At 40.5% G+C, this 144179-nt stretch overlaps 5 protein-coding genes and 1 long non-coding RNA gene across 14 annotated transcripts in view; 4 read left to right on the top strand and 2 right to left on the bottom strand.

Annotated features, from left to right (window-relative positions):
• The window catches only part of LOC103716160 (uncharacterized protein At3g27210), a 6533-nt gene extending 5498 nt beyond the window's left edge, over positions 1–1035 (bottom strand). Inside the window, exons 1-2 of one of the 4 annotated variants that reach the window (XM_039118398.1) lie at positions 883–1035; positions 519–762 (exon numbers count right to left, since the gene is read on the bottom strand). In XM_039118398.1, the coding sequence (XP_038974326.1) occupies positions 519–762; positions 883–894 (256 nt within the window). In that variant the 5' untranslated portion in view covers positions 895–1035. Of the gene's footprint in view, positions 1–518; positions 763–862 lie in introns of all 4 variants that reach the window. The other 3 variants (XM_039118400.1, XM_039118397.1, XM_039118399.1) reach the window with 3 other exon arrangements.
• Positions 1036–71668: 70633 nt separating this feature from the next.
• LOC103716147 (CBS domain-containing protein CBSX6-like) lies at positions 71669–78024 on the top strand. The gene is made up of 2 exons (XM_008804033.3): positions 71669–72321; positions 76929–78024. The coding sequence occupies exons 1-2, from the start codon at positions 71972–71974 to the stop codon at positions 77809–77811; spliced, it is 1233 nt and encodes a 410-aa protein (XP_008802255.1). The 5' UTR covers positions 71669–71971; the 3' UTR covers positions 77812–78024.
• Positions 78025–82514: 4490 nt separating this feature from the next.
• LOC120105704 (stearoyl-[acyl-carrier-protein] 9-desaturase, chloroplastic-like) lies at positions 82515–89689 on the top strand. The gene is made up of 3 exons (XM_039118396.1): positions 82515–82633; positions 87726–88227; positions 88739–89689. The coding sequence occupies exons 1-3, from the start codon at positions 82515–82517 to the stop codon at positions 89297–89299; spliced, it is 1182 nt and encodes a 393-aa protein (XP_038974324.1). The 3' UTR covers positions 89300–89689.
• A 3033-nt stretch (positions 89690–92722) lies between these two features.
• LOC120105703 (probable inactive ATP-dependent zinc metalloprotease FTSHI 5, chloroplastic) lies at positions 92723–127384 on the top strand. Of its 2 annotated transcripts, none has more exons than XM_039118395.1 (20): positions 92723–93779; positions 97794–98265; positions 98777–98977; positions 99155–99448; positions 99597–99866; positions 100369–100458; positions 100564–100695; positions 101634–101807; positions 102355–102476; positions 104743–104944; positions 106129–106257; positions 111552–111734; positions 115651–115770; positions 117225–117410; positions 117534–117608; positions 123340–123399; positions 123567–123674; positions 124372–124452; positions 126212–126284; positions 126905–127384. In XM_039118395.1, the coding sequence occupies exons 1-19, from the start codon at positions 92860–92862 to the stop codon at positions 126281–126283; spliced, it is 3891 nt and encodes a 1296-aa protein (XP_038974323.1). In that variant the 5' UTR covers positions 92723–92859; the 3' UTR covers position 126284; positions 126905–127384. The 2 variants fall into 2 exon arrangements, with proteins under 2 accessions (XP_038974323.1, XP_038974322.1); XM_039118394.1 differs by having other exon boundaries at positions 92724–93779; positions 126900–127384.
• A 4305-nt stretch (positions 127385–131689) lies between these two features.
• Positions 131690–135913, top strand: LOC103716143 (auxin efflux carrier component 5-like). Its single transcript, XM_008804025.4, has 5 exons — positions 131690–132420; positions 133412–133497; positions 133585–133742; positions 135447–135523; positions 135627–135913. Exons 1-5 carry the CDS (start codon positions 131732–131734, stop codon positions 135697–135699), a joined length of 1083 nt encoding a protein of 360 aa, XP_008802247.1. The 5' UTR covers positions 131690–131731; the 3' UTR covers positions 135700–135913.
• An 818-nt stretch (positions 135914–136731) lies between these two features.
• On the bottom strand, positions 136732–144172 carry LOC120105702. Of its 5 annotated transcripts, XR_005508029.1 has the most exons (4): positions 140509–140849; positions 138173–138417; positions 137075–137294; positions 136732–136979 (listed from the first exon to the last, which is right to left on the bottom strand). It is a non-coding gene; the product is annotated as an uncharacterized LOC120105702 (long non-coding RNA). The 5 variants fall into 5 exon arrangements; XR_005508028.1 differs by lacking the exon at positions 136732–136979 and having other exon boundaries at positions 136986–137294; positions 140509–140842; XR_005508026.1 differs by lacking the exons at positions 136732–136979; positions 137075–137294 and adding an exon at positions 139762–139903 and having other exon boundaries at positions 138112–138417; positions 140509–140875.
• Between the last annotated feature and the right edge of the window lie 7 nt (positions 144173–144179).

The following is a 144179-nucleotide window of genomic DNA, read 5'->3' as shown; positions in this document are numbered from 1 at the left end:
AAAATAGATATCCTGACCCAACAATTTGAGCACTTCCCATGCTGCTGGCTTTTGACTATCCAAATTTCATGATTAGATAATCCAATTTGATGATTCCATATTTCAATTAAAAGATCAACTGGTATATTAGAACCAGAGCTTCAACAACAAAGACCAACAACCCAATACTTATTATAATGAATAATAATATGAACGAAAATATAAAGACACTATTAACTATCTAGTTCCAGCTTACGTTCCTGAACCCAATATTCAGTATTCATAAAATAAGTCTCAATATTAAGCGAATAAGAGCATACTCATGGACTTAAATAGAGAAATATAAGAAGAAATTAGCATCAACCGAACAAAAAAGCTATGTTTTTAAATCCACCAACCCCCAAAAAGCCGAAAAAGAAAAAAGAGACCTACTGGTAGGCAGAAAAAGGCAAAAAAATTCTTTTTTCTTAAAAAGAAAAGCCAAGTTTCCACCCAAAAAATTTTAAAAAAAAGGAATAAACGGCCTCAAAAGATCATACCAAATACTGGGTTCCTAAGATCCAATCCGGAGTCCACAACCTTGCCCTTGAAATCAAACCCTCCAACTGGGTTCTCCCCATTCAAAGGCTTCTCTTTGGCAGGACAAGGAATGAAGACCTTCTTGGCCTTGGAGCCTAAACCCAGCCGAAATCCCATAGCGGTGTCCGGATTCTTCTGAACCGAAGCGCAAGAACCCATCTGTATCGAAGAAGTCTTCTCACCCAATAGCCTCAAAGCTCTGATCTTTCCAGCGTTAGCAAGAAAAAAAAAGAGAGAGAATGTTAGAAAAAGTACAGAAAAATAGACAAAAAGAGAGTTTTTATAGAACGGTAGCAGATTCTACTTGGCTTAAAGAAGGGATACCAAACATCCCATTTTGCTAGAGATAGAGAGCCTCAGAGAAGTCCCCTGCCCTTCTGAGGAGTAGAAGAAAAAGAAGGGGGGGTTGTCCTTTTGATTAATTCCTCTGTTAATGAAGGAGGGTGTTAGGAAACTAAACTTCAAGTCACTTGAAAGGAAAATTAGAGAGAGAGAGAGAGAGGGACTTGAAAGGGAAGGGAAGTCTAGGGAGTGGGCAATTAATGCCATTAAATGGGTCCCACCAACATGAATCAGTGGGCATTTTATCTTTCTCCTAACTATTCATTGGGTGGTGCCATTTCCATGTGCACTGAGTTGAAAGCTGGAATTTTTTTTTCCTTTTTGCTCCTATAGTCCTATTGTCACATGTACCAATAGTTCCAAGCTTTTTAACTTAAAAGATTGATTCCTAGATATAAAGCCAGCATTTTTTTTATTTCAATACATGCAAGGCTCTGTTTCTCTACATTGGTGTGGACTTTGGTGTGTATAGTAATTGGGAAGAGGAGTACTTTATTTATTCGCACCTGTAAAGGATATATTAGAGTTGTGTAACTGCCATTGTTAAGAATATAATCTAGTTTTGTTAAGAATATATAATATCAGTTTTATTTTGTCTCATGTGAAATGTGGGATGGGGATCAGCTTAGGTGGGGGAGGCAAGCATGACAGTATTTTTTTTTGTCTCATCAGCAGGGAGAATGATCTGGGGCGCCAATAGGTTCATGCCACATATTCTCTAGCCCATATGATAGGCTTGGCAACTCACACATTCAACTGCCCCCCATGGGTTGCACCATGCATGAAAGGGGCACCTTTTGAAATGTCCATCAATGTGCTTAATAAATTTCTTAAAACCATCTAACATTGAAGTAGCAACTTATGATCAACAAAATTTATGTACCCCCCAAGGAAAGCGCACACAAACTTTCTTGTATCATATCAATTTTTACAACTCATATTATTCACCTTATGTAGCCTAGCCAATCCCAAATAATTAGAAAAAAGCTGAATGGTTATGATTATGAAGATAAAGTTGTATTTTTCGTGTAAAGAAAGGTGAATTTTTTCATGCAAAATGACCATTCAGATTGCCCACCGGGTACTTTGAAATTTATACAGATGGATGAATGTTAAAGTTTTAGAATGTGCGAAAGTAGATAAATTCTTCTTCGGTGTGAAAGATACAATGGTACGATAGTATTCACCTTGTAACACATAGTAACATCACACTAAATAAACAACATCTATAGAGAGCAAATGACATATATTAAAAATAAAAGGAAAGGATATTTATCAACTTCTTTATTTGTTATTTTACTTGAAGATGCATTAGACTACTAGTAACTGCCATTCTTGAGAACAGGTCATGGAATATAGATTAGAAAGGTGGGGTATGACAGGATGATTATTTTGGTATTGCTTTTGTCTCTATCTCTTGTTGGGGCTGCTGCAGAACAAACGTGTGGGAGATAGCGTTGGAATCTTCATTTAACTAGACAATTTGAGTTGCAACTTTTTTATTTGGTACAAAAGTTCCAATCTTTGTACACCGAGTTGATAGCCTACGTTTTTTTGAGTGGACAAGAAGAGGAATTTTCATGCCACCAAGGTGGTAGCCCAGTTGAAATGGGGCGTTTGCTTCCAACCAAGTGGTTCCAGGTTCGAAACGCACGGGCATCGATTAAATTCGGGGACCGGATGCCCCACGCCTGGACACGGAGTTTGGAAGCGCTACTGGTCGGCTGGTAGCCTGGGTGGTGCCAGGTGTGACGTACTCACACGGAGGGTCGGATCGGATAACTGAGTCGGCCTACGGATGGGGAGGGTATGAGTAAAATAGGTCGGGGTGCCCAACACACGACTCAGTCTACCCGCGGGGTGGGGGCCCAGTGGTCGGGGCTGCTACGCGGGGGTGGGCTTGTCCCTTCCTCCCCCCTTCCCTTTTTGTTTAGCAACAAAAAAAAAAAAAAAAGAGGAATTTCCATCACGCCTATGGGTGTTTCATGGGGTGTAAAAATTGTAGTGCTACTCAAGGCGTTAATTAGAATGTTTATTAACTACCATAAAAATAGAATGTTTATTTTGTGAAGTTTGTTGCATAAAATTAGTTCTTTGCTATTATTGCTGCAATACACTTGTACAATGATATTGTATATTCTCTGGTTAATTCATACTATAGCTTTTTACACGCTTGTCTAATAAAACAAACGGCACGCTACTTGATGTAGATCAAACATATCAACCTAGAATTTAAAATAAATGCCAATTAAATCAAACAAAAGTAACAGGAGAAAAAAATTAATTTATTCAAAACAAAATAAAAGCCAAAACAATGAGTTCACCATCTTACACTTCTACTGGAAGACAAACTCTTGTATATTGGATCTAAGACTCAATCTAATTTAATATTGATCTAAATTATAAAGTTATTAAAATTAATAATAAAATAAATATAAGTAGTACTAGACAGGGTCAAAGAGTAGGATCCGCCATATCAAGAAGCCGAATCGCAAGTTAAACTTCTGAAGGCCATAACTTGGTCATACAATGCCTGATTAAAATGATTTTTTTTTTTTAAAAAAAATGGATAGATCTACAACTAAAAAGTTGAATTGGGACAAAAAAAATCAAAAGTTTTCTTTTCGGTAAGATTTTGGCCAATGTAACTCTTCATCTAAGAAGAAACAGGTGAAGCGACAGAAGGTAGAGTTGATGTAGAAATCGAGATCTACCACCTAAGAAATTTTAATTTTTTTAGAATATTTCTAAATTTTAACTTTTTTCTAAAATATATCTATTAGTTATATGTCTTTTTAAGAACTTAGTCCTATTCGAACTAAGAGAAAAGTCTAACCCAAATTATGAAAGGAGGGATTTCGCTAGTGATGAGGCCGAGGGTATCCTCCAAACCGCAGAGCTCAGTCCCCACCGGGCTCAAACAGCAGAAGTGATTGCTTCTCCTCCGAGGTATTGTCCGCTTTAGGGGGGGTTCATAGTCTCTTTCCCATGCATGATTTTGCCCCACAAAAGGCGCCTTTAAAGAGAAAGGGGTAGCCCCCCTCTATTTAAGGAACAAACCTCTTCGTTATTTAGTCGATGTGGGACTAAGTTCGGACCCTTTATTCCCACAACGTAGCCCCCCCAGCGGAGGGGTCTGTGCCGAGGTCAAGGGCTCTCAACGAAAGCACCATTGATAAGGTCGGAGGGTATCCTCCCAAACCCCAGAGATCAGTCCCCACCGGGCTCAAACAGCGGAAGCGACTGCTTCTCCTCAGAGGTATTGTCCACTTTGAAATGGTTTCATAGTCTTTTTTCCAACGCACGGTTTTGCCCTGCAAAAGGAGCCTATGAAGAGAAAGGAGTAGCCCTCCTCCATTTAAGAAACATACCTCTCCGCTATCTAGTCGATGTGGGACTAAGTTTGGATTCTTTATTCCCACAACATAGCCCCCCAGAGGAGGGGTCTGTGCCGGGGTCAAGGGCTCTTAACGAAAACACCACTGATGAGGCCAAGGGTATCCCCCAAATTCTAGAGCTCAGTCCTTACCGAGCTCAGACAGCGGAAGCGACTACTTCTCCTCAGAGGTATTATCTGCTTTGGGGGGTTTCATAATCTCTTCTTCATGCACGGTTTTGCCCCACAAAAGGCGTCTCTGAAGAGAAAGGGGTAGCCTCCCTCCATTTAAGGAACATACCTCTCCGCTATCTATTCGATGTAGGATTAAATTCGGACCCTTTATTTCCACAACAGCTAGTATTATAAATATATAGGCTATATACCTTATTTTAAGAGGTGTGTGGATGATCAATAAGAAAAGAAGATTTAAGTAAACCTTACTTTCGTAATTCTTCCATCTTTTTTTCATTTTTTTTAGAGATTCGAGTTGAGCACGTTGAAAAATATCTTCTCGTATCATTATAATTTAGCAATGAATCTTAATATAATCTAATTTCAATCTCCTTCCTCTTTTATTATCTCAACAAAATGAAAGTTGATATGGGTTTTCCTTTATTCAGTGAAGAGAAAATGGTCCACATGCTACGCTATTGCTGTTTTGCCCTGTCATTTTGTTGAGTCACTTTTGGAAAGTAATCCTGAAAACAGTGGCATATGAACTTTGACCATGCGAACTTTGACCATGTGATTCGCCTTTTTGAAAATGCCCATGAACTAACATGGCATGTTCGTACCCCAAAAAAAAAAGGGAAAACGAGTGTGATAGCAAAGAAAGAGGTGATAGCTCTCTTACAACTCTTATGCGTATAGATTTAAAACGAGGTCAGGAATGCTTTAAAAACGAGAAAGAAAGAAACAAAAACGAGCTAAGAGCCTAAAAATATATTAGTGAAGTAGGTTCTAAGAAGATAGAAGTATTTTGTCCGCAAGCTAATCTCTATAATTGTTTTTTGATTGCCATTGACAAAATTCTGCTAGGGTAAAAGGAGTATGATATCACAATTATTATAATTTCATTGATTATGCACTTAGATGGTACAAGCATTGAGTAGACAAACAAATGAAAATGACTTATCAACTATAAGATCCCGGCTTATCAACTCTATGGTCCAAGCAGCGGATGTAGAATTGTAGATAAGCTAAGCAACTTACAAGCTGTTCGAGCTCAACCTGAATCCAAGCTCGAGTCAAGCTCAAACAGTTTTTGAGTTCAGCTCGAGTAGCAAATTATTCAGCTCAAAAGCTCATGAGCCAAATCGAATTTGTGTATGTGTGTGTGTATTATTTTATTTAGTTTAATATTTTAAACTTTTATATTTTTTAATTATATTTTTAATTATGCTTAAGGCTTAAATTTGAGCTCGAGTATGGCTCGATCGATATTCGAGTAGAGTCGAGAAATATTGCACTTTTTTTATCAGTAGAGTTCGAACTTAGATATTAAGATTCGATTGATCTCGAATCTAGTTTCAGGTCTGTTTAGAATTGAGTCGGGCTTGAAACACTAGCCATTTGACTTGGCTCAATTTCATCCCTAGTCCACTCAAGGAGAGTGGAATAGCTCAAGTGGATCACTTCTTTGACTTTTGTACAAGATTTTGTCCTAAGATGCGTATGTGAGTACTCAGCAGATACCGCCGAAATAGGGGAGCACCCATCTTCCTGCATTGCGAAGAAGGCTTAACAGTTGCGAAACCATCACCGGGAGGAGAACCATTGCAGAACGCCTGAATTAGCTAAATCATTCTATAATCTCCCGAAAGTGTTGCCTGATTGTGCGTGCCATTGGAAGCGGAATGGTACAACCATCACCTTATCTCTTTCTTTTCCCTCCTCTAGTTCAAAGATCACCTACCACCATCACCAGCTTCCGCTCCTCTAGTTCTCTATCTCTCTCTCTCTCCATCCACCCTCCTCTCTTAGTGTCCTTCGTCGCTGCAAAGTACCAGTGAGCCCTATTGTCACGCCCCGAGCCCGAGGCGCGGCAGACGCCGCACGCCCGCACGGCGGGCCGCACAGGCGTGCAAGGCATCGGATCATATCAAAGCAGATACAGATATTCAAAACTGACATAATTATTTAAATTTATTCAAAAGCAGTTTTACAAAATTTTAAAATAACATTTGCTAACATAATTCAAATGTCCAAACTAATCTAACTGAAATGCCAACAACTAATGGAATCATCAGAAATCTAACGCACTCCCCAATCCCGTGCGATCAAGCCTCTGAATCTGAAAAACAGAGAAAATAAAATAATGAGCTACACTAGCCCAGTAAGCAACAAAATACCCCAAAGTGGGGTCAGAGCATATCAGATCAAAATACAGGATAATGTCTGGAATAAATCATAAATAACATCGTTTTACTGTTTTCAAAACTTATTATCATTTTTCCAAAAATCTGATACCAGAATCTCAACATGATAGGCTACGGCCACGTAACCCAGTGGCATGGGTTGCACAAGGTGCCAAACACCACTATTATTAAGCACCGGTGGTACGGTGTTCAAATACCACTATTCTAATCACCGGTGGTACGGTGTCCAAATACCACTATTCTAATCACCGATGGTACGGTGTCGAAACCGGTTTCTCACAGATTACAAGTCGACAGGTCCAACGTATAATCCCCATTGGCGGGGCCAGAACAGAACAGAACAGATCATAGCCATGCTGAGAATACATATATATAAAAACAGTTTTCATAAATTTTTCCAGTCATAGTTTACGGATTTCAGAGCATAATTTTCAAATGAAATTTAACATGCCAGACCCATTTTACTAAATACAAAACATATTTCAGAATTTAATCTACTAATAATTATTTTAGAAAAATGCACTTTGAAGCATTAAGTTACTTACCTCTTCTCGCTTGATCCCTACTTCAGATAGGCGAATCAGGTTCACCTGTTTAAATTTAATTAATTCCTTGTTAATTTCAGAGCTAAGCAAAAATCCAAAAATAATACTACTGGGCACGGCCCAACAGGACCCGGAGTTGGTTCATAATGAACATGGCCCGATAGGGCCCACATCAGACACGGCCCAATGGGCCCACATAGACTCGGCCCAATAGGGCCCTCCCAAGGTTGGCCTCTAATTTGTTCATTTATGCAATAAGATTTATTGCAGGGACTAATACTTAATTACAGGGTACTATTCTATAATAAAACTTGAGTGAGGGGACTAAATAAATATAGTTGGGGGCCTTTATGTAATAAATCTTTCCTATAGGGATCAAATACAAATTACAGGAGTCCCTATTTCTGAAATAGCATACTGCCAAGGGCTTAACTGCAAAAAAATCTGTTTATTGGTTTCAGGTTCGAGTTCGGGTTCGGATTCTCGGGTTTGATCTGGATCCAAGTTGGGCCCATGGGGGTATTGCCCAACTGGGCCCAACCGGACTGGACTGGGCCCAAGTTGGGCCTGCAATGGACTGGGCCCAACGGCCCAGTTTGGCCCGTGATGGGCCTCCTCCTTCCCCAAACTCCCCCCCACGAACAGGGGGAGAAGAAGAGACGGAGGAGAGAGGGAGGTGGCCGGAGGGGGTGGCCGGCTTGGGTGGCCGGGGGCCACCCCTCGATCGACTGCCAGCCAGCCGCCATGGCGGCCGGCGGCGTTGCAGGGACCGACGGGGAGGAGAAGCAACCGAGATGATGATCTCGGCTGCTTGGGCTGAAACAGAGGAGAGGAGGATCTCGACGGAGGAGGGCTTACCGGCGGTCGACGGAGGTGGCAAATCCCGGCCGAGGGAGGCTCGGTCCGGCGTCAAGCGACGGCGGCGATGTTTGAAGCCGAGGGGTTGGATCTCGGAGCAGGGGAAGCTCGCAGAGGGGATCCGGGCGGCGCTCGGTCGGGAAGACACACCGATCGGAGAGGAGGAGAAGGGAAGGAGGAAAGAGAAGGAGGAAGAGGGCTCGGTTTGCCCTAGGGAGGAGGATTTGGGGGGTTTTTATCACCCCCCTCGTGATGGCTCTCCGCCGCGAAGATCGCGGCGGCCGAGCGAGATCCGCGGCCGCAGTTCGGCCGCGGATGAGCTGGAGGGGGGGTGCCGCGGGACTAGCGACATCCCCGCCCCGATCATCCCCGGAAGAGCCGGAGAGGATCGCAAATCGCGATCCTCTGTTCCAGCCTTCCAAAAAGAGAACGGGACTGAAGTCGGCAGGGGCTGCCGACTTCAGCCCGTGTCTCACACCTATCCCCTGCTTCCACCCCTATCTTGGTCATTTGTCGATGAGCCTCACCACCTCCATCCTTCTTTCTCTCTCTGTGTCAACCCTCACCGAGGATGCTGCGCCACCGGTCAACGGCCGAGCCAACCACCTCCACCTTCCTCTCCTATTTTACCACCCTACCTCTCTTTCAGCCTCATCTCTCTTTGTTTCCGCCTGTGGCTGAGAGGCAACCCAGCATCGAAAGACAGTAAGCGCGGGATCCTGGGAGGCGCTGGCGGCATGGGTGGCTGTCGCCCCCTTGATTCGGGACATCTGGATATGGTTAGTGACGGCATAGTATTTCAAGCCAAGCACGTTTTTAGAGAAGCTAAGGCCGCAGACTGGATAGCCTCGTATGTGGCGAATTACTTTGGGGTGTCATGTGAGTTAGAGAGGGAGTTATCTAGGACGCTCTATGATTTACTATTTTTTTTTTTTTTTTTTTTTTGATGTGTATGCTAGAACCGCATGTATCATCCATTTTAGTAAAAAAAAATAAAATAAAGAGTAAGTGCAGCTACCGTAAGCCATCCATCCAATTCCCCTTTCTCTCCTTCGCCCTCTTTCTTTCCTTCTTCTCTCCTCTCCTCTCGGCTCCTCTCCCCTGCAGCTATTCCCCTTCCCGTGGGCAATGGGTCGAGGTTGCCCCTTTTTTTCATGTCTATCCTCTCTGACCCAACCTTTAATCTTTATGAAAAAAGGTTTCCCCATCCAAAAACCACAACCCACATTACTGACATTCTTTCTTTCTTCAAATATTTCTCCAGCTAGGCTTCATTAATGAAATGTGTAGGTGAACGGCAGTCAAGACCCAGAGAGAACTTGCACAGGGTCACTCACTGATCAAGGTAAAACTCTAGTCCTCTAATTTCTATAATTTAATCTAATTATTAGGTTAAACCATACAAAATCTAAGGCTAAAGTTAGAGTTGAAGCGTTGGATTTGGAAATTAGGAAACTAGAAAATTAGTGATTAATTATTTAAATTTAGCAAGGAGGTCAGTTCCAAATTTTGTCTTACTAATGATTGATTTATTGAGCGCATGGATCCCATGCGCGAGCACCTATACAGATACGAATATTTTTATGTGTGTAGACATGTGTTATGTACCAATGTTTTTGATGTTGTATGGTTTATTATATGAATTATTTCCGTATAAGGCGTGATACTGAATTATGTGTAAACATGCTTAACATATCGTGCATAATGAACTTACAATAAATCTGGAATACCATGTAATTGCATAATTGGAAAAAGAGGAATGTGGACTGATAGATCGCAATAGAAATGTGACGTGCATGATTTATCAGCTTCGAGCTAGGATACAATACTATGATCGCAAAGGTGGTTCAATCCTTAGGCGACTGAGGCAGTCGTCTAAGACCCCGGCGTAAAAACTCTTAGCTATAAATGCATTGAAGCCTCCAAAAAACTTTTGGCTATAAATGCTTTGAGGCTCCAAGCCTAAAGACTTTTAATTATAAATGCATTGGGCCCCCAAAAGACTCTTAACTATAAATGCATTGAGGCCCTCAAATAATTTTCAAATGTATTTGTTAAAGCAGGAAGAGGGGTGGCGTTCCGACGAGAAGTATTTTCCGCTTTAGGGGCAGGTCACCCTCGGGCGGTATTTGCACTTTGGGGCGCATATACCCCTCACGACTTTGTCCTTTAAAAAGGCGCCTCTGAAGGAAAGGGGTTGTGCCCCTTCTTATAAGGCACAATCCTTTCTACTACTCAATCGATGTGGGACTAAGTTCCTGGCCCCCTCCACCCTCAACACTAGCCTCCCGAGCGGGAAGAATTCGTGTGGGGTCTATGGGGGGCCCATGCTTGCGTCCCGACGAGACCGTTTTGGGGGCAGGTCATTCTCGGGCGGTGTCCGCTCTTTAGGGCGCCATATACCTCCCATGGTTTTGTCCTTTAAAAAGACGCCTCTGATAGCCAAAAAAAAAAAACCATCTCAACACTCAACACTAGCCTCCCGAGCGGGAAGGGAAGGGATTGTGCCCCTTCTTATAAGACAATTTTTTCCGCTACTCAATCGATGTGGGACTAAGTCCCCAGCCCCCTCCATCCCCAATAGTATTTATTATTATTAGTGAGTTCACCTTAAACCTCCAAATTTATTAAGCCACTCCTACATGATTATGATTAACCATGGATGGAAATATTGTATGTTGCAGGCAGAGTCGTAGCCATAGATAGTTCAACAGGAGCCAAAAGCTTAGTATGTAGTGGCTGGTCACAAATAGAGTCGTGACTGTGATTAGTCCAACTGATGGGATGTTAAACCATCATTGAATCCGAATATAGTAATCAAGTAAGATAATTATTTATTAAATTATTAAAATTGCTGATTTGGTGATATATGATATGTGTTGCTGGAAATTGGACCCGGGGGCGATCGTTGGTCGAAGAAAGGGAGCAGCGGGTGTTCACAGGGGAGCGGCGGTCCGTCGGCGGGCGGCGTCCTCCGTCCGAGTGCCTGCAGAAAAGCCGGTGGCCGGGTCTTCCAGCGCCGGCCCTCCGACGCTCAAGTCAGAAGGGGGGCAAATTATATGGGAAGAAGAGGAACAGTGTTTGTAGAGTGCGGAGTCTCCAACCCCCATCTGAGAAGCAAGGGCTCCCTTTTATAGGGGGGTCGGTTTACCTGTGATGTGATGGGGCGAGACCACAGTACGGCTCGGCATGTTGTTCGGATCGGCGCACGATCGGGTGAATCATTGCATTGATGTCGGAGGTAAGGCCGTCGTACGACCCAAGCTGGCGCACAATCGGGCGAATTATTGCATTGATGTCGGAGGTAAGGCCGAGATCAGAGACTTATCATAGTTGATTGGACTCGGCTGGGCTGACTTGCCGTGGAGAGCTGCGGGTCCGTAGATAACAGGAGTCATGCGCATTAATTGTGGAGTAAGCCGGAGATCCGCATTAATTGTTGAGTGAACTGGAGATCTACATTAATTGTTGAGTGAACCGAGGGTTTGCAGGGGTCGTGCGCAATAAATGCCAGGGCAGTGGCAGGATATGGCCCTCGGTCGGACCTCGGAAGGGTACGGCCGTAGTGGGTAATCGACAAGGATAGACCTCGGATATCGGAGGTTCTGAGGTCGGATGTTCCGAGGTCGGAGGTCGGACGCCGACCTCAGCTGTACCAGGTCGGCAGCTGTGTGGCCTCTTAGGAATAATTATACTGCTGGGGGAAAAACATATTTCTCCAACACTACCCCCGACTTCCGAGTTCGAGCAGCTTGCAGGCTCGGACGCGGGAAGTAGAGATTATTATTATTAAAGTCGGAGGGAATCACGTCCGCACCCTTACGCTTCTCGGAGCTTTTATAACGGAACCTGCGCCCTTTGACGCTTCGAGGTCGCTTTAGCCGGCGAGCTTATGACGGGGCATGTATCCTTACGTTTTCCGAAGCAGTTGCAACGGGGATGGCGCCTTTTGGGTCTCCGAGATCGCTTCGTGCGGCGAACTCATGATGAGGGTCCCCGGGCCTGATGAGGCGGCGCCTCGATCTCGTGGTCGAGGCCCCCCTCATCAATGAGTATGCCGTTTCGTGCTTCAAAATGAACACGCGGCATGATCTGAGGTCGGACGTTTCCGATCTCGTATTAGCGGATCATTGATCTGGGGAGGTGGAGGCTACATCGGTGCTCCACGTGTCCCGGAGCCTTATTAAATGAGGGGAGCGGGGGTGACGTCCGCTCGTCTTTCAAGGTGATCCAATTTTGCGGACCCATGATGAGGCCGCGAGATCCGATGGGACAGTGTTTCGATTTTGTACCCGATTTATTGATCCGGAATGAATGTGGTGCCTCGGCTTCTGAGGCCGACACGCGGCGCGATCCGGACGGGGCATGGAAACCGATCCTGTCGATCTGGGCCGTCGGGGGGGTCTATATAAACCCCACGAGTCTGCCCTAAGAGTTCTATTTGGTTGCCTTGTATTTTTGCCGTCTCCTTCCTCGCTCCACCCTTCGACCAAATTTTGCCGACGGTGCCCGGAGCGATTTCCGGCGATGTCCCGTAGGTTCTCACCCTGTACTAGCTAGGGTTTCTTTTCCTCCTCCCTCCTCTATCTTCAGTTTTATTTTATTTCATTTTCCTGCAAAATGGGTCTCGGTCCCGAGGAAATAGGGTCGAGCTTGTCGGGGGAGGAGTTGGAGTTGATCCGCTCCCGGTTCTTCTTTCAGCCCGGGTTTCGTCTCGAAACTGCGGGACCGGAGGATAGGGCGACGCGGCCGCCCCCAGGTCGGATCGCAGTTCACCGCGAGACGCTCTGGGCCGGCCTGCGGTTCCCTGTTCACGAGTTCGTGAACAACTTGCTGGTCGAGTACCAACTCGTCCCAGCACAGCTTGTCCCGAACTCGTGGAGGACCATAATCGGGTTCCTGTCCTTGTGTCTCGGGCATGGGATCCCGATCTCCGTGAGCGTCTTCCGTCGGTGTTTTCTATTAAAGAAAAACTCGGCGGACGCAGAGTGGCTGTACTTCGCCTTTCGGGGCGGTATGTCACTCTTTCATGGTGCCCCTTCCTCTATTCATGAGTGGAACGGGAAATTTTTCTTTCTTGCGTCCGAAGTGCCGTGGGGGTTCAACCCGAGGTGGGGGCACCCTCGGTTGAAGGCTCTCAACAGGCTCTCCGAGCCCTCGGAGAGGGAGCTGAGGGTCCTGGACTCCTTACGGGCCCTCGGAAAGGGGTACGACCTGATCGAGCTCCTACAGGAGGACGCCCTGGCGAGCGTGGGCCTGAGTTCGGCACGCCCCGAGGGTAAGAGTAGTTACACTACCTTCTCTTTTTTATCTGTTCTTTCTTTTTACTAACATTGGTCTGACACTTAGGAGAATTTTTAATTTCAGATATTCCCCACATGCCGACTAGCAACACGTCTCTTTTCTCGCGAATTAAGAGGCGAGAGGCCGAGGCTGGGGGGGCTATTCCCCAGCCTCGAAAAAAGTCGAGATCGGCCGGTGCTTCCTCATCGGCCGGGGCGAGAAGCCCAGAGGCGGGGGCCTCCGCAGCTGACCAGGGGCGGACGTCGGCCGTCGGTGATGCGGGCTCGGCGGCCTCGCCTTGTCCTGCCCCCGTCGCCCAACGGGGGTCGACCATGATCCACCAGCAACGATCGGGGCCTGAGCCGAGAAGAGGCCCCGAGGTCCCCAGTTCGGGAGAGCCGAGCTCTTCAAGGGGGCCAAGGGAGGAATTGGCCGAGCCGGGGTCCCCTCTCCTCGAGGGGAGTTCGGCTCTACACGACGCCGATGTCGCACGAGCCGTATTTCGACGTGCGATGCTTCCAGCGGACCGGGCCAAGTTCCGGAACTTGCCGCTGGAAGAGATCGTCGACGGTACCTACCGCAATACCGTTCGGGTAAGCTACTTTTCCAACTTTCCTTAAGCTACTGGCGAACACGCTGTATGTTTTTCGACTCATAATCGCTTCATCCGTTTTCTCTTGCAGCACATTCACGAGGTCGACACCCTGGTATTCATTGCCCAAGGGTGTCAAGAAGAGACTCGGCGACTCAGCCGGCAATTGGAGCCGGCTAAGAAAAGAATTGCCGAGTTGGAGGCGGCATTGGCCGAGGCCGAGGCGCGGAGGGAGGCCACTGAGGCTGGGCGCTTAGCTATGGTCGAGGTGCTCGAGGAGGAAAGGGCCGCCCATTCGCTGACCAAGTCGGCCCTGCGCGCCTCGGAGGCGCGACTGGGGGAGGCCCAGTCCGAGATCGCGGGCCTCAAGTACGAGGGCGGGGTCTTCCGCCTCAAGATCGAGCAGCTTGAGGCGCGGGAGAAGAGGGCGCTCGAGCGAGCCGAGAATGCCGTGGAGCTCTTCAAGGAGTCGGAGGAGTTCCGCGACATGTTAGAGGAGGAGACTGTGGACGGGTTTCTCCGGGGTTTTGATAACTTCCGAAAGCAGATGGCTCGGATCTGCTCCCAGTTCGACCTTTCAACAATTCGTCCGAGGATGAATCTGGGTTACGGGTCTGACGCAGACGACATTCCCGCTATCTTGGTGATCGGTTATTTCAATTTTGAAAATAAACCACGCAATAGCACGTATCCCGTAGGATAGTGATTACGGGTGTCGGTCCACAGGGATTGGAGACAAGTTATTTTTCTTTTAAAAATAAATCAAAAAGAAGGATTTGCTAACTTGATTTAACTAAATTAATCTATGAGTACGAATTGAAATTTTATCAAAGTAAATAGATCTAGGGTTTGGAATCCACCACATAGCATTGCATCAAGGATTGTGTTCTTAGTTTTTATCTTTTGGAGAGGCATGCAATATTGGCTACAAGCCTTTTAAAATAAAAGCATAAAGAGTGTTAGGAAAATCCATCTTCGGTATAGAATGAAGTGTCTACCTAAGTATGCTAATCTAGGGTGCAGCACACCTCATCTTCCTAGGCATGGATTATCTTAGACTACTTTAGCAAACACGAATAGTAAATGGCATGCTCAAGGTTTAAACATCATAAGAGAAATATTTCATTGAAGATAAGAATTTAAACAGGCTCCAAAATAATTAAAAAAAATAAGAACCACAATTGCCCTGATACATTGCTAGGGCTTCATCCAGCCCTAGACTAGACGTTTAGCCGAGCATGGCTTCCGGACGACCTCCCATCTTCAAATGAAATTGATCACCTCCCATTATTCCCAAAATATCACAACTATTCTCTTTCCCCCCTCTCTCTTCTCTCTTTTTTTTTATTTCTTTCTCTCGGCTGGTGGCTTCTTTTCTTCTTCACCGAAACAGAGTATCCTCTGTTTCTTCAAACCGAGCTCTCCTCTCTTGGACTCCACCCCCAACCGAGCTGCTCTCTCTCTTGCTGATGGCTCCCTTATATAGATCCCCCGCAAGCACGTGGATGGCTGGAATCACGGACTCGCCGGGAGGAGCGTGCGTTGCTGCATCACGGAAGAGGGACGCTGATCACGGAAGGATGCCATTCACGGACGCGGTGCTGGGAGCTGAAGCGGAAGGTGGGCTGCTGGCACGCGATGGGAGAAACGCGGACGGCTGGAGCGGAAATGGTGCTGGGATTTCGGGATCACCGGATTGGAAGCGATGCTGGTACGGGATCTTCAAATGGAGAAGGAAGATGGCAGACGGGCGCAGGATCCGTGGAGGGCGCCGTGGGACCGCTGCTGGAAATGGATGATCCGTGGGATGCTAGAGCGGCCGTGAGGCGCGATGCAGGGGCTCTCGAATCCGGAAGATGGGGACGCGGTGCGGTATCGCCGGGAGGAATCCGGGACGATCTGCTTCGGTGTGCTGGGAAGGAAAGAAGTCACCGGCTGGCTGATTTGGGAAGAAGGTCTCCCGTTTCAGCGCTGGGAAGGAGAAAGGATTTCTTCTTGGAATGAATCTGGGCGAAGATGAGGCTCGGTGAAGCGGAGAGGATCTTGAAACAGGGGTTTTGATTCTTTATTTAACGTGATCCGGGGGCGATCAAGGGTATGGCTGGGCTGGGAGTTATTCATGGAAGGAGGGAATACGCTAGGAGGATGCGGAGAAGATCCGTGAAGCTCGGGATGGCTGGAGGTTGAGCTTTGAATCGCGAAGGCGGGGGAGGGGAGGACGTGGAACAGGGGAAAGAAATGATTCGTGAGCTGGGATAAAATCTTTGGGCGCTGGATTGGATGCGGAAAGGATGATCATGCGGCTTGTTCCAAAACAGGGGAGGAGAAGATAAAAGAAATTGACATGGAAGATGAATACGGGAATGAGTAGGATATATGAATTTTTTTATTATTTATATTTCTTCTTCCTTTTTAAGAAAAGTGGTTGGGGTCCACTCGGGTAGGTTGGAAGGGCTTTGTTCTGAATCTAAAATAAAGGAAGTTTGGACACGTGGAGAAAATGGGAGAGGCCTTTGTTTTGCCAAGTTGGAAAGCTTGGTGCACACGGGAAATATGACGTGGACAAAGGAATGAGTAGCTTCATGCACATGTGGGAGAAAGTAGTCCACACATGGAACAGATTGAGACTAGTTCGTGAATCGGATGACTCGACCTGCACACACATTAGACTAAATTAATATAGAAAATTAAACCAAACTTGAATTACCTCTAATAATTTATTCAAATGAAATGAGAGGGGAAACACATTTTCTTCTGTTAATATTTAAAATATGTGCATAACAATAATAATAAGTGCTATGTAAAATAGATAAATTTGTACATTATTTAGCACTTATCACACCCCCAAACCTACATTTTGCTAGTCCTCGAGCAAAATAAAATTAGAAAAGAAGGAACTCTAACTCACTTTCGCAGGCATCGCGATTGCATTTATCATATGCAACAAGGCTTTAAACCCCTAGGTTACCCTAGTGGACGAGTTATAGTCTCGTGAGGGTTTCCAGTGAAGATACCCACAAACTTCAATATTAAAATAAATCATTTATTGTTATGATTATATTTTTTTATTATTATTTTTATTCTTTTTTTTATTATTTTTTTTTGATCTATTAAGTGAAAATCAAATTCCAAATGCATACTAGTAAAGAATTTCAAAAACTCTTTCTTTTTTATATTAAAATCTAATTCAAGATACATAAATGATAAGAATTTCAAAACACACACGGTTTTATTTACTAAGTCAGCCCAAATTCTAGGTCAAGATGCAATTCAAGTTGAAGTCATTAAGTTTCCGTTCGGGAGTTGTAAGACTTATTTATACTGGAGTGCTCGGTGAAATCTGGACCGTACACAAGCTAAGGGTTCGGATCTCCAAAATATTGTTAATACTAGTAATTTCCAAGGATTGGTCGAAAAGACCTACTCACTGATTCAAAATCATCTTATCTGCAGGATTTCGAGAGTTGTGGATGTTTACTTTAGTACCTCACGGGCTTTATCTGTAATATTCCAGTTTACTCGAATTTTTACAACGACGGCTTTCACACTATTGTCTTTTCGGTCAATACAACATTTTTTTTCACCTTTTTTTTTTCTTTTTTTTTTTAAAGAAAGATATATAAATTGTGCACTTTTACTCTTGTGGTGATTTTTCCGTGTAACGAGCAATCAGTCGACAACTCTCACACCAGTTGGCATAAGGTGTCGGGCATCAAGACTCCCCTACGGACTTATGCTCGAAGTTCTCATCACAAGCCCACTTGACCTTTGACAATAGGTAGCCCTTTTCGATGTTCCTGACTAAATCCATTTTTATTGATGTTTTTTTTTTTTTTTTTTTGGATTAGATAAGTATGATTCATCAGGGTCCAAGGTTGCTACCATACTCTCAACATAATATCGAGCCTAGACCTTAGAAGGGTCGGCCAGTGTGTAGTGAAATTCCAAAGTATTAATTAGCTTACAACTCCCTAAGAGAGACTTAATAAAAAGAACTTAAATTTGTATTACTTCCCACTAGTCATTGGACTTTTTAGATTTTATATACCTTGTGTGTTTATCATTCTCGCATAAATGTATATAAATTAGGTTTTTTTTTTTTAACAAAACTTTTTTTAATAATTATTTTATAAACATATTTTTTTTAAAAAAAATATTTTTAATTTTTAATTTTTTTTTTAAAGATGATTTTTTTTATTTTTTAACTTTTTTGATGAAAATCAAGATGAATACCCCCAAACCTAAACCTAACATTGTCCTCAATGTTAAGAAATAATCTAAGAGAATTGGGTTGCCTCCCAACAAGCGCTAAGTTTATTGTCTTCAGCCAGACACAGTGGGTCCTTAATTATTTTGATAAACAGGGTTCGTTAAATTAAGGGATTCGATCAATTGCCCGTCGGCAACACAGTCTACATAAGGTTTTAACCTTTGACCATTGACCTTTAAAACATGTCCACCATTGAGGTGTTGGATCTCTACTGCACCATAAGGAGAAACCTTTTTCACTACGAATGGTCCATCCCACCTAGAGCGAAGTTTACCCGGGAAGAGTCGCAACTTGGAATTGAATAGCCAAACCTTTTGACCAGGTTCGAAGGACTTACGGTTAATATTTTTATCATGAAAAGCCTTAGTCCTTGCTTTATAAATTTTAGCATTTTCATAAGCCTCATTACGCAATTCTTCAAGTTCACTTAGTTGGAGTTTTCGGTGAGGACCAGCTACTGCCATGTCTAAGTTAAATTTTTTTATAGCCCAGAAAGCTCTATGTTCAAGTTCTACCGGTAAGTGACAAGCTTTACCAAAAACTAATCGGTAGGGGGACATGCCAATAGGAGTTTTGTAGGCGGTACGGTAAGCCCAGAGTGCATCATTTATCCTTTGAGACCAATCTTTCCTATCGGGACGTACCGTTTTCTCTAAGATGTGTTTTAACTCTCTATTGGACACCTCGACTTGTCCACTCGTTTGGGGATGGTATGGGGTAGCAACTTTGTGGGTGATGTTATATTTGCGAACCAAAGCCTCGAAAGATCGGTTGCAAAAATGAGATCCCCCATCACTGATAATGGCTCGGGGTGTACCAAAACGACAAAAGATGTTTTCATGTAAAAATTTAATCACAACCTTGTGGTCATTAGTTTTAGTGGCGATAGCTTCTACCCATTTTGAAACATAATCAACCCCTACCAGAATATATTCGAAATCAAAAGATGGTGGAAAGGGCCCATGAAGTCAATACCCCAGACATCAAAGATTTCTACAATTAAAATAGGATTGAGAGGCATCATATCTCTACGAGAGATGGTACCCATCCGTTGGCACCGTTCACAAGTTTGGCAAAAGTTATGGGCATCTTTGAAAAGTGTGGGCCAATAAAATCCACTTTGTAAAACTTTTGCTGCAGTTTTTCTACCCCCAAAATGTCCCCCACAAGCTTGTGAATGGCAGAATGAAAGAATACTTTGAAATTCACATTCAGGGACACATCGACGGATGACTTGATCGGGACAATACTTGAATAAATCAGGATCATCCCAATAATAGAACTTTACTTGTGAAAAGAATCGGTTCTTATCTTGAGTTGACCAATCATCAGGAAATTCGTCCTATGGCAAGGTAATTCACTATGTTTGCAAACCATGGCGTTTTTATTCTTTGTACCTCAAATAATTGTTCATCTGGAAAAGAATCGTGCAAGGGTGAGGTATTTTCACAAGAGGGCTCAAGAAGAATCCTAGATAAGTGGTCCGCTACGACATTTGCAGTTCCTTTCTTGTCACGAATTTCTAGGTCAAATTCTTGTAGTAAAAGAATCCATCGAATCAGACAGGGTTTGGTATCCTTCTTTGCAAGAAGGTGTCGAAGGGCAGCATGATCAGTGAATACGGTAACCTTGGATCCTAATAAGTAAGATCGAAACTTGTCTAGTGCGAATACTACCGCTAGCAATTCTTTCTCAGTGGTGGTGTAGTTTAATTGTGCATCTGAGAGTGCTTTACTAGCATAGTAAATGACATGAGGTACTTTATCTAGCCGTTGCCCTAAGACTGCCCCAATAGCATAGTCGGATGCATCACACATTAGTTCAAATGGAAGGGTCCAATTAGGGGGCCGTATGATAGGTGCAGTGGTCAATTTCGAGCGAAGATTTTCAAATGCCTCCTCGCATGCTTTATCAAAGACAAAGGGAGTGTCCTTGGCCAGAAGATTGCACAAGGGTTTGGAAATCTTACTGAAATCCTGAATGAAGCGACGGTAGAAACCAGCATGGCCAAGGAATGATCGGATTTGTTTCACAGTTTTGGGTGGAGGGAGATTAGAAATAAGATCGACTTTGGCTTTATCTACTTCAATGCCCCTCTTGGATACGATATGTCCTAAAACTATGCCTTCTTGAACCATGAAATGGCTCTTTTCCCAACTTAATACTAGGTTGGTCTCCTTACATCTTTTCAAAACTAAGGTCAAATTGTCTAGACAATCATCAAAAGATAGGCCAAAAACTGAGAAATCATCAATGAACACTTCTAGAAAGTTTTCCACCATATCTGAAAAGATGGCCATCATGCATCGTTGAAAAGTTGCGGGTGCATTACATAGTCCAAAAGGCATCCTCCTATATGCAAATGTCCCAAATGGGCAAGTAAAGGTGGTCTTCTCTTGATCGTCCGGGTAGACAGGTACTTGGTTATATCCAGAATAACCATCTAAGAAACAGTAGAAACCTTGACCAGCCAACCGTTCCAAAATTTGATCTATGAAAGGTAGAGGGAAATGGTCCTTCCTAGTCATTGAATTAAGTTTTCTATAGTCAATGCACACGCGCCAACCCGTGGTTGTGCGTGTTTGTATCAATTCTCCTTCCGTATTTTCAACCACAGTGATACCTGATTTCTTGGGTACCACTTGTGTCGGACTCACCCACTTGCTATCAGAAATTGGATAAATGATTCCGGCATCTAATAACTTCACCACTTCTTTCTTGACTACCTCCTTCATGTTAGGATTGAGTCTTCTTTGCATTTCTCGGGTAGGCTTTGCATCATCTTCGAGATGAATTCGATGCATGCAAACAGAGGGGTCAACCCCTTTCAAATCGGCTATAGACCATCCTATGGCATGTTTATTTTCTTCTAGCACCCTCAAAAGTTTACCCTCCTGTTCAGTAGATAAGTTAGCTGCGATAATTACAGGGAGGCTATCTTCTGGTCCTAGAAAGGCATACTTAAGATTTGTTGGAAGTGGCTTTAACTCAAGTTTAGGTGGTGAATCAATGGAAGGACAAAGTGGTGCGCTAGCAATGGGAGGAAGAGGTTCAGGTCGGCTCTTCCAAGGAAGAGAACCCACAGGAGATTGATTGTCAAGTAAGATGTTAACTTCTTCTATGGCCTTGTCTATATCAAAGTTGTCAATGTCAAAATGGGCCAGACATGCCTGTAAGGGGTCATCGGCTAAGATATAGGGAAGGGCTTCCTCTACAAGATCATCCATTTCGTCAATTAGGCAACACTCGTCTTCCCTCACATGTTGGTCAGCGGCATGAAACACATTCAATTTAATTTTCATGTTCCCAAATGATATATCCATTGCCCCAGTTCTACAGTTGATGCATGCATTGGCTGTCGCTAAAAAGGGACGACCAAGAATCACAGGGATTTGTTTTTTTAGGTTGGGCACATGTTCCATGTCAAGGACGATAAAATCTACTGGAAAATAGAATTTGTCTATCTTGACAAGAACATCTTCAATCATCCCCCGTGGTATCTTCACAGATCGATCAGCCAATTGTAAGGACACCGAGGTAGGTTTTAATTCACCTAACCCAAATTTTTCATAGACTGAATAGGGTAGAAGATTCACACTTGCCCCTAGATCTAAGAGTGCTCGGTCAATGGAGTTATCTCCTATGACACAGGAAATAGTGGGAGCGCCAGGATCTTTGAATTTTGGAGGGGTGTTGTATTGGAGAATGGAACTTACCTGTTCAGTAAGTAAGACCTTTTTAGGCACATGTGTCCTAGATTTTCGCTTTTGGGTGCAAAGGTCTTTGAGAAATTTGGCATAGGAGGGAACTTGTTTGATGGCATCAAGGAGTAGGAGGTTGATTTTAACTTGTTTGAAGACCTCTATCATCTCTTCTAATGAAGTTCCCTTTTTGCCAAATGGAGAGGGTGAAGTAAGAGCTTCAGGAAATGGGGCCTTTGGAATGTGGGTTGTGACAGATGGTGGACTAGCTGAAGAAGGTTTTGGATTTTCATGTGAAACATTCCTCTCCTCTTCTTCATCTTCCTTATTGTTACCCTCCCCAACCTTATTATCTATTATACGTCCACTCCTTAGGGTAGTCAAAGCATTAGCTTGCTCATGATTTAGTCGAGTTTCTTGAGTCACATATTGTCCCCTAGGATTACTCATTGGTTGACTTGGAAGCTTACCTTCCTCTCGTTTATTTAATGCATTGGCTAGTTGACCCATTTGGGATTCTAGCTTAGCAATTGATTGTGTGTGAGAGTGCAATAGTTGTGTATTTGCCTCCAAACCTTGAAGGGCAGTCAACACCTTCTCCTCAAAGGCTGTATTTCTTTGGGTTGGAGGAGGAGGATGCTGAAATTGAGTTGAGGGACGGTAGAGATGAAAATTCTGAGGGTTTTGAAAATTTTGGGAGAAGGGTTGGGAGGTATTAGAAGCTTGCTGCCTCCAAGAAAAATTTGGATGATTCCGCCATCCCGGATTATATGTATTGGAAAATGGATCATTACCCGGTCTGGGCTGTGTTTGGGCAGCATTGATGTGTTCTTGCACGAGTTCGGGATATTGGGGTACTGAGGGGCACTCATGAATAGAATATGATGGGCTAGAACAGATAGCACATACTTGTGCTTGGGAAGAGCTAATGACATGTCCCCCTACCATCAGTTGGTCAATCTTATGGGACAATGCATCTACCTTGCTAGACAGGTCCATAGAATTACTTATTTCACAAATGGTTCCTTTTCTTTGAGAATTCGGGGGTGCTTGACGAGAACATGAAGCATGGTGGAGGGAGTTTTCATTAAGATTTTCAAATAATTGCCATGCTTCATGCTCATTTCGAAGCATGAAAGTCCCCCCGCATGCAGCATCAATCATATGACGGTTTCGTTCAGTCAATCCATCATAGAAACATTGCACTAGCTGCCACTTAGGTATTTGATGATGTGGGCATTTACGGATTAGGTCACGAAATCTCTCCCAAGTTTCATGAAATTCTTCTCCCTCGGTTTGGGAGAAGCTTGTAATGGCACGTCTAAACTGGTTCGTTCTTCCTATGGGAAAGTATTTTTTAAGAAATTCTTGTTGCATTTGACCCCAGGAATGAATCGAATTGGCCTCTAAAGAATTCAGCCATTGCTTAGCTCTATCTTTAAGGGAGAAGGGGAATAATCTAAGTTTTAAAGCATCATCAGTGAAATTTTGAATCTTGACAGTGGTGCAAATCTCAAGGAATTCATCTAGGTGTTTGTATGGGTCTTCGTTGGTGAGCCCATAAAAAGATGGGAGCATTTGGATCACACTAGACTTTATTTCATATTGTACAGCTGCTACCTCAGGTAATCGAATGCAAGATGGGGAAGTGTAAATAGTGGGAGTAAAGTACTCCCTCAGGAGTTTGGGTTGTTCTTCAGCCATCTTAAGAGGTGGGGATGATCCTAATGTTTTGATCTTAGCTCGAATGTTCCTAAGGGTTCGTTCTATTTCAGGGTCGAAAGGTAATAGGTTTTGTACTCTAGAACGACTACCGTGCATACACTAGTACTCGATCAATCAAGCATGCAATAAAAGAAAAATACATCAGTCCTTGATTTGTCCTAAAATCACTAGACAGCTCCTAACTGGTTTGAAGAGGGCACCTAAGCCTCCAATCCGGTCTAATGAACCGAGTTGACCAGGTAAGCTCCCAGGTAAGTGGAGGGGTCACGATGCGTTCGCAAAGGTCCCACTTAAAACCCACTTGCCTCGAACAGATGAACTGTCTCCCTTATAGGGACAAAGCTTGCCTAGACATCAACTAAGCCACAGAGCGAAATTGGTGCAACCTTCGGTGATCTTCGTCCTATTGAGCTCGAATGTCCCTAGGGGCCAACGTCTAATTGATTTTAATTAAAGATGACACTATGTGAGATTGAGTTCACCTAAGTTGGGCAAGAGTCCGGTGATGAAATCCGGCTCTTATCTTGTTGGGGTGATTGCCCTTACTATGTGCAAATTGATTTGTGTATGTGTATCAAGCATGCATTCACAATTTTGCTATAATTAAAATCAAACAATCACCACAAAATTTCAAACCAATAATTAATTTAAATAAGAAAAGTTTAGAGGTTACCAAAGGGAATTTCCCCAGTAATTTATTTATTTATTTTTTTTTTTTGCAAACCTCTACAGCATTTCTTTTCCGGCAGTTCTCCTTTTGATCATCCCAGATTTTTTTTTCCTCGATTCCTGATTAAAAAAAACTAAATAAATAAATAAAAATTAGTAAGGGAGAAAAAGAAGATAAGAAAAGTAACAATAATAGAAATTTTTTTAAATTTTTTTTTAAATAATTTTTTTTTAATAAGAAAAATAACTATGCTAGCAATCCCCGGCAACGGCGCCAAAAATTGATCGGTTATTTTAATTTTGAAAATAAACCACGCAATAGCACGTATCCCGTAGGATAGTGATTACGGGTGTCGGTCCACAGGGATTGGAGACAAGTTATTTTTCTTTTAAAAATAAATCAAAAAGAAGGATTTGCTAACTTGATTTAACTAAATTAATCTATGAGTACGAATTGAAATTTTATCAAAGTAAATAGATCTAGGGTTTGGAATCCACCACATAGCATTGCATCAAGGATTGTGTTCTTAGTTTTTATCTTTTGGAGAGGCATGCAATATTGGCTACAAGCCTTTTAAAATAAAAGCATAAAGAGTGTTAGGAAAATCCATCTTCGGTATAGAATGAAGTGTCTACCTAAGTATGCTAATCTAGGGTGCAGCACACCTCATCTTCCTAGGCATGGATTATCTTAGACTACTTTAGCAAACACGAATAGTAAATGGCATGCTCAAGGTTTAAACATCATAAGAGAAATATTTCATGGAAGATAAGAATTTAAACAGGCTCCAAAATAATTAAAAAAAATAAGAACCACAATTGCCCTGATACATTGCTAGGGCTTCATCCAGCCCTAGACTAGACGTTTAGCCGAGCATGGCTTCCGGACGACCTCCCATCTTCAAATGAAATTGATCACCTCCCATTATTCCCAAAATATCACAACTATTCTCTTTCCCCCCTCTCTCTTCTCTCTTTTTTTTTATTTCTTTCTCTCGGCTGGTGGCTTCTTTTCTTCTTCACCGAAACAGAGTATCCTCTGTTTCTTCAAACCGAGCTCTCCTCTCTTGGACTCCACCCCCAACCGAGCTGCTCTCTCTCTTGCTGATGGCTCCCTTATATAGATCCCCCGCAAGCACGTGGATGGCTGGAATCACGGACTCGCCGGGAGGAGCGTGCGTTGCTGCATCACGGAAGAGGGACGCTGATCACGGAAGGATGCCATTCACGGACGCGGTGCTGGGAGCTGAAGCGGAAGGTGGGCTGCTGGCACGCGATGGGAGAAACGCGGACGGCTGGAGCGGAAATGGTGCTGGGATTTCGGGATCACCGGATTGGAAGCGATGCTGGTACGGGATCTTCAAATGGAGAAGGAAGATGGCAGACGGGCGCAGGATCCGTGGAGGGCGCCGTGGGACCGCTGCTGGAAATGGATGATCCGTGGGATGCTAGAGCGGCCGTGAGGCGCGATGCAGGGGCTCTCGAATCCGGAAGATGGGGACGCGGTGCGGTATCGCCGGGAGGAATCCGGGACGATCTGTTTCGGTGTGCTGGGAAGGAAAGAAGTCACCGGCTGGCTGATTTGGGAAGAAGGTCTCCCGTTTCAGCGCTGGGAAGGAGAAAGGATTTCTTCTTGGAATGAATCTGGGCGAAGATGAGGCTCGGTGAAGCGGAGAGGATCTTGAAACAGGGGTTTTGATTCTTTATTTAACGTGATCCGGGGGCGATCAAGGGTATGGCTGGGCTGGGAGTTATTCATGGAAGGAGGGAATACGCTGGGAGGATGCGGAGAAGATCCGTGAAGCTCGGGATGGCTGGAGGTTGAGCTTTGAATTGCGAAGGCGGGGGAGGGGAGGACGTGGAACAGGGGAAAGAAATGATTCGTGAGCTGGGATAAAATCTTTGGGCGCTGGATTGGATGCGGAAAGGATGATCATGCGGCTTGTTCCAAAACAGGGGAGGAGAAGATAAAAGAAATTGACATGGAAGATGAATACGGGAATGAGTAGGATATATGAATTTTTTTATTATTTATATTTCTTCTTCCTTTTTAAGAAAAGTGGTTGGGGTCCACTCGGGTAGGTTGGAAGGGCTTTGTTCTGAATCTAAAATAAAGGAAGTTTGGACACGTGGAGAAAATGGGAGAGGCCTTTGTTTTGCCAAGTTGGGAAGCTTGGTGCACACGGAAAATATGACGTGGACAAAGGAATGGGTAGCTTCATGCACATGTGGGAGAAAGTAGTCCACACATGGAACAGATTGAGACTAGTTCGTGAATGGGATGACTCGACCTGCACACACATTAGACTAAATTAATATAGAAAATTAAACCAAACTTGAATTACCTCTAATAATTTATTCAAATGAAATGAGAGGGGAAACACATTTTCTTCTGTTAATATTTAAAATATGTGCATAACAATAATAATAAGTGCTATGTAAAATAGATAAATTTGTACATTATTTAGCACTTATCACTTGGCATCCGAGGCGGGGTTGGATGAGTTCTGCGCCGCCGAGCCCGCGACGGCGGAGGCCGAGTTGGAAGGTACTTCGGAGGCACCTGCCGAGGCCCCTGCCGCAGACCCCGAGCCCGTGCCCGCTGAAGACCCTCCGGTCATCGCCATAGATGACCCCGAGGGGGATGCTGACGCGACCGCCACCCCTTAGGACTTAGATTTACTTTTTTTCATTTCCATTGTAATCAAGGTCGGCTCCCCAACTTTTGAATGGCCGACCTCCAATTTTGTACTTGGCCTTCTGGCCCTTTGTTAATGGAGAATCCCTTTTATCACCTTATGTCTATCTTTGTTTCTCCTTTTATAAACGAGGATGGGACCTTAACCCATCGTTCCGCCGGCTGTCATCTTTGCTTATCAGAGGCGTGTCCCTTCCTCGGATGTATCTTCGCTTTCGCTAGTTCTGATCGCGCTAACCAGAGGGAGCTCCGAGCTTAGGTCTTTAGGAAATTTTTCCAAAGTCCTGCAGCTCGGACCCTAAGATCGCAGAGGTTGCCATGTTTGGCTTTTGGGTTTTTAAGGCACCAAAATCGAGCCTTAGTTCTTCAAGCAGGATCGTGCTAGATTTGTATACGCCGCTATCCGAGGGGTCTAGTCGGGCTTCCGGACTTGACTCCCGGATCATAGGATTATAGAAAAAGTTGGTGCTGTCCCCCATGGGGGAGCATGAGCTAATAATCGAGCTGTTGCCAGGGTTTCATAATTTTCATCCTCGGACTTTGCCGAGGTCTTGGTAAGCGGGGTCGGGACCCTTAAAAGATACCTCGGCCCTTCCGAACCCAATCGGTACGTCCGCGGTCGAAGTTGTCTTCGTAGCTCGACATTGGAGTCCACATACGGGGGCCGAGTGGGGCCCTAGTTTACGAAGACTTACATAAGTCGTCGTGGAGGTTCAACAGGCGGAGTATGGTGGGGAGTTGGTCTTAGACCGACTCGTAGGAGTAGTCCATTTTCGGCCAAAATAAGGTCTCGACCTTGACCGAGATTTCGCTAGCAGCACGTAGATAAAATATGACAAGGCGAGTGTCGAGTAGGATGTACCTTTTGCATTCCCAGAGTTATGCCCCACATAGCGGAGTGGGTTGTTCCATTTCCTCGTCAACTTTCGGAGTCATTCTTTGACTTGTTGGGGGGGGCTCGGGCTTCTCACGGACCCGATGACGCCCGCCGAAGTTGAGAGGATCTGGGAAGACTTCATTGATCCGTGGCTCTTCCTGAGGTCGAGGGAGTTTGAGACTCTACGGTCGAACCTCGGGGCAGCCCGACCTTGGTCGAGGAGTCTTGCGTCAGGTCGGTGGGTCTGGGGACGCTCTGCCGACCTGCGATACATCCCGAGGTCGAGGGAGTTTGGGACTCTACGGTCGACCCTCGGGGCATCCTGACCTTAGTCGAGGAATCGTTCGTCAGGTCGATGGGTCTGGGCTCGCTCTATCGACCTGCGACGCTTCCCGAGGTCGAGGGAGTTTGGGACTCTACGGTCGACCCTCGGGGCATCCCGACCTTAGTCGAGGAATCGTTCGTTAGGTCGATGGGTCTGGGCACGCTCTATCGACTTGCGACGCTTCCCGAGGTCGAGAGAGTTTGGGACTCTATGGTCGACCCTCGGGGCATCCCGACCTTAGTCGAGGAATCGTTCGTCAGGTCGATGGGTCTGGGCACGCTCTATCAACCTGCGACGCTTTCCGAGGTCGAGGGAGTTTGGGACTCTACGGTCGACCCTCGGGGCATCCCGACCTTAGTCGAGGAATCGTTCGTCAGGTCGATGGGTCTGGGCACGCTCTATCGACCTGCGACGCTTCCCGAGGTCGAGAGAGTTTGGGACTCTATGGTCGACCCTCGGGGCATCCCGACCTTAGTCGAGGAATCGTTCGTCAGGTCGATGGGTCTGGGCACGCTCTATCAACCTGCGACGCTTCCCGAGGTCGAGAGAGTTTGGAACTCTACGGTCGACCCTCGGGGCATCCCGACCTTAGTCGAGGAATCGTTCGTCAGGTCGATGGGTCTGGGCTCGCTCTATCGACCTGCGACGCTTCCCGAGGTCGAGGGAGTTTGGGACTCTACGGTCGACCCTCGGGGCATCCCGACCTTAGTCGAGGAATCGTTCGTCAGGTCGATGGGTCTGGGCACGCTCTATCGACCTGCGAAAATCTAGGACACATGTGCCTAAAAAGGTCTTCCTAACTGAACAAGTGAGCTCCATCCTCCAACACAACATCCCTCCAAAATTCAAAGATCCTGGTGCTCCCACCATCTCCTGTGTCTTAGGAAATAATTTCATTGATCGAGCACTCTTAGATCTAGGGGCAAGTGTCAACATTTTACCTTACTCAGTTTATGAGAAACTTGGGTTAGGTGAGTTAAAACCAACCTCGGTATCCCTTCAATTGGCTGATCGATCTGTAAAAATACCACGAGGAACAATTGAAGACGTCCTAGTCAAGGTAGACAAATTCTATTTTCCAGTCGATTTTATTGTCCTTGATATGGAACCTGTGCCTAATCTTAAGAAACAGATCCCTATGATTCTAGGTCGTCCCTTTTTAACTTCAGCCAATGCGAGTATAAATTGTAGAACTGGGGTGATGAATATATCCTTTGGGAATATGAAGGTCAAGTTAAATATATTTCGTGCCTCTGATCAACCTGCAAAGGAAGTTGAGTGCTTCCTAATAGACAAAATGGACGATCTTGTAGAAGAAATCCTTCCTTATATTTTAGCAGATGACCCTCTGAAAACATACTTGGCCCATTCTGACTTTGATATAGACAAGGCCATAGAAGCAGTTAACTTTGTGCACGATAATCAGTTTTCCACAAATTTTCTTCCTTGGAGAACTCGCATGAACCCGGTATGATTTGATAAGGATGCACTGTGTCTGGCTGAAGACGTTAAACTTAGCGCTTGTTGGGAGGCAACCCAATTCTCGTAGGTTATTTTTTTTTGCATACTTTCTTGTCGCATTTTTTTTTTATTTTCTTAACAGGATCCCTCATATTACTGACGCAACTACGGTAAAATGCTTCTATCCTCCATATGCATCATATTTTCGTCCAAAATAAAAAAAATATATAAAACAATAAAAATAATAATATAATATTCAAAAAAAATCATCAAAAAAAAAAAAAAACATTGAGGACTATGTCTGATCTAGGTTGGGGGGTATAGGATTCGAATTTTTGAAGAAATTTTTCGCATTTTCACATTTTTAAGTGAATTTCAAAAAAAAAAACCCTAATTTCTATGCTTTAGTGCTGAAATGATAAACACACAAAGTATATAAAATCTAAAAAGCCCAATAACTAGTCAGGAATAAGTCAATTTGAGTTCTTTTCATTAAAAATTCTTTTAGTGAGTTGTAAGATAATTTTTACTTTGAAATTTCACAACACGTATGGCCTGTACTTCTAAGGGTTAGGTTTAACATGATGTTGTTAAGTCTAGTAGCAACCTTGAGTCCTGATGAATCATACCTATCTAATTCGCTATTAAAAAAAAAAAAGCGAATTTAGTCAGGTACATCGAAAAGGGCTACCTATTGTCAAAGGTCAGCGGGCTTGCAATGATGAATCCGAGCATAGATCCGTAGGGGAGTCTTGATGCCTAACACCTTATGCCATCTGGTGTGGGAGTGTTGACTGAATGCTCGTTACATGGAAGAATCATTACAAGAGTAAAAGTGCGCAATAAATATAAAATAAAAAAAAAATAAAAAAAATAAAAAAAAAGAAAAAGAGAAAATAATATTGACCTTGAAAAAGACGATAGTGTGAAAGCCGTCGTTGTAAAAATTCGAGTAAACTGAAATATTACAGATAAAGCCCATGAGGTATTAAAGTAAACATCCACAACTCTCAAAATCCTGCAAGGTAGAATGATTTTGAATCAGTGATTAGGTCTTATCTGACCAATTCTTGGAAACTACTAGTTTTAGCAGTATTTTGGAGAATCTAAAGCCTTAGCTTGTGTATGGTCCAGATATCACCAAGCACCTAAGTATAAATAAGTCTTACAACTCTCTAACGGAAACTTAATGACTTCAATTTAAGTTGCATACTGACCTAGGATTTGGGCTGACTTGGTAATTAAAACTTTGTGTGCTTTTGAAATTCTTGGCATTTATGCATTTGAAATTAGATTTTATAAAACAATAAAATAAATTCTTTGGGTAGAGACAACAGTTTGTGGGTATCTGAGCCGGAAACCCTCACGAGACAAAACTCGTCCACTAGGGCCACCTAGGGGTTTAAAGCCTTATTGCATACGGTAAATGCAATCGCGATTCCTGCGAAAGTGAGTTAGTTTTATTTTGCTCGAGGACTAGCAAAATGTAGGTTTGGGGGTGTGATAAGTGCTAAATAATGTATAAATTAATCTATTTTTCATGGCACTTATGATTATTTTTATACATATATTTTTAGATTTAAACATAAGAAAATATTTTCCCCTTCATTACGGCATTATTAAAAATAATTCGAGTTTGCTTAATTTTACTGATTGAGTCTAATGTATGCAGGTTGAGTCAAGTTCATTAAGGATTATTTCTGGACCTAAACCACATGCACCCCGCAAATCAAGACCCTCTAATTCAGTCACCTAACTTTTTTTTCCATATGATCCAACTCTCCTATTTTAATCTCAAAACAATAAAATCCCTTCAATTATTTATCCCTCCAATCTCAAAGCATACCAACATATTTGCACAAATTCTAAAGCTCCATTCACTCCTCACGCTCCAACCATCTCCCCAGCTCCCGTGACTCTCGATCTCCCAACTTTCGTTACCAAACTTCATCCCGTGAGCATCTAAAAAAATCAACCGAGATCCTCCTTATCCCATGGATAAGCCTAAGCCAACTTCTTCAACCTCCCTCCGGAACCATCCCTTCCCAGCTCCCATGCATTGAAGACATTCATCTAAAACCTTGCCTCAAAACAGAGTTCGTTCCCAGCATTCCGTAAATCCCAACTCCCCTGTTCTACGACATTCAACCAGAACCGAGTCCATTCCGTGTTCATCTTCCACGACACCTCCTCCCAGATTTCATCTGCATCACCCAAAGATCTCTTCCCATTCCGTGAGCATCCAAAGATCTTGTTCTCAACCGAATCAAGTTCATCCTCCCGTGATCCACTCATCTCCCAGCTTCATCTCTTCTGAATCAAACCAAGTTTCTTCCATTCCCCTGTTTCGGGGATAATCTCTTCCGAATCAATCCCAACCGTCTTCCTTTCCTCCCGTATCCCATGAACGAAACCAACCTCTCTCGCATCCGGATATCTCGTGTCCAGCCGGGATGAGCATCACGAACGGATCTCAGCCTTTCAGCCGAAGCATTTCAGAATCCCAGCAACAAAACAACATCATCTCCTCCATGTTTGTGATCTATCTTCATCTCAATCCAACCAAACTCCCAGCGTCCGGATAGACTTCATCTTCCGGATTCTTCACGTCCGCAGATCACAGCCACCAGCCGTCCGCGATTCAAGGTTTCTTCCGCATCATCTCTCAGCATGATTCACCGAATCAAGCTCCTCCCAACCTCCTTCCGTTCGTATGCATCCCATATTCTCGCCAGCAGGAAGATAAGCTTCAAGCAGTCACGGATAGATTCAAATCATCATCCACCGCGTCCAAGATCTTCTCCCATGCGTTGAAGAAGCTCGGTTCCTTCCTCTCATTCCCTGGATTCATGATATACTCCAACGCCGAGAATCACCCCAGCTTCAACCGCATTCTGTTTCATTTCATCCTTATCCCCTGCGTGATAACAAGGGTGTGAAAGCTATAAAAGGGGAAGCTCCACCGAGAGGGAAGGCAAGCTTTGGGGGTCCGGTTCCAGGATCTCTTCGGAACAGGGGAGAAGCCAAGTTCTCACGGGAGACAGAGAAGAGAGGAGAGAGCCGACGGGAGGAAGGAGCCAATCATTATGAAGTCCCCCTGCAGTGCAGCTGTTCAATTCTCCATGCAGGGCTGATCTCTTCTCTAGGGCTGGATGCAGCCCTAACACAGGGACATTGGTTTTATATTTTATTTATATTCTTGGGATTGTATGAACTTAATGTTTTTAATGGGAATCTTCTTTTGAATCATATTTAATTTCTGTGATTTTAAGTATGATGTTCGTACAACTGTTCTTTATGATCACTAAGTAAATATAAGATAGTCCATGCTTAGGAAAGATGCGATGTGCTGCCACCTTAGATTAGGGTAGACATTTCATGCCTACTGAAGATGGATTATGCCCAAATTACTTTTGCGAATTTTTATTTAAATGCTTATTAGGCTTGTAGCCAATTTGCATGTTAATCCAAGAATAAATTAAAATATAAATAACCCTTGTTTCGATGTTAGTGGTGAATTCCTTGCCCTAGGTTCTCCTAAACTGATATCCCTTTAATTGCATTTTCTTTTATTAAATTGCTTAGTTTAATAGTCTTCACAAATTCATCATTTTAAATATTTTTATTTTAAGAAAAACAACTATACCCCAATCCCTGTGGATCGATACCCGTAATCACTATCCTACCAGATACGTGCTATTGCGTGGTCTTTAAAGTTGACTATCAATTTTTGGCGCCATTGCCGGGGATTGCTAGCATAGTTGTTTTTCTTTTTATAAAATTTTTTTTTTAAAAAAAATAAAAATAAAATAATAATAATAATATATATATCTAAAATAAAATAAAAATATTTTCTATTTCTACTTTCCTTATCTTCTTCTTCTCTCTTACTAATTCTTGAATTTTCTTTTATTCAGGAATCAAAGAAGAAATTTGGGACGATCAAAAGGGAACTACTGGAAAAAGGAATGCAGTAGAGGTTTGCCTAAAAATAAAGAAAAATTGTTTGGAAAATTCTCTTTGGTAACCTCTAAACCTTTTTATTTAAATTTCCTTTTGTGGTGATTGTTTGATTTTAAATTCAGCAAAAGTGTGAATGCATGCTTGATACACATACACCAATTAATCCGCACATAGTAAGGGCAATCACCCCAACAAGATAAGAACTGGATTTCATCACCAGATTCTTGCCCAAATTAGGTGAATCAATTCTCACATAGTTATCACATTAATTAAAATCAATTAGACATTGGCCCCTAGGGACATTCGAGCTCAATAGGACGAAGATCACCGAAAGTTGCACCAATTTCGCTCTGTGGCTCAGTTGATGTCTAGGCAAGCTTTGTCCCTTTAAGGGAGACAGTTCATCTGTTCGAGGCAAGTGGTTTTTAAGTGGGACCTTTGCAACGCATCGTGACCCCCCCCACTTACCTGGGAGCTTACCTGGTCAGCTCAGTCATTAGACCGGATTGGAGGCTTAGGTGCCCTCTTCAAACCAGTTAGGAGCTGTCTAGTGATTTTAGGGTGAACATAAGGAATTGTGTTTTTCTTTTTAATGCATGCTTGAGTGTATTTGACTAATCAGAGGAGTCTTAGTGTATGCTAGGGTGTCGTTCCAAATCTCCCGAATTAGTACCTTTTGACCCTGAAATAGAGCGTTCTATTAGGACCCTTCGAGCCGAAATCCGGACCTATAGAACCATAGGATCTACACCACTTATAGAGATGGCTGAAGAACAACCCAAACTCTTAAAGGAGTACTTCACTCCTTCCATTTATACCTCTCCATCTTGTATTCGACTACCTGATACCACCGCTGCTGCACATTTTGAAATTAAGTCTAGTGTCATCCAAATGCTTCCCTCTTTTTATGGACTCAACAATGAAGACCCATACAAACATTTAGATGAGTTCCTTGAGATCTGCACTACTGTCAAAATTCAGAACTTCACTGATGATGCTCTAAAACTTAGGCTGTTTCCTTTTTCCCTTAAGGATAGAGTTGAACAATGGCTCCACTCATTAGAAGCCAATTCAATTCTTTCATGGGCTCAAATGCAACATGAGTTCTTAAAAAAATATTTTCCCATAGGAAGAACAAACCAATTTAGGCGTGCTATCACGAGCTTCTCCCAATCTCATGGGAAAGAATTTCATGAAACTTGAAAAAAATTTAGAGATTTACTCCGAAAATGCCCGCATCATCAAATACCCAAATGGCAATTAGTGCAATGCTTTTATGACGGACTATCCGAACAAAATCGTCAAATGGTTGATGCTTCTTGTGGGGGTACTTTCATGCTTAAAAGTGAACATGAGGCATGGCAATTGTTTGAGAACCTTAATGAAAATTCCCTCCACCATGCCTCCTCTGCTCGTCAAGCACCCCTGAGTTCTCACTGCAACTGGAGAGATGACCATATATAAGTAAAGGACTTCATCCCTCTGCGGTTTGGTGAGCAGCGGGGGAGAGGCCAAAAGGCTTCTGAGCTCTTCGAAGGCCCGCTGGCATTCTTCTGACCACTGGAAGTCCTTTGGCCGCTTGAGGATCTTGAAGAATGGGAGGCAGCGTTCGGCCGATCGGGAGACAAACCTCCCCAAGGCGGCAACCCGCCCAGTAAGCTGCTGCACCTCCTTGACTGTCCTTGGGGGCGCCATTTCTTGCAGCGCTCGGATTTTCTCGGGGTTGGCTTCAATTCCGCGCTGGGTCACTATGAAACCCAGGAACTTGCCCGATGTGACTCCGAACGCGCACTTCGCGGGGTTGAGCTTCATTCGGTATCTCCTGAGCTTGGAGAACGTTTCGTTGAGGTCAGCTACATGGTGCTCCACCGCTCGGCTCTTCACCAGCATGTCGTCCACGTAAACTTCCACATTTCGGCCGACCTGGTCTTTAAAAATTTGGCTGACCAGCCTCTGATAGGTGGCTCCAGCGTTCTTCAGGCCGAAGGGCATCACCTTGTAGCAATAGGTGCCCTTGTCGGTGATGAAGGCCGTCTTCTCCTCATCTTCTGGCGCCATTCGGATTTGATTGTACCCTGAAAAGGCGTCCATAAAAGTCAGCAGTTGGTGCCCTGAGGTGGAATCGACAAGATGGTCTATGCTTGGGAGGGAGAAACTGTCTTTTGGGCAAGCCTTGTTCAGGTCGGTGTAGTCCACGCACATGCGCCATTTTCCGTTGGCCTTCTTTACGAGGACTACATTGGCGAGCCAGTCTGGGTAAGAGACCTCCCGGATGAAGCCGGCTTCAAGGAGTTTATCCACTTCCTCGGCCGCAGCTCGTTGCCGTTCCGGGGCGGAGCCTCTTTCCTTCTGCTTTACAGGTTTGCTGGTTGGCTTCACCCGAAGTCGATGGACCATGACCTCAGGGTCAATTCCCGGTACGTCCGCGGGCGACCAGGCGAAGATATCGGCATTGTCCCGCAGGAAGCTGATGAGGTGATTCCTCTCGCGGGCGCCAAGGCCGGAGCCGACCTGCACAGTTAGCTCGGAAAGATTTTCTCGTAGTGGAACTTGAACAAGAAGCTCACCAGGCTCTACTTGTTTCTTCCAAAGGGTGTCCCTCACATCCAGGGTTTCTATGGGCAGTGAGGGGCTCGCTGGCTGAATTGGCGCCTCGGTCGGTTGTCTTACTCTGTGGGCCGCCATGTAGCACTGCTTGGCAACCAACTGGTCTCCGCGGACCTCGCCTACTCCTTGGCCGGTGGGGAACCGCATGAGCAGATGGCGGGTTGAAACCATGGCTCGAAGGGCATTTAGCCCTGGCCGCCCAAGGATGGCGTTGTAGACTGAGGGCAGACGGACCACAAGGAAGTCCGTCCTCACAGTGCTCTCCCGGGGAGCGAGGCCAACTGTGACAAGGAAGCTGGCCTCACCTTCAGCTGGGACCGAGTCTCCGGTGAACCCAAGCAGTGGGGCATTAATTTTCCGAAGATGTCCTTCTGGCAACCCCATTTTTTGGTAGGCATGATAGTACAAAACGTTAGCTGAGCTTCCATTATCAACTAGGACACGTTTTACATCAAACTTATTTACAATCATAGAGATGACCACAGCGTCATCATGGGGGGTCTCAACCCCTTCCAAGTCCTCGTTCGAGAACGAGATGACTTCATCAGCGCGCAGGCGCTTCAGGGGGGCTCCCTGGGCGGCTGCTCCTGCCGGGACTCCTCCGATCATATTGATGGTGCCGGCGATGGGCCTGTTGTCGTCCGGGTTTTCGGGCAGTGTGGCGTTTTCCGTCGGCCTCCTTTCCTCGCGTCGGTCCCTCACGAACCGGTTGAGTACTCCCCGGCGGATGAGCGCCTCTATCTCGTCCCGGAGCTGGAAGCAATCCTCCGTGTTTTGCCCACGGTCTCGGTGGAAGCGGCAGTACTTCCTGGGATTGCGGGGAACTCCCGTATCCCGCATAGGATGCGGGGGTCGGAAGAAATCCCGACCCTCGATTTCCATCAAGATCTCGGCCCGGGGGGCATTAACAGGTGTGTAGTTTTCGTACCTCCCTGAGTACGTTCGAGGCCGTGGTGGAGATCTTGGTCGAGGTGGGGTCCTCCGCTGAGCTCGTCCCTGCTGTCGAGGGGGGCTCCTCAACCGAGGGAGGTTCTTCTCTCGACGAGGGGATCGGCTTCTCTGTCGGCCGCGCTCTTCGCGGCGTTTCTTCTGTTTTCTCGAGGCGGGCTCAATCGCACCCCGCCTGGAGGCAACTGCTTCCTCGGCCTTGGCATACTTCCGGGCTCGGGCCAGCATTTCGGTGAAATCGGCCGGGAAGCTCTTCTCAATGGAGAAGAGGAATCGGTAGGAGCGAACCCCAGTCTTCAGAGCCGACATGGCTATCGACTGGTCTAGCTCGCGAACTTCCCACGTGGCGGCAGTAAAACGGTCCAGATATTCCTTGAGGGACTCCCCCTCCTTCTGCTTGACATCCAGAAGGGAGTCTGATGTCCGCCGTTGGCGTCGGCTGGCAGCAAAATTGGTAGCGAACTGCCTGCCGAGTTGCTCAAAGGAGGATACCGTGTTCGGCTTTAGTCCAGAAAACCAAAGCCGAGCTGTCCCTCGGAGAGTCGCTGGAAAGGCTTTACAAAATACGGCCTCCGAGGATCCTTGTAGAGCCATGAGGGCTCGGTAGCTCTCCAAGTGGTCGAGGGGGTCGGTAACTCCGCTGTAGGGCTCCACCTGAGGCATTTTGAACCTCGCGGGGACCGGCTCATCCTCGATCTGGCAGGAAAAGGGGGATTTGGTGGTGAACTCGAAGTCTCCCTCCTGTCTTGCCTTCTTACTGTGGAGCGCTGCAATTTGGCGCTCCAAATGCTCAACTTTCCTGTCGAGCTCCCCCACCCGTGGGATTGTCACCGTGGTCTGTGCCGGCTCACGGTGGGCTGGGGCCGACTCAGCCTCAGAGGGTTGGGGTCTTCTGTTGAGATCTTCCCCCGGTAGCTTTCTCTGGGGGGAAGTCCGCTCTTCGTTGTTGGCTCTGGAGGAGCCATGCAAATTTTGGCCTGGGAAGGCCGGGCCATTGGGAGGAAACTCCGGCAGGATCTGGGCCTGCGGGGGGAGCGTTGGTAAGGCCTCCTCGCGTCGCAGGCTTTGAACGGCGGCGGCCAGGGCCTGGACTTGCTGTACCAGAGCATTGAATTGCTCCGGCTGGACCTGAGGAGCTGGGTCAGCCGGAGTAGGTGAATTCTGGACGGAATGTCCAGGACTCTGCGGGGGACGCCGGGAGATGTTGGAGGCTCCCTTGCTTCTCAACTTCATGATCGCTACTTGGTCCCTTCCTCTAGCGCCAACTGTTGCTGGAAATTGGACCCGGGGGCGATCGTCGGTCGAAGAAAGGGAGCAGCGGGTGTTCACAGGGGAGCGGCGGTCCGTCGGCGGGCGGCGTCCTCCGTCCGGGTGCCTGCAGAAAAGCCGATGGCCGGGTCTTCCGGCGCCGACCCTCCGACGCTCAAGTCAGAAGGGGGGCAAATTATATGGGAAGAAGAGGAACAGTGTTTGTAGAGTGCGGAGTCTCCAACCCCCATCTGAGAAGCAAGGGCTCCCTTTTATAGGGGGGTCGGTTTACCTGTGATGTGATGGGGCGAGACCACAGTACGGCTCGGCATGTTGTTCGGATCGGCGCACGATTGGGTGAATCATTGCATTGATGTCGGAGGTAAGGCCGTCGTACGACCCAAGCTGGCGCACGATCGGGTGAATTATTGCATTGATATCGGAGGTAAGACCGAGATCAGAGACTTATCATAGTTGATTGGACTCGGCTGGGCTGACTTGCCGTGGAGAGCTGCGGGTCCGTAGATAACAGGAGTCATGCGCATTAATTGTGGAGTAAGCCGGAGATCCGCATTAATTGTGGAGTAAGCCGGAGATCCGCATTAATTGTTGAGTGAACTGGAGATCCACATAAATTGTTGAGTGAACCGAGGGTTTACAGGGGTCGTGCGCAATAAATGCCAGGGCAGTGGCAGGATATGGCCCTCGGTCGGACCTCGGAAGGGTACGGCCGTAGTGGGTAATCGACAAGGATAGACCTCGGATATCGGATGTTTCGAGGTCGGATGTTCCGAGGTCGGAGGTCGGACGCCGACCTCAGCTGTACCAGGTCGGCAGCTGTGTGGCCTCTTAGGAATAATTATACTGCTGGGGGAAAAACATATTTCCCCAACAATATGCATGTTGGAGGTATCATTTGCTAATATGATGTTTGCACTGGAACTGCTAAGATATGTTGGCATTGTTATAAGCTGGATCCATTAGGCAAATATTTGATTACTGGCTTGATAGCATAAATTTTTTTAATATTGATGTTTATCTTGTAAAAGTTATAGGTGTTATTTTACTTTAGTGTGTTGGGGGAGGGATTCTTACGGGGCTAAAAGGTGTTTATCTTGCCAAGATTCGCGGGTCGATTAGAGATTTTAGAGAGTATCAGATAGATTTTGTATTTGATACTGGATGTATCAGAGTCCTTTTTTTATAGACACTTATTTATTTATAAAATATTTTGTTATTTTAATTTTTTTATTTTTTGTTATAAATATTTTGGCTTAGATTATCTGGCCTTACATATTCTTTAGGACTCGTTTGGTTCGCGGAAAGCATTTTCCATCCTAAAAATATAATTTCTGAAAAGCAGATTACTAAAAAAAGGATGCCTAGAAAAATACTTTTGATATGTTTGGTTGATCATGGAAAAGTAACAGATTTTCGGAGTGCTTATGCTTGGTTGACCATCCACTTTCCTAAAAAAGCTATATGTAATTCCTATTATACCCTTAATAAAGATTAGATCTTTAATGTCTCTTTAATGCTGAAGGGTTTTGTTGAGAAAAAATAAAAATAGAGTAATTCCCAGCTCATGGAAAAATAACTTTATTTATTACGAGAAAGACTTTCCTATGAAATGTGGGAATTATAGTGTAATATTGTTTTTAAAAATTAGAGGTGCTTGGCCATGTCACGTGTTAGATCCGAGTAGTGGGTTCGAGGCATAATAGTGTAATATTGTTTTTAAAAGTTAGATAAATAATCTGCCAAAAAAAAGTCAACCTAGGAGGACTGCAAGCTGTAGAAAATTAGACAACCAAATTAAGTTTGAGATTTTTTTGGTTGTAAGGTAAAACACACACACACACACACAAAAAATCTTTAGGTAGAATATAAAACTCAAGCATAATTTTGATCTTCCTAAAGGATAAGCTTGAGTTAGTGACATGTCAGCTGAGTTTATGCCGTGGTTACATCCCATTGCTTTCAAGGAAGGGTTTGGGAGTTCGAGTTTTGAGTGGTGTCCACCCTCAAGATTTTGTCCTCATCCTTCTCAGGAATTTTCGCGGTGTAAAAACAAAAAACTCCTGGGCTCGTGAGGGCATAGTCCTCAAACTGCACCCCCACCGTCCAAGTACCTGATAAATTGTAGTCATGGGATGACTCAGGCCTTCTTTTTCAGAAAAGTAGAAGTCAGGTAGACATCAACGGTCTCAACTACGAAGTGGTAAAGGGAAAGATTGAATCTCGAAACCAAGGCTGGGTCTGGGTGTCCATAAAAAGCTTTGAAAGGGAACAGGGGTAGAAGTTTTTGAGTGAAAAGAAAAAACTAGTTAAATCTGAAAATTTCATTTTTATATTAGCTTTGATCAAAATAGGTTACTAGCTTTGAAAAAATTAATATCGATTATTCGCCGGAAAATTTTTGGATATTTATATAGGACACTAAAGAACTTTAAAAAAATCCGGTTAGTTTTTTTGGATGAAATCCTAAGTTATTACAAATGGTATCAGAGCAAAATCGGCCCATGACCCATATGGACTAGGAAACACTGTAGCACGGGCTCATTAAAGCTGACCACGGGCCGATTATGATGCTCGTGATTAAATTTGAATAGATTTGTACTGTTAATCTAATGAGGACATTGAGATTTAAACGAAAGAAGTATGTGAGGACCTACACGAGCGTGTGTTTAGTCCTATATCGGTTATTCGCCGATAAGATCTTATGTACCTATATAAGGCTAAAAAACTCAAAAAAAAAATCATTTGGCTAGCCTTTTTGCTCAAGGTCCAAGCCTGCATCTTATAAATTGAGATTTGGTGGGATGGATCAACCGAGTGCAAATTCTACTTACTTTTTTGCCCAAGAGTTAGTATAATTACAATATCATGTACAAAGGTAAATTACCTACTTAGCTTTTTAACATAAGAATACGTTATGTAATCTCAAGCCATCAAAGCCTACCCAATGGACAGTAGGTTGCTCTTGTTGCGTGGTCGTTGTCTCTTTCAGTGAGATCAGACCCTTATCCTCCACTGATAGAGAGTTGATTTAAAGACAACCAAACTATGTCCCTTTCTATTAAACAGAATAAAGAGGTGGTTTTGTGCATGTGGAAGCCATTTAATTCAATGGATACATCATTGATTGTTGTGCACAATTAATAGTCAAGATGCCGCTAGTAGGTTTGGAGATCGCATTCTTGGAAGGTTTAGGTAATAGTTGGAAGCAAATTTCATACATATTATTTGAACGTCGTCCATTATGGAATATAAATGCGGGCGTAGTAGTTAGGGCAAAATAAGGGACCATCAAAGTCTTATGGCTTCCACTTGGTGATCCTGAAAAGGTGAAGACGTGTTATTGTTTGTAATGAGTTCCGCCGGAGGATACGGAAGCGTGGGTGGTTGTAGAGTAATTAGGATCCAAAAAAATTACCAAATTTAATATAGACCGTTATAAAAAAAGAATTAGGCAAGATCCAAAGTAATGCGTATACATTAGAAAGCCAAATATCGCAATTTACCCTTACAATATTATATTGAGATGCTTTTTTTATTAAAAAAAAAAAAAGTAACTCCACTCTGCACTCTACAATATGGCACTCCTCTTTCATTTTCTCGATCCTAAATCGGGCTCATGAGTTCAAAAATTTTCTTTTGGAAGAGACTTTGATTGAATATATCTTCTAATCTGAGAAGACTTAAGTGAAACAGATGAACACAACTTCAACGTATAAGTTGAGATCTACCATTTTTAAGGCTTTAACATTTTCATAATTATCTGCACTAGTTTCGAAGAAGCAATATTCCTAGAAGAGTAATTTGATCCAAATTGTGCAAAGACGGACCTCAATTTGAGTCGATTTGTGATCTCAATGGAAGAAATAGAGGCTTTGCATCTCAATTTGTGATCTATCAATGGAAGAAAAAGGAACCCAAACTCTACTTTCACCAACTTTTTCTATTTTCTAAACTTTTTTAAAAAAGATTTGGGTCGAACGAATTATTTCTTTCTTCTCAGTAGGATCAATTTGATTACATGGTGCTGATTTAGTATATACTTGGGGATGGCCATCCCTAACCAAAGCTCGGCCTGAAATTTTTCGAGCTTCGAGCTAGGCTTAGGCGCAAAGATTTCTTTTCCAAATAATCTGCCTGAGCTTGAGTTGGGCCGGAGCTCAGGCCTAGCTTGAAACCTATTTGGGCCTCCCAAAATAGCCGAACGACTGCTGACTTGGGGAAATCGGGCCAAAAGTCGCGTCAAGGCGGCTGACTATCTTAATTCCCTCTCAGCCAAAGAAACTTGAAGAAGAAACAGGAAAGAAGGGAAGAAAAAAAAAAATCAGAAAGATACTGACCTAAATACTCTTGGTTAATTTCATGGCTGCAATTTCTGACCTCTTGCACTGAGAAAATCCATCATGATATTATCGTCACCAAGGAATATTTAATTTGAACATGTGAAGGGAATCGAAGCACTTTGAGATGATCAAGAGTGCTGGCCGCTTGAAGTGATTCCTTATCTCACTTGGCTCCACTACCTCTTGAAGTGATTCCTTATCTCCCATTCTCACAACATGAATTCAAGAATCTTGTGAAAAGAACTATTAGTAGGGAGGAAGAAATCAGACTATAATCAAATAGGTAGAAGAACTATGCTTGTCCATAGCATCACATAACAAAGGTTTCGCTCATCTCTCTTGTAAAAACTGCAGAGACCTCCCTTTCTTGTAAGTATACAGTCTCTGCCTGTTCTGTTATTTGTCATCCTAATTGGATATACATCTACAACTATGGTTTGATAATTTAACATGGTAATAGCAATTGTTAACAGCCAAGTTGGCAAGGGATTTAATTTCCTGTGTATGAATTGCTATTGTTGATCACTACACCAAAAAGAAAAATATGCAATGGTGTTGAAATAAGGATAGTGTTTTTGATACTATTATTGATCACCAAATAAAATGTTTTTGTAACTTAGTTAAAGAGACTTTCACCAAACCAGTGGTTCGATTTGATATGAAATAACAAATTGGCTATCAAACATCAGAGCAAGAGCCTCCTCGCTTCTCTTTCTTCCTCCGGTACCATCTCTACCCCCTAGTTTCCTTCACCAACCTGCAGCCAGCTGAATCCTCACCGGTGTTCTCTTTTTCCCCTCCGCCAGATCTTGTTTTGCCTTGCATGTTCATAGTTTTATTTTTATCACTGTCGTCATGATTCTTAAGACAAGGTGGATGGAGAATGAGCAATAGAGCAAATACAAATATAAGACAGGGAGTTAGCTCCACTGCTGGGGTGGGGGGAGGAGTCCTTTTGCAGGAATGGACTTGGTGCTGAGATCAAAGATATATTTAGACACTTCTCTCTTAAATTGACCCAGGTGAGAACTTGATTCAGCTCTGCTTAGGCATTAACTGAATTCAGAAAATGAGCAAGCAAATATGCCTTGTGCTCCAATGATGTGATAGTAGCTCAAATGATATGGCTGGTCAGAAATGCTTAGACTTTTGGTGAGAGCAACTCTTCACTGAGGTTTGTTGTTGAGCAGGCCCGAGTATAAGCAGCAGAGATTATCCATGCAGCTCTACCGGATGGGTCTTTGATAGCTTAGGGCACCTGGGGCTCTTTTTCTACTCGTAGAGCACCTTGAACGGTGTTTTTCACCTGGGAGCCCCCACTCCCGAGCTTCCTCAAAATCAATTTCAATGGATGCGAGTTGATAGCGAAAGGAGAGGAGGCGTTGGCTACATCGTTAAAAGCCTTGACTCGAGTGGTTGTTGCTCGTGGTTGTCAAATCTTTGATACCTCAGTGCCGAAGGCTGAGCTGAGGGCAACATGGGTAAGGTTGGACCATGCTCGGCGTGTGCTGTGGGCCAGAGTAGTTATGTTTGAGGGTGACTCGACCATGGTTATCGGTTAGATTTAGAGAGGCACTTGCAGTGTGTGTGGGTGTCACCTCCTGTTTTGAGATATCCGGCCCATGGTTAGTGATGGCGTTGTGTTTCAGGCCAAGTATGTATACATAAAGGCCAATGAGGCCACCGACTGGGTGGCTTCGTATATAGCCAATCACTCCAAAAATACTTTGTGAGTCGAAATAAGGGAGCTATCTAGAGCGCTCCGGAATATACTGTTTTTCAATCTTTTTGGATAATATCCGTATTAAAATTATATGAATCATCGTCTCAGTAAAAAAAACAAAAAAAAGAAGAAGAAGAAGAAGAATGTAAAGCTCTGCCTTCCTATAAGCACTCTCCAACTCAACTTATAGTTGAAGGTCTATTGGTATTGTTGGCCAATAAAAATAGTGAGTTCCTCTTCGTTTCCGGTGTTAATTAAACTGTCTTGCCTGGCGCATTGGAGGGCCTCTGAATACGCACTCATTTGGAGATGCAATGTGTTTATACCATCATATATGTGGCTCGAACCCACTTCGTAAAAGGTATCAACCACTACACCTATTCTTTCGGGTTTCAACCTGTTACAATGCAGGGCAGGAGAAAGACATGAAGCACTCATGTTCAGGACTAGTTGGGCTCCTGGAGATGGGACTGCTGCTCCTAAGAAGCATGTAATGATTTAAGAGAATGTGGAGTGATTATGATAATTATCATCCATAGAAGATTATAAGATAATTATTTTCAGCGCTTCTAAATCTTCAGCCTAACACAAGCTACAATATCTCTCCTTTTTAAGTAGCATTTTTGAGATGAATTTACATTGTTTTAATTTCATGCTTTAATTGATCAGCCCCTACCCCTACTTTTTGTCCCAATACTAGATACGCATATTGGGTCAGGCCAATCCATGGGCGGCTCGGCCAAGCCCGTGTATTTGTTTATATGGTGGGTTGAGCTCGAGTCACAAAGTTGATTTAAAATTAGACAAGCTTGGGCACATGATTTATAGATAGTAGTCCTAGGGGTGGCAATGTTTGACCCGTTTAACCCATTTAATATGATTCAACCCATTGTAGATCAGATCAGATTACCTATTTAATAAAATAATCGAGCTCGAGTTTGGATTTTTGACCCGCTTAACAAAAATACCGAGTTCAATTGATGTATTTTTGATTTATTTTATATCCTATCTAATCCGTATCTTGTTCGACCTGACCTCATTACCACTCTTATTTATAAGCCTAGTAGCCCCCAACATTGCCTGGCGCAATACTCAAATAGCATGCTTGTACATATATATTAGGCATATGTATTACACAAATAGAGTAAATTGTCTGTCAGAGATACAAGTCATTCAAGGAATCGCTAAAATATGATACTAGTCACTCTTATTTTCTAACTTTTGGATTTTTAGTTTTATGGGAAGATGACTTGTACCCTATATGCGGAGGTTAGGATAGCAAATGAATAGATTTCCCTTTAACAAAAGGATGGGTCCCTTTGATTCAATCACTACCCTATGGGATGTCTTTTGAGTTGAAGTCAAAAGATATTTTCTTTTAGAGATATATAATATTGAAACCCCTCTGGTTCCTATAATCCAAAAAAATATATCTCCTAAAAACATTTCTAGGTAGCTTGAAAGCTAAAAAGAAAAAAAATTAATGCACAGACTAAGAATCTCTAAAATATATATTATGCATGGTTCCTTTAAATCTTGTAAATCATGTCTAATGATTAAGATTTTTTTTGTTTTGTTTTGCTATTCATATCATCAAAGTTTATGGTGAGTATAAAGTTTTATTTTTATTTATAAATAGTATTCAATTTTTAAGTTGGTAAAAATTAGGACTAAGGAATCAAAAGAACATGAGTTGGATGATAGTTTCCATGATGCATCACAGATTTATTTGGAGATTCTGGAAACTATGGTAGAGACATATGGCGTTAGACTTCTTCTTAGGCATTGAATTGCAATCAATCGTGCGGCTCGTCTTTAGATTATTAAAGGGCATATTTGGTTAGAAGGAGTTGGGTTCTAAAATAAGAATGAAAATAAATGACTTTTATTTCGGCCGTTTGGTTAGAAAAAAATTTATTTTCATTACGATTTCAACGGAATAGAAATATGCCTAGATCTTTTAAAATCTAATTCGGATATTGATCTAGTATTTAAATTTAATTTCGATTTTGATATCTCTTTCAGTCATGAACCAAATATGTCCAAAAATATATGATGATTGTAATTTTTATTCCAAGCTGTTTCTATTCCGATTATAATGTCAGTCATGTATGTTCCCGGGGTGGTGACTACTAGAAGGCAAAAAACAAATGAGTCTGAAAGGGAGCGCCACAAAGCTCCATCGGTTGAGCCCAAGATGTCTCTCACCACCCGACCCATATTCCTCACAATCATTTCTTTTACATCATGCCTCCTCATAATTGGACATTTTAGTGCCAACTCGGGGACAGTCCTATCAGGAGTTCAATGGAGATGGACTGTCATTTTCTCTTAAAAAAATGTTTCTGCTTTTATTTGCTTAATTCGATATTTAACTGGATTCTAATGAAAAAAAAAAGACTTTATGATGTCCATTATTATTTATTATAATAAAAATGAGGACAAATTACAATGACAAGTAATAATTAGTAATTGTAAATATTGGTGAACTGTTTAATTATTTAGTTATAATTTTGATAGAGGAAATAAAAAAAATAGTTATAATTTTTATTATAAAAATAATTATTTAAATGCGATAGCAATTAAGTTGTAATTGTTTAGGTATATACATGCATGTATGATGTATCTCTCAGTCTATGTTTGTGTATTTGAGATCTTAAATTCCATTTGAAATACGTAGCCTTTTCCTTCAATTTGCCCTCTTTCTGTCTCTCCCTCCGTTCTTATCATTCCATGCCAGTTCGTCATCTCTTTCATGAGTTTCTTGAGGTCAGATCTTACAGGAAACTTAATTAATGCCCGGTCCTTTGAGGACGAGACTCTAACAAAAAACTTCTCGTTGCCCAATTTTTTTAAAACCAATCCGCCAAACAAAATTTTTTTTTTTAAAAAAAAATTCTCGATCAGTCCAAAAGCATCCACGCTTGGCATGGTAATGGATGGGAGAGGGACCAAAGTAAAAAATCAATTCATAGTCCCTTATCGTCGCACACGTGTCCATTGAAGGACCCGCGGATTAAAAATGTCGGTGTCACATTGGAGACGTGAAATTGTTTGATTGTCGGACGGAATAATTCGAACGAATCCAAAAGAAAAGAGAATTTACTTAATTTTAATTGCATTCATATTTGTCTAAACCCAATAGAGACCTGTGACCTGAGTGAATCCAACGCTAGTTTGATTTGGATCTTGTTGCTGGAAATTGGACCCGGGGGCTGCCGCGGACCAAGGAGGAGGAGGAGTTCCGCTGCCGGGATGGTGGGAGGCGGTGCGCCGACTGGCGGTGTTCCCCTGGGTAGTCCTGCAAAAAAGCCGGTGGCCGGATTATCCGGCGCCGGCCCTCCGAAGCTTAAGTCAGAGGGGGCTAATCTGTGTGTCGTAGTGGAAGAGGGCCCGCCCCTTTTATAGAGGGACATAACGTTACCTGGGAGGTGACAGGGGAGTTTGTCTCCTTTTGCAATAATTGGACGCGATCACGCTCATTAATGTTGTTGTGGAGAATAAGGCCGGATCAGACCGGAGTCAGGGAGCTGTCACGGTCGGTTGGGCCCATTGGAGTGTGTTGAACCGCCGGTTATGGTAGGCCTGGGGGTTCGTAGATAGTAAGTTCATTAATTGCTGAGTGAACCGGTGGTCAGGTGAGCCATACGTTGTGATGGTTCAGTGATCCGGAGATCGTCTTGAGCTGTGTTCATTTAATGACTGAGTGCATCGGAGGCCCGAGGGGGTCTTATGCATTAATGACAGGTCATGCCGAGTTCCTGTGGAGATCCCGTGCCTTGATGACTTAGGGACGGTGGCAGATTATAGTGGAGTTACGTACTTGGCTGTCAGACTTGTTGGAGGATTAGGCGGTGATTGGGTATTCGGCTAAGGCATGGGCCTAGCGGAGGTGCCGAGCCGAGCAGGTCGCTTAGCGGTGTGTCCTGTGGCGGGATTGCTCCTGGTCGGCGCTCTTCGGTCGAGTACCTTCCAGCCGAACGCCTCTATTTGGCGCTTTCCAGTCGAGCGCTTCTCTGGTCGGCGCTCTTCGGTCAAGTACCTTCCAGCCGAGCGCCTCTATTTGGCGCTTTTTGTCTCTGGTCAGCGCTTTCCAATCGAGCGCTTCTCTGGTCGGCGCTCTTCGGTCGAGCGCCTCTTTGGTCGGTGCTCTCTCTAGTCGGCGCTCTTTGGCCGAGCATCTCTGGTTGGCGCTCTTTGGCCGAGCGTCTTTCTGGTTGGCGCTCTTTGGCCGAGCGCCTCCGTGGCGATATGACTCGGGTTTTTCCCCCAACACTACCCCCCGACTTCCGAGTTCCAGCTGGCTACCAGCTGGAGCGCGGGAAGTAGCTTTAGTTGGGTCATTACGGGTTCCGAAAATTTTAATTTATTGCGCGTTTTGAATTATCGGACGCTTCGAGGTGCCTTTAATAGGCGGCGTCTCCTCTTTTTCGAAATATCTCATTATTGGGATGCTTTCTCCAAAGCGTCCTCGCGTCGTGGGCTCATGATGGGGCCGCACGATCCGATGGGGCGCTTCGGTATCCGAAGCATCAACCTGAGTTAAATGCGGCGCTCTATCTTTCGGGCCGAAACGTGTCGTAATCCAGACGGGATGCAGCGTTTTTCTCGCTGATCCGGGCCGTTGGGGAGGTCTATATAAACTCTCCCCTGGCCTTCCGTCCTCTTCTTATTGCCTTCTTCTTCCAGCTTTTTACAGTCCGAAGTTCTTTTTTCTCCGGCGTCTCTCTCAGGTCTCCTTTTTTCTTCCTAATCTTCCTTTTTCTTCCAATGGGTTCTATCCCAAGCGAGGTCGAGTCTATTATGAGTGTCCTGGAGGTCGAAATGACCGAAGAGTGGTTTTTCCCTCTTCGAGGGTTCTGTTTGGAACCCGCCAGGCGTGGGGATCGGGTAACCGATCCTCCGGTAGGCCGGATTGGAGTGTATCTAGAATCACTCTGGGCCGGCCTCCGATTTCCTCTTCACGTCTTCGTGAATGAGTTGTTGACGGTATACCAACTGGTTCCGGCACAACTTGCTCTGAACGCCTGGAGGACAGTGATCGGTTTCCTGTCCTTGTGCTTACTGCACGGGATTCCGACCTCTGTTAATGTTTTTCGGCGACTTTTTGTGTTAAAGTCGAACCCGGAAGACGGAGAGTGGCTCTATATCGCCCTTCGGGTGGGTCGGCCACTTTTTCAGGGTGCCCCCTCCTCCATTCATGACTGGAAGAAGAAGTTCTTCTTCCTGGGGTCTGAACGGACATGGGGATTTAACCCTAGGTGGGGGCCAACCCAACTCAAGTCTGTCAATAAAGTCCCTAAGCTTTCTTCGCGCGAGCAAGGGGTCCTCGACACCATTCGCAACCTTGGGGGCGGCATCTTACTGAGCGGCCTCATCAGTGAGGATGCTCTAGTGAATGTTGGGCTGAGCTCGGCGCGTCCCCATGGTAAGAGTAGCAGTAGGGTGTCTTTTTCATTTTGTTACAGTTTCCAAGTTTTAATCCTGCTCGTCCTTGCAGATATCGCAAAAATGGTGACCAAGAGCGAGGTCCTATACGCCCGGTTCCAAAAGAGGGCGGCCGAACTCTCAGGAGAACCGACCGAGCCGAGGAAGAAAGCAAAGACCTCGGCGAAGACCTCGACGACCACAACGGTTGAGGTGCGCGCTCCTCGCCCCGTGCGCCCTGAGGCTGGTCGGGGAGAGGGCGTAGGCTCTGGCGGAGCCACGATGGCACTCCCATGCCCGATGCCCATTTCGCAAATCTCTGGTCGGCAGGAAGCTCCAAATTCCGACCAGGGAGGGAGGACTTCGACAGATTTGGCGCTCGCGCGCCCTTCTTCTACCATGCGGCGGTCAAGTCGGCCGCCAATCCGACCCCAGCTCTCCAGTTCCGAGCCGGGGAATAGTCAGGAAGCGACGGGGTCGGCTGCACCCAGGCCGAGGCCGGCCTGTCGGGTTCATCGGGCCCCCAGGAGCGGGTTCCATACGCTCCTGGATGGGCCGTCTTTGAGGGCGACTCGGCCCTCGACAGCGTACAAGTGGCGCGCGAAGTTCTCCGGGTCGCGCTGCTCCCGGCCGACCAGGCCAAGATCCGGTCCATGAACTATGGCGAGTTCATGGATTCCACTATTTGCTCCTCCATCCGAGTAAGTCAGCTTTTATTTCTGTGCAAATTTGTGTTTCGGCTTAAAACTATTTCTTACGTGTTCCTCTTGCAGCGCCTCCACGAGACCGAAACGATGATTCACATCATCCAGGACTATCGGGACCGGGCCCGAAGGCATCAAAGGGGGCGTGAGGAGGCCGAAACAAAGTTTCTCGCATCCGAGGCCGAGCAGAAAGTGCTTCAAGCGAAGCTAGGGGCGGCCGAGGACGAGGTTCGGGCTCTGGTCGCCGAACTTGAAGAGGAGAGGGGCGCGCACACTTTGACCAGGTCTGAAGTGCGCGCCGCTGAGGCCCGCCGGACGGAGGCCGAATCGTCGCTCGCTATTCGCGAGCAGGAGGTGGGGGAGGCTCGAATAAAGGTCCAAGATCTCGAGATCCGTCTACTTGACGTGCAATCTCTGCTCGCGGACCGCGAAAGAGAAATAAAGACTTTGGAGCGGAAGGCCGCCTACCATGAGGCTCGGGAGAAGGAGGCTCGGGAGCAGGCCCAGGACGCCGTCAAGCTCTTCCGTGAATCGGAAGAGTTTCGCGACTTGATGGAAGAGGAAGGCGTCAACGGGCTCATCCAGGGCTTCAAGGACTTCCGCAACCAGTTGCGGCGACTTCTTCCCGACTTCGACCTTAGCCTGCTTCAACCAGGCGCTGGGGTCGAAAATCCAGAAGCGGAGGCGGAGGCAGAGGTTCCAACCTCTGGCGGGGCCGACCAGGAGGGTCAAGCTGAAGAAGGCGAGATCGCCCCCGAGGTCACCGGGGCGGTTCCCGAGGCTACCGTGGAGGCCTCGACCGCAGAGGAGCCGACCGTTGCTGAAATCGCCGGGCCTGAGCCCTTTATATAGTTCTCCTTTCCTTTCTGCTCTCTTTTTTTTTTTTGTGCAAGTCGGAATGGCCTTTATACTTGTTTAGGCCGAGTCCGGACTCTTGTACTTGGCCTATGGGCTTTTTTAAAATGAATATACATTTGTTATGACTTATGCTTTGATTCCATTTTTGGCTGACTAAAGATCTTTCGTTTGAATCCGTTTTTATATTAAGGAATTAGGTTCTGCGGCTCCAACTTCGTCCGCTATATAACCGAACTTGCGTTATGGCTCGGCATAGCTGAACTAGGGGCCCAAGACCAGTATATAGCGGTGCTTATGTCTAGGACGTGCTTGGGCTCGGGGGGGACTCTCCGAGTTTAACTCGGAATTCGACCGAGCCCTAGGATAAGGCCACTAGACTTAAGATTCCTTAGCGAACTTCGAGCCCGGACCTCGGGTTGCCGAGGCGGATGATCGGATTAATTAACCAAGAATGAAAATAAATGAGATAATGTAGACATTAATCGAATGGGCACCTGGTACCGTGAGCGCTCTTGTGCCGAGGCTATGAACTTCATCTGGCTACTTGAAGACGCTCCTCTGCTCGGGCTCCGTTTTTTGAGGATGTTAGCAGAGAGATTCAGCTTTTGCCAAACACGGATTTCTCGCTGATCATGAATGGGAGAACGAGCCGAGCTCGTTGGCTGAAGTCGATGGAGAACGAGCCGAGCTCGTCTGGTCAATGAAGACCGCATCCCAATGTATTGGGGCATCCCGATGAATCGGGGCATCTCGACGTCTCGAGGCATCCCGGCCGAGGTCGGGGTAGGAGAACGAGCCGAGCTCGTTGGCCGATGGAGAACGAGCCGAGCTCGTTGGCCGATGGAGAACGAGCCGAGCTCGTCTGGTCAATGAAGACCGCATCCCGATGAATTGGGGCATCTCGACGTCTCAAGGCATCCCGGTCGAGGTCGGGGTAGGAGAACGAGCCGAGCTCGTTGGCCGATGGAGAACGAGCCGAGCTCGTTGGTCGATGGAGAACGAGCCGAGCTCGTCTGGTCAATGAAGACCGCATCCCAACGTATTGGGGCATCCCGATGAATTGGGGCATCTCGACGTCTCGAGGCATCCCGGCCGAGGTCGGGGTAGGAGAACGAGCCGAGCTCGTTGGCCGATGGAGAACGAGCCAAGCTCGTTGGCCGATGGAGAATGAGCCTGGCACTAGGAGACAACATAGGAGAATCGGTGAGTTTGAACAAGCACAAGCCCTTTACAAATAAAATTTAATGGTTACAGTAGGGGATCCCTTGGAATACTATTGGTAGTACACGCGGAGATTTTCAGAATTCCAGCTTCGTGGGATGGGAGTCCCATCTAGAGACTCTAGCTTATAAGTTCCGGGCCGACGGATGCGTGTGACTCGGTAAGGTCCTTCCCAGTTTGGAGCCAGTTTCCCTTGCTCGGTTGGTCGGGAGGCCTCGGCTCTTCTGAGGACAAGGTCTCCTGCTTTGAAGGACTTGATTTTAGCCCTGGCGTTGTAGTACTGGGCGGTCTTTTGCTGGTACCTTGCCATGCGAACACGGGCGGCTTCCCTTGTTTCTTCGATCAGGTCGAGATTGTTCCTTAGCTGCGAGGAGTTGGAGCTGGCGTCATGATGTTCTACCCTCGGAGATGGGAGTCCGATCTCCAACGGGATGACAGCTTCCGTTCCGTATGTCAGGTTGAAGGGAGTCTCGCCGGTGGGGACGCGGAACGTGGTCCGGTAGGCCCACAGGACATTGTATAGGTCTTCGACCCATTGTCCTTTGGATTTGTCGAGCCTGGCTTTGAGACCCTGCAAGATAGTACGGTTAGTTACCTCGGTTTCTCCATTTGTCTGAGGGTGCGCGACCGAGGTGAAGCGGTGGTCAATGCCAAGCTCGGAGCAGAATTCTCTGAAGTGAATATTGTCAAACTGGCGACCGTTGTCAGAGATGAGGATGCGGGGGAGTCCGAATCTGCAGATTATTGACTTCCAGACAAAGTCCCGCATCTTATGCTCGGTGATCCGGGCAAGTGGCTCGGCCTCCACCCATTTTGTAAAATAGTCGATGGAGACGACCAGGAATTTTCTTTGCCCGGTAGCCAGAGGGAAATGGCCCTAGAATGTCAATTCCCTACTGGGCAAAAGGCCAAGGGGAGCTGATAGAGGTTAAGGAAGCCGAGGGTCGGCGTTGGATATTGGCGTTTCTCTGGCATCGGTCGCATCTCCGGACGAAGTCCATTGTATCCTTCTGGAGTGTCGGCCAATAATATCCTTGACGCAAAATTTTATGGGCCAATGCTCGTCCCCCTTGGTGACTTTCGCAAATCCCTTCATGGACTTCGCTCATTGCATAGTTAGCCTCTGTTGGGCGGATGCATTTGAGGAGGGGAGATGTGAAGGATCTCCGATAAAGCTTTTCCTCGTACAATATGTACCGGGTGGCGGAGCGCTTCACTCGGCGGGCTTCCCGTTCATCATCGGGGAGGACTTCGTCTTGCAAGTAGCTAATGAGCTCGTCCATCCAACTTGGCTCGGATTCGACGCAGAGGGTCTGCTCGGGCTCCTCCGTACTGGGCTTTTGGAGGTACTCCAGTGCCGTTGTCTTGGGGAACTCGCTCATGCGGGAGGACGCCAGTTTTGACAGCCGATCGGCCCTGAGATTCTCCGACCTGGCGACATGTTGGATGTGAAAAGAATTCAAGGACGAGGCAAGATCCCGTACCTTCTGTAGATACTTTTGCATTGTAGGGTCTCTGGCTTCGAAGTCACCCAGGATTTGGTTGACGACGAGCTGAGAATCACTGAAGGCCTCCAAGTCTTTTACTTCTAGCTCTTTGGCTAGCTTGAGCCCGGCGACCAGTGCTTCATATTCTGCCATGTTGTTGGAAGCAGAAAACTCGAGGCGTAGGGCCTGTTCAGCGACCACCCCTTCCGGGCTGGTGAGGATGAGACCCGCTCCGCTACCCCCCGAGTTTGAAGAGCCATCGACATGTAAGGCCCATGCCGGACTAGGGGTCTGCTTTGTTGGCGTAAGCTTGGGCTTAAGCTCGACTTCGTCTGGTAATGGTGCATTCGACTATGAAGTCGGCGAGTGCTTGCGCTTTGATCGCCCGGTCTGGGTCGGTACTCGAGATCAAATTCCCCAAGCTCGATGGCCCATTTAGTAATCCGGCCAGCTCGGTCTGATCTCTGCAAGATCTGCTTTACTGGCTGGTCGGTCAGCACGGCCGTTGTGTGGGCCTGGAAGTAGGGCCGGAGTCTTCGTGCCGAGGTGACCAAAGCATAGACAGTCTTCTCCAGCTTAGAGTATCGGGTCTCAGCATCCCTCAAGATCCGGCTGGTGTAATACACCGGTTTTTGGAGCTTGCCCTCCTCTCGAACCAGGACCGAGCTTACTGCTACAGGGGAAACGGCTAGATACAAATAGAGGAGTTCACCCTGTTGAGGCTTTGTGAGTAGGGGAGGGGAGGCCAGGAGGTGCTTAAGCTCTTCAAAAGACTGCTGGCATTCGTCTGACCACAAAAAATTCTTTGGCTTCTTTAGAGCCGTAAAGAATGGAAGGCAGCGCTCGGCCGAGCGAGAGATGAATCTCCCGAGGGCTGCAACTCGGCCTGTAAGCCGTTGTACCTCCTTGACTGTCTTCGGAGGCGTCATTTTCTGGAGTGCTCGGATCTTTTCGGGGTTGGCCTCAATTCCTCGTTGTGTAATAATGAAGCCGAGGAATTTGCCCGAGGTGACTCCGAAAGCGCATTTAACTGGGTTAAGCTTCATTTGGTACCTTCGGAGTGTGGAGAATGCTTCATCAAGATCGGCCATATGGTCTTGCGCCACCTTGCTCTTCACCAGCATGTCATCAATATATACCTCCATGTTTCGGCCTATTTGATCTTTAAAGATCCGGTTGACCAGCCTTTGATAAGTTGCCCCGGCATTCTTCAAGCCGAATGGCATTACATTGTAGCAGTAGGTGCCCCTGTTGGTGATGAAGGCCGTCTTTTCTTCATCTTCCGGTGCCATGCGGATCTGGTTGTATCCGGAAAAGGCGTCCATGAACGTCAGCAGCTCGTGCCCCGAGGTAGAGTCTACGAGCTGGTCGATGCTGGGAAGGGGGAAGCTGTCCTTTGGACAGGCTTTATTCAGGTCAGTGTAGTCCACGCACATGCGCCACTTTCCGTTGGCTTTTTTGACAAGAACCACGTTGGCGAGCCACTCCGGGTAGGATATCTCCCGGATGAATCCAGCCTCAAGGAGTTTGTCAACCTCCTCGGCCGCCGCTCGTTGTCGTTCTGGGGCGGCGACTCGCTTCTTTTGTCGCATGGGCTTGCAGGTTGGCTTCACTTGGAGCCGGTGGACCATGATCTCTGGATCTATCCCTGGCATGTCCGCAGGCGACCATGCGAAGACGTCCATGTTGTCTCGTAGAAAATTGACGAGGCGTTCTCTTTCGCACTTGTTAAGGCCAGAGCCGACCTGCACGGTTAGCTCGGAAAAGTTTTCGTGCAAGGGAACTTGGATCAGTAGCTCACCAGGCTCTACCCGCTCCTTCTGAGGGCTGACTCGTGCCTCCGGAGCTTTGACTGAAGGCTGACCGGTTGCAGGGAAAAGTGTCTCAGCTGGTCGCCTCGCCTCATGAGTTGCCATGTAGCATCGTCTGGCTACTATCTGGTCCCCACGAACTTCGCCAACTCCTTGGCTAGTGGGGAATCGCACGAGCAAGTGGCGAGTCGAAACCGCTGCTCGGAGGGCATTAAGACCTGGTCGTCCGAGAATGGCATTGTAGGCCGAAGGCAGGCGTATCACAAGGAAGCTCATTCTTACGGTACTTTCACGGGGGGCGAGCCCGGCCGAGACCAGAAGGTCGACCTCGCCCTCTACTGGGACTGAATTCCCAGTAAATCCGACTAACGGAGCATTCATCCTCTGTAGTTGCTCTGTTGTCATCCCCATTCTACAGTAGGCATCAAAATACAAAACATTCGCCGAGCTTCCATTATCAACTAAGATGCGTTTTACATCAAATCTATTTATAATCATGGAGATGACAACGGCATCGTCGTGGGGAGTTTCGACTCCCATCAGATCGTCATCCGAGAAAGAGATGGCTTCCGAGGAGCGTAGGCGCTTCGAGGAGGTTCCTTCCCCCGAAGCTTCTCCAACAGGGGCCCCGCCTCGGATGGTGTTGATGATGCCGGCGATGGGCCTGTTGGCGTTTGAACTGTCAGGCTGGGCGGCTTCTTCGGCTCTTTTCTTTTCTTCACACCGGCCCCGCACAAATCGATCGAGCATCCCTCGGCGAATGAGTGCTTCAATCTCGTTCCGGAGCTGGTAGCAGTCCTCGGTATCATGACCGTGATCTCGATGAAAACGGCAATATTTCCGAGGGTCGCGCCAAGCTCTGGAATCTCGTTTAGGAGGTGGGAGTCGGATGCAATCTTGACCCTCAATCTCCATGAGGATTTCGGCTCGAGGAGCGGTGAGGGGAGTATAGCTCTCGTACCTCCCCTCAGGTGCGTGGGCTCGTGGCGAAAACCTCGGGCGGAGTGATAGCCTCTGCTGAGGCGGTCCTCGTAATCGGGGTGGACTCTTCAGGCGGGGCGGATTTTTGGCTCGGCGCGGGGACGGGCTTCTAGGCTGGCCGTGCTCCTCGCGACGCCTTTTCTGTCTCTTGGATGTCTGTTCGGCCCCGCTCCGCCTGGTAGCCACGGCTTCTTCAGCCTTGGCGTACTTTCGTGCCCGAACAAGCATTTCGGTGAGGTCCGCAGGGAAGTTCTTTTCGATAGAAAAGAGGAACCTGTAAGACCGGGCTCCAGTCTTTAGTGCTGACATGGCGATCGACTGGTCAAGCTCCCGGACTTCCCATGTTGCGGCGGTAAACCGATCCAAGTACTCCCTGAAGGATTCTCCCTCCTTTTGTTTGACATCAAGGAGGGAGTCTGATGTCCGCCGCTGGGGCTGGCTGGCGGCAAAATTGCTGGCGAACTGCCGGCCAAGTTGCTCGAAAGAGGAGACTGTGCTCGGCTTTAGCCCGGTAAACCAAAGCCGGGCCGGTCCTCGGAGTGTCGCTGGGAAAGCTTTGCACATCATGGCCTCCGAGGCCCCCTGTAGGGCCATTAAGATCCGATAATTTTCCAAGTGGTCTAGGGGGTCAGCCCTGCCGTTGTAAGGCTCCACCTGGGGCATCTTGAACCGCGACGGGACCGGCTCGTCTTCAATCTCCGGGGAGAATGGAGACTTCGTAGTGAACTCGAAGTCACCATCACGTCCTGATTTCCTCCCGTGGAACGCCTGGATTTGGCGCTCCAGCTCCTCGACCTTCTTGTCGAGCTCATGGTTCTGGGGGATCGCTGCAACGGTCCGTTCCGGTGCGAATTGCCCTGGGACTGACTCGACCTCCGAGGATTGAGGCCAGCCACCAGGGCCTCTAGCTGGGTGTTCTCTCCAGAGAGAGGCCTGGACTTGAGAGTCCTGACCTTGAAGGGGGAGCCCGCTTGTAGGGGGCTCCGGTTGAACTGGGGCCGGCGAGGGTGGTACCGTCGGGACGCCCCTGGGTTGCAAGCTTTGGACAGCAGTAGCCAAGGCCTGCACCTGCCGTATCCGGGCGTCAAACTGCTCCGGCCGGACTTGAGGAGTTGACTCGGCCGGAGGTGGTGAGTTCTGGACAGAGTGTCCGGGACTAGGTGGAGGACATCGAGAGGCATCGGAAGCCCCTTTACTTCTTAGTTTCATGGCAGCAACTCGGGCCCTTCCTCTAGCGCCAACTGTTGCTGGAAATTGGACCCGGGGGCTGCCGCGGACCAAGGAGGAGGAGGAGTTCCGCTGCCGGGGATGGTGGGAGGCGGTGCGCCGACTGGCGGTGTTCCCCTGGGTAGTCCTGCAAAAAAGCCGGTGGCCGGATTATCCGGCGCCGGCCCTCCGAAGCTTAAGTCAGAGGGGGCTAATCTGTGTGTCGTAGTGGAAGAGGGCCCGCCCCTTTTATAGAGGGACATAACGTTACCTGGGAGGTGACAGGGGAGTTTGTCTCCTTTTGCAATAATTGGACGCGATCACGCTCATTAATGTTGTTGTGGAGAATAAGGCCGGATCAGACCGGAGTCAGGGAGCTGTCACGGTCGGTTGGGCCCATTGGAGTGTGTTGAACCGCCGGTTATGGTAGGCCCGGGGGTTCGTAGATAGTAAGTTCATTAATTGCTGAGTGAACCGGTGGTCAGGGTGAGCCATACGTTGTGATGGTTCAGTGATCCGGAGATCGTCTTGAGCTGTGTTCATTTAATGACTGAGTGCATCGGAGGCCCGAGGGGGTCTTATGCATTAATGACAAGTCATGCCGAGTTCCTGTGGAGATCCCGTGCCTTGATGACTTAGGGACGGTGGCAGATTATAGTGGAGTTACGTACTTGGCTGTCAGACTTGTTGGAGGATTAGGCGGTGATTGGGTATTCGGCTAAGGCATGGGCCTAGCGGAGGTGCCGAGCCGAGCAGGTCGCTTAGCGGTGTGTCCTGTGGCGGGATTGCTCCTGGTCGGTGCCCTTCGGTCGAGTACCTTCCAGCCGAGCGCCTCTATTTGGCGCTTTCCAGTCGAGCGCTTCTCTGGTCGGCGCTCTTCGGTCGAGTACCTTCCAGCCGAGCGCCTCTATTTGGCGCTTTCCAGTCGAGCGCTTCTCTGGTCGGCGCTCTTCGGTCGAGTACCTTCCAGCCGAGCGCCTCTATTTGGCGCTTTTTGTCTCTGGTCAGCGCTTTCCAATCGAGCGCTTCTCTGGTCGGCGCTCTTCGGTCGAGCGCCTCTTTGGTCGGTGCTCTCTCTAGTCGGCGCTCTTTGGCCGAGCATCTCTGGTTGGCGCTCTTTGGCCGAGCGTCTTTCTGGTTGGCGCTCTTTGGCCGAGCGCCTCCGTGGCGATATGACTCGGGTTTTTCCTCCAACAGATCTGGATCATGATGGACCTAGACCTAACTCGACCCCACCTTTAACTCTATCAACAACCGGCTAGATGAGCAATCTGATGCAAGAGTCTCTCTCTCTCTCTCCCTCCATTTTTAAGTATGGTGAGAGGTACTAATGCCACATTTATATCCTTCACCAAAATCAAAATCTAGGTTCATAAGCTGACCGAGCTTGCATAACTAAGGGATTGATATGGTACTTTTTTATATTATTTTATAAAAAGCTAGGAGAACGCCTTGACCACCCAATAAGTTAGGAAAGTTAGATTATCTACATACTGCTAGCCTCTCTATTTTTTATTTTATATTTTTTTAAAATATTTTATTATTTTCTATTCTAGATTGGTTTGTGCTCCACTAATGCGGTGCGGGATGGTATGGTACGACACAACAGTTATACGTAATAGAGAGGTGACAGTGGCTCTACTGTGCATTGCCGTTATTGATGACTGCCTCTTTATGGTCACGAACTATAGGGACGGACAAGTGAAGGCTTACGATCTCGAGAACGATGCATGGTGGGGGACAACAATGCGTGGCATCGGGTGGGGCGGGGGTGGACGGCTATCAAAGCTAAAAAAGAGAGGAAGATCTCCTCCCTCTCCAATATCTCCACCATAGCTGCTCGCCACCTACGCCTTTGGGACCTCGACGCCACACCACTCCACTCCTCTTCAATCCCCATGGACTCCTCCCCATCCTCCTCCTCAGGCATCACCGTAATGGCCGCCCTCCTCCGCCTCCCCATGCGCGCCTTCTCGGATCTCACCCACACCTTCGCCACCCTCTTCCTTCTCCTCTTCTCTCTCCGCTTTTCTTCTAAAGTGCCCTCTTCCTCCGTCACCTCAGATCTCTCGCAACCCCTACGCTATCCTCTCCCTCTTCAACCTCAAATCTCACTCATGGCCTCGACACTGATGTATTCCTCCTCTCCCAACTCTACTTTTTCTAAAAACTTCTTCCTTCTTCTCAGATCTTATCCGTGACCTTGATGTTATCCTCTTCCTTCTCCTCCTCTCACTATAGACAATTGAGGAAATGCCGACCTATATATGCCTATGCTAAATAGAAGCATCGGTAATTTGGCTCTGGCGCTAAAATTTGCCACGGTAATCATACTAAGATGATGCTACTTAGCGTCGCTGGAACCAAATAGTAAGACGGCACTTATAAGATCGTCAGAAGCTAGACGACGTGTATAAGTGTTGTCGGGGCCGGGAGCTAGACGACGTGTATAAGTGTTGTCGGGGCCGGGAGCTAGACGACGCTTATAAGCGTCATCGCACTAACTCTCCTCTCACCCCTAGCTTCATCTTAATATCCCTAAATGCTAACCTAAGATAACGCTTAAAAGCGTCGTCGAGGCTTAGCAAGGAAACCTAAGACTACGCTTATAAGTGTCGTCGGAAGCCAGCAAGGGGAGCTAAGACAATGCTTATAAGCATCATTAGAAGCCAAAAGGAAAGCGTCGTCCAAGCCACTATAAAATCTCAATCCCCTGCCCCCCACCCGAGCCCTACGATCCTGATTTCAACCCCCTTTTCCTCTCTGGCGACAACCGACTTATCTCAATCCCCCCACCCCACACCACAAGCACTACGATCAACCCCTTTTTCCTCTCCGATTGAGCCCTAGGATCCTAATTTCAGCCCCCTTTTCCTCTCCTATGCTAACCGACCAACCCTAATCTCCAGATCGAGCTCCGCCTCTATCCGCCGCAAGTTTGTTTCTCCTTCTCCCCCTTTTCCTCTTCTTCTTTTGCTATTCTATTTTTTTCAAAGAGAAGATTATATATTAGCTCCAATCTAAGTATACAATTCTTATTTTATTTTTAGCTCTCCACACCTGTTATTTTATCTATGGTCATGTACAATATTAGACCGGTTTTTTTGCATGAAGTTGTATTTGTTTACGAGAAGCAGTTTGGCTTACCACCAGCGGCAAGTACAGCTATGCAGAGACGGTGATGCCAGCCTGATGTTTTTTACATAAATTTTTGTAGATATCTAAGGAAAAGAAGATTGATTTTTGGAAAAGATTGGAGTTTCCATTGATAGTCTTTTCGCTTAAAAGATGATATCTACTAATTGGATTCAATATAGGAGCTAAGACTAAATAATATAATAAAGGTTAAGAATATTATTTAGTTCATACTTTACGATGCTTTGCACGGCTAGAAGACATGCTATATAGGATATTATCTACATCCCGAACTATTAGAGTTCAATTAAGTCCCAAGGATTTTCACTACAACACAAATAAGAGAAATTGAAAAAAAAAAATCTTGAACACAAATTACTCGACATCTCATTGTTTTCTTTGTTCAGTAATGCTTAACATATCTACAGATGGAAGAATGAACTGCTAAATTTTCGACACAATTTTGATGGCTTGGAAAATAAGAAAAAGGTGGGGCAAAACTTTTAATGCCACTTAATATAAGATGACAACAAAGTTGAGCCAGTACTACTTCTGTGACATGTCTTCTTGTATTTTATGAGTGGGAACAAGCTAGAGCAACCTGTAATGAACATTCTGCAATCATCTAACGTGACTTCATTGAGCACTTTGGAGATCAGGGCTTGCCGACTATGTGATCAGTGATCACTGATCAGTCCCACCAAACTTTGATTTGTCAAGTGCTGGATGAGTCCTAGTTGGCATGGCGGTCAACACTGGCATCTCACCATTGCTTTTGTTGCTGACTTGTGGTCAATACAAGACCACACACTTAATTGAGTGCTTACACAGATGATCACAATACAAGTATGGTATACACACTATCCTGCCATGTAAGATGGTATTTATCCCAATTTAATCCCTTTAGGATAGTCTTTGCGGCAACTCATTCTTGCAAGGGACGGTTGTTTTTCCAGGATATCTACTTTCATTCAAAATATTTTTCTTTATCCCTTAATGCACATAGTAGGGTTAAGTGTTAGACCTTCGTGCCCTAAATTTGTTTATCTTTTTTAGATAAGTTGTAGTTCAATCAGTATTTTAATACAATGGATAAAAGTTAGATAAATAAGTTGAGATCGAGTACCAAATATTTAGATGGAGTTTAGAATTTTATTAAATTTATTTTGAGTTCAGAATTTCATAGCCTAATTTTATAGCTTGCCAATATACATTTTGTTGTAGATAGAAGAGTATGAAAGGGAGTCTAGTGAGATGAAGTTCTACAGGATGACTCACACCCACCGAGATGGCAGCTTGTTCGGAAGGAGTCGAGAGAAATAATTATATGTATTCATCTTTGATTTTTTATTAGTTTCATTTTTTCAAATATTAATATGTGACTGTTTTTTTAAGAGATATAGAACAGGGTTTATTTTTAGAGCATGTCGGGGAGTCATCATCATCCGGTGAGACCAGTCACGTCGAAGCTCTGGTGTTTGTCGAATTGATGGGCTCGGAGCGTTATAGTTAAGCGAGGCGTTATGGCGTTGGAGTTATCCCCACTTAGTTGGCTGTAGTAAGCAGATATACCCAAGATGCCAAACAAAATAGTAACCTATAAAGATTTGTGTCTGAAAGTAGCGATGGAAGAGATGAGGCAGAGCCATCATACAGAGATGGAGGAGATAAGGCAGAGCCATTATACAGAGATGGAGGAGATGAGGCAGAGCTATCATACAGATATGGAGGAGTTGAGGCAGAGCCATCGATAGAGATACAATCTTTGAGGGCTCATCTTGATCAGATTACATCTATGTTGCATAGGTTTGCCCCTCCTCAGGTAAATAACTACATCCATTTAAATATTTTAAATAATTATTATATATTTTTGTGTTGGCATTATGATTTATATATGCTTAACTTCTAAAGTTTCTATCTTTTTCTTGTATGTTCTTGATACTTCCTCTACTCACAGAGATGATAATGATGCCATGACCCTTATAGCTCTTTGACTATATTTTAGGACTTTATATTTATATTTTTTTTATTTTTCGAAGCACATTGTAAGTATCAACTAGCAATATAAATGAAATTATATTTGACAATATGAATGTTTCAAATAATATGTTTCATTATGTAATTGATAGGGGGCAGAATTGATTGTCCAGCTCAGGATAGGGGACCACCCCATTCCGGCCAAGTAGACCTCAGCGCTGACCCAGGCAGGACCTCGGTTCCGCTTTGAGCCAGTCCGACCTCGGACCTCGCCGAAGGCCAAGCCGACCCCGACCAGATCTCTCCACTGCTACGACCTGCAACAACCTCTTCTGGTGCTTATAATGATGTCCCAGGCTCAAGCTCGAGGCGCCTTGCCACGTCAACTACAAGCCAAAGAGCTTCCTCGACTGCCGGAATATACGACGATGCGCCCTAGCCCGAGCTTGGGGCGCCCCTATACGACGATGCGCCCCAACCAAGTTTGGGGCGCCCTGTGCAACGATGCGACCTTGGGGCGCTCTGCTGAGCAAACCTCAAAGTCAAGGAGGATATGTTGATCTCAGGGCTTGACAAGCCCAACCTCATCAAACACGTCGTGGCCCTCCAAATCGGCTCGACCTCAACGTCTACCGAGCTGACCTCACCGAATATTTGTCGTGGCTCCCCATGTCAGCTCGACCTCAGTACCCAGCCAAGCGAGCAAGGCTGATCTCGGCCCCCGCCAAAGGACGAGCTAATCTCGCCTGGTACGCGCCGCAGCCATGCCCTACGGCAACATCACCGCACCATGCTTCGCTTGATGGCCACGCCGAGACACAATCGACAAAGAACTACACCTTGCTGCCCCAGCCATGCATGCTGACAAGGGCCAGGACCTGCGGCAGATGCCAGTGCCATACCGCACGCATGGACAAGTCAATCCGTTTGCCTCAAGCCAGCCGTGGCTGCGCGCCACCTGGGCACCTCCGCAGGGACTCTAAATAGCCCCTATCAGGTAACGCCTAAAGGATTTTTTGGCTAACAAATACTCCACGCTAACTTAAGCATCGGAGGGCCCTTACCAGAAACCCGGTGAGGCTATGTACAGGTACGCCGGCGCACGAAGGTAGCGTCCTTTCTCTGCCTCGATCGGCAGCTCCCCCAACTCCTCTGGCGTGGTCACCCTCGGGCCAAATTTGAACCACAACAGTAATAATACGACTTTTGTTGAGTATATGTTTAGCATATATATGTATACAGAGTTTTAAAATTTTTCTAAATATTTTTTTCAAAAAAAATAATAATAACGGTGCTTTAAAGCATGTTATAAAAAATATTAACGATGCCTTTTAGCGTTGCTAACTGGCTATACGATTAAATGTTGCTATTAGCCGACCGCAAAAAAGGATTGCCAATGGGCGACGCTTATAGCGTCGGCAATTAGCGAACGCTTTCTAAAAGTATTGGCAGATTTTTTTTCAACGTCCACACTGTCAACGCTTTGTAAAACGTCGGTATAAGGCAATAAAAAAGCATCGGCGAATGCTTGATTTTTTTGTAGTGTCTCCCACTCTACTTCTTCTGCATCCTTCTCCTCCTCATCCTCCGAATCTCACCTGTGACCTCCTAGACTTTCCTCCTCCTCTCCCCACTCCACTTCTTCCCGTGCCTCTGCCCACCTCCACTCCGTCTCCCTCTCCAGAAGACCCTCCTCCTCAGCTGCCTCTCCTCCGCCGCCTCCACCTACACGGGGGGTTCCAAAATGCCTTCCTAAGTTTACCGTACCAACCATGCACATTCTCCGCTGCAACTGACTGCTGGTGAATGAATCAAAGCAGTCGACATTAAATCAAACAGCCAAGAGATATGCAGTGATAAAAGGACTTAAAAGGCCTTCAAAGTACTATAGAAAAAGCCCGTTTAACTAAAACAATGAGAAACCTTCAATATCGAATCCTTACGCTTAAATGGCAAGGGTGATACCATCTTAATCAATAGTTTCTATGGACCCCCCGATGGTGAAACGTCAGACAATGACAATTCATCCAACAAATTGGCATGCTTAAATTTCATAATTAAATTCCCAACCGTCTGATTTGCAGAATTTTTAACTGTATAATATTATTATGGAGTTGACTGACCACATATTATTCCCAAGTACCAGGCCGAAGTGAGCCCGAATCTTTATTTAGTATATCCTTTATTGCGGAGACCATGAGAAACAGTTGAATTATCACGCGGAAGGATCCGTGTCCCGCCGTCGCCCCATTATAGAACGGAGCAGACGGCAAGTAAATGGGAGGTGTCCGGATCCGCACGGAGCCGTACCAACCTGACCGCCCCAAATCACATGCAACCAGGATCGCCGTAACGCCTTCCGTTATGCATCATAACGCCTTCACCGACCAAGGCAACGGCGGTAAATAACAGCAATTGCAGTCCTTTTCCGAAGAAATGGAAATATATTTCCCGTGCATCCTTCCAATCTCCCCATCAAGGACTAGGGTTTAGGATTTAGAATTTAGGATTTAGAATTTAGAGTTTAGAATTTAAGATTTAGGGCACCGATCGAGGTTGCTCCTTTATTTGGAGAGAAATCTGCGCCCGCGCCCTGATGGTGATACCGGCGATCAGATGGAAAATCGGAGACGGGTCGGGCAGTCAACATCCTGGAGCACAGGCGGTGATCGAGGTTCCACTGCAGGGCTAGCCCACCCCGATCGACCACGACTGGCTGGAGGGACGCAGAGTTTGTGATTTATTCACTCTAGAAGAGCGGAGGTGGGACGAGGCCCTCGTCAGGTGGATGTTTGGGGAGCAGCTCGCTAAGCGGTCCTGTCTTTGCCGATCCCTGCAGAAGAGACAGTGGACAAGAGAGTCTGGAGTATGATCGAGAGGTCCATAGTGCAAGCCCAAAACTTATCTGGGATGGTTGGGTGGTCTTTGGCTCGACAGATTGATAGAGGATGGATCTGGAGGATGCGCATACATCCCTGTGTAGCCCTGTTCCTTTAGAAGGTGGCTTGGAGGTGTTTGTCTACCAAAGGCATGCTGATGCGGCAGAAAGTGAGGATCCCTTCAGTCTGCGCGGTCTATCCGAAGGTGGAGGAGTCTATCTATCATGTTCTCATCGAGTGTCTGAGGGCTAGTCAGATTTGGGAGTGTGCCTTAGCCCACCCCGACCCGCGGCAAGGGGTGGAAGTCCATTGAGGACTTCCTACGCTTCCTAGAGGCATCGATGCAGGGGCCCAAGCTTGAGGAGAGGGGGACGTATGCTACCTACTTGGCCTACCACTGTTGGTTGGATAGGAATGCCCGAGACTTCAAGGATGGCAGCTCTCATCCGAGGCTGGTGGCGAACAGAACTCTACTGCATGCGGCGGAGATTCTCGACACTACTAAGGCATTGTCTGTTGAATTGGCTAGAGATATCTAGGGTCCTCATTCTACTCTTCTAGTGTCCAGAACTGTACTTATTTTTGGGTGCCCCCACCTCTTGGCTTTTTCAAGATGAACTTCAATGGCAGTGTGGGCGGGAGAGGAAGTTGCGGAGGTGTGAGATTAGTTATCAGAGACCACGATGCCAGATTGGTGGTGACAAAGGTCGGCGGATCTTTGACACGTTTGTTGTTTGCGCTGAGCTTAGAGCTGCATGAGAGGGCATTACCTATGCGAGGCTGATGCTGGACGTGGATTGCATCCTCCCTCGAGGGGGACTCAGCCATGGTGATCAAGTGGCGTTCAAGGTCAGAGATGCGCTGCTGGGGGGATACCGTTGCTCCACGACATCCGCAAACTATTGGGAGTGTGGCTCCTATCAGGCCACACATGTATACAGGGAAGCAAACAATGCTGCAGACTATGTTGCATCCTTTGCAGCTTACTACTCCGAAGGTTTTATTTGGAGGAACCACGTATCATTGCATGAGCCCTTTGTGTAGTCTTTTGTTTCTGATCTTATTGGCCGCATTCATATATCCATTGCGTGTGAACTGTTATTGTTAAAAAAAAAAGAAAAAAAAAGAAAAAAAGAAAAAAAAGAAGAAGACAATACTCATTGGTCTTGCTGATGAGGTGGACTAGGATTGATATGATTTATAATTGGATGGTTGAATCACAATATGCAATGTTGGCACTATATTGGTGCTTGTTAGCAGGCATATGAATAGAATATATATCTTGTAATTTTGTTCTAGTAATTTAAAAAGATATGCACCGTTGGCACTACAGTGGTACTTGTTAGCAGGCATATAATAGAATATCATGTTATTTTCTTGATATTTGTTCGATCATATGATTAATTTCGCTACCATTTGGTACGAGAGGATCGGCCTAATTTGTGGAAATTGGCTCATTATACAAGGGGTTGGTTAAATTATAAGCTACCATGCTTATGAGCCTGAAAAAACTTTTGTGTTAGTATTTAGTAATTAACACCCAAAAGCATTGTAATAAATTATCAACTCATTAATAGCTACCATCCAACTGCCCTTGGAGAACTGCATTAGTAAATGGAGGCTTGTGCATAGCTCTCCTTTTGGCCATTTAATGGTAATAATGTGGAGTAATGATGTGAAAAGCAGATTAATAGCAGGTTTTCCCATTCAAAGCAAATCATTAATGGCAGATCCTTCTCACTATTGCTCAAAAATAGTTTATACAATGTTCTTGCATTCAAAGTAAATTGTCAATATCTAAGAAGCATATCCCCCATTCCAAGGTAAGATGATATAATGTAATTCCCATATAATGTTCATCTAAAGCAATTTCATTTATGGCATGCTTTAGCTAAATTTCTATATTATATTATGTACCTCCATATTACAATGAATATTTTAATATAATAAAATACAATATATTTAATATAATCCATTAGTAAATATTATAATAATTTTTATTTCATACAATATTTTGAAACTATAACATTATATATGATAATTAATAATGTAAATATCATTTACTTTATATTATATATTATTTAACATATATTAATTATATTTAGATAATTAGTAAAATTTGGTATTATACATTCATTATAATAAATAAAAAATTATTGTACTAATACCATATTCTCCTTATCATTACTCATAGTTAGTTAATACAATATTTTCACATTCAAAGCAAATCATTAATGTTAGGAAGAATATCTCCTGCTCCAAGGTAAGATGATAACCGTATAATTATCAATCAATGTAAAATGCATCTGAAGCAATTTCATTTCTACCATGCTTTACTTAAGTTTCTATATTACATATGTACTTCTATATTACAATGGATATTTTAATATAATAAGTATAATATGTTTAATATAATCCATTAGTAAAATGTTACAATGATTCTTATTTAGTATAATATTATGATATTATAACATCTATACGATAAATAATAATATAATATATTGCTATTTTATATTATATTATTTGTCATATATTAATTATATTTAGATAATTAGTAATATTTGATGTCATATAATATAAATAAACAAATATAGAATTTATTGTACTAATAGTAATAAAATATATAATTATATTAATTGGATATAGTGAAAATTATAGTCATATTATGTTATCCAATCATTTATTTATTGTTGTTCCTGTATATTATATAAAATCTTCTTTAAAAATATTCAAAACATCAAAAATTCTATATATTTATAATTATTCTCAGTAGATGTTATTCTATATTGGATAATTCATCTAATCGAAAAGATAATATTGTTGAAGAATGGCTATAGTAATTGTAATTTTGAAACTGTAAAATAGACCTTGATAAGGCAAAACTAACAATAAGAAAGTAACTATATACTAAATCAAACAACAGAATAATGTAATAGATATAGACAAAGATAAAATCAAAGAAAAAACACAAGGAAGAGGAGAAACAAATATCAAACATAAAATGATGAACAAACAAGTTAAAAGGTAGATTTATTTGGATGATATTTTATAAATTTCAAGATGAAGTACATAAAACAAAAAACATATTTCAATAAAAGTGGTATTCTACTTTAATATTTAGTAAAAAGGGGACAAAAATGGAAACAATAGCATAACAATAAGAATAATTCATATACACACAATTGAAATAGAAAAATTTTAATTTTAATTAAGCAAAATTAGGGAGGAGCAAATATTTTGTTTAGAAAGAGATTCACCCAATCAGTATAAGTTATAATAAATAACAAGAAAATACTTGAACAAAAACCCAAAAAGGAAATATCCTAGGGATTCGTTTGGTTGGGCCATATCAGATTACAGGATAATCTCATGATTCTTAGAAAATTATTTATTAAAAAAATAATTATGAAAAAAATAAATTTTATCACATTTGGCTAGTGGAAAAATTACTTAGAAAAATTGCATCCAAAAAATTACTTTGTGGTTGGAGATAATCTTATATGTGAATATTACCAAATTTTCAATAGCACCCTTGAGTAAATAATTCAAGTAATGGTTTTTTTTTTGTTCAGTCAAGTTGTTGCCTATTGATGGCCCACTTACATGAAGGCTGCCAACATGGACCATTTCTAATAAAAAAATTTATTTATATTAGTTAATAAATATTTTTAAATTAACTATATATATATATATATATATATATATATATATATATATATATATATATATATATATATATATATGAAGTGGGCATTTATGGGTAGACCTGCTTATCAGACAAGCCGAGCTCAACTACAGGTATGAATAAAATTAGCTAGGCCCGTGCCAAGCTCGACTTTGACCAATTAGCCTCGAGCCCACTTCAAAAGGGAAGGCCAACACCCAAACTCCTCCATCTCAAACTCTCCAATGGGAAGGCCTCCATCTAAGCCCACCTTTTCCACCATAATCTCGCCATCAAGCCCGGAAGCAGCAAGGGGAAGACGGCGGGGCTCTATCGTCCTTCCCAAGCCTTGGTCTCCTTGCCTTTGTTGTTAGTTTCTAGCAGTGCAGGACTCGAGTGCTCAAATGGGGAAAGGTCTGTTAGGGTAGGAGAGGGTGGAGCTACGGAGAGGAGAAGGAAGGAGGCGAGAGATGGAGAAGAGGGGAGAGAGAGCATTTGAAGGAGGAGGGTAGTAGAGGCGATGGTGATGGAGGCAAGAGAACTCCTCGTTGGGTCATTTTGATGATCTGAACCAAAATGGTCCACGCTCAGGCGAGCCGGGCAGGCTGCCTGTTTTTTGATCAGGTCTATTTGTGGGTTTGAATAAAAAGCAGAAGCATTTTTTTCGAGTAATAATAATTTCAGATTATTTTCACTCGATAATTTAGTGTGAGAAAATAAATATCTCTTCTCTGATAATATTCATTTTACTTTCTCTTTTTGAAAAATAGGCGTGTGACTCGTCATTTATTTTATCATCTCTTTCATCCTCTTTTCATACCGAGCATGATAATTTAATATAGTATTTAATTTTTCATACCAGATTAATTCTAACCAAATTAACTCTAAAAGCATTAGTCTATCCCTTATTCATACATAATTTTTCTACCACTCTTCTAAGAACATTAAAAATATAAATAAATTTTATTGGAACAAATCTAAATTATTTTTTTTTGAAAACATGTAAAATGTATCTAAAATAATTTTATATTATGTTATATTATGAAAAATTAATGTACGCCAATAATTATAATATTTTTTATCTTTATTATTATATTATACTATAAATATAATATTATATTACATTATATCATAATATATTGATATGTTATATTAAATAATTTAATAATATATTAAATTATTATGCTATAGTATATAATGTTATATTATTATATTATAATAATATTATATTGCATTACAGTAATATTATACTATATCATATATATATATATTAATATATATATATATTATATTTTATTATGCAATGTTCTTTATGATTATTTTGTCATACAAAAGTACTTTCTTAGTTTGTTTACCAAATACATGTTAAAATGTTACAACACTTTATAAATATAGTTACCAAACAGAAAACAACTTTTTATAAAAGTTCTACCTTAAAAAGCTCTAATTGCAATAACTCTACCTCCAAAAATTTTACTACCAATAGCTTTCCCAAATAGAGCTTTAGTACACAACTAACATGCCACTGATAACTTATATCAACTGGCGGGTGATAATAAAATTTTCTCTCTTTTTTTTTTAACAAATGTTGGTTTCAAAATATTTCTTTTCAATAAAACAGCAAAAATAAAGGATAGAAATAAAGTACTATTTAATTTGAAGCCGCCGGATATTTTTTTAAAGAAAAAAATGGTCTGAGAAGCCGTTACAACAGCCGTTAGGAAAGACATCACGCCGTGAGTCAAACTAGTGGAGACGTCCGGAGCCTCCTATGTCATCCCCCAACCCCGTCGCGGCACCTGGCCTCTCCTCCCCAAACCCTGCGAAGCCTCCACTTCTCCTCCCTCTCTCTCTCTCTCTCTCTCTCTCTCTCTCTCTCTCCATCTCATCCTTTGTTGATGGGCTTTACCTGGATCTCATGGCAGTTCCCGTCACCTGCCTAGGCGTTGGCGGCGGTGTCCACACCCTTCCCCTCGTTCTCCTCTTCTCCGAGCCCATCATCGGCCCACCTTGCTCCACCCGCTCCAAGCCCTTCAGCAGCTCCCTCCTCCTCCACCTCACCCTCCTCCACTCCCTCTTATAACCCCATACCACCTCCTCCGGCGATCCGATGGCCCTGGTCTTCCTCCACCACGTCGTCGGCGATCTCACCGTGGGCAAGCCCGACCTCGCCGAGTTCTCCGAGGAGGAGACCGTTGAGGCCGCCATCCGCGCCATCGGCGACTGCGCAGAGGGCGCGATCGCCGTCTGGCGGCGGCGGGCTCCGCAGCAGCAGCAGGCCCGTCTGCAACCGGCAGCGGAACCGAGGGCGGCGAGGTTCGTCGGGATGCTCAACTCGCTGGATGTGGTCGCGTTCCTTGCGCGGTCGGTCGGGGACCACGAGAAGGCGATGAGGTCACCGGTCTCCGAGGTTGTCATCCCCAATCCGTCCCTCTTGAAGGAGGTCGATCCCGGTACAAGGTGGAATTTTCGTAAGAAATTTGGATCAAATTGCTATTATCTATTTGGATTATACTTTTTGATTGCTTCTTTGACTTTTGATTGATCTTTGCTAATTGATCTCCTTTTTTCTTAGCTGATACACTTCTATGAGTTTGGTTGTTGAATGAGGGTCAATTCTTCAAAGTTCAGATGTTTATGTTCTGGTATTTCTTTGAATGATCTACTTGTGTTTTGTTTTGTTTATGATATGGTTGTTTGTCGATTTGTTGGTCTAGTTAATGTTATCACATTTCACAACTGGTTCCTAGTTTCTGGTTAGGTTGATAATTGGGTTGATCAAAGGTGGTCATGTGAATCTCTGCTTACTTTATCTGGGTATATGCATGACTTAGGTTGAGCAGGTGCACTTTATGAGCATTTCCAATTATACAATGCCTTTTGGTACAGCAATATGTTGCCATTTGTCTATATGTTTTATCATTTGGGGGGAGAGAGAGAGAGAGAGAGAGAGAGAGAGAGAGAGACTTTTCAGCTGATCACCATATTAGGGTGACAAGCAAAAGATAGTGCTAAATCTACATGACGATGCTGGCAAACGACATCTTTTTAGCAATGTAATGCTTGAATCCTAGACTTGTGATGGTCCCATCTTATTGTTGCTGATGGACCCACGTAGTAAGAAATGAGCTTTTTCATGCATTATTAATAGCCTGCAGAGGTTCCCTTTTTCTAGACAAGCATGTACACTACACCTATTGAAGAAGGCAAGAGACCCTGAAGATGGGAAAAAAAGAGACAATGGCACTTTCTTTTTACACTTTAATTTAAACTGTTTGAAATACCAATGATGGGTATCCTATCGTGAGAGGCTGGGCAAATACACCTTATCAAGGATTGTACTGACAAAGGGGATCAATGGATACACATGGATAACCCCAAACAGCCTTGGTATGGCTTTTATTGTCCTCCAAGCTCTGGTTTGGATTTTTTTCTTTTTATGATGTTTTCTTGTCCAAATACTATGTTTTCACAAGAAATAAAAATAAGAATATTGAGTTAAATGCTCTAGTTAAGGTTTCTTATATGTGGTAAAGTCATTCACAATATCACATAATTTGCAATCTATAATACATTTAAAAGATATACACTTTAAAGTGAGCAATCAGAATGAAAGTAAATAGAGAAACAATATTATTCATAATATCATTTAACATTATTAGTAGCTACAATCCAAAATCATTCAAATGATTTCTACTATTATCAATTATCACTAACTAGGCAGTAGCTTACTTTTCCGGGTTTTTTTTTCAATTATTCATTTTTGAAAAAATTTTATAGCATGTCCTAAAGTGTAAGAATATTGTTTACACTTTTTTGAGAGTATTCATTCTATTTCTTTGTATTCATCAATTTGTCTTCACTTTTTCTGTAATTCAACAACATCTTTGTGCATATATTTTGATTAATTAAAATTATAATTAGTTTAAAATTTCTGATAATTTTTGGTTTTGGCTTGGGTGGAACCTCAGCATGCGAAAATCATATCGATTGAGGATCAAATTTTAGAAACATGTGCCCATCACTAGTATAATAATTGTTATAGATAGGCTGATCTTGTGAACCCTTGGAGCAACTCATCTCTCTTTCTTCCTCTTGTTACCACATTCAAATGGTGAAAAATAAGAAAAATCACCTTGTGACCTACTCTCCAAGTGACACCTAGGTGTCCGCTCAATTTCAGAGCAGTTCCAAGTGGTTTACGGTATACTTACCATGATCTCAAGCCACTCAATCCACCTCAGTTTATGTAGTTCAGACAATTTCGCTCTGAACTGAGTCCCCTGTATCAAATTGAACCTCCCCGTAGTGAGGAGGCCTCAGTACGGTACATACTGAGATGTATGTGCCCAACCACTTGATACTTCAAACCTTGATTTAAACAAATGAATGATTACTTTTTGCGGCTGGAAACTTGTTACCTCAATACCCTATCTGAGTAGTATTTTTAAAATTTCCTAATCTCATGATTTTGCTCCTTAAAAATGGATGTGCCCCTTTTATTTCAAACTTCCACTAGATTGAATGTGTATATGCATAAGGCATAATTGTCATTTTTGTCCATGAGAAGTGATGGACAAGCGCCACAAATGTCCAAGTGCACTTTAGGCATGATGGAAATGTTTAAATTAGCAAGCTGGTAATTCAAAATGGATCAAATAAAGTCATAGTGAAGTAACACAACAATTTCAGTCGAAAGCAGTTTCTTGTCATCACGGCTCCTCATGAAATAGCTCATTGGAACTGATGATACACTGAAAATGAGAAGGCTTGATACTTGTGCTATAACATTATCTTCGAAACTCTTGCCCTAAAATTACAGTTTGCAACATAAGATTTAACATGAAGGAAGAACCATTGCTTTCACATTTCTACCTTAAAGCATCACTAGTGTTCTCTTCATGGTTTATTAAGACATAAAGAAAAGAAGTTGTTGTCTTTTCTGATCCCTTTATCATGGAGTTCTATCCTGCAGATTTCCCCACTCTTTGACAACGGTGTTTAATCTTAAAACATAACTTAAAATTTCCCCACTCATATTTATATACAGTTTTTTTGGCACCTGCAATGCATGCGGTTAATCTGAGTGACAGAGCACTTCATGGATGACTGTGTTCCCATTTGTCAAAATTGTTTGGAGCTGATGTGATAAATATAGTTCCTAATTAGTCATATTGCTAGGATGCAAATGGAGGAGTGTATATATTAAATGAAGGATCCTCAATAGTAAGAGGCAGGGGGACAACTTCAAGTGTCTATCTATTTTTAGCATTAAAGGATGGTGGGACATGAGGCTTCTTACATTCATGGTTGTTGAAGGCTTTAGTCTTTGGAGGCTGGCCTCATGCGCTGAAGTCTCGAGGATTCCACATAGAAGTAGAAACTTACGTAATCATGCAGCAAGAATGTGCACATATCATCTACCATATATTGCTGTTTTACTGTGCAGTCTCCTATATTCAGATCTGTCTATATACTTATGTACCCATTTTCTCTTAAATTTTTGTCTCTGTACCATACCGTACCAGAAGAAAATTGGTACGAAACACATCTTTAAGTCGCTACAAACTCATACCGTCTGTACCGAGGTATACTATTCCATATCCATGTATATTGAGGTACGTACCGGTCGGTACCCGAGGTGTACTGAGATAAAAATTGAGAAAAATGGTTAGAGAGCTATTTTAGCACAAAAGTGTACCGTACCATACTGTACCAAACTGATAAGGTTCTGATATGATATCCGGTATCGAGATTGCAGATTTGGTTATAACAATTCAATTGGGATAAGTATTTTTTTCCCCTTGGCCTTAGAGTGGTGTTATCTGATGGAAATTTCTCTCTTGATTTCATATACTCTATTAGCTTTGTTTTTATTCGACACTTGTACTATGTACTTGATTGGTTAAATATCACAGTTACACTTTGCTAGAGGTTGTTAATTCATTGCAACTATTTTCCTGAATGACTGTATGCTTTCTAACATGTTCTGTATAGTATGGTAGTTGTTTCTTTAAGTTCCAAGAGTTTTGCTATTTGTGAATTCCTTCTACTTGTAGCATCAGTTTTTAATTATGCTGTGGCAGTACATGAATTTCTGATCACTTTTGGCTAGGCAAAAGATTTTTCACTTGCTTGTTGTTCAGTCAATTTGACTAATACTCCAGAGGCATCATTCTTAACATGTCTTTTAGCTTGAAGATATGTTCAACCCTGAAACTAGCTTAAGTATTTTCGCAGTTTCCATTAGAGCCTTTGATATGTTATTTTGAGTGTCTTGTGGTTTCCATATAATGTTGTAGCGCTTACAATAAGTTAGCAAAATGAGTTAAAACAGAGTTCCTTCCTACTGGTTTTACACCTTTTGTGTTAAATATTGGACGTAGTTGATTGTAATCAGCAAAATTTAGTCAGCACACTTACATTTGAAGCACCTTATTTGAGAAAATATTTGGTATTGGAGTGTAGACCCATTAACTGATCTTTTCCTTTTTAGTAGAATCATCTTTGCTCCAGTTTAACAGTTAGTAGTGAATGAAGGATTATTTCTTGGTTACTGTCCGATGCAATACACTTGGAAGCCAAATTTCCCTGCAATTCTTTGCCTCTGATTGTATTCCCTCTAGCTTACATGTTTCTATGGAAACAAAGAAATTGCTGGTTGCTTTTTAACTGGAGTTTTGGTCTGGCTCCATTCCTGCCCAAGACTTTCATCCTGGTTGTTTTCAGTTTGGGCTTCAAATGTTTTTGCTTTATGACAATTATGATTCATGCTTCCTCAAATATGTGATAATTCTGCTTCAACTATTAGAATGTAAATAATTCATAAACTTGAATTTTACTAGCTCTGCTTCTTTGAATAATGTGGGGATATTCATTATTACCATCATTCTACCAAATAAAGAAAAGGCAACTTTTTACAAACTTGCATTCCTCAAATGATAGCTTACTTTTTCAGTGTCAAAAAAGATGCTTATGATGGAGAGGCTACTATTATATCCCTTTTCATTATTTTCTTTATACTTCTGATCCTTTTTCATTTAAGAACTCAAATTTTGTCATGCAAGGTTGATCGATGCTCTAGAGATGATGAAGCAGGGAGTGAGGCGCCTCCTCGTGCGCAAGAGTGTTGCATGGAAAGGTATCAGCAAGCGCTTTTCCGTTCTGTATAATGGCAAATGGCTCAAGAACATTGAAACCTCCTCCCCAGGTGGCGCTAGTAGTAGTGGCCCACCATCCCCATCTTCTCTCCCTGATGACAAGTTCTGCCTCCTCTCCCGAGAAGATGTGGTTCGCTTTCTAATTGGCTGCCTGGGTGCTCTTGCCCCTCTCCCACTATCTTCTATCTCCTCTCTTGGAGCCATTACTCCACACTATGCTCATATTGAAGCCTCCTCCCCTGCCCTTGAAGCAATTCGTAAGATCCCTCAGGACCCTTGTGCCATTGCAGTTGTGGAGACAAACTCTGACGGCACCCACAAGATTGTTGGAGATATCTCTGCGTACAAACTATGGAAATGTGATTACTTAGCAGCAGCATGGGCTATGGCAAACTTGTCAGCAGGACAATTTGTTATCGGGGGAGATGATAATGCAACAACTCCGATCTCTCTTCCCGATTTTATTATCAATTCGCCGGTGGAAGATGGTGGGACCTCTTCAAGGCCGAGGAAGTTCAGCAGCAGAAGTATTGGATTCTTCAGCAACCAAGCAAGCCAGAAGGCAGTAGGGAGGGTGAGAAGCATGTACAGGGGAAGGAGCGCGCCATTGACATGCAAGCACACGAGCTCGTTGGCAGCTGTGATGGCCCAGATGCTGTCCCACAGGGCTACCCATGTTTGGGTAACTGATGCTGAGTCAGAAGACATCTTGGTTGGTGTGGTTTCATACTCTGACATTCTCCATGCGGTTACCAAGAACCCTACAAACGTAGTTCCTCCAGCGCCTTGATTTTGTCCATGCTATGCGTTCGTTGTTAATAATTCTTTGCACAAATTGTATCCCCCATGCATTGGCCTATAGGAAGTTTGCTCAAGGACTGTTTTGATTGGGTTGGAACCTATGTCTTAGTATATCTTGCAACAATTATTTTTGTTGTGACTTTTCTTTCAATAAAAAATATTTTTAGATGGTTATTAGTAACAATAACTATAATTACGGTCACTATGCTTATTGTTTGATAGATATCTTGTATCTAATTTTATCTATAGCTTTCTCCAGGAGGATACTTCCACAGATAGTTTTTCTGCATGTATATCACTTGTCAATCTGTAGAAATGTCACAACAGTTTAACAGATCTATCAAAACAGTTTTTAATCACTGATAAAAATATTAGTTGATTAAGGCTGGGCAAAATTATACTGTAGAGAAATAATATATATAAGCTTCAGGCAGTGTTTAATATATAGTCTTAAAATGGATGGATAAGCATGAAACTAGAATTGCATATAAAGCTGGAAATGGGTTAGATACAAACTGGGCATCCACTTTTATATAATAAATATGAATATAGATATATATCTTAACTTGATGTTAAAATTTATTTGTATATTTGTCTTAAATGATTGGAAATGAATCATATATTATGGATGAAATACTATTTCATTTCATAATTTTGAAGCTTCTTTTATTAACAAATTTGGTTCGGTCTAGCCTAATTTTTTTACTCATAAGAAAGGTTTTCACTGTAGATATTTTACATGCCTTCTTATTTATTTTTTAGAACAAACAAATGATCGTACAGAAAACAATAAACATATAATTGGATCTAGTTAATCATCTGACTTTTCTAGTGGATCTTAATAATTATCCTATATATTGTATACTCTAGATGGCAAATTTATTATTAGGGATTGCATCCACCAAATCAATATGTAGTCGTATAGAAAGAAGATTAAATCAGGAATATATTTAAGTTGTTACTTATTTCTTTTAGAGTCTATAACAACCATATGTAACTAAACAAAATTGCACATAAAACTGGATATTTGAATTCGTGTTAGACATTGGTATACCATATTAATATTTCGTGCGCACGATGATATTCTTCTTAATAAATAAGATTTATTCAACAATGAAGTAGAAAGATGGCAAGGAGAAGCAAAAATCAAGAATTCTAATAAAATAATAGAACTAGAAATTTTGTTTAATTGAAAATGTTCTTTATAATGGTTAGACCGTTCCATGTTTAATTATAAGATTCCTTAAACCTTTCAAAAAATATATCTACATTCATCTCTTATAAATAAGGAAAAAAGGGACATTACCTATACTATAACATCTTTGGTTTATCTTGATATTGCGTGATTGGATAAGATCTCCAGAATTATATTCCAATCTATGGCAGCCTTTTATAAATGATTTTGGTTCAAACCTTTTTGTTTGTTTGATCAGCCATTTAACATATATTGGCTCAAGCACATATTAGCCAAGTCTTGGTCGAGTCCATGACATTTGCACTAATATCAGCCTTTCTTCATGGATATAAAAATAGATATGGATACCAATCAATTGCTCTAATTGTACTTATACTAGAATAAATTGTGATTTGAAAAAAATCTAAATAGATAATAACTTATCCATTTTCATCCCTATTCGCATGGCATGACATATAAGCGTCTTACCAATTTGTGCATAACATGCAATAGCATCTTACAGAAGTAGGAAAGGAAAATGAGAAAATAAACTAATTGTGCTCGGAAAATTTGTCTGAAAATTGTTTTCTAGCTTAAAATCGCCCATTTAATTCTTATATTATATCACAATTCTTCACATAAACCCTCTATCAATTTGTTACATCGCATTGTAGTCAACCACTCTCTCATGTGAGTCATGTTCATGTAAGTCTCCATCCATAGGTCACTTTAGCTAGAGATTCCAAGTAAATGCTAAGAACTCGCGTTTATTTGCACATCCATCAAAAAAGAGAAAAAGGGGACGAACGTAAATAATCTCTCTCTCTCTCTCTCTCTCTCTCTCTCTCTCTCTCTCTCTCTTATGTAGATCATAACAATTTATGCTTTGGTCACCCACATTATGTCACATTCATGACTATCAACATTTTCTCCTACTGTAATCAATGTCATTGTACTAGATCGGTTGATGGCTTCCTCATATTTATTGATACACCTTATTCCTTTATATATATCCATAATGATCCATAGAAGGTGCAGAACGGAACATGTGAAAATTATGTGCATGCAAGCTGATGTTGCTTATTCCTCTCCCATCAAATCTAGTACGAACTAGGAATTTGTGTGGTGTATCAACGACCACCTATTTGGTTTGCATACAATACAAAATGCTCATAATAAGAAGGAAGCTGAATCTCTCACATGGTACGTTTCAATAAGATTACATTCGATGAAGTCAGCACTACCTTTCCTTAATTCTCCCCCTCTTGAGAACACGTTACTCCTTAAATGATATATAGCTATAGATTACACCAAAGTCGATGGACAAAATCTCACCACGTAACCAACGTTGTAGGAATTTTCTATCACTAGGTCGAGTTGTGCTAGAGGAAGGTCGGTATTAGCGACGAGTGTTCGCATCTCACCTCCGCCATATAAATTTCGACGTGCCGTTTCTATCTTCTTTAGAGAGAAAAAATAGAAATGACGTGACTCAAACTCACCATTAGAGGACAAAATTGAATTGTAACAAAATAAAAACATGAAAACATATTAAGCCTGAACTCCACTGGCAATTTGACATACAATATATAGATTCATGAAAAGATTTATTGTTTGCATTGTATGCACCATGTGGCTATGCATGCAGCCAAAAACGACTGATGAATTTTAGAAACTTTATTCATCAGCATGCATTTAAAATATCCGATAGTATAGAAATTAGTCATTGTAATTGGTTGCATATATGGCCATGCTTGTAAACATAACGTAAAACAATAATTTCTTGGTGCATGGACCCACCACCACGAAGACATATTGACTTATAGGCAACAAGATGGGTGATGGAGAATGAGGAAGGGGTGGCAAGCCAGCATGGAGCCATCTGAATACTACAATGGAGAAAGCCAAAAGCAAAGTTGACGCGGCTTTTATTGCACCGCCTGAGTTGAGCTCCAGTTACATCGCACCGTTGCGCCTCGACTAATTGCCATCACTTTCCCTTGAAATCACAAGATTAGGATTTTGTATAGAAATTATTAAAGGACAGAATCCAAGGCACCACCAAGAAGGGGAAGCAAAAAAATGCCAACAACAAAAGGTTGAACGCGGACGGAGTATTTGCCTGAGAATGTAGTCGAATATCCTCATATTCCCACTCTAATGTGCTTCTTTTTAATATAGCAATATCAAAACAAGAAAATTAGATGTATATTTTACATTTAACTCCTTCAAATCTGAACTTATAAATAAAATTCATTTGATGATTTGACATCAAGGATGGTTGAATTCTTCTATCAACGTTAGGTTAATATTTTCTTGTCTTTTTTTTTTTTTTTTTATAAGACTAGATGTTAGGCTAGGAGCTAGAAGCACAAGGATCACTATTTCTCATCTAAATTCTCAAGAGATTCTTTTAGCCCAAAAACAAAGCAGAAGTAAGGTGGGGTACAAGAAACTCTCATATTCTTCTCCCCATTCTTTAATTGGTTGCTACAACCACCAACTGCAAAAAGGTTAAGAAATTGCAATGATATTGCACATGGCTACTGACTTATGGAGAACCCTTCAAATAGCCATAATTTCAATGGTTGGTGATATGACTATGGTCATTAATAGCTATTTGGTACAAGTTATTGAGGCACAAAAATTTGAAGAATTTAGAAGAAACATAAAAATATTATGTTACTGTAATATCACTATATAAGTATCAACTTTGTCAACTTTCTCAGCCTCTCAAATCACCATATTTACTTGCTCATAAAGTTACAATTGAAAGAAAGCAATGGATGAATGTAGCATTACACATATTTTAGACAAGTTTCTTAGCATAGTTCTAAAAATAAAACTAAAACCTATATATATATATATATATATATATCAATTTTATATATACACATGCATACATAAATACATACACAAACTCCTGAAATATAATTTATTTTGCTTAGTTAAAAATTCATTGATTATCATGTCTAATTTACACTATAGTCATGGGATAACTGGCCATAATGCATTGTTGGTCGTGCGACTTGAGAATTATATATAATACTAAAAAATATGATTAAAAAATAAAGTATATACATATGGATTTATTGGGACTGATATATATATATATATATATATATATATATATATATATATATATATATATATATATATATATATATATATGCACACACACACTTAATATTTGATCGGAACCCTCAAAAATTATTATTTTAATATTTATATGCTAATACAGAGTATCAGGAGTTTAAAAATAATGAGGGCAAAAGCGTAATTTTAAGAACAAAAGAGCCGGCGTCTCCGGTGGGGGCCATGGGGCTCCTATTAAATACCGGACTCCTCTCAGCTGCCCTTTTCCCTCTCTCTCTCTGAAGCGCAGGGACCTGAGAAAAAGGGACCTTTCTCTCTTTTCCCTTGTCTCACTCCCTCTCCCTCTCTCTCTCTCTCTCTCTCTCTCTCTCCGAAGAGAGAAGAAAAGAAGGAAGAAAGGGAAGAGAAAAGAAGAAAGGACCATGGCGTCGAGGGTGGCCTTCCGACCGGAGGCGTTCCTATGCTTCTCTCCTCCCAAGATCAAGAGGAGCGCCAGATCTCCCAGGATTTCCATGGCCTCCACCGTCGGCCCATCCACCAAGTGAGTTCGTTTATTCCTTATACTCCCTTCTTGCATTGGATTAGGACTTCTGTTGCTCTTGTGCGCGTGAATCAAGCTGCGGGTTCTATTTCCTGACCGATGGTGTTGCTTTATTGCGGGGAATTTGTGCAGTTCTGGGTGATCTTGATGTCCTGAGCTATCAGCTTGTGTGAATCTGTAGATTTTTTTATTTCTTTCTTTTTTTTGCTCCGTATTTTGTATGTTTTTTGATTGGGATTGGTGAAAAGCTTGGCTTTTTCTCTGATTTTTGACGAAATTGCGTTTTTACGAGGGCGCCGACTGGCTGAGTTGATAAAATCTTGGCAAAAGACACCCGAGTTTGATCCCGTCTTCCGGATGATTTGCCGCCGGGCTCCCACTGTCTTAGTTCTCAGGAAAAAAGATTGCTTTTTTTGTAGAGGAAGCGTCCTCGTTTTGTTTTATGGGGAGCATGTGCTTTTTTTTTGGTTTAATTCTTGTTCTTTCTTATTTTTTAATTTAATCCAGAGTCGGTGTTTGAGGGATCCATGGTGTCTTGTATTCGTGAGTGTATGGTTTTGTTTTTGCCACCATCGGAATTGGTCCAGAATATAAGTAATTTAATGGGATTGATTTATACTCAAGCTCCATTTCGCTTTCATTTTTTTTTTTTTTTGTATTGTTTGATGGGTTTTATTATATTTTAATCAGCTTACTCTGGTAATATAAAAAGAAGTGGTGTTGGCGTTTATGATTTTGTTATTCTGCTCTTGAGGCTATTCGACACATAGGTCAAATTGGTCTGATCTTATCGTCGTGTGAAAATGCTTGCATGCCTTCTTAACATGTCTGCTCAACATGTATTGTTGGATATTCTATTCCATAAGTCCTTTTAACCAAATAAAGAAAGGCAATGGCATTTAAGATGTCCCATAGAAGATGTCTGGTCCCATAGAAAATGCTTGTGCTTGTCTCTTTCTTATATCTGTCCCTACAATATTATTCTTTTGTATTATCTCTCTGTGAATTTGAGAATACATGGACCAAGTACAACTCTAGAGACCAGGTTTTGGGAAAACTGCAAGAAAGTTGAATGTTTCATTCTATAAATCACGAGTCTTAACATATATGGAAATGAGTGACTATCAGATAAATGAGATTCAATACATCTGTTGGTGCATCTAAATGCATGCATGTCATGTATTAATATGGTGGGATCAGATCTTCCAGTAAATTTATAAGTTATAATTCATAATAAAAATGTTACAAAAATGCACAGACTGAAATAAAAATACAGAATCTAAAAATTAAGGAATTAAACCATTTGTAAACAAACAAAGTAGGATCTAGATGCATCTCAGCACTAATTTGCAGCATTTAAAAGTCCAGTTTCTTTGGGATTGAGATGTCCAGAAGCTCCTATCATTCTTCTTTTTCTTTTACCATCTTTGACCATGCATTAAGTAGCCTTCTGACCATCTTACATCGTATTAACTAGTGAAGTTGTTTTGCTTGACAGTTTCGTGGAAAAGTTGGTTACCGTTTTTCTATGTATAAGAAAACTTTAACCAATAGAATGTACAAAAAATGAACTAATGAAATAAACCTTATTGGTCTTTATAATTTTAAGAATTTGTAGTATAGATTGTGTTCAAATCTGTTAATTGTTCATTGGCCTGACCAATTTATTTGATCCATGGAAACAAAGAACAAACCTAGTAGAAAATGTTTGCTTTTTTTTAATGAGAAATGTGTCCACAATGGTTTGTTGTACCAGTGCGTACTCCTCCATACTGGGCTTACAGTACCACTACTCAACCGAGTTTTGGTACCGAGGGGGTATCAACACTGTAGCACCATGGTATGGTATGGGGTCTAGTATACAGATAGCGAACCTTGGTGTCCATTCTTAATGATTAGATTTGTCAAGCGGCCAAATGGATTGGTCTAGAAGAAGTGATCAGACCAAACCAATGTGATGCATCAAATCATGTTTCTGAACAATATTTTCCTGCAGGTTCTTTTGCACGAGTTTTGTGTGGTGGATGCATCCTTAGCAGCCTACTAATCAGTTGCTTTAACCTCTAGTTGATAAAGTAGTAAGTAAGTTGCTTTGATTTTATTTTTCCTAGGAAAAATAGGTCTCAGCTGTTGCCATGTGTTGGAGCCTAGAATTCTGCAACTCATGCTGTGATACCTGACTTTACAACTCTGAAATGGTAACTTGGAAAGCCAGTTGTTCCTTGCTATAAATTCAAGATAGTGGTTTTCATTTGTATTTGTCAAAATTCCAGGAATGAAATAGTGGCAATATTGTGCATATATTAGTTGGGAATTCTGCATTTGACATTAATACTGCACTTTCTGCCCTATTTTAAAACTAAAAAGGATCTTAGGTGCAGTTTAAATCAGGTGATGGATCGAGAATAAACATGGAAGTTAGAGAATTCTTTGAAAGTTGAGTGTAGAATATGAAGAGGATGAACTTCACATCTTGGCCTTTAACCTAAAATAATCTAAGATATTCCACTTATTTGAAGATTGTCATGGAAGAGTCATAATGCTAGTTAATACCTTTCCCCCCATTATGATGTTCTCAACTTACTGAAGTTTCATCAAAGAGATATAAATATATCAAATATCATTAATTTTTAGGAATAGGTGGTAATTTGTAGAGGCTCTTGAAGTACACATAAATGTGGATGTTATAGTGTTAAACTAAGTTCCATTAGTTGTTATCCTAAGTGTACGCTTTCTATTATATGCTCTCATGCTATAGTATACCCGCCTTACTAGTTACCTTCTGCTTAGTTGCTTCAAGCCTTCAACTAAGTTGACTTCCTTTAAGCAATCCTTGCTAACATTAGCATGGGAAATTTTATTTATTGGTTCAGGTATTTCACTTAGCTAGAGAAAGTAGCTTTGAAGAAAGTAGTCCTTCCACCATGGCTCGCAATCTTGGTATCGTGTATTGTACCGGTCTAGTACCTGTATGTTATGATATTGATAGATCTTTGAAATGTGATTTGTAGGTTGTTTATTGTTATTTGGTCATGGGACCATATGATTGCTTGATGGTTGCAATTGTAATAAATAAAAATAGACAGTACATAGTTTTAGCTTGAAAATGCATATGTCAAATGGATTTGAATTATACATACTGATATCTAGTCTCTCGTAGAGTGTCTAAAAATATACATGCTGGTATCTAATCCCTTGTAGAGTGTCTATGCTGCTTATAGACACCCGGTTCTCATTCATAGTCAAGGCCTTGGACTTGACTCCAACATAGATAGTGGTCTCACCCTTGCATACAATAATCTGGGTCTCTTGGATAGCTACCCTGAAAATATGCCAATTTTCTTTTATTTTGCTTGTGTTATTTGTTTATGTTTGATGTGTTTGTAGATTTAATTGACGATTATTGTTAATATGTGAACTTAGTAGGATACTAAACATGCTGTAGATTATTGACAATATTTATATATTTATATTTAGAATTTTTTTAATTTTTTTTGAGAATTTTTAGTATTTTTTTAAAAAATAAAATGATTATGAAAGCTCGAACTCTGATACCTCGGTAAGAACCAGGCTTAGCCCTAGAAGGTAGGCCTGAAGGTCGAGCCGGTTCGAGCTGGGGCCTAAGAAAATTGTGTTGCCTGGCCCAAGCTCGGTTCGAATCGGCCCATGAATAGGTTTACTCATAACTTTATGATGTCATACAATTTGATCAAAACATGCTCACTATATCATAGTCGGAGAACAACTAGTTCTTCACCCATGTGTTCTAGAAAAATCTTCTTGAACATAATGTGTCTATACTTCCATGTGCTCTTACCATCACCTCTCTATTTTACTTTTAGAATTTTGTTTCTAGAAAATAGTATATTGGCATATTTTTTTATTTGTTCAGATTTGATTCATTTGGTAGCAGAGAATTGAACAGTTTCCATGAATTTATGATTGCAGTTTATAGAACGGATGTAATTAATGCATGTTTTCTTCTGTCTGAAGCCTTGATTTTCAAGGAGGAATGTCTAATAGGGATGAAAAGAGACTGGATAATATCTGTCTGGATCGATTTCTGTATCCATTTCCTTGTTCAAATCCATCCAGATATGATACAAACTTCAGCAACCAACTAATATCCATATTTATATCCAATCCATTAAAGGAAAATAGATATGAAAGTGGATAGACAGCTACTTGGTCCGTATCTGAATATCCGGTTCTGTTTGCAATCCTGTTTAGTCCTATATAGCTCTCATAAACTTTGAAGGAAGATAAGTGACGATATTAACGTGTCCTTAACTTAATTCACCTTCTATAAATATCTTTGATTTAGTTGTTCATAAAATTCAACTATACAATTTATATTTGCATTTATATTGTACATCTATTCGATTCGTATCCATATCTTATTCATCAACTGAAAATGGATACATATATCAATATACTGACATCCAATCCATTTTCATCCCTAATGTCTATGATAATAAATGTTATTTTTTAATGTATTTTATGATGGGAAAAGATTTCTTAGTGGAAACAAGTCTTATTGTATTTCATGACTCTGAGCTGTTGGATTTCAGCATATTCAACATGGTAAACTCTTTCTATGGTCTAGATTTACATTTTAACATTTTGCTAGAGTATATTCCTTTGTTATTGCCTGACTGAGAAATGGATTGTCCTCATTATGCAGTTTGATGTCATTTTAGAGAAATACTTTCTATTAGAAAACCTAGCTAGATGTGGAGATAGCTATTTTACTAACTTTCTTGTGCAAGGTCATCAGCTCCAATATTCTTTTCTTCTCAGCATACCTGATCGCTATTTATTTCTTGTTTTCTAAACTTCTGTGGTTGCAGAGTGTTATGTTGAGCTGTCCGTGTATGCTTGTCATGTCATTGCATTGAGTAACTTAATTGAATATATTTTTTCCCCAACTGACTTTGCTGCATAAATGTGTACATCATGGATAACAGCCAAAATTTCATGTTTTAAATTTTTATGATCTCACAAGATGAAGTTATCTGGTCTGGTGAATATTATGTTTTGAAGAAGTATTCTTCTAAAAACTAAACTCTGTGCTTTATATTTATCATATCAGGGTTGAAATTCCAAAAAAGCCCTTCATGCCTCCACGTGAGGTACATGTTCAAGTCACACATTCAATGCCACCTCAGAAGATGGAGATTTTTAAGTCATTAGAGGACTGGGCAGAAAATAATATCTTGGTGCATCTGAAGCCGGTTGAGAAGTGTTGGCAGCCCCAGGATTTTCTCCCTGATCCATCATCAGAAGGATTTTATGAAGAGGTTAAGGAACTGAGAGAACGCTCTAAGGAGATCCCTGATGATCATTTAATTTGCTTGGTTGGGGATATGATCACTGAAGAAGCTCTTCCTACATATCAAACAATGCTCAACACCCTTGATGGAGTTCGAGATGAGACAGGGGCAAGCCTTACTTCTTGGGCTATCTGGACGAGGGCTTGGACTGCTGAAGAGAACAGACATGGGGACCTTCTCAACAAGTATCTATACCTTTCTGGTAGAGTGGACATGAAACAAATTGAGAAAACAATCCAGTATCTGATAGGTTCTGGAATGGTAAGTTTATCATGACATGTTAGTTTTTACTCAATTTCTTTAATTGATATTTTTCTTGTTTGTGATCATAGCATTATCAAATTCTGATAGAGTAAGGGTGCATTTTGCTTGCCTGAACAAGCTTCAAAGTTCACCAGTCATGGAGAAACTTCACTGAGATACAGTTATCATCTCAAAATATGGGCTTTTTTTTCCTTTTGCTTTTTCTTTTTCTTTTTAGTACTTCGAGCAAGCGCAATTTACTTCAAAAATAGTCTACTTGATATTATGCCTGAAATCTTTTGTGTTATTTTAGGTCTCTTTTCAGTCTATTATTGGTTTAGTGTTTTATTTATCTGGATCAAACATGTTAGGATAGACTATTTTGTATCTGTTAACTATAGTTCTAAGCAGTGATTGCTTCCATAATTTGGTCAGCAAATGCTTGAGATTGCTTGAATTCATTGTATTGCATACTTCATCGAATACGTCGCATCAATTAACAAGTCACTTTCTTGTTTCGCGTCTGTAGGATCCTAGGACAGAGAACAGCCCCTACCTTGGTTTTATATACACCTCATTCCAGGAGAGGGCAACTTTCATTTCCCATGGGAATACTGCCAGGCTTGCCAAGGAACATGGGGACATGAAGTTGGCTCAGATATGTGGTATAATTGCTTCAGATGAGAAACGCCATGAGACAGCGTATACTAAGATAGTGGAGAAACTGTTGGAAATCGACCCAGATGGTACCGTGCTTGCCTTTGCTGACATGATGAAGAAGAAGATCTCAATGCCTGCCCATCTGATGTACGATGGTCTGGATGACAACCTCTTCGAGCACTTCTCGGCAGTGGCCCAGCGTTTGGGCGTCTACACGGCCAAGGACTATGCTGACATACTTGATTTCCTTATTAATAGGTGGAAAGTGGGGGAGTTAACTGGCCTCTCTGGGGAAGGTAAGAGAGCCCAGGACTTCGTCTGCACTCTTGCTCCCAGGATCAGGAGACTTGAAGAAAGAGCTCAGGAGAGGGCGAAGCAAGCACCATGCGTACCTTTCAGTTGGATCTATGGCCGGGAAGTGCAACTCTGAGCATGACCGATATCTGTTTTGATTTAAATACCAGAATGTTTTGATTTAAATACCGGTTCTTCTGGGTTGGCCAAAATTTTGCGTCTGCATGTTTGTCTGCTATTTATAGGGTTTGGAAAACAATTAGCTTAAAATCCATATTTTCTTTGTCAATGGGTTGAGTCAGGATGGGGGAAGCTGTAGATACTCTTTTAAGCTATATCACAGATATCATCTTATGAGCAGGCCAAAGATGCTGTCGAAGTGGTGTCCGGTTGGAAACCTTCATGTTTCAATGTCTTCTTTGATGTATAAGTACCCCCATGTAGTAAAATGGGCTGATGAATGTATTGGAACCTAGTTCTTGCTCTCTTTTATAAATGTTTGTATGCTTGCCCTGGAATGTCTAAATTTCAGTCTCTCAAGCTTAAGATATACAAGGGAAGTAATATTTTTCTTTTAGTTTGCTTTGTATATTGCAAGTAGGAATTTATAGGAAAAAAGTTCTCCAGCTGTGTTTTTCTTCTTTTTTCTGCTCTCCCTTCCTTTTTTTTTTTCCCCCTTCTAGTATACTTATTGGAAAGATGGTTGAAAGTCAACAATCAAATATTTCTTTTTTGAATCATGTAATAAATACCTTAAAACACTTCTGCTTGTCAAATACCTGCTCATCTGCCTGCCATGGAATAGCCTTTTTTGATAATCTCAAGCATTGGGTGACCAAATTATGGAAGCAATCACTGCTTAGAACTATTTGTTAACAGATACAATATAGTCTCTCCTAAAATGTTTGATCCAGACAAAGAAGGCCTTATTCAATTTAGGCTATTTCATGGCCTTTTCAGGCATTTGGCAGGATTGCTTCCCAGTTGGTGGTATAACATTCCACTTATCCCATATCCCAACCCCATCATATAAATGTCTGCAACTATGCATCACATATGCAAAAATAAATTCTTTTAATGCTACTAATAGAACTACACCTGCAAATGTAGGAGTTGAACAAAAGTAATATCAATTAATTATTTCAAAATTCTTTTTCTTTTTCTTTTTGGAGAACTACCTTGGTAAATTAAGAATTCTTCAAGTAAAGGAGTGTCAGCTTTTATGGGTAAGGATTGATCTGGAGTTACATTAATTAGCAACATCAGACTCTGTGAGACCCCCAACTCCTTGTTCGCCACTAGGAGGGGATGCAAGGCTTGGTTTCTAACATGAGGAGCTTTGATCCAATTGCCGAATCACCATTGATAATAATATTTGTTGGCATCTTGATAACAACTGTTCGTCTTTCCTAAGCTGCCCTCACCTCCACCATTGGCTTGGTATAAGGAGATAAAAGCCAATATCCAGGAACAAGAATTCTTCCTTCAGAATCTTGAACATTAAAACCTATACTGACACCAATTTTGGTGACATCGTCGAAGTTGAGTTTAATCACATCTAAGAGTGCTATCAAGTTGAGTCAGGTTCAAGCTTTATTAATCTAGTGTCGTACCCATTGAGGTTCTAGGTCTAACTTTTGTTCCGTGACTAGTCCATTAAAGGATCGGGTTTGGTCTAAGTTTGGGTAATAAAAATGTGTGTCAGGTCAACAGGTTGAAGACGAGGTTTGAGTACCATTCCGGCATCAAATATTATATCTTGAAGAGTTAATCAAGAAGACTTAATCAAGCTAAACACTTATGCTCTGAGAGGTTTATCAGTGAAACATCCAATAAATGCTACAAAAAATAAATCATGAACAATGAGCACCATATGTTTTTTGGGTTGAAAAAGAGTATAAAAATAATAGATGGTTAACTATATAAAATAATAAACTAAAAATTGAAAATTAAAAACTTCACTTAGAAACCTAATCAAATATGTTGTAACATGTCATTGCTTTTTATTTTTCAATTAAAGAATATATGATAAACTAATATCATATATATGTACGCATGTATGTATTTATGTGTATATATGTGCGCGCGCGCATGTAATAACCTGGGCAATGTATGTGTTGGTCAAGTACTAGGTTTGTATTTTGAAGTGATGTTTTGAACATGTTGGAATTAGATGTGGTGATTTGAGATGATCATGCTAGGTTCTAAGGATAAATGTAGGAGACGAAAGTTACAAGAGATAATGATAGGTAAGTATAGGAATCATAAAATAGAAGATCGATTTGTTTAGACACATATTCTAATTTAGAGGAAATAGAAAATTCTCACTTGCGAGAAGAAGAGTTGTGAATGTGGCGATGTTAGTCTATGATTGCTTAATCAATCAGAGATTAAGAGGATGAGAGTCTTGGCTTTTATGAGAACATAAATATTATATATTATATTTAGTATCGATCATATAGGAAAGAATTATCCTCTTTATTAAGATTTTTTATTGTATCATTCCTTTCATTGTTTTAGCAATATCCATGATTTCAACCTTGGCAAACCCTTGTGAGAGAGCTGCTAATTGACTAAGTTAATATTTATACTCTCCTTCTATTAAATAGTTAAAAACTATTAGCAATCCATTTAATTAAGAAAAGAGCCTTCCAAAAAACAAAAAAAAAAACCTAACATTAGCCGGGGCTAGATTGATTTCTCTTCAAAAGAGAAGAAAAATGATAAAAAACATCTATCATGGGGGGAAGGATCATTAATTCTTTAATTTTCTTCGTCCATCCGTTAAGATAAATAGCCATAATATTTTACCAAAAAAAATAAACAAGAAATCATGAGAGATGCTAAAAAACAAATAGAAGGAAAATATCTATAAATGTGTGTATAGACTATCATGGCTAATTAAGAAATAATAGATGAAGGATAGTAACTGAAAATTTAAGCATCAAATTAGATACACCGGCCATAATAAAATTCTCCAACAACCATCTAAGATGGTGTTTTTAGAGCCTCCATGGATTTAAAAAAAACAAAGAGAGGGCTTTTGGGTAAAGTTTCAGTTGAATAACTCATAATATTTTACGAGGTTGGCCGGGCTCGTTATCAAAAATATTGGTAGTTTTATATATTTTAAAATTAAAATTAAAATAATTAAATATTTTGCTATGATCTAAATACAAAAAATTATTAAATTATGTTTATATATTTGAAAATATGTTAAGAGTACCTACATTATAACAAAAATTATGAACTTACAGAATTGTATGCCTAACATCTACTTAGAAAGAGAGCTAATTATTATTATTATTTTTTTTTGGACTTGTTGTGAAGTTGAAGACCACCAACATCTATTTTTTTTTTATTTTAAGTACATTTTTCAGTGAAGTAGGTCATGATGCATGAGAAAAGACAGACATCCAATCTATATGGGCTGCATAAGATTTGGAACTGCTACTTAAAAATTTGAAACTTTATTTTTTTTTTTTGGCTGAAAAACTTTATTTGTTCATCTACACCTCTCCTCCCGTTTCATGACGGTGCTGGGGTTTACGGGCACCAGTATTTAACATTTTCAAACCCTATCTAAAGCCCTCTGCCCCCCTCTCCCTCTCCGCTTCCTGAACAACAGGGGAAAAAGCTTCCAAGATGGTAGCGTTTATGAATCCAAAACCCTAATCTTCCTTCACCTCCTCTTTCATGGAATCCACCATTCTCTCCTCCCTCCTCCCCTCCACCCTCTCCTCCTCCTCCTCTCGCCGCACCCTCTCCTTCCCCCTCCTCCGTTGCCAACCCCGCCGCCACCGCTGCCGGGCCGCCGCCTCTTCCGGACCTTCCAATTCCCCTCTTCTGCCAATAAATCTCTCCATTTCCGCTTCCCCCACCCTCCCCAATCCCCAGTCCTCCGAAAAATACCCAAATTTCCCCCGAAATGGGACGAATTTTCTGGATCTTGCGCGAAAACCGCTCGCCTTGGTCTTGTTCTGCGCGGCAGTTGGTATCCTCCCGATGCCCGCTGCTCGATTCTATGCCATTGCCGCCCCTGTTAGTGTGGCGTCGAGAGAGGAAGTTAAAACCCAAAAAGATGAGAGCTTTAAGGATCACGACTTCTCAGATTACACTCAGAGGTTGCTCGCGGTTGTCTCGATCCTTCTGCGAAGGATCGAGGAGGTGAAGTCCTCGAAAGGAGATATGGATGGGGTTCGGGAAGCGTTGAAGGAGGTGAAGGAGAAGAGGAAGGAGATTCAGAAGGAGGTTCTGGAGAAACTGAATTCTGAGCTGAGGGAGTTCAGGAAGGAGAAGGTGGAGCTGATTAAACGGTCTGGGGAAGTCTTGGACTCGGCTTTGGCAGCAAGGAAGGAGCGCGACAGGCTATTGAAGAGTGAGGGAGGGGGTGATGAGGTGAAGGAGAATGTGGAGAGGTTGGGGAATAGTATGAGTGTTGCGGAGGAGGAGTACAATGAACTGTGGGAGAAGGTTGGGGAAATTGACGATAGGATCTTGAGGAGGGAGACGCTGACATTCAGTATAGCTATCAGGGAGCTTTCATCCATAGAGAGGGAGAGTGAACTCTTAGTGGAGAGATTTAGCCAGCAGCTGAGACGGGACAGTCTTGACAGGTGCCAATTCAGACATTTTACCTTATTTAAATAGCTCTTTGTGCATGTAGCTGTGTATGCTCTCACAAGACACTTGTAGGTGTTGTTCTGATGGTTTCCCATGCATTCCAAAGATGAAATGGACAAATTTGAGTAAAAGAATTATAAATTCAACCATTCATGCTGAATTTATGCTGACTTGCTAACAAGAGTGGAAGTCGTAGTTTGTGATGAAAATTGAAAGCAAATCTCGAATCCTTCTTTCATGATACAAAATTGAAGTTGTAATATCAATGGGAAGGAGGAGGAAAAAAAATAGTAGGAAATACATCGGCGTCTTATGGTCTGATACAGTTCTGTGCAGCCTCCATATATCTTACTTTATGACATAACTTGATTGGCTAAAACAAAAAGATCAAAGTGTCCTGCTCTCCTCCTACTTTGTCAATGCAAATTTTCTAGACTGTTCATTCTGTAATGCTTCTAACGATGTTTTATTGCATCTTCCCTTCTTCTTTCTTGACTCATGGAAAACACTTCTTGTCCATCTTTGTACAGGCAACTTCTACAATTCCCTTCTTACTTTATTATGCTCCTCTCTTTATCCTCTATCTTAAATGTCTGTACAGTTTAAAGTAGTTCTCCACTGTATTGTACTCATTTGGTGCAACTCTACACTTATAGTTGTGCTACGATTGTTTAAAAATGTTTAAAAACTAAATTTCAATTTCAGTTGGAGGCCAAAATGAAACCAATTGGTAATTTTGCTGGTCAGTCTTCAAATGTAATGGGATTTTCTGTCTGAAATGTGTTAGGGTAATTATACATAATCAATAATCTGAAAACCTTTTTTTTTAAAAATAAGACATACAAGTTAAGAAAAAGCAATGCCTTTTGAATAATGTAATATATATGTATATAGATATAAACCATGTATATATGTCAAGGTTTTAAATCTCGTGGGGCAGGGTTGTTCCAGTTTTTTCATGGAACGGGACATGCCACTGTGCCACCTCGTCCCGACACTTTTGGATAGAGATGCCCCAAGATGTGCTGATCAAGATGCTGGAACAATAGATGGACAGTTTTGTCCCGACATTTGGGATGGTACACCATCTTGGTGTCCCACGGGACATCCCACCAGGACTTGAGTCCTGGATATATTCATGATGATTTAAGAGATATGGGTATTGGATGTCATTAAGTAGTATCAAACTATCAACTAAAGTACGATATAAATTCATAACCTGTCCAGTATCACATTATCTATAGAAATTTCTATACACTTATATTTTTGAATGACCACTGCTGAAATACGGCTTGTGAGCATAAAGGTCATCATCATTATTGTTATTTCTGCAATAATGCCGAGCATGATAGAATTGTTGTCTACGACATTTAGAAAGACACCATCATACAAATGCGATAGGTTGACTTGTTATAGCCCATTCTGCACTTTAGTTGTCCATGTTAGAAGAGAGAAAGGATGATGATTGATGGTTGAGGCCTGAGGGTATATATATAAGGTGATTGTGGGCATGCTGTCACTTCTATGTTGTAGTCAGGCTTAACTATGATTCAAGAGTAGTGCAAGAAAATCAATCACCTTGTGGCCTTCTTCATCCTTGCTTTCTTGTCCTTCAGGTTCATGCTCCATGTTGGACCCTTTGGGATGAACTACCACTTCACAATGCTGAACACCATCTCCAAACTCAGTGTGGCTCTAGTCCTATCTGCATGGACGAAGAGTAGTAGTATCAGCGGTCAATCACTGACTTTGCACTCTCCACTCTTATTTACTAACTAAATGTTGGCATCTTGCTGGTTAAAGCAATGCACAGAAGGTTGTTGTAGGATCTCTTGGTGCCATTGCCAGTTATATGAACTATCATTTGTCCTGCATTCATTCTATTCTTGCTATGTTGAGTAAGGTGGCAAGCAAGGTGTTGGCGACGACTATGGCTGGTAGTGATGTTGGTTGAGTCATCATCGTTAAATGATGTGGAAAGGAACATTGGTGAGCTGGCCTTATTGTTGGTTGCTAGTAAAGTTATGGCTCAAGCTTGTGCTCGACCAAAGTATGGGTAGTCCATACCGAAGTATAAATAGTTTAATGCCAAAGTACAAATACTCTTATACAATGAAGTATGGTATAGCTATGATATTATCATGTATAACATAGCTATGATGTTGCAATACATGAGACCAAAGTTTCATGGAAACCAATTTGCTATAGAAGTTCATGTGATATTAAAGATGTTCACGTATGAGTTTAACTTTGCATGCGAGCTTGAGCCACACAACCTTCATCGTTGACTAGTGTGATAGCTTGCTTGCCATCCCCACATCTTTCTCCAATGGTGGCTTCACTAACAAAGCAAGAGCACCAATATTGTCACTGCCACTAGTGGTCACTATTATTATCTACAGTTGCTTTCTTCCTTCGCCACTTGAATATGAAAAGTAGCAACATGAGTTGCATGATCGATTGCATGGCTGACATCCGCACAATGAATCCCATGGCATCCCTTGTACACAAGATTCACCATCTTGGTACTGGGCTCCGTACCGGTGCCACACTAGTACAGTGTCGATATGGTACGGTATGAAATTTTTTTTGGTGTACTGAGTGTTGGTACGTCACTCGTACCGGATATAAATACCGAATCGGTATGGTACACTTCGTACTGTCTGATTCAAGCCAGCACAACATACCTTGCTTGTACATCATGTTGACCAGTGGGAAGCTAACAATTTAAGAATTGGTGCATGTGGATTGAGAAGCCAGTGTATCTCTCCATATTATTACACCTTGTATAGCAAGGACTAGCACTATGATGGGCGTAGCAATATCCTTGGTCACTATGAGGTAGCAGTTCACAAACTTGAAGGTGAAGATGAGAGGTCTAAAAAGGCCATGAAGCAGTTGATCACCCTACATCACATTGTTCTAGTTTGAACATATGCTACCACCTCCTTGGGTTGTAGCTGAGATTCACTGTAATGTTGAGTAGCATTATGGCTTTGGCTGCTTTATACATTTCCCTTAGTCTTGACATCCTACTGCTCTACTATAATGGTTTGCATGTAACTATTTGGTCTTTTAGGTGGAGTAGAGTGGACTAGAGTTATACTGGGCCATTGGGTTATTGGGTTATATAGTGGAGAGACCAGGAAGGGGGCTTGTCTGCTAAAAGAGGGTAAAAAAGAAAAGCTTCTTTGTCTCTATTTATCTTATCTCAAGCAAAAGAGAACATTTTTATCCCAAGTCAAAGAGATAAAGAGAGGGTTACATGTTACAGCCAAACCCTTCTTCTCCGTTCCTGTTAATTGCTTTAACCACCAATTAATGAAAGGGGGATGCTATGTGTTAAGACCTGTGATGTTATATATTAGTATTAACTGGTAGAAAGGGTCATTTCTTCAGTTGGTTGTCGATAGAAGTAGACTGCCCAATGGTTGATGCCTTGGCAGTATGACACCATAGATCATTCATAACTGTTTGGTGCAAATGATGATAAGGAGATTTGGGTGGGCCAGAGGAAAATGAAGAAAATATTAAAGTACGTAGATAACTGTTAGTATAAAACTACACCAAGCCCTGTTTATATATTCTAGATAAGCATGCGGATATTTTTATGTGAGCATCAAGTTTGCCATCTGCTATAGCACTATGAAGCATAATGTTTACTTTTATATGAAGTCACAAGCATAGAAAATGATGCATGTGTATGTCCTGATACATTGACAGATATAGAGGTATATAAACTTGTACTGGTTAAATATATTGTTACAAATATCTTAGAAGAATATGTTATTGGAGTTATGTGCTGTATAAGTTTTATTTGCAAAATGCTTATATTTGATAACCATTTTTTTAGGCTTTGTTTCAAAGGAAGATACTATAAGTTATTTTAGCGTTCCCTTAACTGCTATATTTCCATTGTTTTTTTTCTTAAGAAAATACCATTATGCTAAAAAAAACACTATTACACCCCACTTTCTCATTAAGTGCTAAAATATTTATTGTTGCAGTAAGTTGAAGAGCTTCCCCACTAGGCTTTCCAGACATGATATCCAGAAAGATCTAGAAACCGCCCGTAATGAATATTGGGAGCAGATGTTACTGCCAAAAGTTTTGGAAGCCGAAAATTCTGAAATTTATCCAGATAGTAGTACTCAAAGTTTTGCTGTTAATATAAGGCGAGTTCTTAAAGAGTCCAAGCAGATGCAAAGGAATCTTGAGACTCAGTTAAGACGAAAGCTAAAAAAATTTGGGGATGAAAAGCATTTTCTTGTGAGAACATCAGAAGAAGAGGTGCTGAAGGGTTTTCCTGATATGGAGTTGAAGTGGATGTTTGGCCCAAAAGAAGTTGTACTTCCTAAAGCTGTCAGCCTTCACTTATTTCATGGATGGAAGAAGTGGCGTGAGGAAGCAAAAGTCAACTTGAAAAGAGAGATACTGGAGAATATCGACTATGGTAGGCAGTACATGGCTCAAAGACAGGTAACCATTTTGTCGAATTGAGCATATATTGAGATAACTAAAAATTGACAGTCCTCATGCCAACTGTTTTTCTTGCGAAACCGAAATAAACAATTGTATGCATGGATATAGGGCCAATTGCTGAATGTCAAGTTGTTTTTTTCCTGTTTCTTCATTAATTTCATGGTAGTTAGCAACATAACATCTTGCAAACATAATATCGAGTCTGGATATGCAATCATCAAATGGTGACTGCTGACAAAGTAATTATAATGGTTAAATGGAGACTGCGGGTAGGCCTATGCATACCTATTATTTATTTACAAACTTATTCCACTTACTTTATTTATCCGTCTATGTTTGTTATTTCATTCACCCATAGTTTTGTTGCTAGGTAATTTTATACCAGACCTCCTGGTTTTTGCAGGGGTTTCATGCTGTAGTTCCTTTAGATGTTAGGTCATGTCATGCTGCAGGTCTTTTGCTGCCACTAATTGTATTTTATGTGATTTGTTTAATATTTTTGTTGCAGGAGCGTATCCTTCTGGATCGGGAGAGAGTGATGACTAAAACGTGGTACAATGATGAAAGAAATATATGGGAAATGGATCCAGTAGCTGTACCTTATGCCATCTCCAAGAAATTAGTTGGAGGTGCTCGTATTAGGCATGACTGGGCTGCTATGTATCTTACACTTAAAGGTGATGATAAGGAATATTATGTTGATATCAAGGTTAGTCAAATTGTTTATCATGCAAAGTTTTTTTTTTTTGCTCTTGTATTCTCTAATTACTTGTTTAAGTGAAAATGCCCTATGAAACTAGGACGCATTTTTTATCACGTCATTTATGTTTCTTGCTTTATCATTATTATTTTTTAAAATCTATCTGAATCTCTAAACTGAATGCAGGAATTTGACCTGCTTTTTGAAGACTTTGGGGGATTTGATGGTCTTTATGTTAAAATGCTAGCATCTGGCATTCCAACTGCTGTTCATTTGATGTGGATTCCTTTATCTGAATTAGATATTCGTCAACAGCTTCTCTTGATAACAAGGATAATATCACGGTGTTTAGTGGGATTATGGAAGTCAGGCGTTGTATCCTATGTTAAAGATTGGGTTCTCTCCAAGACGAAAAATATCACTGATGATGTAATGGTCATGATAGGTTTTCCAATTGTGGAGCTTATTATTCCAAAGCCGGTAGTAGCAGGAACAACTTTGCCATTTTTTCTTCTATATTAGGCCTCATTTTTGATTGATAAATAGGGTCAATAAACAGGGCACTTTGTCTGGTGCCTCATGATAATAGAACTGTAAATTTATATTGTAACATTATCTTTTGTATCAGGTAAGAATGAGCTTAGGAATGGCATGGCCTGAAGAAGTGTATCAAGCTGTTGGCACAACATGGTACTTGAAATGGCAGTCTGAGGCAGAAATGAATTACAAGGCCAGGAAGACAGACAACATTCAGTGGTACCTTTGGTTTTTAATAAGGAGCACCATATTTGGGTTCGTTTTGTTTAATGTGCTAAGGTTTTTTAAGCGAAAGATTCCAAGGCTTTTAGGTTATGGACCCTTTCGTAGAGATCCAAACCTGCGGAAGTTACGGAGAGTGGTATGCCTTTGTGATTACCAATCTCACCTTTTCAATTTCAGGTTAATCAAATCACTAATTGCCAAAATAAAGTATTTGTTAGATCTTGGATACTTCCTATATAACGATTTTGCTGGCTTGAGTGAATTGTATGCTAAAGTCATTAGTATTCTATTCTTTATACCATTTATCTCTCTGAATTCTTTGCTAGAAATATTCGTATTTTATTTTATGTATAAAGATTGACATGTGAATTCTTTAATGCGTGATGATATATAAGACCTTAAATCACAGTAACATGTAGAATGAAGGGTAAAACAACTGAAGATAAAGAAAGCTGCAATATTGTCTTAAAAGGAAAATAGCATGGAATAGTTGAGATCTTCAGATTGAAGCCATTTGCATACCTCTGACTTATCGCATTCATCACCATCATCATCATCTTTTTCATTGCCAATTTGTTTTTTTCCCAAAATAATATTGGTGAATGTGAACAAACTTATTTTGGCTTTTGTATTCCCAGAAAGCTTATTTTAAGTACAAGTTATATAGAAGGCTTCGAAGGAAAAAGGAGGGGGTTGATCCAATAAGGTCTGCATTTGATCAGATGAAGGTGTGGATTAATCAAGCAAAATGTCATATGTTTTGACTTTGCTTGATCTGCACTAGAATAATCTTCATTTTTGGTATCGTGTATTTGTGATTGTTCTATTTGCAGAGGGTAAAGAATCCACCGATACGATTGGATGATTTTGCTAGTATTGACTCTATGAGAGAGGAAATCGATGACATTGTGACATGTTTACAAAATCCTACTGCTTTTCAAGAAAAGGGAGCTCGTGCACCCAGGGTATGATCATGTCATTGAGTTTCTTTAGTCAATTAACTAATTTGTATTTTTAGATTTTACTACAAATTGTCAATTATGCAATGCTCATGTTAGGTGGTTGTATTTTTAAAAAGTTTTTGATAAAATTTGAGTGCACTTCATTCACATATTCTAGATGCAAACTAACATTGTAGGGACCATGAAATTGATCATTAGCAGGCCACTTCTTAAGACATGCAGCAAACAATAGATCATGACAACACTCATATGGTTAATTTGCTTGATGTTAAATGTATGTCCCAAGTGCACTTCTTTTTTTTTGATGAAATGTCCTAAGTACACTTCATGTGCTATTCCTTTCTCTTAGTGAATATTTCTACTAATAAACTACATTTCAGACATTTTCTTGTATTTTCCATATGGTCAAATATACATGCTGGATATCTATAAGCTTACCTCCATAATGAATATACTAGAATATGCATTTTTTTTTGTAGACACTGAAACAATCATTTTGCACCATATAAAAACTTCGGACGGCAATTTAAGATAAAAAATGCATTATTAAGAATTTCTCTGCAAAAATACATTGTTGAAAACATTGGGCCTGATGAAAACATCTGTATTAAAACTGATGGATAATAGGTTGTGCAATATTAGTATGTACGTTCATGGTACACAATCTATTTGCTATCATTCATCATGGATGCTCTTATACTTCAAACCATGTCTTGCTAGACATTGCTTGTTTTTTGTAGACACACACACAAATACACACACACACACACACGCACCCTGCTTGTTTTATGGACACACATATGCATACATATATGTTCTATGAAATACCTTTGTTCTGCATGCAATATATTCTTGTAGACGTCTCTTACAATTCTAAAATGTATGGGCCTAATAATTGCTATTGTTGATTCACTGAAGATGGATAATAATTGAAATTGCAGGGAGTTCTTATTGTTGGTGAGAGAGGAACAGGGAAGACGTCCCTTGCATTGGCGATAGCTGCAGAAGCCAAAGTTCCTCTTGTTGAGGTCAAAGCTCGTCAGCTTGAAGCAGGACTATGGGTTGGTCAAAGTGCATCAAATGTTAGAGAGTTGTTCCAGACAGCAAGGGATCTGGTTGTACTTTCAGTTCTTGGTTGACTATTATTAGTCAGCCCTTTTCTTTTATTTTACATCTTATAAAGGACAGTATTTAAAAAAATCATATAAAAGATGAAAATGACGATATTTATACCTGATGAGAACTCACTCATAAATGCTGCTTAGAGAATCTAGTATAATCTTGTTAATGGCAATTTCAATATCATGCATATCATAGCTAAAGTATAATCTAGTTTTCATTTTCTGGTATCGTGGTAATATACTTTTCAAGACAATGAACCTCAAAAGGCTTTTAGTGGATCACTTGATGTAATAATGTCATGGAATTAGTCTTAAATATTACATTATACTCTTCTAAGATAACTTTATTTATTTTGCCTCTCTTGAATATTTGTAGTATCATATTTTTTTGTTGTACTTAAAACTGTAGTTTTCTTTTAACATGAGATTCTTCACAAAATTTTACATTTTCTCATATTTCTAAAATCCTTATCCATGATCACTTTTAAACTCCATACATTTCTTGCTAATTTTTGGAATTGTTGTAAACTTAATTGTATAGGCACCAGTAATTATTTTCGTCGAGGATTTTGATCTCTTTGCTGGTGTTCGTGGCCAATTTATTCACACTAAAAAGCAAGACCATGAGGCATTCATTAATCAACTTCTTGTGGAACTTGATGGGTAACGATCACCTTATATTTGGTCTTAGTATTTATTGCATTGCTGATTTTTGTAATTCTATATTAGTGGTTTTTGATTAACCGTTTATTTACATTGAATATTCCATTCAAGTTTAACGAAGTTTGAAGTGATGATATATTTTACTCATCTAGTGTTAATTCTTGCTGATCACCATACTTGGTGATATATAATCTACTTATTCTGGCTTGCTTGACCAGGCAAATATAGAAGTGTGATCTTGCTCTTTTCTTTTATTTCAATTGAGGAGAGTCTTATGATACCTAAGGATAGCTGCAATGGCAGAAAAGAGCGATGCAATTGCTTAAGACCATGCTTTTGGGATAGTGAGCTCCTTCAAAGGTGGATGACAGTCTATGCCACAGCACTTGGACTCTGCTAAGTAGCCTGATGTACTTGTGTCATGGGGGTATGCAATTTGTGCCTCATATGCAAGGGATAGAGAGAGAGGCACGCGGGGGTTGGGGGGGTGGGGGCGCAGTGTGGCCCTCCTAATGGGGAGGAAGTGGTTTGATGGTGGGATGTATCAAGCCAATGATCTTTGACATGGCTGGTTGGAGGAGACCAAAGCAAGATAGGAGTGCTTGTGGTGCACGGACAAGATAAGAGGTGAAAAAGGTCAAGGTGATGGACTAATTGGGATGGGCTTATGAGGACAAGGAAAGAGGGGGGTGTCGGGATTTAGGGTTCATATTGGTCTAGACAGGTACAATATGCGTGGTTTAGTTAAGAGGGAGCATTTGATGGATGGCAAGGATGTCATGAATCAAGATCCCTACTATTAGATCTAATAAACTTACAACCCAATTTAGTTCTTATTTTAATTTAAAATAATCTATTAGAAAGTGAAATGAAAATGTCATGCCTTCGACACGAGATCGTGAGCCGGGGTCGCGGCAATCGCCGCATATTCATAGGGAACTCTTGCCATAAGCATGCAAAGTATCTTATCATGATATCATAAATCAAGCAGCGGAATAAAAAATCAACTAAGTAAATTAAAAAATTTAAATACCCAAAATTCAAACTTTAATATCTTATAAAATTCAACGATATTCAAAAGATCTTACATCAAACTTTAATAAATTTCTAGACTAATAAATAGATCAAAGTTCTGCTTCTAATCGCTCTCCTGAAATGTATCCTTGTGCTAGCTTAGTTCTCAAGATATGTAAAAACAGTAAAATATAGAATAATGAGCTAGACAACCTAGTAAGCAATGAACACTTTAACTAGATAAATCAGACAATAAAATAATAATAATGTACTGAAAATAAGCATATGGAATTCATCTGTTCAAAATCAAATCTAGATATGCGGCATTATTAAGATATTATGCATGCCAAATTCAATCTTCCTCAAATTCAAATTTCATTCATAAATCCAAGTTTTTTCAAACAATCAAGTTTATTTCGTCAACTATGAGCTATGACTATATTTTTCTTGTGACAGGGTCATGATATCGTGCATTTTCTTGTGGCATGCCATGCATCATCTTACAACAAAGTCCTTCAGAATTGCGCATCCGCTTACGATATGTCGTGCATCTTCTTGCAAAATAACTTCTTACGGCAATGCCCCCATTAGCGGGGTCCTTAATATAGACTGAGAGCAAGAATTGCTATGCCAAAACTGGCGGCACAGTTCGGTACAGCCCTTCTGCCGTTTCGTGCCAGGCCCGTACCGACACAGTAGAGGGGGCGAGGGAGAATGAGAGAGAGAAACAGAGAGAGAGAGAGAAGGGAGAGAAGGGAGGGAGAGAGAAGGAGAAGACCGGCAGAGGCTGGCGGAGCACATTCTGACACGACAGAGAGGGTGGAGAGGAAGAACGGGAGAGAGGAAGAGAGAGGGGGGGAGGGAGTGGGAGAGAGGAGGGTGGTAGGCATCAAATTCATGCATTATGAAATAATATGATCTGTGATTAATTAATATCATAATCGTACAATTTGCCGATAAATTTGGAAAAGTGAAGCATTACTTACCTCACAAGTACTTTGACAAAATCAATTAATTGCAAAAACTTCTTCCCAAAATAGTACTCCTTCCCAAAAGCATTACTTACATCATCATGTGTGTGTTTATGATTGTAAAATAAATACTTTTATACTAAAGAAGATTGCAAGTTTTATCTTTCACATAGGTCCTTTATTAATGGCCTATTTTTGAGTGTCAAATCATTTTACTTTTTATTATCATTGTGCCACGGTAGTAGACACTCTTTATAACCTACAAGGTACTTCCTTCACAGGTTTGAGAAACAAGATGGAGTTGTTTTAATGGCTACCACTAGAAATCTTAAACAAATTGATGAGGCCTTGCAAAGACCCGGTCGGATGGATAGGGTATTGCATCTTCAACGGCCAACTCAACTGGAAAGGGAAAAAATATTGCGCCTAGCAGCGAAAGAAACAATGGATGATGGATTAACTGATTTTGTAGATTGGAAAAAGGTACAATCACGTAAGTCCTTGATGCTTTTGTTTGTAGTTTGTCTGTTTTTGCACTTATAATTTCATAGTTTTTCAACTGCGCTTCAGACTTCATAACTCTCTTTTGTTGGGGGGAGGGAATCATGCACAAGTGTGTCAAGATGGCTGGGTGGTCCTCGGTAGGGATCCCTGACCACGGCTTGGCAGTCCTCGGTAGGGACCCTGACTATCTAGGCACCCTGGGTGCCTATACTGACTGCATAATGAGTTAGGTTACATATTGGAATGAAAACAATGGTTGAATGTTTAAACCCTGTAACTGTATTACCATTATAGGCGGTGTCTTATGGTTGCATGAGGATATTGTCTTGTGACTTTGGATGACTATATCTGGACAAATTAGTAACTTTCCTTGATACTGTGAAGCAAATTGAAACAGGCCTCCTTTTCCAATTTCATCCTCAGCCTCTCCATATGGCAGTGGGACCAATAAATGTATTCTAGTTGCAATGATGGACTCACTTTGTTTCTGTTTCTTCTGATCATTGCTTGGTGGGCGAGGATCAGAATATGTATTTCATTAAACAAGTAACTGAAATAAATTTCATTTGTATTATTGAATAATCTTACTTATTTGCACAAACACTGGAATTCTATCAGAAGGGTTTAGTAAGATGCATGTTCTGAGACATTTACATTATCTAACTCTGGTGATTCTCATGCTATAGTATTATTACTCTTTAAAAATTTATAATTGGCATTCTCTTCCCTTTATGGCTGGAACCCAGTCCTCTACTTTATTGCGAAATGTATTAGCTTCATCTTGCAAAAATGTCCGACTATCATATTTTGATATATTGTTACATGTCTCTACATGATTATGTACTTCAATACTGATATTATTTTATTAGGTGAAATGCTATCCTTGATTTTTATTTGCACCCTCTCTATCATTTATTGATAGAACTGGTAAAATGGATTGATCAATAACATATAATGTTAATTCTGCAAGTCCATAAAGTACCGCGACTCCATTACTCTCATACCATAGATGCCAAAAATGTTGATGGAAGCAAGAATGATTCCATACTTAAACTGAAACATGCTTCGCTAGTGAAACCTTGGTTGTTTCTTTTGTTTGTCATCATTTTACCCTGAGTTCTGTTTTCAACTTTTAAAGAATCAATTTATGTTCTCCTTTCCAGGTTGCTGAGAAGACGGCTTTGCTGAGGCCTATAGAATTGAAACTTGTTCCTTTGGCACTGGAAGGTAGTGCTTTTCGGAACAAGTTTCTTGACACTGATGAGTTAATGTGCTACTGCAGCTGGTTTGCGGTATGAAATTTTTAGTTGTCTTACTACTATCTCTAATTTATTTTCATAAAAAGTTAGTTAATGCCAAAACTGACAATTTTTTTGCCATTTGCTTCTTTCTCACGAGCACCAGAGCTTTGTAAACATATTATTGAGAAAGATAACAACTAAATATCATGGATTTATGATTATGTGCCTCCATATAGTTTTTACCTCCCTATGGAGAAACAATTGGAATCAGCATAAAACCGATGTTAGTTTTTTTGCTCTTTTTTTTTGCTTTCTAAAGCATGAAATTATAGGAGGACTTATGGTAATTAACTAGCTTAATCGATGTTATCGAGTCATGGAGTATCATAAGTTTTCTGTTACATTTCCAAGGACTTTCTTTTTTGGGATGGGAAAGAATAGAAAACTTCTAAGGGTATGTTTGGATATTCCTACAGGATTGAGCTAAAAATCTTATAGGAATCAGGCTTGTTGGCCCATCTAGCTTCCATTTTCCAAGAACCTGTCCAAACTCAGCCCAGATTCTAGCTTTTGGGCTGCGGGAAGAAGAAAAAGACCTATGGAGATCTTTTTTTTTTCTTTCCACAGGATTTGGGCTGGGTGGAGTTTGGATGATATAGGGCCATGCTTAAATGGATGGCCCAGTCTACACATCCTAAATGATTTTCAGCTCAATCCTGTAGAAATAGCCAAACAGGCCTTAATTGTTTCATCCTCGTAGGAGTGTTGGCAACCAGTGTTCCTATCTAGTTCTGCAGGAGAAGAATCTCTTTCTAATTATAATCCCCGGTAATAACCATATGATCAATTTCTCCCAATCATTTCCTATTGTAAAGATTCCCGAATTATTAATAAATTCAAAAATTTAGAACTTCATTATTGACGAATCTTAACATATTATTTGCATATCAATGTATATTACATTGTAAGTGATAAAAAGTATTCTACCTAATGCATGGTCATATTCAGGTGATGACCTAAATTTGAAGCAGTTGCTTCGTCTCTTGCTTGAGTGATAAATATTAGCTTTTTTTTTTCTCTCTATACTTTTGATTCCTCATTCTTTTTTTTTAATTGGAAAAGTTGACATAGTATTCAAGCCACCCTTGTCTTGTTCAATCTTAATCTTTTCTGATCTCCAAGAACCTTATATTCCTTGTAAGGATTCATTTTCAGTCCTGTGCTAAGTCATTTATGAGTTGTTGTGATTTGTTGTTTTTATCTTTTTGTCATATGATGCATTTGTTCTTGGTGTATATAGGATGTGATAATTTTGTTTTTTTAAAGCATTGTAATTGTTGATAACAAATAGTAAACTTGGACTACCTCTGTAAGTTGAGCTGCATAATTTGTAGTTGTGAGATTGCAATGTGCATCTTTTTGCATTTCTGCAATGTAACTTTCTTTTATTTTGTAAATAAATATAGTTTTGTTAACTTCAGGTTGTTTGTGTACTTGTGCATATTATAGGAAGCATTTACTAAGTATTTTGAGTTGATCAGCTGTATGTGTTTATGTAGGAACTTTTTGTAGAAGTAAATGCATGGTTGATAGATTACTAGCATCCTGATATGCAGTATGGAATGTTTTACTCAAGGTCCGCCGTACCGGTACCGGTCGGTGTACCGGTGGCCGGCCGGACCGGTACGGTACCGGTCTGGTCCGGTACGTACCGGCTGGTACCGGTCCCGTACCGGTCGGTACCGGTCCCGTACCGGTCGGTACCGGTCCCGTACCGGTCGGTACCGGTCCCGTACCGGTCGGTACCGGTCCCGTACCGGTCGGTACCGGGTGGTTTCAAAAACCACAGCGCGCGGCGCTGTGGTTCTAAAAAAAAAAAAAAAACCGGCCGGTTCGCACCGGTACGAGGCCGGTACCGGCCGGTACGGGCTCCGAACCGGCCGGTACGGGCCTGAACCGGCCGGTACGCACCCGTACCGGCCGGTTCGGATAAAAAACCGGGAAATACCGGTTTTTTATCCGTTCCGGTACCGGTCCACGGCCGGACCGGTACGTACCGGTCGGTACGGGCCGGTACGGCATTCCATGGTTTTACTATTTTATCATTTTGAATATTAGTGCTGGCAAGATGTGAAGCATATATCATACACTATGGGGGAACATAAGTAATAGTGCTAGCCATTGCTAGCATAATGGTCCAAAAACCATGGAGATAGTATAATGCAGAGCTTTAATAGCTTTAATAGTATGTCCAATGGAAAGCTGGTTATACATTTGGGAACCAGATGAAACACTAGATAGTTTGAAGATTTAAAGAGCTCAAATTGCTGTAAGAAAATGTAGTTATAGCAAGAATTCCTTGTTAGCAAGAATTTTTCACTTAGACTTGGCTCTCAGTTCCCAGTTTCTACAATATTCTACTTCTAAGTGAGGTCTTGAGTTTTGGGTTTCAGTCAGTTTCTGTCAGTTTCAGTCAAAACTGATTGAAACTAGCTATAAATGCTATATAATATTAATTTTTGATGATTTTTCTCTCATTTTCTTTAAGTTAAAAGACGAGACAGATAATGAATTTAACATTAATTGACTGAGGTGCCCAAAAGAGATCGCTATTGTAGAATATTACAAAGGCTAATTTGGACAACTAAGTAAGAGACATTTCAAAGAGGTTACAAATTTTTAATATAAAGAAGTAACATTCTTTAACTACATAGAAATAATCAAATAGCCACTTAACTTTAAAGTTCTTAGTATTCAATGTATTTATGAATTCTACTAGAAAATAAAGAAACTGAATGCACATGACACTAGAAGGCTTTAGAATTGGTAAATAAAATGATCTTTTAAGCATTCAAAGTTCAAGAACAAAGTTATATATGTTATATATAGTGTTCATGACAAAATTGATAGTATAGTTTCACTCATATGCAATACTAGCATCAGCCTAAGATTGTCAATACTACACAAACAAAGAACCTATATTATATAAAATACTCTAAAATGTTAGATAATAGATTTTTGGCTTTTTTTTGTTTTTCTTATATTTTTCCAATTATTTGGATTTTTTTTCAATCTTTTGGCCATAATGCCAAAACTTTGAGCAAAACTTTTGAAACCATTAAAATAGAAACTCTACAAGCCTAACCAAAATCGAAATTGAAACCGAATTTTCAAACCTTGCTTTACTGCCATCAAGGAGCAATATTTACGGATATGATTTGTGCTATAATGCAGCATTCATAATACAATGCAAACTTCATGACTCATACAAAATTCATATTGGACTCTTTTGGCCTATACTAGAAAAGGTCAATTCATTTTGGCTAATACAATCCTAAATGTTGCAGTATTGGTTGATACTAAGGTATGCTGAACGGCCTGTACCGGCCGGTTCTGCCTGTACTGGCCGGTTTAGCCTGTACTAGACCGATCCGGTATAGCGATGGAAAATGGTTTCAGCCCCTATGGGACCGAAATTGAGCGATACGGAGGGCGTACCGGTGTGAACCGGAGCGGTCGCACCAGTACGCCTTCGGGCGCTTTATGGCATTTAAATGCCACAACACGTTGTGGCATTGTCCACAGTGCACCGCGCGCGTGCTGTTGCTGGTTCGGTAGGCGACTGGTACGCCTATTGATACCGGTTCGGTATACCTTGATCAAAACAATGAGGAAGTCAACCAAAGCTGGCCTATTGGGGAAGCTGTTGGTCAAGCAGAAACATGGAAAACAGGGAAGAGAACTTATAAGCTCAAACAAAAAGTTACGTCACAAACTATGTAAGTCCTATATAAAATTAATGGCTGCATATATACTTAATCCAAATAATTTATTTTTAATATATTATTGATTATTGGATGCGTGATTCTTTTTTTTCCTTCATCAAATTTATATTACTATGTCAAATTCCGTGAGCTACCATTCTAACCAAAATTAATTAATAATTGAATATATATTAGAATTTTAAAATATAATTTTCTAATCCTACCCCTATCATATTGGATTCATTAGTAGCCAGCAAATCGCAAATGACAAATCTAAACCCATGTTGAGCCAACTAACAAACCAGGTAACATAGGTTGGGACGCACATGAACTTGAAAGGAGCTGAAAGACTCACAAACCATCACCTTAATTCCAAAAAAATTGAACTTACTTACCTTAAATGGCCAATAGAATCCTTAACCGCTTGTCTAAGTTCCTCTTCCCACTCTCTTTCCTGTTCACTCCTCGTCCTTAGCCGATCCTTTTTGCCATTGCCTTTATTTAGAGGTAAGTTAGGTTTGCTAAGAACTGCGGCCTACTCGATGTTACACCTACTTATGTTGGTTGCCTAAGTAGGAAGTCATGCAGGTGAGGACTTAAGGTGCATCTGGTATCTCTTAAAAATTGCTTTTGTTTCTTTTAAGCAAAAAAGGCACTTCCTAGCAAAATAATTGTTTAGTAACATTATCTGAGAAGTGATTCTACCAGAAGAAAATGTCAACAGAGCACTTTTAGGAGAGGTTAGAAAACCAACCTTCTAGTTTTTCTTTCTATAGAGGAGAAGCAACACCAAACACTCCCTTAGCTGGTAAAGATACCAAAACAACACTTATTTAAGTCAAGTAAATGTCCTTGTTTTTCATTTTATTTTCATTTCTATTTACATTTACATACGACATCATATGTAAATAAGGAAGTTCCCCCCCCCCCCCGCAAAAAAAAAAAAGAAAAAAAAGAGTTAAATAAGAGTACTCGAAAACTCAAATTCCTTAGGAATTAAAAGTTGGATTCTCAGTTTTATTGCAAGCTATAGATTTTTAGCATTGGGTCAAAATTTTAACTTTGAAATGCAAGGCTATTTCTTAAATCTCTAATCTTATAAATTTTATTTTGACAAACATTGTTAAATCCAAAAGTCTGGTAGGAAAGTCTTATAAATTATTCTCCAAGGCACAGCACATGTTTCAGTATTATTCAGCACTTAGCACATGGATAGACGGTTTATATATCAATGTTACACACATCTTTATTTTTTTTTTTAAGTACAACAGGCCTGTGACAATACCTATCGCATCCTTTTCTATTGGTGGAGTAAAAGGTTATACAAATAATTTGATGTTTCTGCCAGCAATATGTGTGCCTATTGTTGATTTTGGTATAAACTCCTGTGTTATATGTATGTAATTGAAGCTATGTATGTAGAACCCGGTCTTTGGGATCATATTTAATACTGAATATATTCTTATGTATTATTTTTAATTTCGGTCACATTGTCATCTTATTTGACTATGAAGTGTTGCATGATTTATTCTAGGTCACATCTTTTATATGACTCATCATTCAGTTGTGATTTTCTTGCAGACTCTGAGTGATACTATTCCTAAATGGTTGAGACGAACAAAACTTATTAAGAGGATAAGCAAAAGTCTGGTTAATCATCTTGGATTGACACTAACAAGGGAAGATATACAATCAGTTGTTGATCTAATGGAACCTTATGGTCAGATAAGCAATGGGATTGAACTTTTGAGCCCCCCGCTTGATGTAAGCTACAATACTGGAATATAAACGTGTCTTTTCATTCTATGTATAAATTGCATTAGACAATTAGTCTTTATATTTCCAGTATTTCCAGTTCTATTTTACATTATTGCTTACCTTCTATTACATGTTACGTTTAGTAGACTATACATGTGTGACTTTAGGCATTTTTTCTACACATTGCAGATTCTTCATTTCCTGCTTTGTTTTGGTTATTGGAGATGTCTTGTTAGGCCACCACAAAGCTTTGCATATTGCACTATTCATTTACAACCATCAAGTTATTAGCATAGTAGCTAACCGTAAATGTTAATATTTTATTTGGTGATCTGATGAATTTTATTACAGTATAAAATCACAAGGTGACAATTATCTAAGTATCCATTTGCAGCCTGATATGATATGCTTCTTTATTTATGATCACACCTATGGTACGCCGTACTGGCCCAAACCAGACGGTACGGAGCGTACCGTACAGTACCAGTTCGGTACCAGTATCCGATACCGAAACTCGGTACGCCAAAATTTTTTTATACCGTACCATACCGTACCGGCACTCCGGTACGGGGTCCGGTACCGACATGGCGAACCCTTTAAAGATAAGAATTCAACTTTGAAGAGCTACAATGCAAATGATTTTTTTTTCCATGCCCCATTTTGTGTAAACTTCTCTTATACCCATATTTCATTGCTACTTGTTAGCCCTTATATTGAAGTATTTGTTTTTAACAGTATTTTGAATTTGTTATTTAGGTAAGCTTATCTGGTGCAGATATAACCGTCCAAGCATTAAATATAATAATGAATATTATGTCTGGTGTTTGCAGAGCAACTAATAAATAAAACTGAAGTGGTTTTGTGAACGTCATTCATAGTGATCTGTCATGGTCATTATGATGAAGTATTATTGAAAACATGGCTATGATACCGCTCTTGATTTTCTTCTACTGTAAAATGGTGAACCTCTTGATTTGTTTCTTTATATGGTCTGTTTTTATGGTTTTTCTCTAATATGAAAGGACAAATTGATTCAAATTTTAAATTTGCTGCAACTCGTTTAGTAACCTGTCCTGCATACAAATATTCATCCTGTCTAGACTTGAGTAGTGCTAAGGTCATATCGTGTTCATTATTTGATGTCTGCATTCCTATGGTGAAAGCTGAACCTATGGGTTATGTTTGTTTGATCAACGGACATCATATAATGAAGTAGCAAATGTACAAGCTCTTGGAATCTGCCATTAGGTTAACAAAACTGAAAGTTTCTGTTCTTTTTTTAATGGCTTGTTATGCATTGGCTATATGTTCATCATAAAGCCCCAGTATAAGCTCTTTCCTTGAGCAAACTATTCCATATTGAAGAGGCTGATACCATTCTTATCTTGGCATAGTGGATTCCATGCTAGAATAGCTGGAGAATGAACTCCTTTAGTAAGATAAATTTTTCAAGAAGATTCATCTAAGATCTAGCTACTTCAAGCTCATGTATAAATCTAATTGTTTTCTTAACAATTGGAAGTTATCGCAATCCACCGAAAGAAGGTGCCTGTTCAAGTTTAGGCAAATTAATTTCACTAAATTAAACTCTAAACACTGTCTTGTACTTCAGAATCTCAAATTAAACTGTAATTTTATCTGTCTGTTCAGGATATTTGCATTGGGCATAGAGCCTGTCATTTTCTACTCATTAACCTTATCGCTTAGTTAAGGTAACCAACAAACACTAGTCTTATTTATGCACTACTACAAGCAATGATTAAAATGCATGCCAAATGCATTTTATCTATTATATAATTTGTGCCAGTTGGTTATCAGCACATCACAAGACTACATACTTTAGTATCATCTGAGTGGCCCTATATTGTCGTATTTTATCTAATATATAATTTGTGCCAGTTGGTTATCAGCACAACAAAAGAGTGTATACTGTATACTTTTGTATCATCTGAATTGGCCCTATATTGTCGTGTATGTTGCTTGTATTGATGTGTATTAGATAATAATTACTGGTGTATGACATAAAGCGGTATAGTTTGTGCCTTCCCTTTTATCAATCTTTGTTGTCCATTGTGAACAGCCTTGTTTGTACTAAAAAATTCTGGTTCTTCTCCATGACTGAAATTATTTTTGGTCCTTTTTCCCCCTCATTCAGAGTTGGAAGTTGTGATGTATAGACTGGACTCACAACTAAGAAAAATGTCATCATTTTACACCAAATTAAACTTAGCAATTAATATGCCCCTTTATCATAAAGCTTTCAATATTGTTACCCATACATGAGCTTCTTAGGGTCGCGGCAACATGCATATGACAACTACAATTTGTTGATAATTTGTAGATATTTACTTGTCCCCTTTAGTTTTTTGTTATGAATTTTGAGATTATGCAATGGCATAGGAATATCGTTGCATGTGAAAATACTTTAAAATTCATGCAGTGCACATGTCCCAAAGAACCTTAGATATGTAGGACATTTTGGGATCCTAGATTTCTATAGGCTAGTTATAATTTGTAAAACGCAGTTGAAATCGACCTGTGTCTAAAGAAGTGTATTGTAGCATTGAAGTTATGGATCATTTTACAGGATTGTGTATCATTCCACGTAAATCTGGCAGATTGAACTTCCAGCTCTTGACCAGTGAGTGACTTGTAATTGTACTACAGGGTCACTTCAGATCTGACTGTACATCTAGCCCAGTTATACTTGCAAGGGCCAAACTAGCATGGCCTGAAATGTTGGACTAGTTTAGATGGCCACCATCATATGGTCAGTGGTCCAACAAGAATTTATGAAACATAAAATATCTTTTTATATAACATAAAATATTTTTTTATATAACATAGATTACTTGTGTTTTAGGCTAAATCAGGCAGGATCACAAATTTATTTCACATCCAAACTTGCGATCCTGATTCAATGGACCATATACATTTCAACTCATTTTGTTTTATTTGGAATCAAACAATATGAAATAACATAAATCTGATTACACTGACGGCCTTTTTATTAGCTAAAATGGTGTTTGGTTGAATTTCTTTTATCTGTATCTCAATTTTTAGTATAACCAAAATAACATTATGGCTATGCCTCTAAATTCATCATGCTGTTTAATGCTCATACTTGTTTTCCGAGTACTTTTAAAGAACTTTAGCCATATCAGATGGGTGAGTACATTTATTTCTTGTCACTCCATGTGTTTTTAGTGTATTAATTGAATGAGTTTGTCATAAATATTTTTGCAGTTCAGTTTGTATGCTTGAAGCTTTTTCCCCCTTTTTTGTTGCATTTTTATGGCAATCATATTTCCCTATAATTTACTATTTCTTCATCATGGAAGAAAACTCTTTTTATAAAAACAAAATCAATTCTGAGATTATAATCTGGCATGTGGACCATGAAAGCTTAGATTTTCTTCTATCAAAAAAAGTGGCAGTGTGTATTAACTTTAACATCTCTTCCAATAAATTTTCCTGATTCTGGTATGTATTAATAACTTTTTGCCTGTAATTTACAGAATAGCTGAACCTCATCCTGTGGATTCTTGCGTTATGTGTAGTAATGAGCATATTTATTTGGTCAAATGGACAGAAACTATACTTTTTCTTTTTGTTGTGGGTTGAGATGGGGGATTTGTACATAGGATTAAAGTTTTGTTCATAATTTAAGATGCTAACTAGGCAGCTGTATATCGACTATTATATACATGTCAGTGAACTACATTTGTAACTAGTTGCTTGGATCTACCTATGTCCCAGTAAATCCCATGCAGTCACAGTGATATATATTAGGTTAAGCTGCTGTCTCAGTCTTTTGGGATATATATGTGTATATATGCATGTGTGTCTGTATATCTATATATCTCTATATATGTTTTTCTTAACTTTGTGCTTTTATGCTTTTTTTTTTTATGATTGTCAGTGGACAAGGGGGACAAAATTTCCACATGCTGTCTGGGCTGCTGGTCGTGCTCTTATTGCGCTTCTTCTGCCAAATTTTGATGTTGTTGATAATATATGGCTGGAGCCAGCTGCTTGGGAGGTTTGTCTTGGTTTATACCTTTCTTGTCCTGATCAAACTTTTGGTATTATTCATTTAAGCAGTGATCTTAGCGAGAGTTGATTGTTCATAGCAAGGAATTATGTAGCGTCAAAACACAAATATTGGTCCTGTAAATAGTTTTAATATACTTACACTAAAGAAAAATTTAAACCTCCAAACAAAGTTTTGATCGAAACTTGTCAACGATTTTGGCATATAACAACATATGAGTTATGAGTTTAGTTAATTGTCTCGATTTTGTACAAATTGTTAATATATTTACTGAGTTTATATAATTATCTTGTGAAGCAGTCTATGGTTAACTAATTCCTTAACAGCAAGAAATTATATGTAGCTGTGTGATTTATTTCTTGTCATCATTTTAGCATTTCTATGTGTGTTCTGTACTTTTATTGCATAGACAGAATTTAGTGCTATTAATCCACTAGACATTTACATGGAAGGCTAAAATATTGAATAATTTTTGTCGAACATTAATATCTGCTGAAATGTATTTGATCTAAATATCTAATTCTCTGTATAACAATTTATTTCTAAGACTAATTCTTTCAAAAGGCCAACTGAGGATTCTCCTATGCCCGCTGTGCTGCTAGAAGAAGCTGATTGATGACTCAGCTTTAGCCTTCTTGCAGTTATGTGGGATAAGCCAGAGTTATTGATACTTATTCAAGGATAATTAATGTTACCTAATCAAATTTCAAAACTGTTCAACTGGCGATCTATCCAGTAAGTCATCTTTTCCTCGGAGTTCTTTTCTAATTTGTTACAGAGGCTTTGGTCAGATTGTGTAATGTCTATTATGTCATCCACAGCATTGAATATAACATTCTTAATTTAGAAATTTAAATTTAAGCCAAACATCAAGTATGTTTGGATTTGTGAGGAGGAGTCAGAAATGTATTTATTTCATTGATGAAACATATTCCAATAATTTAGATCAGACTCACCCTGTATCTGCATAGAAAGTTAGCTCTTCCTATATATTAAACAAATTATTTAGTGCATATACAAAACCTACTATTTGTTTGGTATCATTTCTATGTTTGTGCATATTCAACCCTCGTTTCAAGTACTAGTATATGCCAATCCTTGCTCGTTAGCATGCAGCTTGTCAGGCGGATATTGGCATCTGGCACTAGGTTGGTGTCAGATATCTAGGTGTGTTGGCCCATATCAACCCGGGCCAGTTGAATACTGTTGATGTGACTTGGCAGTGCTTGTCATGAAGCCAAAAATCCTTTATTTATTTATTATATTTATCGTTTTGTCATGTTACAACATGGCAAGGCATATATTGTTCTGATACACCTCATGCCGGCTGCACTTGAATTCTAGCTTCCAAGTTCCTGCTATGTTGGTTGAAGTTCTCTACTTCTATCAAGAAATGTTTGTCAGATGGAAAGAATGATGACTTTTATCCTTTCTTTTTTTAGGGAATTGGATGTACAAAGATTACAAAGGCAAAAAACAAAGGCTCTGCAAATGGAAATTTGGAATCAAGGTCATACCTTGAAAAGAAGCTTGTCTTTTGCTTTGGTTCATATATTGCATCTCAAATGCTTCTTCCTTTTGGGGAAGAAAATTTCTTGTCCTCATCTGAGCTCAAGCAAGCACAAGAGGTATGTTACATTTTTTGTACTTGTGGTTGCAAAAGCTAGTACTAAATTCATTTTGTCCCTTTTGAACATTTTTTTGTTGGACTTATGATCTTTTTTTCTCTATTATATGATTGTTATCTACAGATAGCTACTCGGATGGTGATTCAATATGGATGGGGTCCTGATGACAGCCCTGCCATTTACATTAGTAGCAAAGCAGTATTTACCAATTCCTGAAGGCCCAAGTTCCATCCATATAGATCTATGAAAACACACTCAGCACTGCCTTTTTTTTGTGTCTCCAATATTTTCATGGATCAGCATGCTTTATGTTTCATATATAGTTTTGCTATGGAATATATTTTGAAGTATAATGTGCTGGTGGCATGTCGGCCTGGTAGTGATACGGTTAGTACCATGCCATGTCATTCCATTGCTAGTGCTTGGCACACAGGCACAGATCATGCCAATTATTGGCATAGAGCAGGTATTGTGCTGGTGTCAAGTGCTGCTGATGTATTGGCATATTATGTATCATGCCCGCCAACCGGTGGCTAAGGCCATGCATAAAACTTCATGATTCATGCAAAGATAACAAAATATGTAAAGCATGGAGTGCTGATGGTTTTTCCAAAGCTATTTCGTATATGATTGTCAGCTTTTCATGTTCTGTGTTGAAGCATCATTTTCTGCCTTTGTTTTATCCTCGGCCAAACATATTGTGGTGGATAGAATCAACAATTCAAAAACTGCTTAGTTCACACCTCATACTTAAGCATCCATATTGGTACATTAAATGCTTGGCTCAGGCAAAAATTGACCAAATAGCATCTGAATTGACTCCACTTGAGTGGTTCAGGAGTGGATCGAGGTTGATTCGCCCGAGTCAGCCTCGAACTAAGCAGTATGACTAGGTAACTCTTGCATGTTTTAACGGGTCTTTGTCCTCTCTTTCCACCATTCAAAAATGGAGATGAGGAGAACATGGAGAAACGATAATGTGGTGCTCATATTTGCATTGGATTTCGTTCATATTAACAAATTTTCAATTTAAAAGTTACTTCGAGCTAGGTAAGAGTGCCTCTACACTTATTTTCAAAGATTTCTTCAAAAATCTGAACCTTTGTAATTTAGTTTAAACTAAAGGTAACTCTTTTAAAATTGAGTTCAGAACATTTTTAATCATCGGATTCATGCTCATGAAAATCATGTTAATTTGGGGTTTTGGGTTGATCCCCAAAAGCATACACCAAAAAATCGTGTAAAGTCAAAAAGTAACTCTAAGAAAAGGGTGTTTGTTTTAGTTGATTTTTGGATATATTGTTGAGAAGTGTCTGATCTATAACCCACCGGAATTATTTTTTTGATCTTTTTTGAATTAATTCTCATAATTTTGATAATACTAAGTAATGAATTTTGGGAAAAATCCATAGCATGTTGACACTAGTTATGTGCACCTGCTATCAAAATTTTAGACAATAATGCTTGCAATTTGGGCGTGCTTGTGTTGTACCTAAGCTTTGGCCCAAGATCATTGTAAGTAAATCAACGCAAGGAAGATACCTCTACATGGGTTGATTTTTTTCTATGTTACACATATTCGGTCAAAGCCTCAAGTGAAATTTATTTCCATGATTATTTTGATTTTTTGAAATTATTTTGAAACGATTTCCAAAAAATTATATATATGGTGTTAGATAAATATACATTCTTTTCCAAGATGTATTTTTTTCATAAAATTATCTTTAATCAACGTTCATTTGTTAACTAACAAATGCATTATGCATGTATAAATTAAATCGCCAATAAAATGAAGATAAATTGAAGCACTCATGCGCATAATGTGAATGCGCTAATGGAGTGTGTGCAATAAACTTGCACTTCAATCCAAGGTATAAAATGTTTCTAAAAATTAATGAAATTGATCACAAAATATGAATAAATAAGTGAGTGCCTGCCATCAATCATAGCATGTTAGTGATCACATTGTAGACTAGTTCAATTTTCCAGGGACCTAATTGCATTTATTTGCTGATTCTAACACTGGTTTTAAATTTAGTCCGCATTCCAAGTTTTGTGTAGCTTATTGATAAATATAAATGTCGCTAACCATGATCTGATATACTGATTTATACTAATTGTACCATACTGTATTGGTAAGACATTGATATAGTATCACAGTTTGGTTTGGTATATGAGTCAAACCAGTTTGTATTAAGCGGAACAACCTCGTACCGCTTGGTACCGCCTGAAATGGGAGTGCATACTGTACCATGCTATTTTTTTTTCTAGAGTACCATACTAATTGTACCATGCAGTTTCAAGTAGTACCATAATAAAAAGTGGGAAAAAAAGGTGAGGGGCTGTCTTGATACGGAGTGCATACCATACCATACCGAATATACTCTACCAAACTGATAACATTACTAGTATGATACATGGTACCGAGATTGCGGACCTTATCCTAAGCTCAACAATCATAGAAAACTACAACTCAAGCACCAAAGTCCATACTCCCACCGTATTGCTTGCAAAACATAGTATTATGATAAGGAAACATGATAAGAAGTCCAAAACTAGATTTTGGGGCTAAAATGTTGTACCAAAATAATTTGGGGCATATCTATGCTTACCACTTTATAGCCTTTGTTAGCATGATCCTTGAGATGGTGCATGCTACGCCCTACCATTGGTTGGTATGGGTTTAATCCTCAGTATTTCGAACCTTGCATAAAATGCATCATTGATGAGGGGGAACATAAAGTAGGAGAATATCGAGGTTGAAAGAGATTACAGGTGTTTTATCGGGGTATTCTTCTTTAAAGTTTGTTGAGCAAAGTGATATTCATTTGTTGATCTTGAATCATGTACAAATAAGAACTCCAACATTGAGTAAGTGGCCATATTTGTAGAGGTGAATTGAGAGTGGACAAGCATGGTTCACCATATCGCTTTGTATAGCTTAGTATTGGGTGTATCCTACTATTCGGGTAAGGTACTGGTATTGCACCAAGGTTCAATATAGTGTAGGGGCCAATCCGATATGTATTAGGTGGAAACAACCGATTTCGTCTAGTTTCATTCTGTAATTTGTACGGACCTATATCATCTATTTTGTGCGTTACCACGGTTGGGCATATGAAAAGGGTCTCTTACAAGGTTTGTTGTATCAGTGTGCATCCTAAAATGGATTTACCGTACCATACGGGTACAGAATTGAGACTCTGTATGGAGGATGTACCAAGTTTTAGTATGCTGAACCAACCTTCGTACTAGGCATACTAACACTGTACCAGGATGATACCGGTACAGGATCCTGTATCGAGATGGCGAACCTTGATTTTTTGACCTTGTGTCTTATAGGGGCATACTTGCAATACTGGTATTGATATGATTCCCAATGCCCTTACAATGAACCTTGGTATCAAGTAAGAATTTTGTATGAATACTTATTAAAATGCCCCATTGCACACTCATCTAAAGTTCCTTTTCACATGTTTGGGTCTATTATTGTGATTGATTTTATGATGTTCCCTAAGCTAACTAATTCTCAATGATGGTAGATCTGATGGACTGCTTGATTTTTACTTCTGTTAGTCCCCGTCCTTGTATTTGATATCCTATTTTTGGCTTTCTTTCTTTTCTTTCCTCAAAACCAACTTCTCACAAAGAAAGATGCATCTGAATCAGATCTTGAATTTCAGCATTGCCTTTAGCATTTAATGATCGTTGTTTCTGGATTTCATTTTGTAACATTTTTGTTTTGTTGAACTACATATCCATGGAAAAAATCTTTTTTTTTTTCAATGAAATACCTGTGACCAAGACCATATATTATTTCAGTTCTTGTTCCTTCATACTTGTCTATTATTTGACATTTTGACTTAGTCCTTGTAAGGAAATCATAGATTTGTTGAAAGGTTTAGAACACTTTACTTGTAATAAAGATTAAGTAGGAAAATGTTCCTTTTAATTATCAGCAAACTTCATTATAATTGCATTCAATTTGCTAAATCTGACAGTTGAGTGGTATATTGCTACAATAGTTCATGTATGGAGAATATTTGATCTGTCATTTTTGCTAGAGAGTTACTTATAACTATGCTATGTTTAGAATTCTGAAAAATATTTGAAATTGTTAAAACACTAAACTCTAATAGCAATGCATAGTATGATATTTTCTTTCATCTTTAAGTACATGACTTTATATTTAACATCCTTTTGCATGCTCATCCAACTCTAAATTTCTTTATTCCTTCCATTCCCTATTTTTTCACCTTTGTAAAATCTCGTTTGCTTTACATTTCTCCTGATTTGTACACTTCTGTGGCCTTTCATTGTTATTTTATTTGTTCAGTTCTTTTGCTCTGAGTTATTTAACTGGCACTCTTCTCTTTTTTCTCTGGATGCCACTTTGCTAGCTTGTTCTGCAGTAAGAACATCATGACATGTGTAGTTATGTGCATGTTAGCCTCCTTTAAATCCTTGTTGCTGGTTTGGGCATAGATGACCAAACTGTCTAGAGCATCCATTTTCCGATTTAAAATTAGCAAAGCTTCATTAAATTCTTCTACTGCAATAGAAGCAAAACTAGACCCTGATAGTTCAAAATTGAAATCTGTCATCAATTTCATTTTTTTCTATTGAAACTTTAAAATGTAATTTTTGGGTTGGATTAACTAACGTGCTTTTGAATTTTGCATAAAATACCCACTACATATCAATTTGCAAGAAAATTCAGGTTTTTTTAGAAGAACAATACACATTTAGGGGTCCCTGGAGATTTTTTCTTTTGGGGCTAAGTATGAGGCAAGCGATACACATTTACTAACTATCCAATACATTTTTATTGAACTGATACACATTTTGACTATCTGATAACCATTTGTTTAGACTATCGCCTGTCTTGTACTTAGACTGGGGGATAATTTTTTCTGGGGATATCTAAGTGTCTCATTTGCAAAAAAGAGAAAAAAATAAGGATTCTAGCCTTTTCTTGCAAAATTGATATTAAATGGTTTTTATGCAAAATCCTTAATTGCACTTCTTGGAAACTGCTCTTAGAAGAATGCCAGGCAAGCAGGGAAATGAAAAGATCCAAAAAAATACAAAGAAAAGTTATATCTATGCTTTGTTAATGTCTCATTTAAAATTAGTGGAACAGACAAATTGTGTGTAGAGAGAAGGGGGAGAGAAAGTAGTTGGCAGGGGCTCCAACCTCTAGTTACTCATTCTCTTCCACCCAAACTGCTCATTTCTCCATAACTTCATTGCACCACCCAAGAAACTGAGCACCTTAGCACCCAACTCCATCTGCCTTTATCTTTAGCCATACATCTTGTCAACCATGGCTAGGCCTGTTGGGCAATGCATATAGAATGAACTTCCCATATGAACTGAAAGGTTGCATTCAACGGCACTACCCAGCTTGACTTTTCAGATTGGACGTTGTTACATTTGGGTTCATTTCCGGATCAGAAATGGGTTCATTCAATCCACTTGATAGGAATAGATATTAAAGGACTTACATAGTAGACCCAAATAAATAAATGTTAAATCTAGCATTTTTTATTGTTATGCAAAGATTATGTTTCAGTTTGCATTAGTGTGGTCCTTGAAACATCAATTCATGGGCTTGATTGTCAATTATTATATAACTTTAATTTACTGCTCAAATTTGCCTAAATTACTATTCATGGCTTTCCTGCTGGAGTTAGATCTTTATCTATTCAAGGTTTATATATCTTTTTTTCTATTGGATATTGACCAGAATATTAATTTAGATTCCTCAAGTTCACCTAAATTAGTACTTGCAGCTTTCTTTCTAGAATTAAATCTTGATTTGCTCGAGGTTCACTGTTAATTTATTTGATCAGATTGACTTGAATATTGATTTGTTGGTTCATCCTTGCTGCCTTTCTTATCACTATTGATTCATTATTTTGGTTAGGTTGGGACTTTGAGTATGGGTAACAACCATGAGTTTGAGATGGCAGCTAAAGTTGAAAAGGTATGGATCCAATTACTTCATGTGGATTCAGTGTATTAGCCCTGTGGAATCAGACCCTCCATCTTTCCTGTGCATATAAATATGGAACCAATGACACTCTCTGAAAACCTTTATGTTGTGACGATTTACATTGTAAATCCATTTTTATTGAGTGCTTTGTTTCCCAGATGTACAACTTGGCATACGACAAGGCTAGGGATATGCTTCAAAAAAACCGTCAAGTGCTTGAGAAAATTGTGGAGCAGTTGGTCGAGTTTGAAAATCTGACTCAAAAGGTGGGCGCTTCCATTTAGTAGTTATTTTATAAAATATACTTTTCAATCCAGGTGCTGAAAGTAATGAAAGTTGGCATAGTCTGAAATTCTGAATATCCCAACCGAAAGCTTGAACTTGGTTTAGTCTCCACCAGGTTAACCTTGCAGTCAAAGATGCATAAATCTTTATCAGTTCAAAAGAATTTGTATGTGAAAATTGAATACGTAAAATTGCTTGTGTGATAATGAACTTACAAGAAACCTCATAAAAAATGTATGGTGAAGGCAACAGAAAATTTTTTTAGGGATATTTTAAGTATTTTTTAACATCCAATGAAGGGCCTCTTAGCATTTTCTTTCTTTCAACTGCTATCTTAGCATGGCAGCACCATGTTAGCAGTCATTGTTATTTAGATTCATAATGACATGATATTGAACTTTGTATTTTCTGTATTGTTACCCTTCAAGATCTTTTATTTTTGTTTATAAGTAAGTTTATTGTTTTCATCTAAGAATTATTAAATAATAATAATTGGTCAATCAGTTTACTGTTTATACATTTAACTTGATAGATTTTAAAACCTTTGATGATTATTCGTGTACTTAAATATTTACCTGGTAGGGTGGTACTGCAATAATCATTCAGGTATTTAAATTATATAAACTTCATAATCTTTCTAATCAGTAGGCATTTATATTCATTTTCTTGTTCCACCAGGATTTGTTAAATATTCTTGAAGACTATGGAGGAACTCGAGAGCAAGAACCATTCTTTCTATCAAAACATTATTATAAGGAGGTATTTTCTTTTATTTCTTTCGAACATCTCACACTGACTTAATTGGATTGCTTGATGATATTATTATAAACAACAAATCTTATGATATATTATAAACAACAAATCTGCATGCAATTCCACCAATGTATGAAAAGATTTTAATGTGTGTCACGTATTTCCCTTGCTTCCTCTGCATGGTGTGGTATGATCTTACATATTTTTCAAATATGTAAGGTTGGGACCTTATTGAAGGAGAAAGAAAAAAATATGTACCACTTAAGTTTGTGTTCTCTATCCAAAAGCATCTCTTTCACCATTTACTAAATATTCATGATAGGCTATGTCTTTACTGGGACTCTTTGCTTTTAAACAAATGCTTTTTTTAAATGAAAAAGTATATGTATTGGACATGGACTTTCATATTTGATGGCCTATCTTATAGCAGGTTTCATTAGTTAGCACCCTAAAAATGGGTGTTTCTTTCAGGAAGCGTTATCACATTTGCAAAGACCAATTTTTTCCTTTGCTAGCTCCAATCCATATTTTTGTTATGGACTTCTAGATAGAGTAGCATTCAGAGGCACGCATTAACAAGCCTTGATCTCTCATGAATCTTTTAGATTAAATGATCCTTTAAATTATAAACCAAGGTCAGCAGAACCGTCCAGAACTATCCGGTTTGGAGCGTCCCGAGCCATACTGGCAGCGGACCCTATTATTTAATTTACTAATAATATATTATTATTTAATTTATTAAATATCTATTATAATATTTAGTATATCGATATTGAAATATATAATGTGATGTAAGGTCATTGAATTATATATTATATTATATTATAATAAATAATTGATATTTATTATATTATTTTTTATAATTCTACTGTTTACATAGTAATATATTGTATCAAATTCTTTTAAAGTACATGATGTATTGGTATAATATATTTCTAATATATAATTTATATTACTAAATACAATGTCTAAGAAATTCTTTTAGATTTACCCATGCACTAAATAAGAAAGGATTTTAAATACGATTTTGCTTTTTAGATTTTTATTTGACATTCATCTTAGGATGTATGTTTTTCATCAGCTTCCTTCACCTTAATGTTGTGCCTTAAGTTTTTCTGGTTTTCATCATTTTCCTTGAAGTAATCATTTAAACTTGATTCATGAATATTGTATATTTGATCTCATCTTGCTGTGGTAATTATCTTTTAAATAACCAGTCTCCAATGAAATTTCTGCTTCTATAGTGTTTCAGCAATGTAAAGTTGACTTTTGCATTGTTATTTCTGAAATATGTCCATATAGATCTAGCATTTGAGCAAGCACTGATTAATTGTTATCTTTGAAACAATCAGAAGATACCATGGTCAGGTTTTCTTCCTTGTAGATTTATCTTAGATGTCAGTTGTGATTGGGAATTATTTTTAAATTATTGTTTCCCTATGGTTATTTCGGGCCTCATGATAAACTACGTGGAATATCTTGGGATGCACTGAACAACCTCGTCATCTGAAAGGGAGATTGAAGGAGATTCTATATCCAAAACATTGCTGATGTGATACGGAGCCATAAAGAAATCCTGATTAAATGGGAAAGGGTTGTTTTGAACTCCAAATCAGATTCCAGGGTTCATCCTTCATATTGCTACCGGGGCTTCTATGCTGTTGTTTAATATTTTTTGAGTCTATATTATTGTATATTTTACGTTTACTAGAAGAAAAAGACTTTCATTTAGTTTATGATGCATCATATCATGTCTTTTCTGCAGCTTACCTCTGGCAGCTCCCTGTATGGTGAGGGGAATTCAGCAGTATTGGACCTATTAGGTACCTCAACTTAAGGTATGATGGCCAAGGTTTTGTAGACTAGCTCAAATACAACTCAAATGTTTTGTATCAGTTCTCACCGAGTGAAGATGTATAGTTATCGAGGAATTTATTTCTATTATTTGTTTGATACTTTTGCCTAATCTTCTCATTACAGCTAGTGGATAAAGGATGATGTAATTCTTTTGAATTGCTTGCACAGTGAAAAGAAAAGTAAAGCTCAGTAGTTTGAATTCCAAGTATTTTTTTTCCCCCTTTGCCTGACAGTCATGCAATTGGTTAGACTTCATACTATTATTTGCATGGATGCTAATATTCTCAAGTTTAGCATGGATGGATGCTTTTACATGGATATGTTATTGATTTGAAACATCATAAGGCAATCTCTGTTACCACTGCTACCTATCTATCTGCATTTAGAAGCAATTAACCTGGAGAGATGCTACATGTGGATTAAAGCCACCTATGCATTGTGCCTATGGTGCTTATGGCACCAATTTTTAACCAGCATTCCTTTGGCATTGTGGTACAAATATCTGAGTTAGCAAGAGCACTCTTTTCGGGCATGCGATTTCTTAGTATATTTTCAGTGCCAAACAAAATATTCAGGCGTTTACATGTGATTGACAGTGCAGGGTAGCGTGTCTACAGATGGCGGATGGCATGCAGGTGAAGACTGCCACATTAGTACCAAACATCAAGCTTGGAAAGGGGAACTTCAAACCAGTCAGAGTCTATGGAAAAACCTTGCGTCAAGTGGCCACTTCAGCGTGAAGGGCGTGTTCCTAGAGAAGTGTGGCAATAGGCCAATTGTATAGCAACACTGTTTCTGATTTCTAGCTGTTCTACCTGATTGCTGCTGCTGCTGCGGCTGCTGGCGAGATGGGAATTGAAGTTAGGTCTTGCATCAACTCAAGAGACTTTACCAACTTCACATCATCAGTACACATACATGATTGATTAATTAATTTATTACAATTATATATTCTGCAGCGTGCCTCGTGCATATGATGATTTGTTCAAACCAAAATTTGTACCTCCACCCTCAAAGATTTACTTTGAGCAGCGGATCTTCATGAATATTTGAAGGTTCTTACTAATTGTGCATTTAACTAGACGCTAGTAAAATGTTTATGCAAGTGCATGTGTAAAAGGTGAGAAATATGATCAAAAACATAAGCGAACATAACTCAATTACAGAAAATGAATTTTGCATAAAAAATTTACTTAAGTATCAATTTTTGCAGCAAAATACTTTTTTTACATAGAAGGATACACATGATCTCCCAATGATTTTGCTGCTGAACCTAAGGAGATGATAGGTGATAGCGTAAACAAATGTGTATCGGATATCTAAAATATTTGCATCAAGCATCATTCAATATGCATCTAGTGTTTGGTAGATGTGTATTGCTCGTCTTTTACTTAGATCTGATGACAAAAATCCTTCGAGGACTCCAAAATGCAAGTTGCTTTGTAAAACAAAACAAAAAAAAGGTTCTCAGATATTGCAGCTGGCTGAAAAAAAGCAAAGAAGGATGAAAAATACTTAACTATCGAATAAGGCATGCATGTGCACTAAATTCAGATATAACTATTTCTATCATGTAACCTCTCTATTCAGCTATTCCGATTTTGATAATTAGCATGTATGATGATATGAAGAATGAGATTTGGTGCAATAGTAAAATTGTTTCATTGTGATCTGATGGCTATGTATTGGAGATATAGAAATATTCTGTCTGAATCCGAGGATAATATTATGTATATTTGACCCTCTTCAAACCCTGCAATGATGAGAGAGTCATGCATTGGGCTGTTAATTTTGATTACCTTATGGTTTTCCGACTTATGGAGTAGGGAATGTTCATGATTGCTACCATACTTTCATATTCCGGTGGGATGTCTCATATGACATCGAGAGAGGATGTCATCCCAAGTGTCGGGACAGAATCATCGAGTTGTCATCCTATTGTTCCGATCAGCATCTCAGGAAATTTTCCATCCCAATTGTCAGAGATAAGGTGGGATGACAACATATCTCATTTCATGGAAAAACCGAGGCAATCCGATCCCATAGAATTTAAAAATCTTGATTATATATGTAATGGTTATTCAGACTCAGCAAGGACATCAACAGATCTATTTTTAGTGACACCTTATGTGCAGGCATGCTTCTCTTTCCATGTATGGTCGAACACAGGAGTGATGGCCTTTTGCTATGATGAGTTCTTTGTCCGTGTCCATCGGCAAATGAAAACTAAAATGGCTGGATGGGCCAAGCTGCTATCCCATGAGCAAAATTCCGGTTGAAAAGAGTGTAATGATTTCTACCTGATCCAAGATAGAGAGAAGTGGAGGATGGAGGCTCTGGTTTAAGAGTTGCTGCTTCCTCACCCATCAATCCATCTATGCGAGGAACAGTGCCTATTATTATAACCTATCTCTTCCCCTGAAATTACGTGTGGGATTTGGGAGAAAAAGGTGATCAGGAACTGCAGTCCTAATTGTCTTAAATCTCCTCTGGAAAATACGTCTGTCAAGTTATGCTTTTTATTTGATTGTAAACTGAATAATGTATGATAGGAGATTAGAAATCAATAAAATTTAGTCATAGATCTTATCCTCGCGATCATTTCACCTGTTCTATACATAAAAAACTATTTCTTTGCGAAACAAACTCAGGATTTTCTTTTTAAAAAATTTTTGTTGTTTGCGGTAGTTTGGTTATCAATAGTGAACTCAAGTGCTAGTCCTGGCACTAAATGGTTCTTTTTTTTTTCCCCTCGTTTTAATGATGTCTCCATTTTTTCCTGTGGAAGGTTAGGAAACTACTTTACATGGTTTGAGACTTTTCTGGCAGGCGTAAGTTTGAGTGCTCCTCTAAAGTCTTATCAAAACCTGAAACTGTGAGCAGTTCTTTTTTGAGATTGCTTGTGTTGCTGTCAATCAACTTGATGCAATCTTCTACAGGCGTCAGATTGTTAGTGATGTCAAATCTTAGTTCTTCCTGCCGCTGCTTTCAGGAACTTTCCTCTGCTGGATGTCTGGCTATTGGATATTGCTATGATGATTTGATGTTTAATCTTTCTGATTCCATTCTTATATTGTATCAGTTTCAATTTAGGTGCACTACAGCTAGACTTCAACATAGACGATGTCATAAGTACACGTGGCAATATATGGAACATTGTTAGTGCACAATGTCTGTTTGTAGTCTTCTTAAAGTTAAAAATCGCAAATGTCCTACCAAAGTGCAAGTGCTTCCATGCTTCAATGGGCAGGCTGCTATAAGCCACTAAAAGGATCAGCTTATAGAATCTATTATTCTTGTCTGCCGGCCCTTTTAGTTGATGGTGTTTGATGACTTGGAAGGGCACCACATCAATCATGTGTGATGCTTCCATACATTAATTTGCCTTTACATTATAATATTGGATGGTTGCCTTCCCATGATGTTTGACTGTTCCATTGGACATATACCATTGAAGAAGTAAGAAGCATATGCTTCTGTTTTGATGAAAAGGAAAAGACATGGAAGTAGATGCTTGAAGGTCTAGCACTGAGATGGGGAAAGGAAGGCCAGATGGAACAGCAAGAGAAAATTTTTCTAGAAAACAAGAATCTTTCTCAAGCCTAGGGAGGATAAGAGACCCTGTCTCATTCAAGGGTTTGCGTCAGCATACCAACCACCAAATGGAACTCTATTCCTTGAGGAGGAATCTGAGTAGTGGACACTTATTTAAATTGCAGAAGGATCAAGTAAGCATGTATGTAGGTATTATTTCTGAGAAAATCATCAAGCAGAATAATATTATCAGAGAAGGCTCTCAGTTGTGAGGTGAACCATTTCAAAATCCAACGTTTTTTGAGGACATTATCTGTTAGGAAAAAAGTGGAATTTGAAAGCAGCGGCATCGATTTTTTTTTTATTATAGAAAAAGCGGCAATATCAAGTTGGGCCTGTTCATTTACATAAGAACTAGCTAGCAATGGATATTCCATCTTGAAAAGAAATTAAATCATATTGATTTGGGATTTATGGATTTCATTTTTGTCGGGATATCGGTAAAACTGTGAATGACACCAAAAAAAGAAAATATGGTGGCATCAAGTGAATGCCGATCCATGAAAGTCATGTTAATTTCATGAAAAGGATGAAGAGGCTGCTCCAAAAATTTATTGGGTCAAGGCAAGTGCAAGCCTTTTGTGTTGTAAGTAATGAAGTAAAAGAAACATTAGACTTCCGGCTTCATAAAAGTAGAAGAGGCCATTGTAGGAATGAAGAGAGATATTTCATTAACTATGTAGAATGCTAATTGGGATAAGATAAAATAAAACAACAATTATGCGATGAGATCTGAAGACAAAACAAATTATCAAATAAATGGAGGAAGCAAGGTTGATAACGCAGTAGATATTGCCACATGATTGGCTGTGAGTTCAATTCTTGGAGCATGCACATGAATTTATTTTTTCCTCCCTATTTTCTATCTGTTATCTTTGGAAGGAAAAGGATTGATAGTCTGCTAAAGTACCAAAGACTGAAAGAAACAATGTGGCGGGTTTCGGAGGAAGCTCATTTGATGCGAGAAAAGTCAAAACACTACGCAATCTTCCAATTCCACTGAAAGTTGAATAAGAGTTAAAAGTGGCAACGTACTGTTTGACTACGTTGTCTCCATAAAATATAATGGAGAGTGACGAGGATGTCGTTTACATAAGTAGAACAGAGATCCAGTACGCATTATAGCCGCACATCTAGATTGCGTTTGTGACAGATAAGATTGTTCCTTTCAGGCTTGGATTCTTCAGCCCTTGACGTGATGTCCACCACCTAACCCAACAAAAAAGTATGGGCTGCGAACGAGAAACTACAATATGCATGCAAGCACATATGACAACATAACTTCACGTAATTTATAATAATCCCTTCCCAATAATCGTATCTTTTCTCTTCATTCACAATTAGGAAGACAAAATAATATATCCAACAATAACGTGACATGCGCTGCAGCAAGCTTCCCCCACTATGGGGAAAGCATGCATTCCATATTCTCCCAACCAAGTTCTTGCCCTCTAACATTGGTTTAGCACGTCAAGGAATATATAGCCAAAACAATAATTCAAAGAGTACTCCCTCGCCAACATGGGTGGACTGACCACTAATTCCATATTCCAAGGCTTCATTACAAGTCTCCTTTCCTTGCCTCCCCAAAACCACCTCGTGCCTCAGATCCTAACTCTCTCTGCCCACTACTGGTGGTCTGGTGCTCGAGTAAGCATCCACAGCATTAGAATCCAATGCACCACGAGCACCACATCCTTTTCCACCTCATGCTTCATGTCCCCCACTCCATTCCATCAACCTATATATATACCATGCACTTTCATTGAACTCATTACCATAGTCTCCTTGCCAGACTTCTTAGGAAGCCAGTATAGTTGAAGAGCCTAGGAGGATGATAGGGTGGGCTGATATATATAAGGTGGTGGTGGCCATGGTGCCGCTCTACGTCGCGCTGGGTCTTGGCTACGGCTCGGTGCGGTGGTGGCGGATCTTCACACCGGAGCAGTGCGAGGCGATCAACCGCCTCGTGGTCTACTTCTCCCTGCCTTTCTTCACCTTCGAGTTCACAGTCCATACCGACCCCTTCGCCATGAACTATCGAGTCATAGCGGCCGATGCCATCTCCAAGGTCCTCACAGTGCTAGTTTTAGCTGCATGGGCCAAGTGGAGCAGCAAAGGGAGCTACGGCTGGTCCATCACCAGCTTCTCGCTCTCCGCGCTGACCAATACTTTGGTCGTCGGCGCGCCGCTGCTCAACGCCATGTACGGGCGGTGGGCGCAGGACCTTGTGGTGCAACTCTCGGTGGTGCAAGGCATCGTATGGATGACATTCCTTTTGTTCATGCTCGAGCTGAGGAAAGCAGGAATTCTGGTAACGACGGTGGCTGCCACCTCAAATGGTGGTGGTGATGTTGTGTCTGTTGAACTGCAGCCAGAAGCGAAGGATGTGGAGGAGAACGCCGAGGTGGCGAGCCGGCCTTCCTTCTGCTCGCTCATGATGACCGTGTGGCTCAAGCTTGCTCTCAATCCAAACTTTTATGCGAGCGTTCTCGGCGTCGCCTGGGCTTTTATCTCCAATCGGTAAACATCCTAACGTCACTTCTAATTGCACTAAATAATTAATACCCTAAGATAGCCCATTGCACTGTTATATATATATATATATATATATATATATATATATATATATATATATATATATATATATATATATATATATATATATATATATATATATATATATATATATAGGGGATTGATAACCTACTCTCTGTTATGGTAGGTTATCAATCTACCCAGAGCATTAATTGGAGGGGTTAAGAGGGTGAGTAAATGTGAGATTGTAAAAAGACATAAAGCACCCTTAAAAGTTACAAAAAATAAAGGTATTTTTTGTCCAACAAAAAATGGGTAGATTGATAACCTACCATAACAGAGAGTAGGTTATCAATCCCCATATATATATATATATATATATATATATATATATATGTTGTGTGTTTTTTGTGGGGGACATAAAATAGCACATATGCCATCCATCCAAGCAACTAAGGGCTTGGTTGGAAGAGTTGGAATGTGAAATTGAAATAAGAATGAGTGACTTTTATTCCAACACCATTTTATTGAAGAAAGTTTCATTCTGATTTTGATTACAAAAGGGAATGATATTGCCCTAATATCTCCATACTCAGTCTCGATTCTTTTCTAGTATTCAAATTTCATTTTGATTTCATTTTCAATCATAAATCAGATGCATTGAAAAATATGATCATTCTGATTTCTATCCATTTCAATTCTAATTTCATTTTCGATTTCGGTCGCGAATCAAATGCATCTTAAGTGATATATATTCATTGAACGTGGCAACATGATGGAAGTCCATAACATGTTTTGCCGTAAATACGTAGAGGTTCTTTCTTAGATATATAGATAATGAGCTACCATATAGGTTCTCAAAAACCAAAAACCTATAAACTACGTAAGTACTATATATAATATTGTACATTATAAATGCTATTTTATACTCCATAATGTTCTTTTTCGTCCCTGCTGATTATTTTGTTCCGGATAGGTGGCACTTTGAGATGCCAAGCATCATTGAGGGTTCGGTGTTGATCATGTCAAGATCAGGGGCTGGATTGGCTATGTTTAGCATGGGTAAGGACATGTACTCTCTCCAAGTTCATATTAGTAATGTTCTAAGCCTTTTTGGAATAAACAACCACCTGAGTTTGCTGTGAGTAGGACTGTTCATGGCACTGCAAGAGAAGATAATCGCATGTGGGCTGAACTTGACCGCCTTCGGAATGGTACTAAGGTTCGTTGCAGGGCCTGCAGCCATGGCGATTGGTGCCATCGCAGTTGGACTTCGTGGTGATTTTCTGCGTGTGGCGATCATAGTGGTAACCTTTGTTAATTTACACAACGTTGCTCATGATTGTTGAGGCATTCATGGCTTTGCATGTCCTGCTTAGAATAGCTGCTATGATCATGATTTCAAGATAAGGTTTATGGCATTGCATAATTTTTACCTATCAACTTGCTCGCAGTAATTGGTATTTCTCATTCATTAATGTATGAGATTCATATTTTTTTACTTTTATTATTTTAAAACTATATTATTATCATTGGTAGAAGCCATCATGATTTGATATATCTAACATTATGGCCAAGATGCAACTTTCCCTATCAAAATATTATCTATTTCTCAGCTGAGCAAGGATTCTCTGAGGTATGTGGTTTGCACCGTAGAATGTTGTGCAGTGTTCGATGGCAACTATTAAGAAATGGATGACTATCAAACAAAATAGCTTTATGCCTTCATATACGGTACATGGCATATCCTTCCATTTTTTGATTGCGGCAATCAAAAGCTACACAACACTCCGCGATGCAAACTACGTGGTTTGCACCATAGAATGTTGTGGAGTGTTCGATAGCAACTATCAAAAAATGAATAACTATCAACAAAGTGGCTTCATGCCTTTACATACGATACATGGCATATCCATCCATTTTTTGATCATGGCCATCAAAAGCTACATAGCACTCTACGATGCAAACTACGTGGTTTAATTTGCACCATAAAATGTTGTGCAGCGTTTGATGGCAACTATCAAGATGATTATCAAAAAAGATGGTTTTACATGCGATACATGGCATATCTATCCATCTTTTGATTGCGGCCATCAAAAGTAGTACAACACTCTGCCATGCAAAACACCCACCGTAGAGGATTCTAGATTTCCGCTTGCATTTTATTTTTATTATAACAGCAAGAAACGTTTTGGGCCGTCCTTTTAACTCTCAGAATGGAATTGTCTAAGGTACTGGAAATAAGTCAGGCTATCAAAAGCCTGCTGCAGATAAAGGAAGGTTATGTCAGTCACTGCTCATCAGAATTGAAGACTACAGGATTTTTTTTGGTAGAATAGTTTATCATAGATTATTTTGCCCTTTTCGATGGATCTTCACATCCTTTTCTCCATCGAACTCGACTCCTCCTGCCTCAAACAAGTACCCAACAGAGATGGCCCACTCAAAAGATCAAAAAGTATTTAGGTAGATGTCAAATAATGAACCAGACTGAAGGGGGCCCGTTTGTTTCAAGTAGGATCTTTACCCATGAATCATGGTCAGTATAACTTGAAATGGTTAGCCAGAATGAATGGAACCCATCTCCTAGTATATGTTTGCTTTGCCTTGGTTCACAGCCACCAGTTTAAAGCTAGCACAATCTCTTACCACTATTGGCGCAATAAGTGTCATCAGACCGCCAAGTTAGTGCGCTGTAATGAGTTGCTCGCCATAGTGCGCCGTAGTGAGTTCCTTTCATGCTTCTTTGATGAGCTCTAATGGAGCTGACTCACATGCATGATAACTCTGTCATCCAACGATGAGCGTGAAAATACCATAAATCACTTTGAATTCACTCTTCAATTTCTGTTTCTTTTCATCTTGAGTCGACGACACCTCAATGTGAGAGAGATCAAAGCTTGCCGAGTTGTCCATGAAGGATGTAGTTTTATATCCATATGTAAGAAGAACACACTGAGTTTGTATTCCATGCAACGTGTTTTTAACACTTCCTTTATGTGATTGTGCAGGCTGCGTTACCTCAATCCATATCTTCATTTATTTTTGCTAGGGAGTATGGATTGCATGCTGAGGTGCTTAGCACTGCGTAAGTTAACCCAATGATATATAAAAGACCATGCATTGCATAGAATTTTTCATTTAATGCAGATTTTTTTAACAGAATTTGCTGATGCTGGCCATTTTTGCAGGGTCATATTTGGAACGTTGGTTTCCTTGCCACTGTTGGTTGCTTGTTATTTTGCTCTAGGCTTCATCAATTAATGGCATACTTTACTCCCCCTTTTTCTCTGTATCAAAAAATAAATAAATAACCCTTTTCCTAACTACAGCATGGCAATAGACTTGGATACTCCAGCTACTATGCGAACGCATGGAAGCCAGCAATGAAAACTCTGTAGGAGGATTGAATACAAGAAATCCTTGAAAACATTGCTTCTACTGTGCAAGATTTATTAAATGCTTCCTTCTACTTAAATCATTTTGTTACATCTTCTCTTGGAGAAATAATTTGGTTTATGAACGAATGCGTTATTCCATTTTGAGATGATGTATAGAGGACGAATCCAGAGGGATAAACCAAGCTTGCGTAAGGCATATGCTTCGCACATCCTAATCCAATAAGTAACAGCCAAATTTCTTTTTGCAATCTGCTTTATATGATCTGATTAAACCGAGTTTGCATTATACACCATGCCATTCAGTGGAGCATGTAAAAATTCCAGATCAGTTGAGCGAATTTTTTTTTAATATCATCTCTCATACTTAAACTAAACTAAACTTTAGCATCTTCAACCAAACAAAATTTAATAAAAGCAAGATTTATAAGATATTGCTTTTTCTAAACCCAGAAAAAAAGCAGTTACTAGAGAGGTTATTGCAAGCCACACTGCTGGCTTAAACTAATTGAACAATAATTTCACCCTCCACGTCATGTCCCACCAACAATAATCTTACTCATCATGAGACCACAAACCAGAGTTATTTTACAAGTATATATTGAAGCATTCTCTGGCTCAACTCTCAGATGCTTGCATTCACACCACCTGAGTTTATTCAACTTGGCTGTAAATCTACAATCAGTTAATCAAGTTTAGATCCTAATCCTGCATTCGAGTCTATGATGGCAAGATTGAACTAGTTCCAGATAGACACAAATGACGAAAGTTCTATCCCAAATTATAATTCATTCTGTCCAAATACACACAATCCAGCCATCCCCTGCATGGACCATCTAGCATAGCACCAGAATAAGGTCTTGCATTCAAATACCAAGGATGTAAGCAAACATCAAGGTTTGTTCAAAGAGAACTTAAAATGCTTTTATAACATCAAAAATAATTGTAGTTTTGCCCATCAATGGAGTTGAAAAGTTTTGCCGAACATATTAAAATAGTATAGGGATTCCACCCATATAATGGGATCCATCTCCATTTAGCATGCATGCTTTTGGGAGAAGTCAAATTGAATAAAATGCTTGAATGGTGCTTTTTCCACCTTTTTCAGCCCTCTTGGAAGGATCCTCCGACATTCGTACCATGTCACTAATCCAATAACCAATTAAACAGATAAGAAAAGAGCGACTACTTTCCCTAGTGATAGCTCCACTGATCTACCAGAAACAAAGTGATAAACAAACCATAAAGCTACGGTTGCTACTTGGTTCCACTAACTTTCTACTGCCCACAGAACTTTTAAAGGAGTTTCCATGTCCCAATATTTTTCCTTACATTGAACCTGAAACCAAGGGATGGAGATTCAAATATAAATATTGCTTTCCACAATGGGTGGCTGAACTTTCAGCGGAGCAAATCTCCCATGATCAAGATTCCAGATCTTGTTTGCTAGGTAAACATCACCTAAAGCATTGAAAAGGAAAAAGCTATTCTGGTAAAATTCAAAAAGACATCTGACGATATATCGAAATAATAATAATAATATACTCCAGATGAGTCATTATTCTATAATTGTCCCAAGGGAAGGAACCAGCTGAAGAGAAAATTTGATGGTGGAAAATATGCAAGAAAAGGGAACAACTTAAGCTTTGTTGTAATAACAAATTACAGTCTATGAACTCACATCCTTATGGTCCATAAAAGCATTTAATTATGCATTATTTTCACTAGAAAAGCAAAAATTCGAGAAAGAAGGTCATAGGATTTCATCAGGAAATGACAGAAGTCACAGCATGATGTGATTAAAAGGCATTTTAGTATGGCAAATGTATATACTGATTGGACGAGGTAAAACTGCAAAAATGTAGCAGAAAAATCGATCAAGAAATGATCGTGTCTACATTTAATCACTTAAAATACAAATGATTCTCTGACTGATGGATGGCTATGTTTTCACATCTAAATAAGCAAAAACTAATTCATTGGGATCTGCATAGTTTCTTGTCCAATCTGCATTTTGATTGATCTGCTAGCTTACGTGGCTCATTAACAATCACTCCCCTGAATTCAAAAATCTACATGGTATAATTCAAAGCCTTGCTACTAATTATCAAAATCCCAGACAACAGCTATTCAAATAATCAACCAGGAAAGCTGTAACTATATAGTTAAACTTAGCATTGACATGTAGAAGAATATATTTTTCAAGGAAATAAAATGCAGTTTCAGCAAAAAGAAAAACGATCTAGAAACAAGGGTTAAGAGGTAAGTTATGTTTATCTTTAAAGTTATAGTGTATATTTTATAAATAAAAGAGAAGGACCTCATATTTAGCATATTACCATCATCAAGGTTTATTAGTTCGCTAAACCCCACTAACTATGCATCACCTTTACATTGCTGAAGCTGCTCAGTGCTTAACTTTTGGTCTGTCAAGATTTTAAAGTTCCACATGAGAGAGAGCGAGAGCGAGAGAGAGAGAGAGAGAGAGGATCAAAATCATGGCAACTTATTTGCTTTTGCTGATAATCTCTGCTATGATCCTTCCAAGTTCTTCACCAGAATCCTCTTGTACATGATGACCTGCCTGCAAAACCAAACAGAAGATAAGATTTCACCACTAAAATCTTAACATGAATAGTAACTTAATGGAAATCAACAGAAATGCAACATATCTTCTTTTTTTGTAGTATGACTTCCAAATGCCACTATTAAAAGCCAATAAGCCTCATTTATAGCTTTATCTGTTGTTGAATACCAGTCCTCTTCTTAAGTTCCATTTATTTAAAAAACATAAAGAGCTTTGCTAAAAGCCAGCTTGCCTCAAATTTGTTAGCTTGCATACCAAGGATTTTTTATTTTCTGGTTTCTGAACAAGGGAAATTAAGGTGCTTCTATGCCATCTCCATTTATTGATACGATGATAGGATGAAGTGGCTCACTATGAGGCACAGCAGCCATGAATCACTGCATGCCAAATGCATACTAGCATTTTGCAGTCAAGCCTGGCCCTTCTTAGGGCCATGGCTTCCCTTTAGATGAGAATCTATTCACCATGAAGATAAATGAGGGGAGAGGCAACCTCGCCACCAAACAAAAGCTATGAGGGTTTCCAGACAACCCTTTATCTCATCAAGGGTCTATCCGCTATCACATGATGAGCTGGAAGACCCCAGCCTTTGAAATCTAAATATATGGATACTCCATGTTTCCAATTTCTGCTAGGAGTAGCTAACTCAAGAGGTTATAAAAGCATCTTTCATTTTGTGCCAGTCATTTGTTGCTTACTTCTGACTTAGTCTTTCTCTGCTCCACTTTCAATCTCTTCCAAACCTTCGCTATATTCTCCTCATTCAAAATCTTGCAATCTCTACATCTGAATCCAGGCCTTGCCACGTACACATTAGAGTTCTAATGACTATCAAGAACCATCAGATTCTATACTCCAATATAGGTAGTATCAACTATCTCTTAGAACTTCCCAGAAAAGAAGAAAGCTCTTTATTTCAACTTGGAGATGACAGATACCATTAGAATGCTCATACTTCTGCAAACCTACAATCATTGTCGTTCAGTTCCAGTCATGCTAGGTTGCAGTAAGAGAGTTTCCATACTCCTATAGGATCCTCTAGATTCTAAACTTGTAGGTTAGGTCATAATTAGAACAGTATCGGTATCTTATTAATACAATGGTATTGTATCCACACAGGTTGTCTCTTGGCATCAGCACAGCAAAACAGAAGTGAAATATCATGTGACAGTACAGTACTGACATGGAAGCATACCAATATCGATACCCTGCAGGCATGGTTTGATTACCGATACAGGGGTGTATTGATCACATACCATCATGGCACATGCTGCACCCTTTTGTCTACCTCTGCTTTGCCAATATGGAGAATTATGGCATGCAATATGTATTAATACATACCATGGCATAACCTTGCTCGCCACCATAACTTGATAGGCCAATATGGACTGCGACATGCTGATACTTAAATCTTTGCTTCAATCTCTTTAGGAAACCTGCTTGCTTTATTCTTTGATGAAGGCTATGCTTTATTCTTTAAATCCTGCATGAACTGTTAGAGTTTATAGAACTTGATTAAGAACTGATAGATTTTACACTTAAGGCTATGCTATTGCAAATTGCTGTTGGAGCTCCAAAACCATTGTAAAAGCCCAAAGGCTCTCTACACAAACTTGAGTCATCTAGGTGAAGAGGAGAAAAAATAGCTTCGGAAAACACAACTAACTTGCAAGGTCCGCCGAACTGGTACTGGGACCCATGCCGGTCGGCGTCTGGTACGGTTCATTACCATACCGAACTGGTACGAGTAGGGCGTGCCGTTTCATGGACCAGCACGCCCATTTTTTTTGGAGTTTTCAAGAATACTTAATTGCTAATCACTCTTTTTGAACTTTTTCAATGATTTAAGTTTAATTTAATAATTTTTTTGATGTTTTCTTGATGTTCTTTTGATTTTTTTTGATATTTCTATGATCCCCGGTTTAACCTAGATCATGCATCTTATTGCTTTAAAATGATACAAATCATAAAATGATTAGTGAGATGTTGCATTCTACAATGAATATAAAATATCCTCAAATCAAGTAGTGACATAAAAATTAAAAAATAATAGAATTAATTATATATATTTAAATCCAACATACATACCGATATCTAAAATCGGATCGAGTGGTGATGCCTCTTGTAAATATCCGGATCATGAGCATAGTCAGAAGGCACATCAGCCCACACCTCTAACTAAGCAGCGTTGTAGTTTGTATGTTCATCCCATAAGAAACACGCGTCGGATTATAAGCATTTTTGGATCTCTCGCATAAGTTCTGGCTCTGAGATGTATCCTCTGGCTGATAATACGGTTGTGGAGGAGCCCATCTGAATATGCCAGCAGCAAAATTCGATCCGTAAGATACTCTGAGCTGCGTAGGATAGTAGCCATCGAAAGATGCCTCAGATACACCATATCCATACCTCAAAAGATGCATATGATTTATCTAATACATAACCTTATTTATTTATTTATTTATATATTTTAATAATTTTTAAATTTAAAAATATGTTTAAATATCATAAATTCAGAAAAATATGATTTCTACCTCAAAAATTTCTTCTGAATTATGTAATCATACTACTATTTTTTATAATTTTTGTATTATTTATATATTTTTAATTATTTTTTAAATTTAAAAAATAATTTTTAAATATTAATTTTTAAAAAAATTAATTTCAGCTAAGATCCATGTAGAACCCAACAATGGATGCTACATATATTTTTCTAGGCCCTCAGGTATACATCAAATGCTACTTAATTTTCAAGTTTTTTTCCAAATTTAGGCTTAAACCATTGTGCGCATGATCGCATTAAAACTTGAATAATGGACACAAATTTTTATGAAGAGTAGCTTGCATGCCCCTTAAATACGTTTCTGATTTTACAATTTTTTTAAAAATTTTATTTATTTTTAAAAAATATATTTTAATCTAAAAAAATATTTTAAATTTTTAAAAATTATATATAATTCGAAAATTAAAATTATTTATGACAGCATGTAGATCGTCTATAGATCTACGACATAAAATCAAGCCCAAATCGAAAATTTTGGCATGATGTCCTCCTATTTTACAATTTTTGAGCCATTTTTTCAAGTCTCCCTCAAAAAAGAGAATGAGATAGAAAAGAGGAATCACACCATATGTAGCCTTGGATCTTCCTTCTGATAGCTTGAATCGGTGTTGTTTTTTGAAGTATTTGGGAAGAAAAAGTGGCGGAGAAGAGCCGCTGCTTTCAAAATGCTGTTGGGTTCGGGCTTCCCAACAGACACTTGATGTTTTACAAGCATCAGGTGGAGTCGACAGTGTCAACCCGGTTCGAAACTAGGTTAACTCGGTGCGATCGCACCGAGTCTATACCAAACCGACTGGTTCCGGCCGATACGGGGCTGAACCGAAATTATTAGGCGAACTGATCCGGTTTCGCGCTGGGTCGGCTCGGCACTGTCCGAATTAGGCGGTTTGGCCCTGCTCGTTAAGTCACTAAGAATCATGCTATTAAGCTCCTCGTTTCATAAACAATTGAAATGGGATGGTGCAACCAATATTGTACCGTTCTGACATAAAACTAGCATCAGTATGGGTGCTAGGCCAACAAAACTCAGTGCATCGGTAATATACCAGCCATTCTAATCTACACTAATGTGTAAACAATGCATACCGACTGCACCGGTGAGTACCAACATCTTTTATTTTCTTTTTTGAAGCTAATCAACTTCTGTACATACCATCGATAATAACTAGCATTGTACCAGTATTGTACTCATCCATTGGCATTGGTTTTTTGTACCAATATTAAAAACCATGATTAAGCACACAATATATTCCACAGTTACCTTTGCCAATGTCCCTGTTTGTTTGTGGAGAAACTCTTGCTCATAGCCTAGTTTACCCATTCTTGACCTTGGAGTCAAGAAGGCTCAATGTTCGAGCCTTTTTTGGTCCATAGTATTGAGTAGTACATAATATCTTGATCATAATCCAAACAAAATAGGTTCTGGTCATGAGCTTATGGATGCACATGAATGACATGATTTAAATGAGTCCTAACCCTAAAGGATATACGCATCTTAAGTAACCTATACAACATTCAGGGGGCGTTTGGTATGGGGTGATCATCCTAAGAGCAAGGGTGATATGGATGGAGGTGATGAGATTATCAAGTTTGATTGCACAATGGTGATTCTACATGGCAATGATTCTAAAATCAACCCCACTCCTCAAACTCGGCCGTCCCAACCCAGTGATGGGACTACCCTCCTTTTGGTCGGGTTTCCAAGATCATCCTATTCCAGTTATCTTGGGCTGAACTTTTGAGCGAACAAAATGGCCCTTCAGTTCAGCAGAAAAATTGGTATATTCAATATACCAATTAATATATTAACATCAATTTTATATATTATATTATATTGCGTATTATATTTATGGTATATATTATATTGTAATATATTATTAATCATATTATTGTCATACTATTATTCAATGAAAATTTTAAATATAGTAGACATATGTTATTGTACTTATATTTTTCTTATTTTTCTAATCAAAATAAATATTAGTATTAAAAATGACATATTATAAGTATAAATAAAAATATTAATTGTATAATAACAATTAATATATATTTATAGGGTAATAATTTATGGGACTAATAAATATATTTTATGGAATATATTAATAATTAGTATATTAATATTTTATTATAATATATTTATATGATTAATAAATTTATCTTTATAGAATATATCAGAGATAATTTTGGTATTAAATGGCCAGTAAACACTCATAAAAACAGGTTACTTGTACATACCAGGTGATCTTAAATCATTGGGGATCATATTACTCCGGATAAGAATCACAAGTAATCTAAGATCACCTTGGTGATCCTATTTAGGTCACCAAACGCCACCAAGTCATTTAAGAAGTTTGACCATTTGAGCATTTAGTCTACATATAGACATCTTCCATGTGGATTCATATGACATTCAGAAATTGTTGGTGTTTAACCTACAGCTCATAGCCTCATACAACACTTATGCTTATCGTCTAACTATATACAACTCCCTTGGGGATTCATACAAAATATAGATCTCCCAAGACATTTTGAATCTTATGCCAATAAGGCCTTCGGGCTTATGGGCCACATTAAGGATTCAAAAAATATTTCAAGCTCTTCCGACCTTCACCCCAAGTATGTTGAAATTTGAGTTTATTGTTAATGTATTACGCATATACATCTATAGGATTCATAAAACGTCTGAATCTGTATGACCCTAAATGCAGACAATATTTTAGCCTGTGGTCCACAACTATACATTTTTATTCAAAAATAATGCAACATGTAGATCTTCTAAACTTTTAAAGTTGACTCGACATTAAGTCCACATAAACACATACATTTTTAACATTCAACTAAAATTTGAATCCTTTGGGATTTTGATCTTAAGCCCATATTTGTGTTGTGTTCCACATAACTATTTTCTTTATTAGCCTACAAAATATAGGGTCGTCATAAGACTCGTAAACTGAACCATATTAAACTTGGACTTAAGGCATGTACATATATTAGGAAGTAATGTCAATATGCTAACCTTGTCATAGAATATATTCCATCTTGTATATCCTTTGATATACACAGCGTATTAAATAACCAACATGCATTGGGGTATGACCCTGCTCAAACCATGAAATTGAGCAAATTATAATAAACTATTATAACTCCATGCTCCTTTTTGCGTCCAAAGCTGTTAAATGAAACCTTTGACCATAGA

The sequence above is a fragment of the Phoenix dactylifera genome, unplaced genomic scaffold (assembly GCF_009389715.1).
Source record: "Phoenix dactylifera cultivar Barhee BC4 unplaced genomic scaffold, palm_55x_up_171113_PBpolish2nd_filt_p 000345F, whole genome shotgun sequence".
Taxonomy (NCBI): domain Eukaryota; kingdom Viridiplantae; phylum Streptophyta; class Magnoliopsida; order Arecales; family Arecaceae; genus Phoenix; species Phoenix dactylifera.
Note: the sequence above shows the minus strand (reverse complement) of the source record. Positions and strands in the feature narration are given on the sequence as shown.

Coding starts and splice junctions, on each gene's coding strand:
- LOC103716147 (XM_008804033.3), top strand. CDS start 71,972: ATGGCCCTGGTCTTCCTCCACCACGTCGTCGGCGATCTCACCGTGGGC. Junction 72,322..76,928: donor GAGGTCGATCCCGGTACAAG/GTGGAATTTTCG, acceptor TTGTCATGCAAG/GTTGATCGATGCTCTAGAGA.
- LOC120105704 (XM_039118396.1), top strand. CDS start 82,515: ATGGCGTCGAGGGTGGCCTTCCGACCGGAGGCGTTCCTATGCTTCTCT. Junction 82,634..87,725: donor ACCGTCGGCCCATCCACCAA/GTGAGTTCGTTT, acceptor TTATCATATCAG/GGTTGAAATTCCAAAAAAGC. Junction 88,228..88,738: donor ATCTGATAGGTTCTGGAATG/GTAAGTTTATCA, acceptor TCGCGTCTGTAG/GATCCTAGGACAGAGAACAG.
- LOC120105703 (XM_039118395.1), top strand. CDS start 92,860: ATGGAATCCACCATTCTCTCCTCCCTCCTCCCCTCCACCCTCTCCTCC. Junction 99,449..99,596: donor AGCTTATTATTCCAAAGCCG/GTAGTAGCAGGA, acceptor CTTTTGTATCAG/GTAAGAATGAGCTTAGGAAT. Junction 115,771..117,224: donor TGGAGCCAGCTGCTTGGGAG/GTTTGTCTTGGT, acceptor TTCTTTTTTTAG/GGAATTGGATGTACAAAGAT.
- LOC103716143 (XM_008804025.4), top strand. CDS start 131,732: ATGATAGGGTGGGCTGATATATATAAGGTGGTGGTGGCCATGGTGCCG. Junction 133,498..133,584: donor ATTGGCTATGTTTAGCATGG/GTAAGGACATGT, acceptor TGCTGTGAGTAG/GACTGTTCATGGCACTGCAA. Junction 133,743..135,446: donor TGCGTGTGGCGATCATAGTG/GTAACCTTTGTT, acceptor GTGATTGTGCAG/GCTGCGTTACCTCAATCCAT.